This window comes from Lissotriton vulgaris, chromosome 4_1 (assembly GCF_964263255.1).
Source record: "Lissotriton vulgaris chromosome 4_1, aLisVul1.2, whole genome shotgun sequence".
Lineage (NCBI taxonomy): Eukaryota > Metazoa > Chordata > Amphibia > Caudata > Salamandridae > Lissotriton > Lissotriton vulgaris.
The window spans coordinates 1,037,193,090-1,037,337,268 of record NC_141691.1 but is presented as its reverse complement, the minus strand read 5'-3'; the positions used below and the strand labels follow the sequence as shown (position 1 = coordinate 1,037,337,268).

The window sequence follows — 144,179 nt, the reverse complement described above, 5'->3', positions numbered from 1 at the left end:
GGACTCAGCGCACCCCACTCCCTCTACTCAGAGACAGGACATGGGACCCCTCACCCATCCCACTACACTGGAACCTGTCTGAATTACAAACCTCCCCTACCTCACCTGGTTGGGGAAAATCTGAGCCACTTCCCTCAGGATCACTTCCAAAAGCCTCTTCAGACCCCCTGGAATCTACTAAAAGTTCTGCCTCCAGTGCAAGTTCCCTAGGTCAGAGAACTCACACCCCACCGGGTGTTGGCATAACACTGGAATACAGTGACTGAACATATGCTCTCCAGCATCCAAATGACACTGCACCTCACATGTGTTAACCAAACTACCCTTCACCCAATCAACCAGTGCCTCAGAAAAGTACTCCACATCACCCTCATAAGACTGGTGAGACAGTTGCTGTCACTAAACCCATTCTCTTCTAGGTGGTCTTCATACTCACATGATGGGGCTTCTACCATTTTGCCCTTCTTTCATAATGTTTAACGCAATGTCACATATGAAGATAATATTTGGTTGTATATGACAAAAATTCCAATAAAGTTTGTTAAAAAAAAACAGGGCATGTACCATAGGGGAATCCCTCTCCCTGCACCTCTCATCTAGAGTCAGTAGAGTGTCCCACCCACCACTAGTAATATGATCCCCTGTGCCAGTACCCCGATTCACCTCAGGGACCCTGCGCACCACTGGAGTTAACTCACACTCCTGAGCCCACTAGGGTATGTCAACCTCCTTGAAGAAGGGCACCAAGTCTCTGTGTGTGCAGCCCTAGTTAATGAGTGACCTGGTTTTTAAGTTGAGTATGACTGTCTACTGCGTGATTCTGTAATGGTGGTACGTTATCTAACACTGCCATGTAGGGAGTAGTCTCAGGGTGTAAATTAAATATACCCCTCATGTCCCCTAGGATGGCTCAGGTGGAGTTAGGATACTAACTCTGCCCCTTCGCGTGACAGCCTGGCTGGATTTTGAATAGTAAATCTGCCCCACTCAGTTTCCTGCACCTTCCCTGAGATGGCTTAGTTTTCATTAGAGAAAATAAATAAATTCCTTTTGATTTTAGATAGTTTAGAGATCACTTCATTATAATATTTTCGGTTCCATAAAATCTGTCTCCCATGATTGTGGTAAATGCCAAATCATTTATTACTTATAAATAAAGAATATATACTTGATATTTAATTTATTCATTTTGGTATTGTGTTTGATTGATAGTAAGAAAATATCCGCTATGAGATATTTTTATTTCTAAAGAAATTATGTCTCAGGGAGTAAAGAAATGTAACACATTTTCCATGAATTTATAACGCAATAAGTATTAAAACATTTATCAGACACTATATTTCTGTAATACTTACACAGCAAAGTGGATGGCAGGGTTTCAAAAACACGCTGCTTCTGTCTCTTCTCCTGTCAGCAGATCAGTAACCACTGAGCACGAAAATGGCAGATGGCAATTCTTGCAGTATTTTAAAGAGTAACTATAATTTAACTCTACACAATGGGGCAGTGACGTCCAGCCACCAGTTTAGGTTCTCTGGCCCTTATAACAATGTAAATTGGTTAATCCTCCATTGGCATATATAACCTTCTAATAAGGCTGTTGCACAGATTCTACTGTTATGCAGAACTATGTGTTAGGACGACCAGACATCAGAGTGCTGGGACTGAGTCTGTCGACATCATCAATACCTGTTGGCCCAATTCTGGCTATCTCACAGGGCCTCACTCAAACTCCTAACCTTTCCAGAGTAACATGAACCTCTAGCCGCCAAAGGAACTTTGGAAACAGATCCTACCCTTTCGTTACTCATTCACAAACATAAGTAATACATGAAGAAGTTTCCAACACGTTTATTGAAACTATTGTAGTCTATTGTGAAGCAAATTTGCTGCGATCATTTGGAATATGCAACTAAGCAAAGTAATTAGCATTACTAACAAACTGTATAGGACAAACTACCCAGCCATGACACATTATATGTCTGTCTAGGTCTACTCTTCCCATAAGAGTACTGGGATATATTTGCAAACTCTGGGATGGACTAGGACCCCATACTTGGTATATGCAGTTAGGTGGTCCGCATCATGAATGTAAACTTAATTTACGCAGGGCCACATGTCGGGCACTGCTGTCGTTCCAGAACAGTTGTCTCTGTCAGAATTGTCCTCCCAGACCCCCAAGGGATGGGGAAAAGTTTATATGATAAAACTAGTGCGCTGGGAATGGAGCTGTGGAACTATGCCCAGATGCATCAACGATATTCGCATTCGCAAACGGTGCGAATCGCTATATACGGCCGTTTGCGAATGCAAAGCATGTCATCGGAATGCATCATCATTTGGCAGTGTTTCGCATTTTTTGGAATCGCATTTTCAATTGCGATTCTCTAAAAAGTTCGCTAAAATTGCGATTTCTTGTCAATTTGCGAAAATATGCAATGCATCAAAATTAGCAATTTGCGATTGTGTCAAAATTCGCTATTAGGAAATGCAAAAATAAGAAGAACTTGAACGCGGTGCTAATTTCAGCAAGTGGCAGAACTGGATCTGTCAATCACCTGTACTGCATATAAGGACCTCTCAGACCATGACCCAGCCTTTCAAGATGGCTGCACTTTACTTTTTGGCACGAAGACAGAGGCTGAGAGCAGCTGCAGGTTGGAGGAGAAGGCTCATCGAGGAGAGGATCTTCAGAGTGCGCATAACGTTATTGGGGCAGACAGAGGCTGAGATATTCAAGAAATATAGGCTGAATGCCACTTTAATATTAGATTTAATCCAGGAATTGGACCCAATCCTGCAGAGGCAAACACGCAGGACACAAGCCATACCTACCCATGTGCAGGTATTGTGTTCGTTGCACCTCCTTGCATCTGGGTCATTTCAGGGGGTAGTGGCCATTGCTGGTGGCGTGTCCCAGAGTTCCCTTTCCCGATTTTTCAATTCCTTTTTAAATGCCATGTTACAACGAATAAGGTTACATATCCAATTCCCAACCACACCCCAGGATTTAATGAAGACCAAACTGGATTTCTACAACATGGCACAATTTCCTCATGTAATTGGTTGTGTAGATGGTACACATGTTCCCATCTGTCCTCCCTCTGAAAATGAATATATTTATCGCAATAGGAAATGCTTCCATTCCCTTAATATTCAAGCTATCTGCAATGCAAAAACCATAGTCACAGACCTAGTTGCTAGTTACCCTGGAAGTGCCCATGACTCATTCATTTTTAGACATAGTGCCATTCATGCGAGATTGCTTTCCGGGGAATTTGGAGATGGATACCTACTAGGTAAATGTTTCATTCAACTCTACAAACTTATATTTGAACTGTACACATGTATGCGTATATTACATTTCCATTGCTTTCCATTGCAGGAGATAGTGCTTATGGAGTGAGGTCTTACATATTAACTCCATACCTAAACCCAACTACAAGGAAAGAGCAGCACTACAACCAGGCACACATATCAACAAGGAATGTCATAGAGCGTACCTTTGGAGTCATGAAATCACGCTTCAGGATTCTACATAAAACTGGAGGAGCATTGCAGTACCAACCAGACATTTGTTGCAAAATTGTCGCTGCATGTGCAATGCTACATAATCTAGCAACGGAAAGGGGAATCGAACTTGATGAGGACGATGTTTTACCTCCGAACATAATTCAGCCTCCACAACCTCAACCAAGAGCACATGGACCAGAGGCAGCAGAGGGCAGGAGGAGAAGGGCAGAGATCACACAGCATTATTTTTGAAAGAGGTAAGAAAGACTAGGAAAAGTTCATGTTGAGATAAATGTTTGCATTTTAATGGTAAAATAAAATGTATGGCTACATTACTTGTAATCAACATGAAATGTAAATGAAATTGTGGCCAAAAAACCAGGCAGGTTCAAATGAACAACTGTACTTGATCAGAAATGGCACACATGCATACCCTGCAAGATGTTTTGAAATGTCATTTTTTGTGGCCACGCACTCCTAATGCCTTCCCAGGACTTTTCACAGTGAGCATTTTGGCATGAGTGGCATCACTCTGCTTCCTTATACTTCTCCGTGTGCCACACAAGGTATGCTGAGATGTGCCACTCTCAGCACTGGTATTACCCCGCTCCACATTTTCAATGACATTTCCAGTGGATGCCTTGGACTGTGTTTCGGCAGATGTCTCTAGGGATGCCCCCACACCTTTTTGTATGTGTTTGAAAGTTTTCATCAAAAGTACCTGTGTGGATAGTGTTTGCTTGCAGAGGGCACGGGTACAATTAGTAAGGGAAGTTATTTCCTTGTAATGTGTCTGCATGCTGTTCAAGAGTTTCTCCTGTTTTTTTGCAGAAATCTTTTGTTGTTTTTGAAACAAATTGCACATCATTTCCAAAGAATTAGCAATCCGGTCAAGCTTTAATGCTGTTGATTCATGGCCAGTTTTCATCACATTGATCATAGCATTCATACTGCTTGCTAAAGTGCCCATTTGTTCGCTTATGTGACCCATTTTGCCTTTGATTATCCGAATGTCTTTCCCTTGCAGACGCTGCACCTTTAAAATTTTGTCCTCCACAAGATTGCCTGTGAAGGTTCCATCAGCATCCTGACCACTTTCACGCGCTGCACTTCGACTCAGTCTGAACTGTTGCAGTCTCCTACGCCTGCTCATCGTTGTATTTGACACTGCAGGAGTGGTTTGTGGCTGGCTTGGTGTCACATTTACATTCTGCTCTGTTTCTGAATCAGTCTGGAGCAGTTGACGCACCCGCTCTCTCTCACTTGGCAGTGAAGTAGCATTAGAGGTACTGGGAGCATTTTCATTTTCATTATCAAGCACTTCTGGGTGGTGCAAATCCCTTAAGTCATGCTCAATGAGATCTTGTAATTGCTCTATGGATCAACGAAATGGAAAAACATTTGTTACTTTTTGTTTGCAATAACATTACTATATATATATTGAAGTGCAAGAAGAAATTGACTATAAATGATGTCGTGTCTTATTTCCGATTTGCATGTGGCTATGTTTATATGTGATGCAAATGTTATTCATTGTGTACTCCGACAAAAGACCTACAACTACCACAATGCACTGTTCCGAAGTCTTTCGAAACATGACTGGGAGAGACTTTGGGACTCAGGCACATCAGTTTTAAATCAAAATGCAGCACACACATCATTACTTGGTAATTCATGGACTGAAGTCACACTTTTTAACCCACATAGCATTCACTTACCTTCAGTAGGAGTTGGAATCTCCGATGTGTCGATGTTTGTAACTCCGACTACAGTCTCCGGCAAAAGTGTGGCTTCCACCATTTCTTCTAGGGGAGTGTTTGCAGTGTCCCTGGGTGTTCCGCCTCCGGTGAGATTTGAAGATTTCATTCTTTTGGCAAGCTTCTCTTTTGCACGGCTGCGCAGGTCATACCAACTTTTCTGTAGATTATTGATATCACGATGTGCCACTCCGACTGCATTTACTTTTGATTGTATTGCAATCCATAGGTTCCTTTTCACAGGCTCAGGAACCTTAAGAGACAGCTTTCCAAACAGCTGCTCATGTCTTGCAGTCACCTCCTCGATGAGTATTTCCAGTTCTTGGTCAGAGAACTTGATTTTGCGTTTTCGAGCAGGCCCCTCGGCAACGGGATTCTCGTTTTCCATTTTCAAAGGCAAGTCCCGGACTCCAACAGCAACCGCCACGAACAGCTCACACTGTGAACGCCCTTACCACACCTTCAAACTGAGGGGCAGCTGCGCCTAATTGCTGTACTGGCTTTTAGGCAGTTGAGCAGTAAATGAGATGCATCATGTGTGTGAAATCGCATTTTGCGATACCGCAAAAAGCGATTTCGCAGTTAAGGAATCGCATAAATAATGCGATTTTGTGAAAAATGCGAATTTTACCGAAACGCAAAAATTTTGCGAAAAAAATGATGCATAGCCATTTGCGATTCTTTATATGCGATTCCTTATTTTTCGCAAATAAGAAATCGCACATTCAAACGTTGATGCATCTACCGGTATATTATCTCTAAATGTTAGGAACTGTTGCTGAACGAGCAAAACATAGTACACAATGTTGTTATGTATTCCCAGCAACCTGGTACAAAATGTGTAGACAAAATCCCAAGAAGAGTCCCTGAATAACAAACAACATGTACAGCATATTCTCAAAATAATGTTGCAAAAACAAATGTGTTATATGTGGCTATGTAGAGCGAGCATAGGCACCCTAAAATGTGGAAAATGCAATACTAAGGGAGAACCAAAGTGGGCAAAGAAGGGAAATCACTAGAAGGCCATGGTGTAAGGTGCATGAAAATACACCAATGACTAAGAAAGTTGAATGTCACCAATGGACTGCAGCACATGCTGTGCCATTCAATGGGCTGACGACAAAAATGTGACTTCAGGCCTACATGTGTACCCTTACCCTTTCAGCTTTAAAACCTTCAGGGTAGCATTTTAAAATACCCTTTTTTTACACGAGGGAGCACTATTTTTAAATGTTTACTAAGTCAGTCCTTAGTAGGAATTGAAGCCCACAAGGTGGGGTGCCTTTTGTTTAAAAGTAGTACATGCAAGAATTTAAAGTTGGCATGTAGCTGTTCCCATGAGGAAAGCTCAAGTGCTAACTCTGATTCAGAATAAGCCATAGCAATGATTCAACCACTGTTTTTAATATTTAATATTTCATAAAAATCCAATTCAAATGTGAAGTTTGATTTTTCACAAATATTCATGAACAATAACTTTTTAAAAGTTAGACTTTACCTGCCTGAAGTTGCACTTGCTAATTAGCATCAGCCTACAAGCAGCTGTCCCTAGCAGTTCTTTCTTGAACAGTGATGTGAAGTCAAAGGCCATTCCATGCTTTAGGAGTGATGTAAGAGAAGGCACACACTTCGATCTGGCCTTAAATGGGTGTGATGTGTGGAAAAACACAAGCTGTCCTGCAGAGTGGAGGGGTCTAAGTCATTAGTGTAAGGAGATATGATTTTTCAGGTTGCTGGGAGTCTTGATTGCTTAGGGCCTGGAATGTATGAGGAGTTCGAACCAGCTGTGTTTGTGAATTGGGACTCAGTGAAGGTCCCTGAGGTGTGATGTGAGTTCTACATGGAAGGTTAAGTGAGAGCTGGCTGCCTTGTTCTTGATGGTCTCTAGTCTTATGGTGAGTTGCTAGGAGAACCTGCCATAGATGGTATTCCTTTAGTTCAACTTGCTGGTGACTATTGCATAAGTGACAGTTTTTTCTGTGTTTCTTGGAACCATTTGAAGATTGTTCTCAGCATCTTCAGGGAATAGAAGGATGAAGTTCCAGCATTGACTTGTGCCGACATGTTCAGTTTACTGTCAATGGTAATTCCAAGGTTCCTGGCAAGAGGGCTGGGCATGCGTGTGGGTCTGGGTTCAGATGGTAAATGTTGGAGTACCATAGCAAAGTGTTTTGCTGAAGATCACTACTTTTGTTTTTTCTGTGTTGAGTTTTGACAGTTCGCTTTATCCAGTTTGCAACTTTGGTCATGCAGCCATCAGCTTGTTCCTTGTGTTGTGTCTGAGGAGGAGGGTATGAGTTGTGTGTCATCATCATAAGAAAGGATTTTTCTGTAATTTGTGTGGATGACGTTGACCAGAGGGATCAATTAAGCATCAAAGAGGTTAAGGCTGAGGGATGACCCTCAGGGTACTCCACATACAAGTGTGCAGACTTTTGAGAAGTAATGTGCTAAGCTGTCCATTACCAAAAACAGATTGAGTGAAGAGTGGGGGCTGTTGGATGGCAATCTAGTGCAGGTGTCTGATGAGGGTCGACTGAGAGACTTTGTCAAAAGCTGCATAGATGTCCTGGAGAATGAGGGGTGCCAATTCTCCTTTGTTAAGGATCATACCGCTGTAGTTTGTGGTGGTGATAAGTGCTGTTTCTTTACTACAGTTGGGCCTGGCGCTGGACTATGTGGTGTTGAGGAGCTGGCGGTTGTTGAGGTGGTCTACGATGGATCAGTGGATCAGTTTCTCTAATACTTTGGCTGGAAATGGTTGGAGGGAGATCGGTCTATAGTTGGCAAGTGTGATTGGGCCCGCAGATGTTTTGATGAACAGGGAAATGATAGTGACATGTTTCCAGGTGTCCAGCAATGTGACTGAGTCTATGAAGGCATTGAGATTGGATGGTAGTGCTTTGCTGATCAGGAGTCGTTTGTGAAGGTGTGGTAGGGGGAGGGACCAGATTGGGCCGTCGAGTGGATGCACTTCATGATAGAGGCAATTTCATCTCTGGTGATGTCAAACCACAATTTCAGGGTTCTTTTCTTGGTTGTGATGGAAACTTTATGTGAGGGTGGTGGTGTCCAGTTGAGGGCCAATTTTGCCATATATGGAGTTGGTTTGTTACAAAAGAATTATATGAGCTTGTTGTAGAGGTCTTGTGAGGCAGTGATGTTGCTGGAGGTGGCTGAAGGCCTGGTGAACTCGTTGGCAATGTTGAAGATGTCCTTGTTGCTATTAATGCAGCATCAATGTGGTCAGTGAAAGCTAAACCCTTGGTGTTACAATTGCTCCGGAGGGAGTGTCTTTGTCTGTAGTGTCTTTGCTTGTTCTCCACTTGTGCCCCAGTTGCTAGCTATGATGTTTTTACATCCTGAGTCCCTGCTGGCATGTGGTTGTGCTATTACTGTTGCGTTGTGCTTTGGGGAAGCAGGGTGTCAGTACATGCCGTTATCCAGCAGTTGAAAATGTTGATGGCTTGTGGCAGGCTGTCGATATGCTCAGGTTGGTGTGAGACTAGGATAGAGATGCAATCCTTTTCAGTGATGTTTTTACAGCTGTGGCAGGTTGGTCCATTTTTCTTTTTTTTAAATAACAATATTTTTATTGAAAACAGCAGAACATGTGCATACAAGGACATCACTATAGGACTTACAGAATTCGGAATTTGGACAAGTAGCTGACATCATTTATTCATTACATAACTTCAGCACCTCCTGTACTTTGACGCATTTCCAATTCCACTGTTGGGGACACAACAATATCTCCTCGGTACTTATTCCAGTGCGACCATTTTCGGTCCCATTTCGTGGGACACCCTCTTGCTATAAACACTTCTGATTCAGCCAGCATGCATCTATCCAATTCTTTTGCCCATACATGTGCGCTCGGCTTGGTTGCTCCACCCCATCCTTTCGCTATCTCCCTTTTAACCAGTGTATATCCCAATGTCACAAATTGCTTCTCTACTTCCGTCAGGTCGGTTGCCTCCCAGATATTTAACAAACCCAGTTGTGGCATTAGGTTCAACTCCTTATGTAGGGCTTTATGCATGTGTTCGGTAGCTCCCTCACAAAGGACCCATAGCCCCGGGCAGCTCCACAGCATATGGCAAATTTGGAGGTACATATATATCTCCCCCTGAGCTAGTTGGTATTGTTTCTGGAGTACCTCAAACGTAAGTAGTTTCCCCTTTTTAACCAAATCTTTTACCACTGAGATACCTATGAGGTCCTACTTGTCAAACCCAGGCTGATAACATTGCATACCCAGCTTTTGTGAACTCCAAAGTGGAGCAACCTTAGTCAGGACGCCCACCCATCCCAGCCGCAGGTTCACTGTCCGCCAAATCTGCAACATGTGCAAGTTGTGCCTGAAAAGTCGTCCCTTGTTCTTCCTGTCACTAACATATAGGGCCCCCATATATCCGGAGCGATCAGTTTGGTATTGGTCAAGCGTATATGCTGGATCCCCTGGGGGGTGGTATATCCATCTATTGAAAATCACTAGCTGTGCTGCCCAATAATAGAGCTTCAGGTCGGGGATTGCAATACCCCCATCATATCAACTCTTCGTCAGCTTTTTTAATGCCACCCTTGGGGCTCTCCCATCCCACAGAAGTGTACGGACCTCCCCCTCTACCATTTTGAAGTAGGAATCCGGGACTTTGTGCGGGCAATTTTGAAGGATATATAAAAATTGAGGTAGGGCTAGCATCTTAAAAAGCGCTGCCCAAGGCCACTCCCCAATACTACTCAGCTATACACACCACCAACAGACAAGGCGTCGGACCTATCCGATACGTCCCGGCTACCTTAGGATCCCTAAGATTAGTAAGGACCTAAAGAAGGTGACTAAACACTATTTTCAGGAGAACGAGGGGTCGGTGACTTCCTATGTCACTTTATGGGAGGCATATAAAACAGTCCTCAGGGGACAGGCAATATCCTCTATAGTAACTAATAAGAGGGGGAAACAACTAGAATTGCAAACTCTGGAGACAGATTTACCAGTGGCGGAGGCCCGACAGGCTAGTGACCCGACCCCGGACGTGACCCACAATTTGCACCTCGCACAGAGACGTAACAGGGAACACTTGACGGAACTGACCAGACAACAACTGGCGTACACAAGCGACATAAGATATATGACATTGGTGACAAGGCGGGGAAGCTGCTGGCATGGTTGGACAAAAGAGAGAAAAGGGACAGATGGGTAGGATAGCTCAGCACAGTTGACGGCCATAGCATAACGACCCCCACGCCATAGTGAGCCTGATGGTGCAACACTTCCAGACAATCTACTCCACCGACTCAGTGGTCTCAGAGGAAGAGGCGATGACTCATGTGCGAGATCTAGATATGCCCAAGCTGTCCCCGGAGGAGGCACACGACTTGGAGAGGGGCCTCTCGGAGGAGGAAGTGCAAACAGCCATCAGGGCTTTACAATCGGGCAAGGCGGTAGGGCAAAATGGCACACCGATCGACTTGTATAAAAGCATGGCGGGCTCGCTAACGCCGTGCATTTTGCACAGTTTCAGAGAAAGTTGGCGGGCGAACTCCCACCAGACCAACGCACGGCCACCATTGTAGCCATCTTTATACCTGGGAAGCCGGCGGACCAATTTACCTCCTACCGACCCATATCCCTAAAAAATGCAGAGGCCAAAATCCTCGCCAAGTTATTGGCGGCGAGGCTCATGCCATATCTATCGAAGCTCATCCATCAGGACCAGTCAGGCTTTATGCCTGGTCAAAACACGGCACTTAATTTACGAAGATTGCACGGGGCACTTTCTCATGCCGACTATGTGCATGAACCAGCAATGATACTTTCACTAGATGCGCATATGGCATTTGATATGGTTCACTGGCCCTTCCTTTTTGCAGTACTGCAACATTTATTATTCGGCCCCAAGTTTTGTGCCTGGATTCGACTACTTTACACGAAACCCATGGCACATGTCACTGTCAATGGTCACATCTCTGAGGACTTCCCCCTGGCGTGAGGCACGCGTCAAGGCTGCCCATTATCGCCTCTGTTATTCGCCCTAGTGCTGGAACCCTTGACGGCCTGGATAAGATGGGAGCCAACGATACATGGCTTTAGCTGGACTGCGACCTGGGAGGATAAAATCTCCCTTTACGCTGACGACATTCTCCTATACCTCACTTCCCCTAGACGGTCGATAATTACTCTTTTAGATGTTTGCACGGCTTATGGGCGGGCCTCCGGGTACACCATCAACTGGTCTAACTCCACCATGTATTTGCTCCATGGCCCTACTCCATGTCTTCCAGACAATTGTCCGTTAACGTCGGCTGCGACTATGTTTAAGTACTTAGAGGTCCATGTTACAGCTGATGCAGACAATGTTTATTAGCTGAATCTTCAGCCACCACTGGAACGTCTTAGAAGTGATGTCCGGCACTGCGCAACTCTACCGCTAACCCTGCTAGGGAAGGCGGCACTTTTTAAAATGGTGGCACTGCCTCGTTTTTTGTATATTTTGGAAAATACACCCTACCCAGTTAAACCTGCATATTTTAAAGTGATAGCGGCACAGGTATCTAATCTGCTATGGAGCAACAAACTGCCATGCATAGCACAAGCAAAACTGGTGCGCAGCTGGTATGACGGAGGGATAGCGCTCCCAGATGTGCAACTGTATTATTGGGCAGCACAATTAAAAGTCATTAATCAATGGGTACATTTCCCGCAAACAGACCCGGCACTGAAAGCGAATAGACACCAGCTGGGTGTGACAGACCTACTAGCTCCACTTTACGATAAAAAATGTCACTGAAAAAACTGGGACCGCTACGGCATACACTTGGGATCTGTCACACCTCTCAGGCAAAGCTAGGATGGCAAGGGGTGCTCACGCAGCTCACTCCTCTGTGGGACACAAAGCGACTGGGAAAACTCAGACACAGCAGAGGCTTTGATCACTGGGATCTTATTGGGATCTCCACGGTCGGAGACTTATGGCAAAAAGGAGGAGTGATTCCCTTTAATATGCTGCGACAACAACACGACTTGACCCCCTCTGAACTGTTTCGCTACAACCTAATTCGACATGCACTGATGGCGGCGCTCCCACCTGACTCAGAGGTTCCAGAGGCGTCTCCTCTGGAGGACAGATTGTTAACAGACTGCATGACAAAGAAGGCGACCTCCCTAGCCTATCGTAAACTGGTGAATAATCTGCCCGATCCCAATGGCGCATTAAGAGAACAATGGTCTACTGATATTGGTGAGTGTGATGACTCTGAGTGGCAGGAGGCACTGTCATTCCGGAAGGAGAAGGTATTCCCTCGCGTCTTTGACTTGTACAATTGCACATTCTGCACTGCTCCTACCATACGAGACACACCCTACACAAAATAGGATGTATAGCTCACCCCTACTGTTTGAGAGGTTGCGGGGAGGAAGGAACCTTTTACCACTCCATATGAGACTGCCCCAGGATAGCTGAATACTGGGCCCAAGTTCTGCGGATGATGTCCCTATCTGAGGGGGTCACTATGCTACCCGAGCCCAGACGCTGCCTGCTAAATATCTGGGAATCGAATGATCTTACATGTGCAGGGCAAAGTTGGGCTACAATGGGCATGATGGTAGCCAAGAGGAATATAGCACAGAGGTGGGGTGGAGCAGAAAGACCTTCTCTAGCAGCATGGTGTAGGGACATGGACGCTGCCATGATAGCAGAAGGAGCGGTGTTCAGTGGCAGGGGGTGCTCACGAAAATGGACCAGACTATGGGGGTCGTGGAATAAATATAGGGGGAATATCTGTGAGCCGCCACCAGATAGCAGTGAGGATTCAGAGGACGACTAAGGGCTTCAAAATGATTGTACAAAATCTACTCTTGAATGCTCCACAAGTATACACCTGTGCTTTGAACAGACTGGAATGTGTATCTGATGTAGCGATGTCATGTTTGACTATGTGTATTTGTTTGAAGCTTCTGTACTGTGCTAACATACAAAATCTAATAAAAAGTTTTTCACAAAAAAAAGCACTGCCCAGCCAAGCAGTGAAAGAGGGAGAGACCACCAGAGTTTCACATCCGCTCGCAGTCTGGCCAGGAGGGGCGAGATTGGAACTATAGAACAAATTGGGATCCAATGTGATATACACCCCCCAAGAACCGAAACCCGTCTTTCGCCACAACTATGGGGCATCCCGCCGGAAGCCTAGGGACCTGTCCCCACAACATGTACAACACGGAATTATGCCAATTGATCGCGTACCCTGAGAATTTACAGAAATTTGTGAAAATGTCTAGCACTACGGATATAGATTTGTACGGGGAATCCAAGTTCAACAGTGGATTATCCACATTCTAAAGATATGCGGTCTTCCACTTCACTCGCCCATCTCATCCCACGTACCATAACATCCCAGCATATCCATGCCACAAGCGGCTCCAAAAGAAGAGCGAATATCAATGGAGTCAGCGGGCATCCCTGCCTGGTACCCCACCTCAACTGAAATGTCCTAGATGTGTAGCCATTCACTCTCACCTGTCCTAAAACATCTGTATACAGCAACCAAACCCATGCTATAAATTCCTGTCCCAGACCCACCCTCTCAAGCACCTCGAACATGTATGGCCATTCTATGGGATCGAAGGCCATAGATGCATCAAGAGACAACAGTGCGGCATCCTCCTGAATATATGGCCTTCGGGCCATTACATTCCGTAAACGCCATCAATTTAGGACTGTGTTTTTACCAGGCATAAACCTTGATTGATCTCGATGAACCAACTTGGTAATGACCTCCGTCAGCCTGTTGGCAAGCACTTTTGCTAGAACTTTAGCCTCGATATTGATCAGAGAGATAGGTCTATATGAGCCACACATTTCTGCTGACTTGCCTGGTTTGTGAATCATGACTAATGTGGCCAGCCTCTGATCCACAGGGAGCCGCCCCACCTCCAAGTTTTCCTCATACATAGCCTACAAATGCGGTATAGTCCGAGAGACAGTGGCCTTTAGGAATTCATCTGGGATACTGTTGGGTCCCATCGCCTTCCCTTATTTAATCCGCCCTATAGCTTTACCAATTTCTTCAGCAGAGCGATCCTTATCCAGGGCGTCCCTATCCTCCTCCGACAAAGTCGGGACATCACTATCCCTCAGGAGCTGACGCGAGTCCTCAGCTGTGTACCGAGTAGAGGGGGAATATACCTGCTCTAAGTGGGCCGCAAACTCCTCCGCAATGTCCAGTGGATGCGACACAAGGCCCCCATCAGACGTCGTCAACTTATGCACCCACCCCGATCCCTGTTCACGCCTCTCTAACCAAGCCAGTGTCCTGCCCGCCCTATCACCCATTTCATATATTCTATTCTGGGTATGGCGATATTTACCTTTCATGTGTTCCCTAGTCTTAATCCGAAACTCATCTTTCTTCAACTGGAGCATATGCGCAGTCTCAGGTGACGGGTTCTGTGCCTGTTCTCGTAAGAGAACAGGAAGGTCTGTTTCTGCCTGTATTAAAAGTTCATGTTTCTTAGCAAAGTATCCCATCTTCAAGGATATGCTTCCCATATTGTCTGGGCGGACGCGACTGAGCTCACATTCTCGGCAAAGTAATTCTCAGTTTGCCTATGAAGTTCCTCTCTGAGATCCGATATGTGTAAAAGCCAAGGGTTAAGGGCTATTGTGGTGCGTGTCTATCTTTCCCAGTGGGTGTACTCCACCCAGACTGGGGAGGGATTGGATATACCTCTCAGTAATACCTGGGCATTAACAAAACTCCCCACCGTAGCTAGGTGTGTGAGGAAGTAGTCTATATGTGATAAACTCCGGTGCATGTTAGAGAAACAATTGAACTGCCTATCCGTTGTTTGGAGCGCCCACCCCACGTCTACTAGTCCCATCGCCTCTGTGAATTCTGCCTTTAAGTTATTAGATTTCGCTCCCGACCACCTCGTGGGTGGCGATCTATCGTGTCATCCAACGTCAGGTTATAGTCACCCCCCATAATCAGAGTTCCGTCCTGTAGCCCCATCAGCCTTCCACTCAGGTCCACCAAGGCCGACTTTTCCATAGCAGGCGGCAGATAAATAGAAATGATATTAAGCCCTCTACCATCCCATTGGGCCTCCACACCAGCATATCTCCCTGCTGAGTCCGCCCACACTTTATGGACGAGTGGTACGGACCTTTTTACCAGAACTTCCGCTCCCCTAGACCCGGAAGTGTAATCAGCGTGAACCAAGAGCTTATATTCCCATCTATTGAGGGCCATCGTCTTCTGTCCCACCAGATGTGTTTCCTGAAGCAGTACCACATCCGTAGAGTGCCGTTTCAGATATTGCTGCAAAATCCCCCTCTTAATCTTGTCTTCCATCCCATTAACGTTCCACGTCAGTACAGAAAGTATCCTATCCCTTTCCCCCCATCCCAAGTAGCAAAAGGAACAACAATTGAACAGGTCAGTGAGGTCAGCAAGAGAAATTGAACCATCCTATCAAATACTGAACGTCTCAGCATCCTGTCTAGCATTACATGTCCCAGCTGCACAATTAAACAGTCAAACTTCAACCCTCCCCCAATAGCAACAGTGAACCTTCAAACACCCCCTCTCCCCCTAACGCCCACCCCCCTCCCTGCCCCCTTACCCGTGGACTCAAAAATACCTACTCCTCCTGTTGCCACCCCCCTCCCTGACCCCTTGCCCGGGATTTAGAACTACACATTCCCAAACATGGCAGAGTGCCTCTCTCCCCCCCGGAAATGCTGAAAATGCATGGGGTACTTAACTCCCATCCCCGCCCGTTCACATCACAATTCACTTGTATTGTAGAAATCCACTGTTTGTAATGAATAGTCCAGTTCGAATCACATCATTTAAACTCACTAGTCTTAACCCGTACATCAGGCCCCTTATAGTAAGTCAAGCACCTGATGGTATATCAGACCCCCACTCAGTCCTCCCCTACTTGCGCTTTCAGGTGGGCGTCTGCTCTCCATCAGTAAAGCCAAGAGTCCTCACTCCTGCTCCTTCGACCAAGCTTCCTCCTCCACTAGGCCGTTTGTTACTTGGTTCTCTCGGTTACCTCTGCGTGGATTAGTCCTTTCAGAGAGATCTCGTCTGTGGCTTCCCACTGTGCTCCAGCCTTCCATCCAGTCCCAGACTGCCTCAGCCGAGTAAAAAAAAACACGATTTGCTATCCGACTCAACCCTAAGTCTCGTAGGAAAGAGCATTGTATATTTAACCTCCCGGTCTTGGAGTTCCCTTTTCACCGCATGAAAGCTGCGACGCTGGGCGTGAACTTTAGCTGTGAAGTCAGGGAAGAAGGCCAGCTCGTAGTTGTCTATTTTTAGTGGAGGATTAGATCTCACCGTCTGCAAGATAATGTCTCTATCGCGATAGTTGAACACTCAAGCAATTAGAGGTCTCCGGGGCGCACCTGGCTATGGTCTACCTCCTGGTACTCTGTGTGCTCTTTCAATGGAAAAGTAGCTGGACAGAGTCTTAGGCTTCAGGTGCTTTGTGATGAGGTTCTCTACATATAGGTCTGCTGCCGCCCCTCCATTCTCTCGGTAACCCCTAAGATGCGAATGTTGTTGCGGCGGCCCCTGCCTTCGTAATCATCGAGCTGCTGTGCCATCCTTTCCTGCTTCTTCTGCATTTCAAGCATCTGCGTCTGAAGTTCCAATGTGTCTGTCTGTAGGGCGCTAGTGACTATCTTGAGCTCCCTGACTTTCTTGTCCATTTTTCAGAAATCCGCCTGATTAGAGAGACCTGCACTGTGACCGAATCCACCTATGCCCGCACTCCGTTAATATCCGTCATTACATCATGTAGGGTGGGCTCCGGTCCTTGTTTGGGCCAGGGACCGCCACCCCTCCATCTTTCTCCGAGTGCGGCGAGTCACCTTTTCCTCCCACTTTAGACCATGCAAATTTGGCCAGTTGCTTTTGGGCATTCGCCTTAGGTCCCTTCCCACCTGTTGCCATGGCTGTACACCTTTATACTGCCCCTTAGGGGAGAATACAAAATAGCTCCAATGGGTGAGCCGCCGATCTCTGGCGAGAGGAGCCAAACTCGGGGGGGATCCCTCTTACAGTCACTTTCGGGCCACTGCGGTCCAAATGCACAGATTGTCCAGGCTGGGCTCCCGCGCTCATCGCAAATTTTGGCCGTCTGGTGCGTGTGCCTGCGCCAACTGACTTTGGAAATTGTCTCCTCACTCCGATCGTGGCACTCTTATACACTATATCCCTCTGGGCTAGGAGCTTTCAGCACCTCTCTCCCCCAGGCCGCCCAGGTGCAGCACACTCCTAAAGCCCCTGTTTCCCCTTGCGCAGCAGCCGCCTTTGTACGTTTAGTTGGGGAAGTTTCAAGAGTCACTGCGCCCCCCTGCAACTTTGACGCTGACACACAATCGTTACCTGTACTTTGCCCCCATAGGAGTTGGAAGCGACCCACTGCACCAAATCAGTCCAAATCTGGGGAGCCGTCAGGGCTATTCACCTTCCGCCTCAAGCACCCCTTCGCCAGTACATGCCACTCCATGTCTTAGGCCCCCCATGCACCCATACAGGCCTAGCAGTTCTTCGAGTACAGGCACTCTGGGCAGCATATTTGGTCTTTTGCACCTGTAGACTCTGCCAACGAGCACTGCTAGTCAATCTACAGAGTGCTATCTTCCTCTTAGGCGCCCCTCATTCAGTGCTCCCGGCGCCACCATATTTACTCTTCCCCGGCCACCCGCACCTCACGGCTCAGCAGAATTTGCGGTAGGCCGCAAAGCCGGCACCTCAGTTCATGGCCTAGCTCCGCCCAATATCTTCATCAGGCGGCCGCGCCTCCTCATGTCATCTTGCCTCGGAGGTCGGGGACTCCAGCCGAGCGCCCAGTCCACTTCTCAATCTCCCGCAGCACCCAGGAAGACTCTTCAGTGCTGCTCCTCAGCCCCCTCGTCTATCTATCCTGCGCCAACTGCCCTGCGCGCGGTCGTGCCCGTGTCGTTCCCCCAAGGCCTCCGCTGAAGCTATGCCTCCCCGGCACTCATCAGCGCTATGGACCTCGGGCGGCTGCCACAAGAGCAGCGCTGCTCCTTCGCCTCAAGGTAAATCCAGCGCAACCTCCCTATACAGGTCTCCGACGGGCTTCCACTGGGGTCAGTCAGGTACAAGCTTCTCCGCAGAGAGGCCGCTTCTCTCTTGATCGCCGTCAGGGAGCTACCATTACGGCTCCAGTCATGGTCTCTGTAAAAGGGGGGATTAGAATCCTCGTATGCCCTGCTGGACCAGGCAGTCTTCCGGGGGTGAAGGTATAGAAAGAATCAAGAGACCTTCAGGCAATTTTAAACTGGGGATGGCGTTGGATATGTCTGAATAGGGATGTGGGGAATGGGAGCTCCGTTAGGCTGCAGCCATTCTTGTTGGCTGCTAGCCCTGCCACCCCAAGGTGGGCCCACTGTTGGTAGATCTGTGGTGGTGCTGGATTGGGATGCTGCAACTGATTAGGGCCATGGTCTGTCCAGATCCATGGTGATAGCTTGTTGGCATTGATATTTTTGAGCGAGGTGAAATAGGTTCCAGTAGCAGTCCAGCATCATGGGTTGGGCCAGTATTTTTCTAGATGAGGCAGAGGTTTCTGAGGTTTTCTAGCAAGGGCAGTGGACTCTGTGGTCTTTCAGGTAAGAGTTCATGTCTCTATGGAGGATGACGGTATGGAGTCAATGATGAGGGGGCAACAAAGTATGTGATGTTGCTGGCGAAGTTGGTGGTGGGTCCTGGAGGGGCTAGAAGACAAGGGTTCAGTTAGGTGAGAAGTTGACTATGATGAGTAGCTTGAATGTGAGGTGTTCCATGTAGCTGGTGGAGGTATCTGTGAAGGTCGTGCTGCTGATGGTATCTATGAATATGATGGCAACTCCACTTCTGGGCCTGTGCTGATGGTCCTGTCTGGCAATCTTGTAGCTGGCAGGGATGACTTTAGCAATGGCTGGTGAAAAGGGCAGGCTCAGCCGTGTTTCTGGAAAGCAAAGAATTCTGCGGTGTGGTTGTGATGCAGGTCACATATTGTTGTGTATGCTTGGTGAGCAAGCAGGTGTTGAGCATGCAAGTGAGTGTGGCGTGCTGCATGTGCGGTAAGAGTATGGGGTGCTGGGTGCTGTGGGTGCAGAATTGATGGGTTTAGGGTGTTGGAAAATGCATCAGAATTTTCAGTAGATGAAGGTGAAATCTCCCTTCATGTTGTGGGGTGCGGCAGCAGTGTGATAAGCTAAATAGGTACAACCCCCAAAACAAGAGAAAAGATTACAACTGAGAGGCTTAGAATAGACTAAAAGCCCCTCATGCACACCAACAAAGCCCTCTACAACACCGGACCTGCATACCTCAACCACGCCTCTCTTTTTACACACCCACCAGTCATCTTCGCTTCACCCAACAGGCCCTGACCACTATCCCATGGGTCCGCAAGACCTCAGCAGGAGGAAGATCCTTCTCCTACCTCGCTGCGAAGACCTGGAACTTTCTACCTCTACATCTCAGGCAATCACCTTCACTGCCTCAATTCAGGAAGGACCTCAAGACCTGGCTCTTCGACTGAACTGCAGAACCCGCCTCCTAGCGCCTTGAGACCCTAACAGATGATTTGCTGCACTCTATAAGAACCCTGATTGGTTTATTGATTGATAGAGAAAACAATGGCCAAAACACAAGAACAGTCAACAATTAGGGATGTAGAAGAGACCCAAAAAGTAAGGAAACAATGGACAAAAACACAAGACCAGCCACATACCTCCGAGGGGCGGAACAATCCTTACACATTGAATTTAACACAGAATAGTGCATTTTGAGATAGTCTGCAGTAAGTCAAACAAGATGTGCTCCAAAAAAATTCTAATTGTTTTTTAACTGTCCATGTGCAAGTCCACTCACTGGCTAGTGAATCCTACAAAATTTAGACCTCACCCGAGCTCATCATCAAACTTTCTGGATCCGTGGAAAAACAGAAGAGGATTGGGGCAACAGAAGAGAGACCTGAGGGGCTGGACTTGTTCCCACTTATAGCCCGACTAAGAAGTAGACTCCAAGATCCAGCTAGCTCAGAATGTGGTTATCTCTGCTAGATAAACAATGGAAGTCACAAAGAGAGTTAGAGAGCGCCATGTTATTTTAAAAAAATTGTAGGGGTGCATCATAATCGCTTGTAGTCAGCACCCGCATATTTAGAGGACATACTAATGTACATTTTTAGAAATATAATTGTAGGCCAGGGATCAGTGCAATATGTAAAAGTGTATTCATAATGTTTGCAGATTAATGTAGAGCCTTAACAGGAGTGTGATGCTTTATATAACGTAGAAATGCTCTTAAACGTGTGTATTGCTAAATGAGTAAACGTGCCATATTGAGAGTTGCACGTGTAGGAGATAGAATGTGACTCTTTAACATGGAAAAGAACTTGTGTTTAGAGTTGAAATGTAATGTCGTTTTGTAATGGAATAGAGTGTATTGCTTATGACGTAGAATCGTTTAAAAATGCATTTAAACGTGTAAAGGCCTGGGACATAGAGAAGCCAGTAGAGGCCTAACCGTGATTTCTTTACTTAGCGTTGGTTATCCTTGTGAAATAATGTCTTGCTGGGAAAGGTGCTGTTCTCAGAGAATATTGAATCGTAACTTTGAATGTACACAAGATTGCTTCTCATGTATTTTAGTTGCAGGTGCAAGGCTATGGACCTCGTTAGGTAGAAAGATCCATTGTTTAGACGTTAGGCCGGTAGGAGTGAGGACGAGTAACTGTAGGAAGGTGGACATCTGACTATGGTTACCCCCAAACTTTTTGCCTGGTGTTTAGCTGGTTTTTGACATAGATGGACTGGGATCCTGCTATTCAGGGCCCCAGGCTGATTGCTCTCTCCTTAAAATGGACTCCATGTACCTTAGGTGCATACACAATTGGAACTGGTTCACCTTATTGGCCCCTGTAACAGTGTACCCTAGGTACCCAGGGCATAGGTGTTTCCAAGGCCTACCAGGGGCTGCAGCATGTATTGTGCCAGCCCTGGCCTGGCCTCCATATTTTACACAACTGGCTGATCACTCAGCTGGGGTACGTTGGTGTAATCACCTCTTAATTAGATATAGTATCCCTATATCTGACCTTAACTGGACACATGTGTTCCTATCAGCCACTCCTATGGAAGGCCTCATCAATCCTGGAGGCAGAGTGCTTGGAAATATGTGAGATGGTGCTCTAGCATGAGCTGAGCCTGCCTGCAGCTGTCGGGAACCAATCCCTTAGCTGTTCCAGGATACTGCCATACCATATACTCTTAAGTGCATTATAATCCTCGCGGTTATATGCTAACTTTGGTTTGGCTTTATCAAAACATGTCGAGTAAGGTGTCATACGATTTGGAATACTATCTCCTCGACAGTTCTGTCGAGGGGGATAGCATTCCACCCTTCTAGAGGGACACGACATGTGTGTAGCTGTAACCCCGGTTAAAGTTAACCAGAGCTCAGCATCACAAAATGGATGCTGCCACCACAGACACAAGTCTGACCTCCTGCTGCTGGGAGTCCTTCCAGCGAGGGAGGCTTGGACAAAGGGTTTCCTGCCTTGGGAGGTTCAAGCACCACCCCAGACAGGATTTTGTGTATTGGGTAGGACAGGGCTGAATAGATTGAGACATGCCCGAGGCACACAAGGTGTCCCCGTGCATAAGCCAGTCCGAGCCGGCCCTGGGACTTTCCAGACCCAGGCCTGGCGAGGAGCTGGACAAAGGAAAGGGGGTGTAACCGCCCCCTCTTCCTGGTCCCACTCAGAGGAGGGACCTAGCAGGTGATCCACCCCTCAGATTGGGAATAAAAGTGGGAGCAGTGCCAGAGCACCGCAGATCATCCTGAATCAACTTGAAACTAAGAAGATGACTTGACTTCGACATTCTGCTGTACAGAAGACTGAAGAGCATCTCCCTTGTGGCCTAGGAGTGGCCACCCTGTGAACACAGGTACCAACCAGCAACTCGACGTCTGGTTTGCCGCCACCTCCCGCCAGAGCCCGAGCCCAAAGCCTGACAAGACTCAGACTCCCAGACTTCTCAAAGCGTGATCCACAGTCCCTGCAAAGAAGGGAACCGTGGAGGCACCGAGAGACGTGGGACCGGACCTCTTGGAAGACACTCGAAAAGCTGACTGCGCAGCATCAGAGGCACCCTTGATGTTGTCCTTTAAGGAATGAGAACCCCCACCACAGAGCAGCCCTGGCACCGAAGATCAGCCCCCCAGCATCTCCAGGATCTGCACGGGGCCCTTTTGCATTGTGCCACTCTATGCGCCATCCCGGCCATTAGCCACGTGGTCAGAGGCCATCTTGGCAACGAAACCGACAAACTACACTGCGGGTCTGATTGCTCCAGACTTGCCCTAGCTCCTGTAAAAATGAGCACCCGCTCTGACCTTGCTGGTCCAAGTGATAAGCCCTTTTTGACTTTTGCTTGGCTTGCATTAGCCAAGGCCTGTTTGCTCCAATCAAGTTGCCGACACTGTCAACAGCTAGGAACCTGCGTGGAACAGCTTGTGACCAACTCCTGGATGTCCTCGACCTCCGGTGTCCATGTGGCTGCAGAGAGAAGCTACACCTCAACGCCTGTTTGCACCCGACATCGCCTGGTTCCAATCTGGTTCCACGGTAGTCACTAGCTAGTGACTTTGAACATTGTCCCCTCTGCTTTCAGGTCATCACAACTTCATATCCATCCTTGGATCCACCGGAACTCTTCACATTGAGCCGCCTGCAGCATCTTCAGCTCCAAGCAACATCGACCAGCGTGACGAAACCCGCCACTACATCGACCCTATGCACCCGCTTCCTGTGGGTGAGGTAACTCAGCAACGCCGGTGTTCCCACACCACTACATACCTCTAGGGCCTGTGTCTCAAGTTTCAGCTTTCTAGGTCACTCGGAAGGTTCCTAACTAACTAACTTTCTAACTTTTATGCACCATAGACTTTGTATTGGTGAGTGCGTGCACTTTAAACACTGCACCCGAGTCCCGCGGGCCTTTTCCGACTTAGTCACTGCTAGTCCCGAATAGCTCCAGCAATTCCCAAGGCCCTAGGCCTGTTTCCCTATCGATTGGTATCTTTTATACCACTTTCTTAGTATATGGTTTAGGTGGCCCCTAGGGCTCATCCATATTGTGCAACTTTTGTGTATTTTAAACTGTGTTTTGTTTAACGCTTGTGCGTCTGTGCTCATAAAGAGTTCAGGGGATATTTGTAGTTAATAAATATATATATATATATTTTCAATATATATCTGTGTGGTGTCCTTTCATCTGGTATTCAAGGGGGTTGTGTATGGTAATACAGTTGGCTTCACATGCCTTTTAGAGTTTAGCCTAAGACTGCTTTGTCCACGTTACCACTAGGATAACTGGTCTATAAGGTTGACTTACAACTGATCATCATAAGGGTTGCTTGGCATGATACAAGGTGATCACTAGAATTAGCGAGCATCACATATCAGGCCAACTTCTAACATTGGTGAGCAACGGATTGGGATCTGAGCTTGCTGTTGTTTTACCATTACAATCTTTGAGATTATCATTTGAAAGATCATACAGGTACCTGTTAGGTACATATAAAACAAGACTAGTATACTTAAGTTCTACTGAACTTAGTTGTTGTAGAGGATAGGGAGTAGCACACCCTGACTACAACTACTAGATAGGTTTAGTAGGTAAACACCAGTGTAGGTAGATTGCAACATATCCACCCGCACTAGAGCAATGTCTGGAGCAGAGGGGTCCAGTGAACTTACTCCTGCTGAGAGTGACCCTCCAAGGGCACCATCCAAATTTGCTATCTTTTCCTTTAAGGAACTAAGGCAGCTTTGTGCCTTAAGGGATCTGAAGACAGGGCCATCCCCTACTACAGACCACCTTAGAGAGATCTTAGACCAGTCTGAGACTCTAAAGACCTCTAAAGCAGACCCCACAGGGAATGCTGAAGGAGGCTCTCCTTATGAGGATGACAATACTGATGCCCCTGTCCCTGTAGTCCAGGTAGAGGAGGATGTCCAAATCACTGGAGCTCCTCAGATAGATCTGGAGGAGGAAGAAGAAGAAGAGACAGAAGGGGGGAGCAGTGATTCTGATGATGGTAGAATAGCCAGGTGCTAGTCAGCAGGCTTAACCAGGCTAACTGAAGTGTATTTGGGACTGAAGCAAGGCTGACCTTGCCCAGACACCCAAGTGGACTTAACCAGGAGCGTAGGAGGAGGAGGAATCACTCAGGTGACTCCAATACCTCCCAGGCTTCTAGAGGCTCTCATGGTCACTCCAGAAGGGAGATGATTAGCCCTCAGAGAAGGGAACATAAGGCCACAATGAGAGAGGCTGAACTTAGGATCCAGAGACAAGAGTTAGAGGTTGCCCTGGCCCAAGAGAAACTTGCTAGAGCAAGACAGCCTAGAGAGAGTGGGGTAATAGAACCCACTGGTGGCAGCATTATCCACAAGGATAAAGACAGGTCTTTTGATAACAGAAACCCGAGTAAGATTGTGCCCCCCTACAAAGCTGGGGATGATATCCACAAATGGATGACTGCACTTGAGAGAGCCTGTAAGGTACAGCAGATCCCTCAGGAGCAGTGGGCAGCAATCTTGTGGCTCTCCTTTGAAGGTAGATGCCGAGACAGACTCCTCACAGTTAGTGATGGGGATTCTAGAAACTACATGGTCCTGAAGAGTGCTCTGATTGATGGGTTAGGCTTAACCACTGAACAGTACAGGTTAATGTTCAGAGACACCCAGAAGACACAGACTCAGGACTGGTCTGAATTTGTTGAATGTGCCACTAAGGCTCTGGAGGGCTGGTTGCTGGGAAGTAAGGTTACTGACTATACAGGATTGTATAATTTAATTATGAGAGAGCAAATCTTAAGTAATTGTCAAAATCAGCTTCTACATCAGCACCTGGTTGACTCTGATCTGACCTCTCCACACGAATTGGGTAAGAGGGCAGACAAATGGGTCAGAACCAGGATCAGGCCTAAGAACCAGGGTGGTGACCAAAAGAAAGAGACTACCAAGCCTCAAGAGAAGGGTGGGGATAAAAGTAAGGAAAATACTTCCCCAGGGCCCCAAAACTCCAAGAATGGGGGTGGGTCCCAAGACACTTCTTCAACCCAGAAAAAGCCTTATTGTCATGCCTGTAAACAGGTTGGGCATTACAAAACAGACAGCTGTTGTCCCAAGAATGGCAATAAAGAGAATATACCTCCAAGGCCAGCTCCAACACCTCCTGTTACTGTCAGCAGTAATCCCCCAGGAAGTGGGAGCATACCCAGGAATCTGGGTGGATTTACTTTTGGAGCTCAGGTGGATTCTGGCCTAACCAGGTCCCCTACCTCAAATACTCTTGTCTATGAGACTGGCATGGGGTTTGCCAATTTCACTGCTTGCCCAAACACTTTGAGCAAATATAGACAGGAGCCCCTCATCAATGGTTTGAAAGTTGAGGCCTTCAGAGACACAGGGGCTAGCATCACCATGGTGGCTGAATGTCTAGTCTCCTCAAGGCAACTTTTACCTGATGCCAAATATCAGGTGACAAACATTGATGGCATAGAAACCAATCATCCCATGGCAGTAGTCAATCTTAGCTGGGGAGGTGCACTGGCCCAAAGAGAGTGGCAGTGTCAGCAAACTTGCCTGTAGATTGCCTACTGGGTAATGATTTGGAAATCTCAGCCTGGGCAGAGGTTGAACAACAAACCCATTCTAAAATGGTAAATCTCCATGGAAAGGTTAGTGGGGCTGTGATGGTTACAGCCCCAATCCAAGATGTCCTTCCTGAAAAGGTTGGTAGGGCTGAGCAAATCTCAGCCCCATCTTTAGCTAACTTCCCTCCTGAAAAGAGTAGCAGGTCTGTGATGGTAACAGCCCATACCCAAACTGAGTCTCCTCCTGAAAAGGTTGGTGGGGCTGTGATGGCCACAGCCCAAACTCAAACTGATACATGGGTAGTGAAGCCTGAAATGATGGATCACTCCACCCAAACTGAGAGCATTGAGGAGTAAGAGAAATCTCCCTCCCACCTGACCCAGTCCTGAGGCGGAAGCCGGGAGCTGGAGGTACTAAACAAACTCTGTTTGCATCGTCTTTTAACTTTGTGTGGTGTCACTGAATAACCTGCTTCACCTTTTTTACTGTTCCAGACACAAACAGTAAAAAAGCCTCTTTTTAATTAACAGCGCTGTTGACGCTGTCGCGCTATTATCTTGACAAAGCGGCCGCCATTGCACCTGGCGCGCTCGCCGACCACGCCCACTAGAGGCCACGCCCCCTTTTAAGCATATATAAACGCTGACCTTCAGCGCAACGTTTCTACTCCTGACCCACTCCTGAGGCGGAAGCCGGGAGCTGGAGGTACTAAACAAACTCTGTTTGCATCGTCTTTTAACTTTGTGTGGTGTCACTGAATAACCTGCTTCACCTTTTTTACTGTTCCAGACACAAACAGTAAAAAAGCCTCTTTTTAATTCACAGCGCTGTTGACGCTGTCGCGCTATTATCTTGACAAAGCGGCCGCCATTGCACCTGGCGCGCTCGCCGACCACGCCCACTAGAGGCCACGCCCCCTTTTAAGCATATATAAACGCTGACCTTCAGCGCAACGTTTCTACTCCTGACCCAGTCCTGAGGCGGAAGCCGGGAGCTGGAGGTACTAAACAAACTCTGTTTGCATCGTCTTTTAACTTTGTGTGGTGTCACTGAATAACCTGCTTCACCTTTTTTACTGTTCCAGACACAAACAGTAAAAAAGCCTCTTTTTAATTCACAGCGCTGTTGACGCTGTCGCGCTATTATCTTGACAAAGCGGCCGCCATTGCACCTGGCGCGCTCGCCGACCACGCCCACTAGAGGCCACGCCCACTCCCCCTAGAAATGTGCATGCATAGGAAGCGCAGCGGACGAGCGCAGCGGGAGCGCCGTTTACGCGCCTAAGGCAAGCCCGTCTGCGCCCGTCTGCGCCCATCTGCGCTAAGACCGCGCCAGGCGCCGGAACCCCTGCCCAAATTCCTCCAGTCTTCAGGTACGCTTCTAACGACCTCCACCAACTCCGAGGCGAGCTCGACTGCCCCTGCAAATTTGATCTATCCACAGTACTTGTCTCCACCAGCTGCACCAAATGTCACTGGACCCTCAACCTAGAAGCCGAATGGCCAACATCCCCCAAAATCTTGCGACCTCTCTTTACAGGTGCCCTGATAAACGCCAGGTCAATGTGTAAACACAGTCAGGACATCCACGATTTCATCATTGACCACGATCTGGACTGTCTCATGATCACTGAGACCTGGCTCACTGAAGACAGTAACCCAGACATTGCTACTGCCCTCCCCCCGGGCTACTCCTTCCATAGACAGGATAGACAGAAAGGCAGAGGAGGAGGTGTTGCAATTATCCTTAGGAACACCTTTAACTGTCACACCTTCTGCCTTGATCCTCTCACCGACGCAGAAGGCATAGGTTTTTGCATAAAGCTCAGCCAAACGCTCTCCTTCACCGGTGGCCTGATCTATCGTCCACCTGGTAACGCAGCGAAATTTTTAGACTCGCTAGACGACGCTCTTGGAAGCTTCCTTCTCCGCTACCCACACTTTACCCTCCTGGGAGATTTCAACCTACATCTTGAATCCACAGCCGACCCGCACACCAGAAACTTTCTGCAGTCGTTGGACATCTTCAATCTACAACAAAGCGTCAAACTTTCCGCACACTCCCTTGGTCATACCTTGGACGGTATCTGTTCAAACTTCCCGTCCCTCTCCTCCCTATCTCCCATACCTCAAATCTGGACTGATCATTGTCTAATCCCCTTTCATATTTCCAGCTGCCACCCCCTACCTGCAATAAACGTACGCGCCATCTCGCACACCCCATCAACTGGAATACTGTCCAGAAAAACCTCATCCTTCATCCTCTTTCCCCATCTAATGCCCCTTCCCCCTCGGGTGACATCGACAGAGACGCAACGTGTCTCAATAAATGGCTTTCTCATGAAATTTCGAGTCGATGCCCTCCCCACAAACAGGACAGGGCCTCGAAGACAGCTAAAAACAAGGCCCCCTGGTATACGCCGGACCTAACTGCCGCTCACCTCCTTTGTAGAAAAGCGGAACGGAAATGGCGTAGAACCTATGATAACGGCGACCGCAGGAATTACATCCTACAGAGGAAAATCTATCTCTCATCCATTAAATCAGCTAAAAAAACCTACTACGTCAACGCCATTAAGGATGCTAGCCAAAAGCAAAAAACCCTCTTTGCAATAGTAAAATCCTTTACCAAACCAAAAGCTCTTCAACCGGAAATCCCCCCATCTCAAGAACTTTGTGACAAAATCTCCGACTACTTTGCTGACAAAATCACCTCCATCCACAAAAACCTTCCCCCCCCTCCCCCTGTTCTTTCACCCCCGGACCAATCTTACCCGCCTGCCAATAGTCTCAAATGCTTTACTCCAGTCTCCTTGTCTCAGACCAGAGAAGCGATCCTCTCCTGCAAATCTGGCTCCCCCTCTGACCCCTGTCCACCTAAGATCCTGCACCTCATCATTGATGATGTCAACCCCTCCATCAATGCAATAATCAACCAATCCCTATCATCCGGTTCTGTTCCCCGCTCTTGGAAAAAAGGGGTGGTCAAGCCACTCATGAAAAAGTCGAACAAACCCCCTCTGACCTGACTAACCTCCGCCCGATTACCCTGCTACCCGCACTAGGTAAAATAACGGAACATTGGTCCACAAGGAGCTCAAGACCTTCCTGGATTCACATAACTTACTTCATCCCCAGCAATCCGGTTTCCGGTCGAAACACTCCACTGAGACGGCCCTGATCGAACTGACCGATACCATCAAAATCCTTCAAGATCAAAGGAAGAAGGCTATTTTGATCCTTCTTGACCTCACGGCAGCTTTCGACACCATTTCCCACTCCATTTTGATCAATAGACTCTTGGACATCGGTGTCACCAACTCTGCCCTATCCTGGATTAGTTCTTTCCTCAGTGACAGGTACCAAACCGTCACCCTTGGCCCCTATCATTCCAATGAGAAAAAGGTGTCCTGTGGAGTCCCTCAGGGTTCCATTCTGAGTCCCCTCCTCTTCAATATCTATCTTATCCCTCTTCTTACCCTCATTGAATCGTTCGGCATAACCGTCACCTCCTATGCCGACGATACTCAGTTGATCATCCCCCTAGACGACAATTCTAAAGCGGCAGAGCTCAATCTGAAACACTGCCTTACAGCAGTCTTCCAATGGATGGACACCAATCATCTGCGCTGCAACTCGAATAAAACCGAGATTCTTCCCATTGGAAAAAATGCCTCTTTCTGCCCTGCTCTGTGGTGGCCGGACAACTCTGCAGCTCCACCACAAACTGTTTCATCAGCCAGGAACCTCGGGGTCCTCTTCGACTCCGAGCTCTCCTTCGATCTCCATGCTTCGACCACAGCGGGAAAATGCTTCGGCATAATAAAGTCCTTAAGGAAATTCTTTGATTTCCTCCCTCTTGACTCAAGAAAAACAATGGCGGTAGCCCTCATACTCTCCCGTGTGGACTACTGCAATGGACTCATGGCAGGGACCAAAAAGTCCACTCTCGCCAAACTACAAAGTGTCTTGCACACTGCCGCCTGGCTTGTCTTAAAACTTCCACGAAAATCTTCAATCTCCGCAGCCCTTAAAGCCTTACACTGGCTCCCCTTGCACAAGAGAATCCTCTTCAAGATTCTCATTGTAGCCTTCCGAGCCTTCAACAAATCCGGTCCTTCCTACTTGATTAGACGCTTCCCCCATTATACTCCGTGCCGCTCCCTCAGATCTTCACAAGATAACCTCATGACCCCCTCTAAATTCAACCTGAAATCTAAAGGCGGCAAAACTCTAAGCACCTTAGCTATTAAAGCCTGGAATAGTATGCCAAGGCATCTCAGGCTTCAAACAGTCGAAAAGCCATTCCGGAAGCTCCTCAAAACCTGGATCTTCAAGCTTCCCGACGACTGGTCCAAAGCTGCCATCTAGCCTCCCTCACTTCACTCTGTGACTTGGAAACAGGACTCATAGCGCCATGATGCTCCTTCCGGAGCGACCGTCTGCGCTTTAGAAATACCATTCCAAATTCCAAATTCCAGGAAAGGATCAGCCTCCTCAGGGAACTGATCTTACCCCTGATGAAGGAACTGTCCCAGAGGTTGTTAGGCCTGCCCTGACAGAGCCTCTGATGGCAGTGGACCCTTCTCAGGTGGGACCCAGTCTGGAGCAGGTAACCTGCCCCTCTCTACCTTGCCTTACTCAGCCCAGGACTGCAGAGGACAAGAAGGACAGTGAGACCCAAAGGGCCCCCTGTCAAATAAAGCACCCCCATCAACAGATTAGGGGCACCAAAACTAGTAGCCCTAGTGAGGTGAAAACTTTAAAAACTCCTGAGGGAGCCCCCTTAAAAGTAGTTAGGGACCTCCCACAGATGGATTCTGTTGGGCACAGCCAAACCTGGGACCTTAAGGACCCAAACCTGAACTGTCCCTCCAGTAAGCCAAACAGAGGGACCCAGCCTCCAGCTTTAGGTAGCCAGAGGTTGAGCCTGAGCGCACAGTGCAACTCAGTCAAAGAAAGAAAGGCACACATGGTGGAGAGTAATTGGAGGAAGCTGAGTCCTACAGAGGAATCTCACTTCAGTACTCCATCTCAACACCAGCCTTTGACTTTGCAAAGACACACCACAGGTAGAGATTCCCTATGGTGGAGACCCTCAGATACCCTTAGGGTGAGGGATTGCTTAGTGGACCATGAGACAGGGGGTTACCAAGCCAGAGCTGGTACTTCCTTATATGGCCACCTAGGCAATATAGGCTTACCTGGTCAAGGATAGCCTTAGCTCCTTTCGTTTGGGGGGGTTATGTAGGAAGGTGCACATCTGACTATGGTTACCCCCAAACTTTTTGCCTGGTGTTTAGCTGGTTTTTGACATAGTTGGACTGGGATCCTGCTATTCAGGGCCCCAGGCTGATTGCTCTCTCCTTAAAATGGACTCCATGTACCTTAGGTGCATACACAATTGGAACTGGTTCACCTTAATGGCCCCTGTAACAGTGTACCCTAGGTACCCAGGGCATAGGTGTTTCCAAGGCCTACCAGGGGCTGCAGCATGTATTGTGCCACCCCTGGCCTGGCCTCCATATTTTACACAACTGGCTGATCACTCAGCTGGGGTACGTTGGTGTAATCACCTCTTAATTAGATATAGTATCCCTATATCTAACCTTAACTGGACACATGTGTTCCTATCAGCCACTCCTATGGAAGGCCTCATCAATCCTGGAGGCAGAGGGCCCGATTCACAGAATGAACTTAAGACTCAATCCTAAACTTACTACTATTTTGGTATTCACAGAATGCACTTACTACTTTTGGCATTTACAGAATGCACTTACTACTTTTGGTATTCACAGAATGAACTTACTACTTTTGGTATTCACAGAAGTTAGGATTTTGTCTTAAGTCTGTCTTAAGTCTGTCTTAAGTTTGTCTTAAATCTGTCTTAAGTCTGTCTTAAGACAAACTTAAGACAAAATCCTAACTTCTGTGAATACCAAAAGTAGTAAATTCATTCTGTGAATGCCAAAAGTAGTAAGTGCATTCTGTGAATGCCAACAGTAGTAAGTGCATTCTGTGAATACCAAAATAGTAGTAAATTTAGGATTGAGTCCTAAGTTCATTCTGTGAATCGGGCCCAAAGTGCTTGGAAATATGTGAGATGGTGCTATAGCATGAGCTGAGCCTGCCTGCAGCTGTCGGGAACCATTCCCTTAGCTGTTCCAGGATACTGCCATACCATATACTCTTAAGTGCATTATAATCCTCGCGGTTATATGCTAACTTTGGTTTGGCTTTATCAAAACATGTCGAGTAAGGTGTCATACGATTTGGAATACTATCCCCTCGACAGTTCTGTCGACGCGGATAGCATTCCACCCTTCTAGAGGGACACGACATGTGTGTAGCCGTAACCCCGGTTAAAGTTAACCAGAGCTCGGCATCACAAAATGGATGCTGCCACCACAGACACAAGTCTGACCTCCTGCTGCTGGGAGTCCTTCCAGCGAGGGAGGCTTGGACAAAGGGTTTCCTGCCTTGGGAGGTTCAAGCACCACCCCAGACAGGATTTTGTGTATTGGGTAGGACAGGGCTGAATAGATTGAGACATGCCCGAGGCACACAAGGTGTCCCCGTGCATAAGCCAGTCAAAGCCGGTCCTGGGACTTTCCAGACCCAGGCCTGGCGAGGAGCTGGACAAAGGAAAGGGGGTGTAACCGCCCCCTCTTCCTGGTCCCACTCAGAGGAGGGACCTAGCAGGTGATCCACCCCTCAGATTGGGAATAAAAGTGGGAGCAGTGCCAGAGCACCGCAGATCATCCTGAATCAACTTGAAACTAAGAAGATGACTTGACTTCGACATTCTGCTGTACAGAAGACTGAAGAGCATCTCTCTTGTGGCCTAGGAGTGGCCACCCTGTTAACACAGGTACCAACCAGCAACTCGACATCTGCTTTGCCGCCACCTCCCGCCAGAGCCCGAGCCCAAAGCCTGACAAGACCCAGACTCCCAGACTTCTCACAGCCCGATCCACAGTCCCTGCAAAGAAGGGACCCGTGGAGGCACCGAGAGACGTGGGACCGGACCTCTTGGAAGACACTCGAAAAGCTGACTGCGCAGCATCAGAGGCACCCTCGATGTTTTCCTTTAAGGACTGAGAACCCCCACCACAGAGCAGCCCTTGCACCGAAGATCAGCCCCCCAGCATCTCCAGGATCTGCACGGGGCCCTTTTGCATTGTGCCACTTGATGCGCCATCCCGGCCACTAGCCACGTGGTCAGCGGCCATCTTGGCAATGAAACCGACAAACTACACTGCGGGTCTGATTGCTCCAGACTTGCCCTAGCTCCTGTAAAAAGGAGCACCCGCTTTGACCTTGCTGGTCCAAGTGATAAGCCCTTTTTGACTTTTGCTTGGCTTGCATTAACCAAGGCCTGTTTGCTCCAATCAAGTTGCCAACACCGCCAACAGCTAGAATCCTGCGTGGGACAGCTTGTGACTAACTCCTAGATGTCCTCGACCCCCGGTGTCCATGTGGCTGCAGAAAGAAGCTACACCTCAACGCCTGTTTGCACCCTACATCTCCTGGTTCCAATCTGGTTCCACGGTAGTCACTGGCTAGTGACTTTGAACATTGTCCCCTCTGCTTTCAGGTCATCACAACTTCATATCCATCCTTGGATCCACCGGAACTCTTCACATCGAGCCGCCTGCAGCATCTTCAGCTCCAAGCACCATCGACCAGCGTGACGAAACCCGACACTACTTCGACCCTATGCACGTGCTTCCTCTGGGTGAGGTAACTCAGCAACGCCGGTGTTCCCACACCACTACATACCTCTAGGGCCTGTGTCTCAAGTTTCAGCTTTCTAGGTCACTCGGAAGGTTCCTAACTAACTAACTTTCTAACTTTTACGCACCATAGACTTTGTATTGGTGAGTGCGTGCACTTTAAACACTGCACCCGAGTCCCGCGGGCCTTTTCCGACTTAGTCACTGCTAGTCCCGAACAGCTCCAGCAATTCCCAAGGCCCTAGGCCTGTTTCCCTATCGATTGGTATCTCTTATACCACTTTCTTAGTATATGGTTTAGGTGGCCCCTAGGGCTCATCCATATTGTGCAACTTTTGTGTATTTTAAACTGTGTTTTGTTTAACGCTTGTGCGTCTGTGCTCATAAAGAGTTCAGGGGATATTTGTAGTTAATAAATATATATATATTTTCAATATATATCTGTGTGGTGTCCTTTCATCTGGTATTCAAGGGGGTTGTGTATGGTAATACAGCTGGCTTCACATGCCTTTCAGAGTTTAGCCTAAGACTGCTTTGTCCACGTTACCACTAGGATAACTGGTCTATAAGGTTGACTTACAACCGATCATCATAAGGGTTGCTTGGCATGATACAAGGTGATCACTAGAATTAGTGAGCATCACATACCTGGCCAACTTCTCACAGTAACTGCTTTAGGAATGTCCATCTGCAACATTTGGCAGGGAAGGTACCTGGGATCCAAGAACACCTCAACAGGCGCTGGATGGAAGAGTGCCATGATGGAAAAATCCTAAACCTGACACTTTACCAGTGCTGAACAGTGCATATGTTCTCCCTATTGTAAATTGATGTATTAATTGGTGATTCCATGATGACTATTTGGTTTACTTGTCAGACCCTAGTACAGTGCACTGAGTGTGCCCAAGGCGTGTAAATCGAAATGTTGCTAGTGGGCTTGCAGCACTGGTTGTGCCACCCACAGAAGCGGCCTGGTAAAATGTATCTAAGATCTGCCATTGCAGAGCCTGCGTGCAGTATGGTACTGTCATTCTAACTGGGCAAGTACACCTACTTGCCAGTCCCTAAACCTTCCCTTGACTTCATATTAGTCACCCCTATGGTATGCCCAAAGGCAGGGTGTATTGTAAGTATAAGGTAGGATAAGTCCTGATGTCTGTGGCATGTTCTAATAGTGAATTACATCCATTTTCTTGTTTCACTTTCACACGGTTACCTGTTCTCCGTAGGCCAGAATGGGCTGCTAGATTATTACATGTTTTTAATCCTAGCAGACCCAGAGAACATGGTAGAAATTCGAGTTTAGTATGTCTGGACTCAGTCTAATAAAATAATCTTTTAGTGAAGTTTATTTTAATATTCTGTGTTTGCAAATACCACTTTTAGAAAGTAGGTATTTTCTTGCCTAACCATTTGAGCCTGACTCTGCGAGGTTGTGTATTCCTTTGTCTGGTTTTGTGAGTGACAGGGCTGGGGGATTCCAAGAGACAGGCTGGGGTAGCCCGGTGGTGACTAGGGAGATCTGCATCTAGATGGAAGCGAGGGAGGAGTTATACCTGGGACCTGAATAGGGCTGGGCCTTCCCTCTACAATGCCGGCTCCACCCCCTGTGGTGCGTCTGATGTCCCTGCCCTGCACACTGAAAGAAGCGAAGGAAGACTGTCAACAAAGTGCTCCAGGAATGTACTTTCCTTCCACAATGTTGTCTCCACCTCCTGTGGGGTGTCTGATGTGCCTGCCCTGCGCTGTAAAAGGAAAGGAGAAGTCTGGTAAACAAAGTGCTTCATAACTGGTTTGGACTAGGCACAGGCCCCTTTCCCCTCTGAGAACCAAGGATTTCGGGGTATAAATATTAAGACCCTGATCCCAAGAAATGAGATCACTTCTGGACTTACAAGACAAAACCTCTTCTGAGGAGAAGGAACCTGAGGAAACGGAGGAGAGACTATTCCCAAGATGAAGTGCTGCTTGGGGGATTGGCCTGCAGTGGTTGCCTGACTGCCAAAGAGAGGAGAAAGAACTATGTGGACTTTACTTTCAACCTGTACAAAAGATCTCCAAGGGCTTGGAAGAGAGCTTGCCCCCTGACCGAAGTCCCAGGACCAGTGGACTTTACCAGCCTTTGTGAATTGCTGCTGGAAACGCTGTTTCAGTGGCAACAGAGGCAGGGAGCTGTGACCGACTCTCACAACCAGCCCAGTGCCCTGTAGGCACCGCATCAAGCAACGTACACCTCGAACAACACAAGCTCTGAGCTCACTGACTCCGTCCTGACGCCGCCACCGAGCCGTAGCCTGTATCGGATTGGTGGACACTGCGACGTGCAACGCCTCCCTACTCCGACTCGTACTGGTCTGACTGAAGCGGTCCCTGCTGCTGACTCAGAGTCCTGTGACCACACCGGAGTTGGGCTCCGCCTTGCATGCTTCGCGACATACCGCCCGACTCGCACTGCTGTCCGGACTGATCGACGCAAGCTCACGAACTCCAGCTCTGTCACTGCACCACAAGCTGCAAGCACCGTATCGAAGCACCGTCTCACCCTGCAATCCATGCCTTGGATCCACCGACTCTGTCAACGGGCCGCTGCCTGCACCGCATTGAGGGACAACTAGTCCTGCAACACTTCCTTTCTGCACTGCCACGAACATCAGAAGCAGCTTGCACATCCGTGCCGGCCGCCTCAATTAAAAGGTACTGTGACTGAGTCTGTCGACATTTGAGTGGGCCCGTACCGACGCGGTCCGCTGGATTTGCTAGGCTCTGTGTTATCTCCACAACGCTGTAGCCGTACCAGGCTACCAAATCGTACAGAACCTTGATTTAAGCCTTTTAACAAGAACTCTTGAAACCTAATAGTACTGTGGATTCTTTTTGTCGTTTTTGGTCTTGTGGTAACTCTATATAAAATATACTTATTTTTTTATATAAAACCTTGTGTCTTGTCCATTTGTAGTGTTGTCACTGAGTTACTGTATGTGGTCACAAATGCTTGACTTACAACGCCTCTGTGATAAGGCCTTGCTGCTCGTGCCAAGCTACCAAGGGGTGAGGCTCTGTAAATTACGAATTCGTTTGTGCTCAGCCTCCATTTTGTGATCGCCGCCATTTTAGGTTGCCCTCACTCAGGCAGCTCGGCGAACGCGATGTTTTTGTCGTTTCTGCTTTGTGTGTCAGGTGGCTTCCTCGCCTATGTTTACTAACGAGTGTCAGGGTCTGGCCGAGTGTACTAATTCCTGTCTGAGCTGATTAATCCCCGTCCGGACTACATGTCATTTCACACCATTGTTTCCTTTAAGTTATCTTATCTGCTGTCCTTCGCTTCATGTCTCATGTATTCTCCTGTTTCTCGACTGTCCTTCTACAACACGCAGCTGTGTTTTCTATGCTTGTAAATCGAATTGTGTGGATTCGCTTGTGATTTACTTAAGGGGTCGAATGACAAACAGAACCGGGAACCTGAGTTGCTTTTGGTTTTAAAACATTGTTTATAACGTTTACCTATAGCTCATGCTCTTGTGTGATTGCATTTTGCATTGTGTTGTATCGTCTATAAACCTGTGCGCCATGGAGTTAAGTGGCAATCTCTTTTGAACCTCGTTGTACTTACGACTTCTAAGACCACTGTACTAGCTGCAGCTAATAAATAACATCTTCTACGCCAGACAAAGAGTCTGTGTCTCTGTTTTGACAAGGCAGGTGAATCCCGGGGATTTAGGCGTACCCTGCACCGCCGGGCCTTAAGGCTGCGGTTCTCCAGGGGGTGAGCAGGGGTTATTTTAGGAGTGTGATCCCCTTATTCTGACTAGAGGAGAGGGTCCCTATTTGTCACAAGTACCTACCTGTGCCAACAAGAGACCCCCAATTCTAACATTGGTAGTCCGCGGAAGGATTCAGATTTTGCATTTGTGACTCATGTACAGTGATTAGTGAACACTACTTAGTAAGTGCCGACCATACCGCAGCCATGTACTTCTGATACTTGTTTTTGCCAGAGATCTCCGTTTTTTTTAATTAAAGTAATTCCTGATTCAACCAGAAAGAAAAAGGAAGCTTTCATGGCATCTATTTACTGTTATTGGGAGGAAGAGAAACTAGAAAGCTACACCAACAAACAGCTCTGGAACTTCTGCAAAAATTTCTACATTTCAGTAGCCGGACTCTTCAAAAGGTAGCAGTTCCAAAAGGCGCTGAAGGCCAGGGTCGAGGCAAGGAATGCCCCTGGAAATTAGATTAAATTTGAGGATGCAGAGCAGCAGCTGGAGGGACCACTGGGTCCAAAAGGGAGGGGTGTAACCTCCCCGTTGGGTAGCAGTTTTTCTGCCCGAGGTCTGTCCCCAGAAGAGTTGGCAGACAGGAAAGAAAACAGGATGCATAAAATGGAGATGGCCAAGCTCAAATTGAGTGGGCGACTGAAGCTAGAAAGCAAGAAGATAGCTCTAGAGTTGGAGCTAGAAACTAGGAAATTAGCCCTGGAAGAAAAGAAGATGCAGTTTGAGCTTGACTTGATAATGAGGAAGCTTGATTTGGAGCTCGAGAGGCTTGAGGCCATGAGTTTCTCAGGCCAGCAACAAGAAATGTGTGTAGTTCAGAGATTGAGCTTTGCTGAGTTGGAGGTGGAATCCAGCTCAGATGGTGGCAGCAATAGTCAGTTATCTAGTGCTGAGGGAGTAATACACACACCCAGAGATGTGGCACCTGACTTGGAGGAGGTTAACATACACCAGGAGGTTCAAGGACATAAGGTAGCTCCCGTAGTGCGCAGTGTCCCTGAGAGGAATAGGGTAACTGGTGCAGGGTTTCAGGATCCTAGTGGTGGAAGGGACACTCTACTGACTCTAGATGAGAGGTGCAGGGAGAGGGGTTCCCCTAAAGTTGAAGTCCAGGTATTTGAGTGTGGATACCGCCCAGAAGAGTGTGGGTTGTGTGATGGAGACAGTTAGATACTGTCTTGCCAATCTCAGGAGAATAGTGTGGAGTATGTGTGTGAGGCACTGGATGGTAAGGCGAAGGATAGTTTGGTTAACCCCTGTAGGGGCCTGTGTGATGCAATTGTGGGAAAACATATTGTAAGTCCCTGTTTTACAGAGCTATGCCAACACCTGTTGTAGAGTAAGTTCTCTGACCCCAGGGAGCTTACATTGGAGGTTGACCCATTGGTGGATTCCAGAGGGTCTAAAGAAGCATTGGGTAGTGATTCCAACAAGAAAGGCTCAGGTATCTTCCAGTCCTGTGTGACGGAAGAGGTTCAGTATAGCCCAGTTAGGTCCCAGTGTAGTGGGAGGGGTGCAGGGGCCCATGTCCTGCCTCAGAGGAGGAGGAGTGAGTGTGGGTTCTGTCCCAAGGTTCCTGAAACCCAGTCTCAGGGCCTGGATGGTTTCGTGAGGGAACATCAGGTCGCGGGCCTAGGCTGTACTTGTAGGCCATTTGAGGAGGATCTCTCAGTGTCTAGAGAACGTGGAGCCCCTGTAAGCAGAGCTCCAGTAGTTCTGGTGTCTGGCAGTGCCGCTCCAGTTGGGAAGATACAGTGGTCCAGACTGAGGGGTGAGATGGGTAAAGAGTCCCCAGTGGAAGAATCAGTGGGTCAGGGGCCAGCCAGAAGGTCTGCGTCACCAGTGAATGGCCATGGTGACACCACTTCTGTCCTGGGGGATCTTCGCGCACTGTCAGATGGACAGGGGACGGGAGATCTGCGCCAGAGAGACTATCACACAACACAGGAGTTATGTGTTATCCTCAGAGAGGGCATGCATGCACCCAAGGAAGTCCTGGTGCGCCAGGCAAGTGTTCAACTACAGGGTTTGGTCCCTGAGTTGGAAAGCCAGGTACAGGGGTATCTGACCTGAAGGGAGGGACATCTGTAATCAGCGTCCCTACCAGTCTGTATTTTTGATGTACCACTCCAGGTGGGAGGGTACAGCCATCTGGAAGGGGGTCCAAAGGGAGGGAGACCCTGCCTCTGATTTAGGTGCAGCCTGAGGGTTTAGACACTAGGTTGGAGAGCCAGGTTCAGGTGATTTCTGACCTGGAGGGAGGGACAACAGTAAACAGTGTTCTGACCAGTTGGTCTTATAGCTGTACCACTCCAGTTGGGAGGTTGTCGTGCTCTGGAAGGGGGTGCAGAGGGAGGGAGTCCTGGCCTCTGACCCCGTTGCAGCCCGAGGGTCTAGACCCTGGGTTAGAAGGCCATGTTCAGGGTTTCCCCCCTGACCTGTTAACCCAGTTGCAGGTTAGAACCCCTGAACTGGTGGGAGAATTGTGCCGGACCCCTGCCACAGGTGCCCTGATAATTCTGGAAGGAGGTACCACTCCAGGTGGGAGGATACAAAGCCCCAAGGAGAAGGACCGGGTGTGGGAGAGCCCACCCCAGTCTCTGATCCAGCTGCCGGGTGCTGGCCTGGGGCTGGTTGGTCAGTGCCTCATACCTGACCTGACAGGAGGGAGAGTGGACAAAGGGTGCCAAGCACCTGGGGCTACTGTCCCCCGCTCTCTGATGCCACAGATGTTTGAGATCCCCGAGAGGCATAAGGCCTGGGTCTCATCCCTGACTACTGTCAGTGGCCACTGTGACTTACTGTCTGTCTGTTGGGACACACCTGTGAGCAAGTTACTGTTAGATGCTGCACAGGTGGTGTCCACAGATGAAGAAAAGGGTTCCCCATGGAATAGCTTGGTGGCCCTTGAGAGTATGGACAGAGGAGTTGAAATGGGTTCAGATTGGCATAGAACTGGAATATGCCCCTGCTGTTGTGGGCCAGGTCCATGTTCTAGCGCCCTAAGCAGGAAATCCCATCAAGGGATTGGTCTACCCTGCATTTTGGCTGGAAGGGGGTTGTGTTGGACTTGACGCTTTTTGCAGGGTCATCCCTGAACTTTTTGCCTTCCTCCTATATTTATTCTGACCAGTTGTTGGCTATTTTATGACGCTGGGCACTTTAAAACTGTTGATCAGTGCTAAAGTGCATATGCTCTCTCTATTGTAAATGAATGTATATATTGATTAGTGGTTCCATGATTGGATGTTTGGTTTACTTGTCAGACCCTAGTGCAGTGAACTGAGTGTGCACTGGGCATGTAAATCCAACTGCTGCTGGTGGGCTTGCAGCACTGGTTGTGACACCCACAGAAGTGGCCTGGTAAAATGTGTCTAAGGTTTGCCATTGCAGACCCTGCGTGCAGTCTGGTACTGTCATGCTGACTGGGCAAGTGCACCCACTTGCCAGTCCCTAAACCTTCCCTTGACTTCATATTAGTCACCCCTATGGTAGGCCCAAGGGCAGGGTGCATTGTAAGTATAAGGTAGGACAAGCCCTGATGTGTGTGGCCTGTCCTAATAGTGAATACAGCCATTTTCGTTTTTCATTATTGCAAGGCTACCTGTTCTCTATAGGCAAGAATGGGCTGCTAGATTATTACATGTTTATAATCCTAGCAGACCCAGAGAACACAGTAGAAATTCGAGTTTAGTATGCCTGAACTCAGAATAATAAAATACATCTTTTAGTGAAGTTTATTTTAATATTCTGTGTTTGAAAATACCACTTTTAGAAAGTAGGTATTTCCTTGCCTAACCATTTGTGCCTGCCTCTGCAAGGTTGTGTATTCCTTTGTCTGGTTTTGTGAGTGACAGGGCTGGGGGATTCCAAGAGACAGGCTGGGGCAGCCCGGTGGTGAATAGGGAGATCTGCATTTAGATGGGAGGTAGGGAGGAGTTGCACCTGGGACCTGAATAGGGCTGGGCCTTCCCTCTACAATGCCGGCTCCACCCCCTGTGGTACGTCTGATGTCTCTGCCCTGCACACTGAAAGAAGCAAACGAAGATTGTCATCAAAGTGCTCCAGGACTGTACTTGCCTTCCAAAATGCTGGCTCCACCTCCTATGATACTTGTATTTCAAAAAACGGCAAAGTGCACACCTGGTATCATGACTTTTTCATTTCTTACAGTTCAGTTCTTCCATCATAAAGATTGCGTGCTACCCGGAAACGTGGTCAGCCCAAGGCCACGCCATTAAGATTTATGCACAAAGACCTGAAGTGGAGCTACACCCCACCGGATGCACAGCTAATTTTCCTTTGCATATAATAATGCCACGAAGTTCATATTTCACCAATGTTTATTATTGTTTTCTTCAAAGTAATCCAAACTTTATCGATTCTTCATTTCTTTCCTCATGTCACAGGGGAGACGCTTAGAATATCACTGTATGCTTAATGGTACAGAAATGCCAATCCAGGCCTTATTCTGCACCATGCCGGTGTACATAAGCTTTATCCACAAGCGTTGATCTTATTTACCCAATGCATTTCGGGCCTTACTCTTGGCCCTTCGTCAGGGGAATTCTGAAAATTTAAAATACATCAAGTAAACTATGGATTAACTCCGCAGTAAATAATGAATGATTCTGCATAAAATCATACTTTTCATGTTTCTCCAACAAATCAACGTTTTCCCGCTAAAATAATGTAGCCAAAGACTATCCCTTGCTGAATACCCGTACTTTCTGTTCCTTCATTAACCAGCACCTCTCCCCTTATCCTACCCCATTAGTTTAACCTCCCTAACTTTTCACAAACCCCTCCTTCATAAGGCCAGGTGATATTTAAAAACTCAAACTTGTTGTTCTGGGTACATTATCATGAATGCAGATTCATACCTGTTGAAATGTAAAATGAGCGTCCTCCCAGCATATTCACCACCAAACCAACTTTTACGAACTGTTCACTCTCTGCTTTTAACATCACATGTCTCCACCCCTTCGTTCCACCTGTTCTCAATTAAGAACCCTCCATTACTTCGGCCTGCTCAATTTACTCTCTGCCTTCAAATCCCACAGTGCACTACGTTTTTCCACCCATGCTAACTTTGGGCCCGATTCACAGAATGAACTTAAGACTCAATCCTAAACTTACTACTATTTTGGTATTCACAGAATGCACTTACTACTTTTGGCATTCACAGAATGCACTTACTACTTTTGGTATTCACAGAATGAACTTACTACTTTTGGTATTCACAGAAGTTAGGATTTTGTCTTAAGTCTGTCTTAAGTCTGTCTTAAGTTTGTCTTAAGTCTGTCTTAAGTCTGTCTTAAGACAAACTTAAGACAAAATCCTAACTTCTGTGAATACCAAAAGTAGTAAGTTCATTCTGTGAATGCCAAAAGTAGTAAGTGCATTCTGTGAATGCCAAAAGTAATAAGTGCATTCTGTGAATACCAAAATAGTAGAAAATTTAGGATTGAGTCTTAAGTTCATTCTGTGAATCGGGCCCTGAATCCTTTCGAGGGACAACGCATCCTGTAACACTTCCCTTCTGCACCGCGACAAACACGGGTACCACCTCGCACATCCATGCCGGCCGCCTCAAGTAAAAGGTACTGTGACTGAGTCTGTCGACATTTGAGTGGGCCCGTACCGACGTGGTCCGCTGGATTTGCTAGACTCTGTGTTATCTCAACAATGCTGTAGCCGGACCAGGCTACCGACTCGCACAGAGCCTTGATTTAAGCCTTTTAACCAGAACTCTTGAAATGTAATAGTACTGTGGATTCTTTTTGTCGTCTATTGCTCTCTATAAAATATACTTATTTTTGATATAAAACCTTGTCTAGTGTCCATTTGTAGTGTTGTCACTGAGTTACTGTATGTGGTCACAAATGCTTAACTTATAACGCCTCTGAGATAAGGCCTTGCTGTTCGTGCCAAGCTACCCAGGGAGTGAGATTGGGTTATTTTAGGAGTGTATTCCCCTTATCCTGACTAGAGGAGAGGATCCCTATTTGTCACAAGCACCTACCTGTACCAACTAGAGACCCCCAATTCTAACAATGCCCAATTATTTTTGGCTTTGTAATAAATCCTTTAACTTCAGTTCGTGGTCAGTGGTCCTTAAATTTGGATTTGATTGCTGATTACAAAGCGGTTTAATTATGAATTTGGAAACCTCCCCTCTACACTTCTTAGCAGACAAAAAGGTCCAGTCGACCTGTTCCGGGATTCTGGAGGATTGATAAGGTAAAAATCTAGATAAGAATCCCAGCTCCTTCAGTTGGTAGCAGAATAGGATGGTTGTCTCTAGAGTGAGGGGAGATCGAGATTAGGATAAGAGTTTTCCAAGGCCCAAAGAAATTAGGTGATGATTGCCCCTTGGATTGTTGGCAGAAGACGGCGTTTCATGGAAAGCGATGGAGAGTGACAGTGCGGCAAGAACAGTAGTTCGTGGGAGAGAGAGTATGAATAGAGATTTGCGTTGTTAGATTGCAGTGTTTGTGTTGTGTTTTGTTATGATGTCTTGCGGAGTTGGAATGCCTAAGGCATGAAACTGGATCAGGCTGTGAGCGTGCGCAGCCCGGGAAAATCTAAGGCTCAAGGAGTAGCTTAAGTGGGTTACACCCAGAGTAATTGTCGACCATTGTTAAGGGGATCGTGAGGTACTATCAATCGCCTGCTGGACCGAGATAGGGGGAACGAGTGTGTGAGTGTGTGAGTAACTGACGCTGGTCGTGGGTTGCTTTGTGTTTGGAACCTATCAGTTGAGGTGATTGTCCGGTCGTTTTATGGACAGACAGTTGCCAGTTTGGTGACAATTATGAGACTGTGGATGTACAGTCAGACTGTGGACGTACAGTCAGCGAAGTGATTGCTTGGTCATAAGTGATCATTTCACGGTGTGAATGGGATGTATGCGTCAGTGAGAGCTGAGTTGTAAAGGAGGGGAACTGCTGCAAAGCAGAGGCGAGTGATGTCAGACGGTGCCGCGCTGTGATAGGGGGGTTGCTGTGAAGCTGCACTGGGATTGGTGGATTGTCATCAGGAAGTAGAGGAACGCTGCAAATAGAGAAAAGGTTGGTTTCATCATGAAATGTTTTAAAGTGTTGCGAGAAATGTTCAAAAGAGAAAAGAAATTAGAAACCCGGGGGGGGGGGGGGGGGAGAGGCTCCACCCGAGGATACTCCAGCTCATTATATGGCAACGAATGTGGGTTTTCATACCATATTGTGGCTTGAAAATTGGGCTAAGATGACTGACAGAAAGGAAGAATTGACTTTTCCCAGATATGGAACTTTCAGATTGGAAATGTTATGCCAGTTGAAATCAACGGCTTCTTTGTGACCGTTGCCTAAACCAACACAGTTTGAGACACTGAATGCGTGGATTAGGGCAGCACACGAGAGGAACAGAGACAGGAGACAGGAAAGAGTAAAACGGTAGGTCAGAGCATTCCAGGATGTGAGGTGGGATGCATTGGTGATCAGATGGAGAGTACAGACTATTGAGGGGATAGGTTGCATCCACTGTTGGTAAAGACAGGGGACAGCCAGAAAAAGGATGCTGAAGAAGACGGCAGTGACACAGATGATAGCTTGATAGAAAGGATGTTAATAGAGAGACCACCTCCATACAATCCAGAGTCAGAAGAGGAGAAATCAGCCCCAATAGAAGGATTCGGAGAACAACAAGTTCCCCATAGTATAGAAATAGTAGGAAAGCTCTCAATAGGGGAGATGCAGAATGTAGGAACCCTTAGTCCTCAGAGGTTGCCGAATGCCCTTAAGGTACTGGTTAACATTAGACCCATAGTGTCAGTGTACAATCCAGAGCCGGTGAGAAATGTAACTCCATCACAGATGGGAATGGAAGGGGGCATCAGCGATGTAAGGAACAGTGTAGTGAGTGGGTTGAGCCAAATGCCAAGGCCTGTGTAATCGAGTACTCCGTTGCCGTCTTCGGCAGATTCGTCCAGAGGACTGATGGATCTGAGGGGGCCAACACCAAAATCTCTTGGCAAATTGAAGCCAGATTTAAGAACATGGGAGGCCGTCGAAGGGGCTCAAAGCGAGGGGCCAAGAGAGGATTGGGACCATGGAAGTGCGGAGAACAGGACAGGTTTTAGAGAAGCACCAGAAGCGAATGGGTGCTGAGAACAGGGCAGTGCTTGCAGGGAACTGAGTTGATATATCTAGTAGAGGTACCCTGTCAGCAGCAGTGAAAGCAAAAAGGTTGGACGTGATGCAACTAAAAGCAGAAGTGGATGAGATAATAGAGGGAAATTTACCCTTAGAGAGAGTGGAACTCTATGAGCCAGATGAGTTGCTGTTTGTAGCGAAGGATGTGACTCGCAAAGCGAGGTCGACACATGAGAAACTGACTGAATTGGCAAATAAATATGATGTGGACTTGTCCAGGATGAAAATGTTGCAGGGAAACTATAGGTTGCAATACAATGATCAAGACCTAGAGGAGAAGAGGGTCATTGGCTTAAAACCCCACATTAAAGAGCTGATTATAGGAATACGAGCCTGGAGCAGGCTTGACAAATGGGAAGAACGGTGGTCAAAGAAAAAGAGTGTCAGAAGGAGTGTGGTAGAGACACCCAGTCCAGGAGGGGGAATGGCAGGAGTTGGGGCATACCCTTTACGGGAAGTGGCCAATGGAGGATACGTGCATGTGCCTTGGAGTCGAGGAGATTTGGCAGCATTCACAAATGATTTCCCAAAGTTGAGAGAGAACCCAGTTGAGTGGTACAAGAAGGTTGAGAGGTTTAAGATCTCTAACGTATTGTGGATCGGTTTGAACACCCTGTTCGACATTATAGTTCCAGGAGATTTGAGGGTTGAATGTAAGGTTGCGATTGAATGGCCCATTGCTGAACCAGACCGAGACGTTGTCACCAAAGGGCCATCGCCTTTGGTCATGAAAAAATATGAACAGGTGATCACATGCTAAAATCGAAGGTATCCCCACAGGATGTTGACTGGGTGAAGATAGATCGGATGGTTCAGGAACCGAAGGAGACAGTGCATGAATATTTCGAGAGACTGTTGCATTTCTTTAAGCAGTACAGTAGGTTGGATGTAATGGATCCTAAGGACATGGAACAGTTTGTTTCGAAGTTTGTTTTAGGATTGAGGCCTGAAATCTGCCTTATGATCCAGCAGCATCTGATTTGTTGGCAGAACAAGCCGTTGGATGAAATCTTGAGGTATGCTAGGTACTGTAGTGATGAGATAGACTCGAAAAACAAAAAGCTGATGGACAAGTTATTGCTGGTCCAGATGCAGACGGCTGACAAAGGTCAGGTATAGTCGGGAGGAGGTACGCTGGGAAGGAAGCAGAATGGTCAGAACAAAACAAAGGGAAATGTAGAGGAATCCAGACCGAGAGTAGACCTAGCCACATTGAAAAGGACTACTGCCTGCCATCAGTGTCATCAGATTGGACACTGGAGACGCGAGTGTCCTTTGAATCCTGCAAATCAGGTCCAGCAAGAGGAAGAGGTAGAGCAGATGCAGGTGCCTAAGCTGACAACAACTGTGTCAAAGCCAAAAACTATCAAAGGGGGGACTTCGGCTCAGCGAGCACAGGCTCCCGAGCCACTGAGGATCCCGTCAGGATCTCGGACATACCAGCAGATGCCTCTTTTTGATGAGAGTGATGATTGTTACTTAGACCTGTTGTCATGATGGTGCCTGAGAGGGGAGGAAGACTGCACTCTTGGGGCAGTCTTGGAGGTAGACCAGAGGGGACCATTTGTGGAAGAGGATGTTGATGGTCACCCCACCACCTTTCTGGTTGATACTGGTGCTACCCGTTCTACTGTGAGATCTAAAGTTGTCCCCAACCTACCCCTCCCGAGACAGACAATCCAAGTTGTAGGTGTTGCAAATAGGAAGATGACAAATCCCTTGACAGAACCGATTCCTGTGAAAATAGGATTGTTTAGTGACAGATATCAGTTTGTGGTGTGCGACTCGAGTCCTGTCTGTTTACTAGGGGGGGGATCTCCTGTGTAAGCTTAATTGTACCATCTATTGTACCCCCAAAAGAGTGGAACTGCAAACGAATGATGACGATGCTACCTTTAAGGTCGCAAATTAGCATGTGTGTATAGAGATATATCCTGTTTTGACAGTGGAAGTGTTTCCACTTGACTTGAGAGATTCAGTCTCGCAGGTAGTGTGGGACTTTACTGGAGAGGACATAGCATTGATCAAGGGAGTTGAACCAGTTAAGATTCATATTAAGCAGAATGCTGAATTCCCAAGAACGCCTCAATACAATTTGACTCCAGAAGCAATTGCAGGGATAAAGCCTGTGATTGAGTCCATGATTAAGCAAGGAATCTTGAAAGAAGTAATGGGCATTCCATGTAAGGTGCCTATTATGGGATTGCAGAAACCGAGTGGGAAGTTCAGGATTGTACAGGACCTGCACCGGATTAACAATATAGTTATTCCCTGTTGTCCAGTGGTTCCGAATCCATCTGTGATACTATTTCAGATTCAGTGTCAAGCTGAGTGGTTTACCGTGATTGATCTGTGTCAGGCTTTCTTCTCGATCCCTCTGCATGAGGAGAGCCAATTTCTTTTTGCTTTTAAGCTGCAAAACCGTGTCTTAACAGGGTGTTGTATCCCTCAGGGGTACACAGAGAGTCCATCGATCTTTAATCAGATCTTGAAGAAGAATCTTGAAAGTCTTATACTGCCGCAGAACCCTGTTTTTGTACAGTATATCGACGCAGAGGTGGTGGTTGACATTTAAGAGTGGTGGGGCGCAAAGTGATTTGCATACAGCACCGTAGCAAGCGAGCGCAGCGCGCGAGCCCAAACCCCAAAAAGGGGGGTTTGGGGGGATAACCCCCCCTAGAAAATTTTGAAAAAAAAGAATAAAAATCGTGCATTTTCAAGCAAATTAGAGAAAGCAGGAAGGTTAATAAAGCAATTGTGAAAGTGCAGTTATTACATTAATAGATGGCATAACATAGGTAGCTGCTTATTCAGTATAACCACATAGCTTCATACATTCCGTCCTATTATGCTCGGACTGAATCCTGTCACCAGGCCAACTGTCTCACTTTCAAGAACAGGACCGTATTCAAACCACTTACATGGACATACAAATCAGCAAATGACATGGCATTCAACCTACTCTCTGACACCCTACCATGCTACACACCAACTCGGAACTTTAGATTCACCAATCACAACTTTCAAATCAGCAAATGACACAGCTCCCAACACCCTCTCTGACACTCTACCATACTACACACCAGATCAGAACCTTAGATCCACCAATCACAACCTTCAAACATTACCAAAGCCACCATGTTTGCCTCCTAGTTCTGGGACTTTTACATCTCTGTCCTTCTACACTGAAACTCCACATCACCCAATATGTGGCCCATCCAATCTCTGCAGGAATTTCAGATGGCATTGAAAAGACATATGCTTCAAGGAAAAAGCACAGCGGCATGGCGGATGTCGACAATGGCATTTAAAGAACGTGCAATACAAAATAACGTTATATGGGCAAACATTTTTGTTGTTTTCCCCAGACATTTTTTATTAAGTAAATAGAACACTATGAGCGATCCGTACAGGAGAGCTGCATAATTGTGACCAATTGACTACAATCAACAATCAAGAGGAGAGGATGTAGCCTTACGGCTAGAGCGGTCGGCTTTGAAGCTGGGTAACCTGGTTAGAGTCTCAGCAACAACACTCTACATCCTGGAATTCAGGGCAAATCACTTAATCTCCCCTTGCCTACCAATAAAAAAATGAAGGTGTTCATCTATAACGAAATTGGTGCTCATGTAAAGCGCTCTGATACCCGACGTCTCAGGTCTAGTTCGCGCTATATAAAACTCAAAAAAGAAAAAAATCTGAACTTCAAGGTCTGCTTAGCCATACAATATGACTATTCAATGATCAAATTTACAGGTCCTACACACGGTCACTGCGAGGAACCTATGTAGCAATGACTGATGACTCATATGCCTTCCCCATAGGCCTATACACCCAGGAAGCAGCACGTGACTCTTGCTGTAGCTACTCTGCGAGTCACTCTTGTGGAATGCTCAAGAGGAACTGACCCTTTTGTAAGCGGAACAGCTTTGAAAAACCGGAAAGAGAATAAGCTTTACTCTGTAATGCTAGGAGTGTTGTCTTTATATCTTTGGCACCTCACCTGTTCTAGGGCCCTCCGGTATGCATGATTGAGCCTGGAACTTCCCATTATCAGAATAAGTGAGTGGATGTGGTTGTCTGCTTGTTGGTCTCTGGTGTTTGTGGCTGTGTGCATGTGTGAGTATGGTTGAGTTTACATGTGCTGGTGTTTGTGGCTGTTTGCATGTGTGAGCAGGTTTGCGTTTACATGTGCTGGTATTTTTGGCTGTTTGCATATGTGAGTATGTTTGAGTTTACATGTGTTTGGGAAAAGAATTACAATCAATGCAATGAACTCCCCACTGTATTTATGTCCTGAGTAATTTGCCACAGCCTCCTGTGCACGGAGATATCTACACAACAATATTAACCTCCTCCCTGCAGCTAGGCAACATGCAGAAATGCAATTTCATAAAAACTCATACTTACAGGCCTTGGGGATAGCATTTATACCAGATAAAAGCCAGCCACTCTGTTTCTATTAATGTCAGATTTCTGCATCCGTTATCTCTCTAGAGGAACCATGACCAAGGCTGAGAGGTAAAGTGGGCGTCAAATTAGACTTTAAATTTGCTTTTGAAGTGAGATGAAATCCAAATATTGGCAAAGCAAATGTGTTTGACTTTTATAGTAAATACAGATACACACCATCCAAGCACATGTTGACTCAACATAGATGATACAGGCATGTAAACATCCATGCACTCTCAGACTAACACACCTACAGTACCACATGCATACATACCATCGGGCAGACCCCCCTGTGGACAGAACAACAGACCCCAGGCAAACAGAACAAGAGACCCCCCCACACACAGAACAGACCCCCAGGCACACAGAACAACAGACCCCCCCAGGCACACAGAACAACAGACCCTCCCCAAGCACACAGAACAACAGACGCCCCCCAGGCACACAGAACAACAGACCCCCAGGCACACAGAACAACAGACCCCCAGGCACACAGAACAACAGACCACCCCAGGGACACAGAAAAACCGCCCCCCTGGCACACAGAACAACCGGCCCCCTGGCACACAGAACAACTGGCCCCCTGGCGCACAGAACAACCGGCCCCCAGGCACACAGAACAACAGACCCCCATGCATACAGAACAACAGACTCCCATGCACACAGAACAACAGACCACCCCAGGGACACAGAACAACCGGCCCCCTGGCACACAGAACAACCGGCCCCCTGGCACACAGAATAACCGGCCCCCTGGCACACAGAACAACAGACCACCCCTGGCACACAGAACAACAGACCACCCCAGGCACACAGAACAACAGACCACCCCAGGCACACAGAACAACAGACCGCCCCAGGCACACAGAACAAGAGACCCCCAGGAACACAGAACAAGAGACCCCCAGGAACACAGAACAAGAGACCCCCAGGAACACAGAACAAGAGACCCCCAGGAACACAGAACAGACCCCCCACACACAGAACAACAGACCCCCCCACACACACAGAACAACACACCCCCATACACACAGACCAGACCCCAGGCACACAGAACAACATACCCCCATGCACACAGAACAACAGACCCCCGTGCACACAGAACAGACCACCCCATGGACACAGAACAACCGGCCCCCTGGCACACAGAACAACAGACCACCCCAGGCACACAGAACAACCGGCCCCCAGGCACACAGAACAACAGACCCCCCAGGCACACAGAACAACAGACCCCCAGGCACACAGAACAACAGACCCCCAGGCACACAGAACAACAGACCCCCATGCACACAGAACAACAGACCACCCCTGGCACACAGACCAACCGGCCCCCTGGCACACAGAACAACAGACCACCCCAGGCACACAGAACAACCGGCCCCCTGGCACACAGAACAACCGGCCCCCAGGCACACAGAACAACCGCCCCCAGGCACACAGAACAACAGAACCCCAGGCACACAGAACAACAGACCCCCATGCACACAGAACAACACACCCCCATGCACACAGAAGAACAGACCACCCCAGGGACACAGAACAACCGGCCCCCTGGCACACAGAACAACCGGCCCCCTGGCACACAGAACAACAGACCACCCCTGGCACACAGAACAACAGACCACCCCTGGCACACAGAACAACAGGCCACCCCTGGCACACAGAACAACAGACCGCCCCAGGTACTCAGAACAACAGACCGCCCCAGGCACACAGAACAACAGACCCCAGGCCGACAGAACAACAGACCCCCAGGCACACAGAACAACAGACCCTCATGCACACAGAACAACAGACCCCCAGGCACACAGAAAAACAGACCCCCAGGCGCACAGACCAACAGACCCCCAGGCACACAGACCAACAGACCCCCAGGCACCAAGTTCAGAGAGGGACATTTTGGGTCACCCTTACAACGAAGCACCATGAATGAGCAGCTGCATCCAGGTAAAGAACTAAAGAAGGCGTAGACACACAAATAAAAGGTGAAAAGATGTAAAGTGAACTGTGTGGGTCTGTTAATTAAATTTGTATAGTTATATCTCTATTAATTATACAGTCAGGGGCCCCAGTACTGTCACACTACGAAAACATACTATACAGTGTGTTACGTTTCTACTGATACCTAGGTGGTACCTCTATGTTATGTGGGCATGAGTGTAATGGGAGGCGGGGGGGCCGGAGAAGTTGTAGATACACGTAGCTTCTCCAGGCGACTTACACCCCTGTCAATGGAAAGGTGCTAGTTGAGGGGGAAAGTGAAGCTAAGTGAATTTGACCTGCAGCAGCTCCAAGTCCTATCCAGAAGTGAACGACCAAAAACATTTTTCTCTGGCTTTTGCTCGGCTTATTATCATCAACCATGAGTAATGCAATCCCTACCCAGTTGCTAGGCAACATAAGGGATGTTAACCTTCTTTCCCGCCCTGCAGTGATCAGATTCTATTACACGACCAGAGGCCTAATTACTGTTTTAGCTCCTTACTGAACTACTTTGGCAGCAAAGATAAACTATAACAAATATATTTCTTCAACACGGATATCAGATAACAAGGCAGCATCTGCAGTCCAGGCCTCCATTTATAGCTGCCAAGGTTTCAGATTGCTATGTGTGACATTTTCATAATTTCAGTGTAATTAGGAGTGACATTTCAACCACTATGAGTGACACTATCCAGCGAGCAAAATAAAGCAATAAAGACGAGGAAAACATATAAATATCAGAGATTACACTCATTTGAGGAACAAGAAACTAAGAAAGTCTTAAAACTGCTGCAAATCACCAGAAATGGAAGGGCACTAATCTAGTGCTTTTGTAAACTGTTACTGGTATAGCCTTAATGTAATAATACCTTGTCTCTAATAAAGTCACAACACTACATTGCTGCACCGAGGTGGGGCAAAATAAAAACAAATGCTGCTGCCGATGTCTTTGAGAAGTGTCCCTGTGAGTCCGTCTGTGTCACACTCACTGGCTCATGGCTCAGCCCACTGCATACACTCAGCTGCTGTACAGTAGCAAAGTCAGTTTGTCCCAAGTCACGACCATGGCGAGGAGCCCCCAAGAGCTTTCAATTCTTAACTGTCACTGCTCGGCTAATGTGAGAGGTGTTCCTACCTTAAACACCGCCTGCTCAGCCTCTCCCGGACGTATGGCACTTGGTTGTTTTTTGGATCTCCCGGACTTATGTCACGTGTTCATGCGGAGTTCTAGTGTTGCCAGGCCATAGCAATAATTACTGGTGGCCCGGGGCGCAGGCTGACAGATATACTGTGCATTGTCTTGATGGCCCAGAGTGCCTTTCAATTTCAACAGCATGGTATTGTGTCTGTTTATCTGTCAGCAGTGTGTACAACCAAAGTATGCAATATATTATATATGCATTCAAACGTATATATTTAGTTCTACCACTTATCTCATCGTAATTTTTACAACACACAACACTGTATTTAACTCGAGGAGCAGAATGACTTAGAAGCATGAAGCTTTCTTAAACACATGCCCACGAACAGCAACATCGTAAGTTGGGAAAAAAATATGAAATTGTGAAACATGCTCTCTTACAGGAAAGCGAACACCTACTTCATAACAGCCGAAAAGCGCACAACAGTTAACACACCGACCTTTGCAAGCGTGGCTCCACCTCACCAGTTCAGCTGACTTGATTTACAAACTTCGTTCTTTCTTTTGCCCCCAAGTTGATAACAGCGTGACTCTCCTCCATTGACAACCGGCCCTCTCTCTGCGTGGTCCTGGTCGCAGTGCAGCAGTGCAGTCTCCGTCTCCCAGTGGCCTTCATGGAAGCTTCATGGAAGCTGCGAAGTTACATCAACCAGCTGTATTTACACTCGCACAAGAAGTGGGACACATTCTGCCCTCGTGAGGCACCCTGGAACCTTGAGTTCTCACGATGATCCAGAACCCAACGTGGCTCACCCTCCTCATGCTCAAGAGTCCATGCACACCGCCGCAGAACTTGTGACTTAACTTTGAACTTTTCAGATGTTCCAGAGACAGCTCGCGCACAGCAGCATGTGCCGGAGACTTCAACTCCCGGGTGGGTGAATATGAAGCACCTGGACACACTGTACCATACCCCGGCACTGGACACACCACAGCTCCTCGGTAGCTCGGCGGGGTGGACCGGTGAGGGAGTCTGCTCAGATTTTCTCCCCGGCTCCCCTCTGTATTTCTGCGCGGTGGGCCCCAGCCAATCCTGGCGCTGCATAAGTGCCAGGATGGGCTAGGGGGGCACACAGTCACTTGCCCTGGCGCCTTCTCAGAAGGACGGGGCCCAGCAAAAGACACACGCCCCTCCCTCTCAGTCAACTCGACGAAGTTGACGGCTGAAGAGCATGCGCGAGGAAATTTCCTCCTGAAATCCTCATGCGCAGCCTGAGTCAGTCGCGTCAGACACTAACCCAGCCCCACCCCCTGCCAGACACTAACCCAGCCCCACCCCCTGCGCACTCCCTGTTCCTTCGGGTCTGTCCCGGTCGGAACACCCGATGAAGCGCTACATTTAATTATTTGGTGCTCTCTCTCTGCTGCAGCCGCAGGTGCGTCCACCAGGGTTAGTGGGGCTACGCCCCTACGCCCCAATGGACGCACCGCGGCTGCATCCACGGCCTCCTTGTCGCGTCAGAGACTGAGGATGCATGCAGGATTGATACCATTTCCTTATGGAATCATTTGGCAGACAATGGACAGAAGGTGTCGCCAAAAAAGTTACAGTTCTGTTTGAATGAGGTGCAGTACTTGGGTCACCGAATAGAAAAAGGCAAGAGGAAGGTGTTACCCGAAAGGATAGAGGCAATCATGGGTATGATGATGCCTTCTGCTCAGAGAGAGGTTAGGATGTTCTTAGGGATGGTTGGCTACTGTCACCAGTGGACTGCCAACTTTTCCTTGTAGGCAAAGCCTTTGCAGAGACTGACGCACAAGGATGTGAGGGATCCGGTACCATAGGACAACAAATGTATGAAGGCTTTCCTTGAGTTGCAAGAGGATCTCTGTCATACTCCGCCACTGGGAATGCCCGATTACAATAAGCCTTTTTTACTATTCTGCTGTGAAGAAGAAGGTTGCGCTTCAGCAGTACTAGTACAAGATCATGGAGGTGTCCGTAGACCAGTTGCCTATTTCTCAGCTACTTTACCTCCAGTAGCTTCAGCGTTGCCCGAATGTCTCAAATCCGTTGCTGCAACAGGTGTCTGCATTGAAAGATGTGAAAGCATTTTGATAGGTCATCAGCTTACTGTTTATGTACCACATTCTGTCGAACTTTTAATGACCAGGACCAAGACACAGCACCTGACAAACAATAGGCTCACACGCTACGAGCAGGTCATACTTGCTTTTGAGAATGTGACCCTTAAGAGGCGTTCTGTTTTGAATCCGGTACCTTGGTGCCATTGCCATACACACTTGATGAAAATTGTGCGGACCACGATTGTCTTGATGTGGCAGAACTTTGCACCAAACCGAGACCTGACATTATTGATGAACAATTGGTTGACCCTGATGAAATTTTCTTTGTTGAGTGTTCATGTTTAAGGGACAGTGTTGGTCAATTGAGAGCAGCATTTGCTGTATGTACCCTTACTGGAGTAGTTGAAGCTGCGTGTCTGGAAGGAGTGTACTCCACTCAACTGCCTGAGATTATTGCTTTGACTCATGCCTGCATAACAGCAGATAAGATTCGGATTATGATCTACACTGACAGCCAACATGGGTTTAATGTGGTACATGACTTCGGACAGTTATGGTCCCAGAGAGGTTACATGGCATCATCAGGATCACCCATCCGTAATGGGGAGTTCCTGAGGTTGCATTCTGTCCATCAACTGTTATTTTTGCATTTGTCACCCAGAGTGGGATGGGTATACTCAGACGTGAGTCCCATGCTCTCCACACCACTGGAGTCAAGCTATCCTGGCTGAAGACGGTTGATAGCCAGAAACCGGTCCTAGGATGCTTGATTCCGGTCCAGGAAAGACATGGCTTGGCAGTTCGGGCTGGACTGTTCCCATGAGACACAGGGTCAAGGCTGATTTGCATATGGCCATCTCTGAACTGGGGTGGTGTGGAGTGCAATAAATGATGGATTTAGGCCCAGATCTCTGTACTGGGGTGAATGTATGACATTGTTCTGCATTCTGTCCATCAACTGTTATTTTTGCATTTTTCACCCCGAGTGGGATGGGTATGCTCAGACGTGAGTCCCATGCTCTCCACACCACTGGAGTCAAGCTATCCTGGCTGAAGATGGTTGATAGCCAGTAACCGGTCCTAGGATGCTTAATTCCGGTCCAGGAAAGACATGGCTTGGCAGATCGGGCTGGACTGTTCCCATGAGGCACAGGGTCAAGGCTGATTTGCATATGGCCATCTCTGAACTGGGGTGGTGTGGAGTGCAATAAATGATGGATTTAGGCCCAGATCTCTGTACAGGGGTGAATGTATGACATTGTTCTGCATTCTGTCCATCAACTGTTATTTTTGCATTTTTCACCCCGAGTGGGATGGGTATGCTCAGACGTGAGTCCCATGCTCTCCACACCACTGGAGTCAAGCTATCCTGGCTGAAGATGGTTGATAGCCAGTAACCGGTCCTAGGATGCTTAATTCCGGTCCAGGAAAGACATGGCTTGGCAGATCGGACTGGACTGTTCCCATGAGGCACAGGGTCAAGGCTGATTTGCATATGGCCATCTCTGAACTGGGGAGGTGTGGAGTGCAAAAAAATGATGGATTTAGGCCCAGATCTCTGTACTGAGGTGAATGTATGACATTGTTCTGCATTCTGTCTATCAACTGTTATTTTTGCATTCGTCACCCTGAGTGGGATGGGTATGCTCAGATGTGAATCCCATGCTCTCCACACCACTGGAGTCAAGCTATCCTGGCTGAAGACGACTGATAGCCAGAAACCGGTCCTAGAATGCTTGATTCCGGTCCAGGAAAGACAAGGTTTGGCAGTTCGGGCTGGACTGTTCCCATGAGGAACAGGGTCAAGGCTGATTTGCATATGGCGGTCTCTGAACTGGGGTGGTGTGGAATGCAAAAAAACAATGGATTTAGGCCCAGATCTCTGTACTGGGTTGAATGTATGACATTGTTCTGCATTCTGTCCATCAACTGTTATTTTTGCATTTGTCACCTCGAGTGGGATGGGTATGCTCAGACGTTAGTCCCATGCTCTCCACACCACTGGAGTCAAGCTATCCTGGCTGAAGACGGCTGATAGCCAGAAACCGGTCCTAGGATGCTTGATTCCGGTCCAGGAAAGACATGGAAAAGCAGTTCGGGCTGGACTGTTCCCTTGAGGCACAGAGTCAAGGCTTATTTGCATATGGCCATCTCTGAACTGGGGTGGTGTGGAGTGCAAACAAACAATGGATTTAAGCCCAGATCTCTGAACCTGGGTGAATGTTGAGGTTCTGTAAATTGTAGCCGCCGTCATTTTGTGTTGCCCTCACTCAGGCAGCACGGTGAGCGGGATGTTTTTGTCGTTTCTGCATTTACGTGTCAATTGGCTTCTTCGCTCTTGTTTATTAATGAGTGTCAGGGTCTGGCCGAGTACACTAATTCCTGTCTGAGCTGATTAATTCCCGTCCGGACCATTTGTTGGTTCACACCATTCTTTCCTGTAGGTAATCTTATCTGCTGTCCTTCGCTACACGTCTCATGCATTCTCCTGTTTCACAACTGTGCTTCTAGAGCATATGACTGTGTTTTCTCTACTCGTAAACTGGATTGTGTGGATTTGTTTGTAATTTACTTAAGGGGTTGAGTGACAAACATAACCACGGGAACTTGGGTTACGTAAGACTTAAAGCATTGTCTATAACATTTGCCTATGCCTCATGCTCTTGTGTGTTTGTATTTTGCATTGTATTGTACCGTATATAAGCCTGTGCGCCACGGAGTTAAGTGCCATTCTCTTTTGAACCTCGTTATATCAACGATTTCTAAGACCACTGTACTAGCTGCAGCTAATAAATACAATCTTCTACGCTAGACGAAGAGTCTGTGTCTCTGTATTTGACAAGGCAGGTGAATTCCGGGGATTTCAGGCGTACCCTGCACCGCCGGGCCTTAAGGCTACGGTTCTCAAACTGGTGCCCAACGTCGGGCGACTTCAGCGGTAGCAGTTGAGCCTAAGGGTCGTGAGGAGCCCCGCAAGAAAATTCCGGAGGAAGCACACCACGTGATCGACCCCTGTATGTCGAAATTGGACCAACGTTCTTTTACAGCGCGGCTACTCCTTTCTGATGGCTGCTGACGACTGCTGCCCTGACTGTCGCCCTGCCTTGGTCCCTTTGATGATGTTTGGTAAAGCGAGACGATAAACGGACCTTCGCTGGTGTGGGACGATTCTTAGTTAAGTATTTGGTGGGTCACTCCCACAAACTTTGTTTTGTTCTGTTTTTGGTTTTTATTCAGTTATTGCTAGGCATGGGCGTAAAATCCGTTCCGCTCGCGGATTTTGCGGATTTCCGGTAAATCCGCAATCCGCGAGATTCGCGAATCTCCCGCAAAATCCGCAAATCCGCACGCTGCGGATTTTTTGCTTGTGTTCGCACTGCTCGCGGCCCGCGGCGCGGGCAGCAACAATCTCGCACTCGCGAAATTACAAAAATTACAATTGGGGAGGGGTGAAGGAAGTGGCCCAGTCTCCATCTTCCTGTTCCTGTCCAGCAAGCTCCTCCCATTGGGGTAGGGTGAAGGAAGTGCCCCAGTCTCCAACTTCCTGTTCCTGTCCAGCAAGCTCCTCCCATTGGGCTGGGGTGAAGGAAGTGCCCCAGTCTCCAACTTCCTGTTCCTGTCCAGCAAGCTCCTCCCATTGCTTAGTCCATTTCCTGGCCACTTTGATTTCGATCTTGACTGGGAAGGATTACTTTTTGTGGATGCTGCTGGATATTTGGATTTGAGGCCTTTTGGATTACTTTTGGATTCGAAATTTGATTTCACAAGTAAGTTGATAAGTTGATGTTGTTTGTTTGTGGTGATTTTTGTGTGTGTTTTTCGACTTTTTGGGGTGGTGTTGGGGGCTGGCTATGTTGGTGGGGGGCCATTTTGAGGCATGGTCCTGCAGGTTCTGGCCATGTGGATGGGGGTCAAGCGGCCATTTTGAAGCCAGGTTGTGTGCTTTGTGCCATAGGCCTGCACCCAGTGTGCTCTGATTTCATTTGTTATGCCCAGGGGGCCCAGAATCGGTTTGTTCGCGTATTTTGCGGGTCTTTCGCCACGTTCGCGTCGTGATGCAACAATCTCGCACTCGCGAAATTGCAAAAATTGCAATTCTGCACCAGAAAACCACCAGCAGGCAGCATAAACCTTCCGAAACTTGATGGATGCCATTGGATTGTGGTGATTTGTGTTGTGTTTTTTGACTTTTTGGAGTAGGGGTTGGGGGCTGGCTATGTTGGTGGGGGCCATTTTGAGGCATGGTCCTGGCCATGTGGATGGGGGTCAAGCGGCCATTTTGAAGGCAGGCAGTGAGCTTTGTGACATAGGCCTGCACCCAGTGTGCTCTGATTTCATTCATTATGCCCAGGGGGCCCAGAATCGGTCTGTTTGCGGATTTTGCGGGTCTTTCGCCACGTTCGCGTCGTGAAGCAACAATCTCGCACTCGCAAAATTGCAAAAATTGCAATTCTGCACCAGAAAACCACCAGCAGGCAGCATAAACCTTCTGAAACTTGATGGATGGCATTGGATTGTGGTGATTTGCGTTGTGTTTTTTGACTTTTTGGAGTAGGGGTTGGGGGCTGGCTATGATGGTGGGGGCCATTTTGAGGCATGGTCCTGGCCATGTGGATGGGGGTCAAGCGGCCATTTTGAAGGCAGGCAGTGAGCTTTGTGCCATAGGCCTGCACCCATTTTGCCTTGCTTTCACCCATTGTGCCCAGGGGGAGTCAGTGGTACATGAAACTACAACCCTCTCTGTGGGCTCTCTTGGATCAATGTTAAATTCCTGTTTCCCAAAAATTTAGCAATTCTTATTTTTGATATTTCCATATTGTGGTGTGCACGTGTGTATTCATAAATGCCTACTTACAAACTATTAATTGAAGCGCTACATATGCAACATATATTTAACTGATGTTCCTCTGTCTTCGTTTGCTTTTAGGTGCACAAAGTCAAGAACTCCGCATCATCGTTGAGCATCAGTGCCAGGAAGATGTCCTGCTGCGGCCTGCTGTCCTGACATCTGAAGAAGATGGCTCCGAAAAGAGGTGCCCGTAGCTCCACTTACAAGAAAGATGTCTCTACTAAGGAGAAGAAGAAGCAAGTGGCACCACTTACCAAGGAGACTGGTGCCTCGACCACTAAATGTTTGTGGAAAAAACAAAAGTCCACCATGAGTGCTGCACAGGTAGCCTGTCTAGTGGTTCAATCACCAACGACCAGTGATGTTGGCTCATCGCAAGAAAGAAGCAGCACACAATCAACACAGGTTGTAACTCATCTCACAAGTACTATTCAACAACCAAAGCCGCAACAACAACTGCATGGGCTACTAGTACAAGCACAAGTACATGCGCAAGGAGCTGTCCGAGAAGGAGCTGTCCGAGAAGGAGCTGTCCAAGAAGGAGCTGGCCGAGAAGGAGAAGGCCAAGAAGGAGAAGGCCGAGAAGGAGCTGGCCGAGAAGGAGCTGGCCGAGAAGGAGAAGGCCAAGAAGGAGAAGGCCGAGAAGGAGAAGGCCGAGAAGGAGAATGCCGAGAAGGAGAAGGCCGAGAAGGAGAAGGCCGAGAAGGAGAAGGCCGAGAAGGAGAAGGCCGAGAAGGAGAATGCCGAGAAGGAGAAGGCAGAGAAGGAGAAGGCCGAGAAGGAGAGGGCCGAGAAGGAGAGGTCCATGGAGAGTTGCAAGTAGAGGTCAGTGAAGAGGCCCATGTAGCGGCGCATGGAGCGGTGCAAGTGCCCACAATGGTCGTTCTTCCAGAAGTAGGGGCACAGGAGAAAATTGACTTTGGAGCCGGGGTATCATGTCAGGAAGACGAAGCCACTCCTCCTGATGATTCATTTTCTCCCAGCTCCCCAGCAAGGAAAAGATCAAGGAGGGTGTGTAGAAGTTCCTCTTCAAGCCCCGCTCCATCAGATGATCTGGATCCAGATTGGCAACTATCTCCGACGTCTGAGAGGGAGGCACACCATGAGCTGAGAAAGGTATCAAATGTTAAAAGGAAGGGCCCCGGAAAGCTCATACTTATGGATCCGAACGTCGGACTTGATGAAGTGGTGCATTCTGATGTTGATGAACAGGATGACAGCAATGACCTAGTCATCACACACGTCATTCCAGCCACACCGGCCATGCAGCAGACAGACATTTATACCCTATCCCGACGTCATATTGAGCGTGACCCTGGCGACGTGGCACTGGTAGCACCACCAACGCAGTCAAGTAGTACAACAAGTTCAACAAAACCTACAGCTCCCATATTTTCTCCCCAGAGGGGACCTCCATCCAGCTCGACTCCCTCAAGTAGGGTTGCTGCAATAATTGCATAACCCAGTAGATGTCTGCAAGGCTCATCCACCACTGCTTCATCTGGCATTGGCAGTATCACCTCGTGCGGCAAAACCAGAAGTTTCCAGTCCCCAGTTTGGAACTTTTTTAGTGTCCATGCAAAGCATGATTACTTAGCCATTTGTTCCATTTGTAAGACTAGAGTTAGCCGTGGTAAGACTGGTACCAACTATGGTACCGGAGGCCAGATAGGTCATCTTAAAAGAAGGCACGCTGTCGAATGGTTTGCGCACCTAGCAAACATCGAGGGAAAGCAATCCCAAAGGGCAAGTGGCCAAAATAAACCCGTACTAGATGTTTCATCTGCAGATGACGGGGAGGTAGAAGGGTCAGACAATTGTCCGGTTGCACCCAGTACCCCTGGCAGCACCACACCCTCCGCAACACATAGGAGGCACACTGAGAGTCTGGGAGACACACCAATGCGGAAAATGTCAACACTGAGCAGAACTGGGTCGAAGAAGTCATCAGCATCATCCAGTAAATTTGTCCAACGCACCATTACAGCCATGTTCTCCTCAGATGTGCCATTTCAACGCAACCACCCAATTGTGCGCCTGTATAACACTAAGCTGGCTAAAATGCTAGCGGTGGACCTTCTCCCTTTTTCGTTTGTCGAAGGTGTGGGTTTTCTTGAACTCGTGGCAACACTGGCCCCTAAATGGAAGGTTCCTAGCCGGTTCTATTTTGCCAGGGTTGCTGTTCCAGCACTACATAAAGAGGTGCTTGAGTTGATTGGGGAAGCTTTGCAGAAGAGTGCTGTTCACACTATACACCTGACAACAGACATGTGGACCAGTTGCCAAGCCCTTGATTACATGTGCATCACTGCACACTAGGTCTCTTTTTCAGGGGTTGCAAAACAGATAAATGCAGGTGGTGACTTGGTCGAGATTTTTAAGGGTGCTCGTAAACATGCAACATTAGCCATGTTTGGCTTGGAGAAAAGTCATACTGCAGACAACATTTTGGATAACTTTAACAAAAAGGTCTCGCAATGGCTGCCCCCAAGAAAATGCAAGGTTGGTTATGTTGCCACTGATAATGGCAGCAATGTAGTTAAGGCCATGGAGGACGGTGACTATTTCAGAGTGGCGTGTTTGGCGCACTGTATAAACCTGGTCGTGCAAAAGTTCTTGAAAAAAGAACTTGCAGTCGACAAAATACTGACCATCTGCAGAAGAATATACACACATTTCAACCATTCTTTTAATGCCCGGAAGTAGCTTAGGCGCAAGCAAAAATAATCGTAGAATGCCAGTGAAAGCACTTATCCAGGAAGTGGCAAAATGTTGGAACTCAACCTTCTACATGCTTGAGCGTCTGCATGAGCTGTTTCCAGTAGTCAATGAGTATGTCTACAACCTGGGTGGTGCTACGACAGAAATGATGCTAGCGGTGGAGCAATGGCAGCTAGTTAAAAGCCTGACAGACATGCTTCGTCCTTTTGAGGTCTTCACGCGTGAAGTCAGCAGGGAGGACTGTAATTTGGGAAAAGCTATCCCATTGTTGCTGAAGCTCGAGCACCAAGTCAAGGCGGTGTCTTCAAAATTAAAGAATGCTGGAACGAATCAAGCATATGAGTTGGCGCAGAGATTATTACAACGCCTAGTTAGCAATGAACGGCTTGTAAATATCAAGAAACAACCGCACTACATTTGTGCTACTATTCTGGATCCACGTTACAAAAAGCCATTGTTTGGCAAAGTATTAATTCCTTTTGAAACATCAGATGTTACAGAGTACAAAGGTTGGCTAGCTCAGTCAGCCATTCGTTTTGAAAGAGAGCGGAAGGAAACTGTAGGAGAAGACAGTACTACTAGTGAATCAGCAGGCCATCAGGCGTCCCAAAAAAGCACTTCTGCATCTGTGCCTGTGGCACAAGTGAGTGACTTTTCCTCTGAGCCGTTAACCACACCAGCAACCGTATCATCTGCACCAGGCCCAGGCGATATGTCTGAAGAGGATTGGCTAAGTCAGCTAGGGTTTCCTTGTCCCAGAAAGGACACAGAAGTGCAAAGTACAGGAATCCGGGAGAACATTGTTTCAATGGTGCAGGCCTATCTGGATGACTCAACAGCGGTCAATATTACTGAGGACCCATTGGCGTATTGGCATGGGAAAAGAAACATATGGCGAGAGCTCACCAACCTGGCTATCAATTACTTGTCTTGCCCACTTGCAAGCGTGTCTTCAGAACGTGTTTTTAGTTCTGCTGGTGGCATTGTGACTCCAAAAGGTCCCGCCTCTTGCCCGCAAATGTGGAGCGACTCACCATGATAAAGATGAACCAGCACTTCATACCACCAGATTACAAAGTACAAGAATGCACGCAGGAAGAAGAGGACACCGACCTACCTGAGTGAAGTGTTCCTCAGTTACCAGAACTACTACCGACTCAATTTGCAGAGTTTGAGGACGAGTTCTGCTTCCCTGACAGCGAGTTCCGAAAATGAGTCAATGAATCACTAACTTTTTTTTTCGTCCTTATTCACTTTTATTCCTGTGTGTCTGTCTTTCTTTGTTTAGCAAGTGCTTGATCACATTCACTACAAAACTGTAATCACCCAATCACAACAAAAAGCCCATCATCAGAACTGTCTTGATTTTGATGCCACAGCATTCCTCAGGTTCCCAAGTTGACAAGAACTCAGTCCTGGTCGTCTATCCTCCTCCTCCAGACTCACCCTATCCATTTTCCGTAATGCTGATGCCTGGATTCCGCACAATGAAGAAACTTACGTTGACAAGTCACCTAAAGAGGGACTGGAAGTAGTGAGTCCTCATTTAAATACATTTTGCTAAGTGTGGCTTTTTTCCCGGATTTGCTTTTTGGCTGTTTGGGGGTGTCAAACTTGTTTGCGCCTGGGTTTACGGGTCTTGGCTGGGCCATTGCTGGCAAGGTCTATTTAGGGATGAAATTGGTTATGAGGAAATGGTAGGTGAAAACGTTTAGGCGTTATTGCTCGCTTGCCTGTCATAGGGTTGCTGTCTGTGGGGCTTCTAGGTTTTTGGGTGTGGGTTTTGGGGTCTGTGAGCACCGCTGCCACATTTCTAATGTTGATTGCTTTTGTTTTGCAGCAAATCCACGCTGGGAAACTCCAGTCGGGGCCCTGCTGCAGAACGCTTTAGGACACTGTGAATTCCAGGTGGATCCAGCCCTCAAACACAAATTACAGGTAAGATAAGCGTTTGGATGGGAGGTAGTATAATGGAGTATTAGGAGTGGTGAGAGAGTGACAGTGGTACTAGTAAAGTCCTAGGACTCTTGAATTAGCTTACTCTGTGACAGGCATTTACTTTGGAAAACATTTGGCCAATTACACGTGAACGTCGTTTAGGCCTTATTGCTCGCTTGCCTGTCATAGGGTTGCTGTCTGTGGGGTTCTAGGTTTTTGGGTGTGGGTTTTGGGGTCTGTGAGCACCGCTGCCACATTTCTCATGTTGATTGCTTTTGTTTTGCAGAAAATCCACGCCGGGAAACTCCAGTCGGGCCCTGCTGCAGAACGCTTTAGGACACTGTGAATTCCAGGTGGAGCCAGCCCTCAAACACAAATTACAGGTAAGATAAGTGTTTGGATGGGAGGTAGTATAATGGAGTATTAGGAGTGGCAAGAGAGTGACAGTGGTACTAGTAAAGTCCTAGGACTCTTGAATTAACTTACTCTGTGACAGGCATTTACTTTGGAAAACATTTGGCCAATTACACGTGAACGTCGTTTAGGCGTTATTGCTCGCTTGCCTGTCATAGGGTTGCTGTCTGTGGGGCTTCTAGGTTTTTGGGTGTGGGTTTTGGGGTCTGTGAGCACCGCTGACACATTTCTAATGTTGATTGCTTTTGTTTTGCAGAAAATCCACGCCGGGAAACTCCAGTCGGGGCCCTGCTGCAGAACGCTTTAGGACACTGTGAATTCCAGGTGGAGCCAGCCCTCAAACACAAATTACAGGTAAGATAAGCGTTTGGATGGGAGGTAGTATAATGGAGTATTAGGAGTGGCGAGAGAGTGACAGTGGTACTAGTAAAGTCCTAGGACTCTTGAATTAACTTACTCTGTGACAGGCATTTACTTTGGAAAACATTTGGCCAATTACACGTGAACGTTGTTTAGGCGTTATTGCTCGCTTGCCTGTCATAGGGTTGCTGTCTGTGGGGCTTCTAGGTTTTTGGGTGTGGGTTTTGGGGTCTGTGAGCACCGCTGCCACATTTCTAATGTTGATTGCTTTTGTTTTGAAGCAAATCCACGCCGGGAAACTCCAGTCGGGGCCCTGCTGCAGAACGCTTTAGGACACTGTGAATTCCAGGTGGAGCCAGCCCTCAAACACAAATTACAGGTAAGATAAGCGTTTGGATGGGAGGTAGTATAATGGAGTATTAGGAGTGGCGAGAGAGTGACAGTGGTACTAGTAAAGTCCTAGGACTCTTGAATTAACTTACTCTGTGACAGGCATTTACTTTGGAAAACATTTGGCCAATTACACGTGAACGTTTAGGCGTTATTGCTCGCTTTCCTGTCATAGGGTTGCTGTCTGTGGGGCTTCTAGGTTTTTGGGTGTGGGTTTTGGGGTCTGTGAGCACCACTGCCACATTTCTAATGTTGATTGCTTTTGTTTTGCAGCAAATCCACGCCGGGAAACTCCAGTCGGGGCCCTGCTGCAGAACGCTTTAGGACACTGTGAATTCCAGGTGGAGCCAGCCCTCAAACACAAAATACAGGTAAGATAAGCGTTTGGATGGGAGGTAGTATAATTGAGTATTAGGAGTGGCGAGAGAGTGACAGTGGTACTAGTAAAGTCCTAGGACTCTTGAATTAACTTACTCTGTGACAGGCATTTACTTTGGAAAACTTTTGGCCAATTACACGTGAACCAACACGATGACAGTGTTCAGTAAAACTAACTTACTGCAAAACCACCACCCACCAGGCTCAAAAGTAGTAAAAAGACAGGTATGCTCAGATAAAGTTTGAAAAAGTATATTTTTATATCCCTAACAAAATAATCTCCCGCAAGACCCTCCTAACCCCAACAAAAAAATAGTCCTTCAAAAGTCCCCAAAAACCCCAACTCCCAATTCCCACCCCCCAAAAGTCTCTAAAAAAGGGGCAAGGGACACTCTAGGGATGCATGCTGTGGACTTTGGCCTCCAGGGCATCATGTCTTAGGGACAGGTCATCGTACTGCTCCCGGAGGATGACGTGGTCTAAGCGGAGGCCCTCCAACAAACTTTGATTTCCCTTCAACTTGCGGACCTCCGCCTCCAGGTCGGACACTCTGTGGGTTGCACGGCGCAAGCGAGCCTTGACAGTACTGTGAGGGGCAGCCTTTGCTGCTCGGCGGTGGCGTCTGCCAGCCTGGCTCCGTACCGCCGGAGCACTGTGCTGACCGGCAGAACGTGGGGGCGCGGAGGAGGATGCAGATGTCCCAGAAGATGTACTGGACTGCGTGTCCTCCCACTCCAGTTCCACCAGCCGCCGATATTCGGCAACAGTGGCATCCAGCCTCCGTTGCCGGGCCAGTAGAGCCTGCATACTCCGGGATGGTTTGGATGTTTTTGTACGACCAACTATATGAAGAAAGAAAGACATAATCTGTAACCAATGCTCTTTGAGAATATGATTAACACAAAATGATTCAGCAGAAAGTTGTGTCACAGTACAACTACCAACTAGCCAGCGCAGTACAAAACTATTGAGGCCAGTATCATGGGCGTCCGCAGGGAGGGGCAAGGGGGGGCGCTTGCCCCCCCTGGATCGCAGGTCCATCCAGTGCTGGCCCAGTGACAATATGGTAATTACAACAGGCTGGGACCGACAGACAGATAGAGGCAGAGACAGGGACAGAGAGATAGAGAGGGAGATGGAGAGGGAGAGGGAGACAGAGGGAGAGAGAGAGAGGGATTGAGACTGAGGGTGACAGAGGGAGGGAGACAGAGAGGGAGACAGAGAGACAGAGACAGAGGGAGACAGAGAGACGGAGACGGAGGGAGACAGAGAGAGAGGGAGACGGACAGAGTGAGTGAGACAGAGGGAGAGAGAGAGAGAGGGGAAGAGAGAGCAAGAGAGGGAGACAGGCAGAGAGGGAGGGAGACAGAGAGAGAGAGGGAGGGAGGGAGACAGAGACAGACAGAGAGACACAGACAGAGACAGATGGAGGCAGAGACAGGGAAAGAGGCAGACAGGCAGAAACAGACAGAGAGACAGAGAGGGAGACAGAGGGAGGGAAACAGGGACAGATAGCGACAGGGACAGACTGACAGATAGGGGCAGAGACAGGGACAGACAGAGAGGAAGACGGAGAGGGAGACAGAAGGAGAGAGAGAGAGGGAGGGAGCCAGAGGGTGACAGAGGGAGGGAGAGGGAGGGAGACAGAGAGAGAGAGAGACAGCGAGGTAGAGGGAGACACAGGGAGACAGAGAGAGAGAGAGAGGGAAACAGAGAGAGGGAGGGAGACAGAGAGAGAGGGAGGGAGACAGAGAGAGAGGGAGGGAGACAGAGAGGGAGGAGGACAGAGAGAGGGAGGGAGAGAGACAGAGAGAGAGAGAAAGAAAGATGCGTGTATGCCAGGTCTGGTGGCTCAGTGGTCATAGTTTTTTTTTGTTGCTCTAGATCCACCCCCCTCCCCCACTGACTGACCCTGCCCCCATCGGTGCGGCCCTTGGCCACAAACCACACTGTCAATTTGGCCCCGAGAGAAAGTTTGTGGGGACCCATGCTCTATAACCACATCCTCCTGATTTAGAATTGTTTTTTTCTGGCATTTTTAGCTTACCTCTACCCGCCACCACCACTGTCTGCTTCCTCACAGTATCTGCTTGGGCCACTTGCGCCGCCTCCTCCCCAGAGTTGTCCTCGGAGTCGACCACCACCACCACATCCGAGCTGGCCCCGCCACCAGATGTTCCACCTACAAAGTAGATTTAAGAATGTTAGATTACACCACTCACTAGTATTTGGTCTAGGAATGAGGAAATGTGAAAACAACAGAAAAAGTAATTGACTGTCTAGTCTAAATTAAAAATGTCCCTCCTTCCAGGGAAGGCTGTTGTCTTGCTGCACTTTTTTGTCACAATTGATGAATGCTTGCTTAATTTTAACACACACCATTTTTCTCTGAACAGACAGAAGCTGGACTTCTAGTTCTAAGGACAAGAGCGACATCAACTTCAAACCAGGTGAAAGCTCGGCTCGACCACAAGAAATGTGTTCCATTACTCATCAACTCAGCACCAAGCACTTTATCTATTTCCAGCTAACTTAATTTTAATATATGTGTTTACTTTTAATAAAGCTTTTAAACTTGAATAGACTCTGTGGTTTTTGGTCCTCCAGACTACAGTGACTGAGCGAAAGGTTTTGCAATTTTTGCAAGGAGGAGTCCGTGCCTCTGACACTACCAGGTTTATACAGTGCGCCAAACACGCCCCTCTGAAATATTATTACTCTGGTGTTTAGTGTCCATAGTTCGGTTTGTGGAGAATTGTCCCTGCAACAGTAGTATTATGGATTGTGCTCCTATCTAAACACTATTTCAAAAAAATTAAAATAGGTCCTCTATATTTAAATGAAAACTTACTAGGGCCAGCAAAGGAGCACTCGCCGCCCTGGCCTGCATCCTCCTCCTTTGAAGCCACAGCATCCTCCTGTTCCGTCCGCTTGCCCCTGGGGAGACCTGACGTACAACTTGAAAGAAAGAACAGAAAACATTGATGATTGCTGCTTGTCGATGTCCTTGTCAACCAAATCAAACATTTAGAAAGAACAAGAACCAACTATTTCAGCCAAAAAGAGGGCTACAAAGGAAGGACTGCACCTGAGCCTCTACTCTAGGGGCAGATTTACAAGCCCCTTGCAGCTCTTTTGCTCCGTTCTTGCGTCACTTTTGTGACGCAGCGCCACAAGAAGAGAGGCGCCATGTTGTGGCGTATATTAACAACGTGACGCATATGGGAGATGCATCCCATTCTAAAGCCCTGCGCCATAAGGGAGCGTTCCAGCGCAAGGGAGGGCGTTCCTGCGCAGGAACGCATGCTAAAAGTGGCTATGGGGAATATATAAAATTTCAATCAGTCATTTAGGACAATGATGCGTCACTCAAACCCTGCACCTGCATGAAGCAGACGTACGGCTTGACGCAGCATTGCTGGAGCTGCGCCATCGTTGCGACGCAACTCCATCAATGAGCCGCCTTTACGGCACCGATGCGTAACGCTTCGGTGACGTTTTGGGACCATGGTGTGCCGAATTGTAAGTACGGCGCACCATGGGTGGTGCTGGCGTGCCGCACACTTTGCAGGGATGCGCAGGTAATTGCAAATCTGACACTTAGGGGCATACTTACGAGTTCTGGGCTGCACACCTCCAGAGGTGCGCCAGAACAAATGCGTAACACAAAACTAACCTTGCGTCACGGCAGATGCGCCGCAATTACAATGCGGCACACCCTGGCGCAAGGGTAGGCAGATGCGTGACGCATCTCGTGACGAAAGAGGGGCGCATCTCTAGAGTCGCGTCGCAGGCTCGATGCAACTCTAGCAATGCTCAGGGCTGCCCAATACTCAACATACCGCATCAGTCCTTACGCCTGCTTCAAGCAAGCAGGCATAAAGAATTGACGTAGCAGCGTCGCGGAAGTGCCTGCGTTAAATCTTGTAGATTTCACACAGGCACTTTTGCGAGGCGCACAGCTGCCTGACCCCCCCCCCCGCCCCCCCCCCCCCCTGCGTGGGAACGCACCCATTGTGGCGCAGGCCCAGGCCTTAACGTGGCGCATCTCCCTAGATGCATCACATTGTACATGACTCGCAGGGATGCGCCACGTTTACGTCGCTGTTGCGTCAGGTAAGGCAGCGTAAACGTGGCGCTAGGGGCTTGTAAATCTGCCCCTTTGTGTCTAGCATTACGCAGTTCTGTAAAGTACACTCATACATTACTCAGCCCAATTAAATGAACACAAAATAGAAAACAAATAAGCAGTGGCACCGCCACAGAGAAGGAGAGCAGTGCACCTGAAATGCACAGAAGATTTTGAAATATTAATTTACCTCTACTATCAATGTAATCGGCAGCATTATTGCTCTTTGTAAAAAGGTTAAAACAAACATTTGCAATATAACACACAGAGCAGGAGAAAAAACAGAGTAGTCAGTGATGAAAAAATTGCTACTACTACTCACCAAGCCCGGGGACCTCCACTCCCAGCAGGTCGAGCAGGTCGCGCTCCCTGTCCAGGATATCCGTCCAGCGGTGGGTCACCTGGTTGTAGCGCTCTGGACCCCCGAGATGTCAAACAGGGCCTGGCACACCTGCTCCCACCGCTTCCGTCGCTCCTGGCGGTTGTTGTAGCCAGCAGCGATCCTGCCGCCTGCCGCGATGGTCCTGGGGAGGCGGCGCTGTACATAGTAGACCAGTGCGCCCACCTCCTCAGGGCTGAAGGTGTCCCTGGGCACCACCATTTCCGCCCTCAAATGGCCACACGGGAGCCGGGCACGGGCTGCGGGGCCCGTCTTGGGCAGCTTGACTGCTGGCTTCACCATGGTCTGGGCAGGTGGTAGCAACAAGGAGAAAAAATGAAAAAGAATAAGACTAGGGAAGAAGAAAATAAAAGTTTAAAAAAGTAGTTGAAAAGTGAACAAAAGTAGCCTAAAACACAAAAATATATAGCTAGAAAACTAGAGGGATAGTTAATAATTTAAATAGATTCAAAAAATATTAAAACAAGCAAAGGATGGCAGAGATATAGAGAGGATAGAAACACCATGCCCAGACACATAGGAATGAATGAAAAACAAGATGGCGGCCCGATCACGTGCGCGTAAGTAAGTTCGCACGCGATTTCTCTCGCAAACTCGTGCAAACTTGTATTCGCAAGGCGCTCATTCCGCGAGATTACACATAGCGGGCGGAAACGGAAATACGTCACGCAAACAAAATGGCGGCGCCCATACTCGACCTTGGGGTAGTTCGCACGAGTTTGCTGCTTCCACGGTCGATTTCGCACGACGCCGCGCCTCGCGAATAGCGTGAAATTACTGAAAAACGATTTTTGCTAAAGCAAAAGCAATGAGCAGGTGCAAAAGTTCAACCTCATCATTTGTAACCATTCCCTGTAGTGCTTCCTGAAGGGGCCCTCCAGAATTCGGTTGCCTACTTGCAACTATTGTGTGACCCTGCTCTGACAGTCACAGAATAGTTACAAGTATGCCATTGCCAACAAAGATCCTGTTAAAAATTTTTTACATTGCAACACAAAGTAAAGGGAGCAGACAAACAGGTGCCAGCCTTCATTAATGTCAGTTGGGGCAGGGCAGGTGTTGTTGTAATTTAATTTTGCAAAACTTAAGTCACAGAATAGTTACAAGTATGCCATTGCCAACAAAGATCCTGTTAAAAAAAATTTACATTGCAACACAAAGTAAAGGGAGCAGACAAGCAGGTGCCAGCCTTCATTAATGTCAGTTGGGGCAGGGCAGGTGTTGTTGTAATTTAATTTTGCAAAACTTAAAGCACTTAGCAGGTGTGCTTTGCTTTGCCACAATAATGTACACTCACTGGTCAACCAGAGGGTGCTGTGATGACACCGAGGGTTGCATGGGTGTGCCAGCCAGAGGGTGGCATGGGTGAACCAGAGTGCCAGTGTTGACAGAGGATGCTGTGATGACACAGAGGGTGACATGGGTGAGCCAGAGGGTGGCATGGGTGAACAAAGAGAGTGCCAGTGGTGACAGAGGGTGGCGGTGATGAAGAAAGGCTTGCAAACAGGCTGGGCACGTAGAAACAACAAGTTCGCAAAACTGGCGACCCGACAAGTAAGTTCGCAATTTGCGAAATTGTACGAAACCCTCGCGAACTTGCAGAAACCCATGCAAACACAAAAAAAAATCCGCAAAATCCGCGAGAATTCGCGGATTTTGTGGATTTTCGCAATCCGCAAATTCGCAAATCCACAAATTCGCGGATTGCGAATCCGCAAAATCCGCTCATGCCTAGTTATTGCATTAACTGAAGCCAAGGGGTGAGTACGTTTGTGCTGTTTTATTAATTCATAGCTCTTGTTGTTTGTGAGTAGTCTAGAGAAGTAACGATGCCTGGACTAAGTAAGTTTAAAAGAATTTGTTGTCTAGGTTGTACCAGGGATTCCCAGTTAGAGGATTCATGTCTGATTCCTCCAGTTGGAACTCCCACTTATGAGCTCTATTCGAAACATGGTATTGGTCCCATTACCTTTAATGAGACATTGGTCCGATACACGGAAAATAGTGGAGTTTTAAGATGGCCCCAAAATGGTAGTTTTGACTCCGCCATATTAGATCATTTGGAAGCGATTCTGTTTAGAAGGAAAGCCCGGCCGGCAATGTTTGACTCTTTTCGCCTTTGGCGTAAGGAAGCCAAAAAGAAAGAAATTAAGCAAGCGAAAAAAGATAAAAAAGCACAACACGTGTCAATTATACAGGCTGCACAGCAGTTTAAAAATAATGAAGTAGATGGCGTGAATGAGATATTGGAAAGACAACATCGCATGGCGATAGATAGATGCTATCCGATGTTGCCTACTTCTCCTTCAGATAAAAGTAAGGAATTGGAAGAAGATTCTTTAATGTCTTGTTTATTGAATTCACCTCCGCCCTATGCCCAAACTCCTAATGCACCTCCAGTACCCCCTCCTGTTGCTCAACAAGTGGTTGTTGCATTTCCGGTTGTTCAGCAACTGGCTCAACCTACTAATGCTCCTTTGCCTGCCTCTGCTCCGCCTTCACATTCTGTAATTCAGCCCCCACCTTCTCTACAATCCCCTGCTCCTGTTCTTCAGTCAGCTACTTTTCAGTATCCGTTGCCTTCTACATCTGTAATGCCTCCTATTCTCTTAAGGGATTCTCCTACCTCACAGAGAAGAATAGCAGATGCTGTCTCAAACTTCTTTTCTCCTCTTCTTGGGTCTTTGAATCTGTCTCCAGCTTTCTCTAGACGACAATCCCGTTGTCAACTTCCTCTTACCGACGAGAAAGTAGTTTTGGGATCTCTTGCTCGTAAATAGATTGAGAAAGGACTAGAATATAGTACAGAGGACAATATGAGTTCTTTTCATCAGTGGGTGGAGCCCACTCAGAGATATGTTTTTAACGTTATGTGTCAAACTCTTATTAAAGGATGGGAAGATACGTAGCTAGATTCAGTTCCTTCGGAGCTACTGAAGTTACAAGCTGATTTTGATAAAGGTTTTATTGTAGGACCGCAAGTTGTAGACGCAGTGAATAAACTTGTTGCGTTTCGGGCCATGTTTCAGTCCCTGACTCTCTATGAGACTGATTCTGTTAATAGACAGGGTATTAAGAATTATCCGATGCGTGAAGTTCCTCCCGTATGGAGAGAAGAGGTAGTTGGTCCACCACAGATACCTGCCCATTTCTAGCATATTTGGGTCCACGAACCTTGGAAAAAGTCTGAAGTATTGGCGCTTAAACAGACTCTCCCGGACCCCCGTAAAAATCCTGCTGGGTATTATAAAGAATTGTCTCAAACAGTTGAGGCTTGTATTATGAATTTGGCTGATATTGATATGTTTTTTGGGAATTTTGTTCCGCAAGCATTAAGGGCACAAATTCGTAGAAGCTTGTTTCCGGTCCAGGTAAGGCATGGCTAGGCAGTTCGGGCTGGACTGTTCTCATGAGGCACATGGTCAGAATGATTTGCATATGGCCATGTCTGAACTGGGGTGGCAGAGTGGGCTAAAGAACGGTGATGGATTAAACCCAGATCTGTTGACTGGGTGTGAGTGTTTGATTGGTTCAGATGCTCTGTCCATCACCACCCCCTTTAGTACCACGAATTCGTAGAGAAAATCATGATGCTGAATTAGGCGGTGTTTGGGCTGCTATTTGAGCCACTGATGCAGGTCAAGTGGGTGGTACGAAGCCCGATGATTTGATTACTGCCTTACCTGGCAGAATAATTGAATTGATGAAGACAATGATGCCTGCGGTGCGAGTAAATTGGGATATGCTGGCCGCTTGCAAGCAGAAGAAAGACGAAAGCGTTTCGGATTTCTTCACTCGTTTTGAAGAGACGTTTATTGACCATAGTGGTCAGGATCTGAGTGTAGAGGGTGGTCAGCGATTGTTTGTGGATAAGTTTGTATACAACTTACTCCCTGAATTATCGAATAAATTAAAGAGTTCTGAAAGTGCATGGGCTGTTTCTTCCCCTGCCAAAATATTGGCTACTGCACAGTATTATGAGAATAGAGATAAGGAGGAGAAAGATAAACAAGAGAAGAAAAATAAAGATCTGAAAACGAAGGTTCATTTGCAGCAGGCTTATCCTCCACGTCCTGCACAGTCTCAGTTTTCTCAACCTCCACAGTTTCAGAAGGTGTTCCAGAAGCCTGAGTCTTTTGTACCGCGATCTTTGGTAGGTCCTAATCAATGTACGTATTGTAAGGAAGAAGGACATTTTAGGAATAGTTGTCCGGTTTTATTGCAGCATAATAATGGGATATCTGCTCCACGAGGTTGTGGTAATTTTCAGTCAAGGATCTAGAGGTAGAGGATGAGGTGTGTCCTCTCAGTCAATCAACCAATCAGTGACACTTATATAGCGCGCTAACTACCCGTAGGGTCTCAAGGCGCTGGGGGGGCGGGGGGGGGGTGCCGCTACTGCTCGAACAGCCAGGTCTTCAGCTTCTTCCTGAAGGAGAGGTGGTCTTGGGTCAGGCGCAGGTCGGGAGGGAGGGAGTTCCAGGTCTTGGCGGCCAGGTAGGAGAAGGACCTTCCTCCCGTAGTCGCTCTTCGGATGCGGGGGACGGCGGCGAGGGCGTGGTTGGCTGATCGGAGGTGGCGATTGGGAGCGTAGAAGTTGATTCGGCTGTTGAGGTAGCTCGGGCCCTGGTCGTGTAGGGCTTTGTGTGCGTGGGTGAGGAGGCGGAAGGTGATTCTTTTGTTGACGGGGAGCCAGTGGAGGTCTCTCAGATGTCCGGTGATGTGGCTGGTTCGTGGGATGTCGAGGATGAGTCTGGCTGAGGCGTTCTGGATCCGCTGGAGTCTCTTCTGGAGCTTGGCGGTGGTACCGGCGTAGAGGGCGTTGCCGTAGTCCAGTCGGCTGGTGACGAGGGCCTGGGTGACGGTCTTCCTGGTCTCGGAGGGGATCCACCAGAAGATCTTTCGTAGCATGCGTAGGATGTTGAAGCACGCCGAGGAGACGTTGTTGACTTGCCTGGTCATGGAGAGGGAGGAGTCCAGGATGAAGCCCAGGTTGCGTGCATGGTCTGTCGGTTTGGGTGCGGTGCCCAGGGCGGGAGGCCACCAGGAGTCGTTCCAGGCGGAGGGTGAAGAGCCCAGGATGAGGACCTCCATCTTGTCAGAGTTCAGTTTCAGGCGGCTGGTCGTCATCCACTCGGCTACCTCTTTCATCCCTTCGTGCAGGTTGGCTCTGGCGGAGGCGGGGTCGTTGGTCAGGGAGAGGATCAGCTGGGTGTCGTCGGCGTAGGAGATTATGCTGAGGTTGTGTTTGCGTACGATGGCCGCGAGGGGGCTCATGTAGACGTTGAAGAGGGTGGGGCTCAGAGATGACCCTTGAGGGACGCCGCAGATGACTTCGGAGGCCTCTGACTTGTACGGTGGTAGGCGGACTCTCTGTGTTCTTCCGTCGAGGAAGGAGATGATCCATTCCAGCGCCTTGTCCTGGATTCCGACGTTGCTGAGGCGCTGTACTAGGGTGCGGTGGCAGAGAGTGTCGAATGCCGCGGAGAGGTCTAGGAGGATGAGGGCCGCTGTTTCTCCATTGTCCATCAGGGCTCGGATGTCATCGGTGGCGGCGATGAGGGCGGTCTCGGTGCTGTGATTGGCTCGGAAGCCTGACTGTGAGGGGTCGAGGGATCCGTTCGTCTCGAGGAAGGCGGCCATCTGCTTGTTGACGGTCTTCTCGATGACTTTGGCTGGAAACGGGAGGAGCGAGATGGGGCGGTAGTTCTTGAGTTCGGTGGGGTCCGCTGTTGGTTTCTTGAGGAGAGCGCTGAGTTTGGCGTGTTTCCAGCTCTCAGGGAAGGTGGCGGTGTCGGAGGAGGTGTTGATGATGTCCCGCAGGTGGGGTGCGATGACAGCGTCGGCCTTGTTGAAGACGTGGTGAGGGCAGGGGTCGGTCGGTGATCCGGAGTGGATGGAGTTCATTGTGCGTATGGTGTCTTCGGTGCTGATCGGGGTCCAGGCGTGGAGGGTGGTCGTGGGGGGTGGTTGTTCGGTCATGGTGTGCGTTGGTTGGTTGTTGAAGCTCAGGAGCAGCGTCTTTCCCTCCATCTGCTACGAATGTCTTTGACCAGCAGAGAGTCCAGTCTGCCCAGTATTACAATGATGATTATCGTGTTGAAGATAGGATTGAAGATTTCCATACTGAATAGGACAGCCAAGGACGAAGTAAGGGAGTTGTGTTGATTCCAGTAGATCAAAAAGTACTGTATGTTACTGTCAATGCTATGGGTGTTTCAGAGCCGTTTCTTTTGGATACTGGTGCGATGAAAAGTTCTATTATTCATTCTAAGAAACTGGATTACGAACTGGGGCACCTTTTTCTGGTTTAATAAATACTTCCGTAGGATTTTCTGGCGCCCCAGTTCGTAATCCAGTTTCTTGCCCCTTACCCGTTTCGATTGTTCCCTATGAATTGGATGCTTCCCTTATTCTGACAACCGGTTGTGGTGAGAATTTGTTGGGTCAGGATTTGTTGAAAAGGTTACATGCAATATTGTATTGTTTTCCTTCTGGTGTGCATCTTACGTTAGGGAAGAAATCGACATCTTCTATGTATTTATCCAGAGATCAGTTTCCACCTGAGTTGCTCTCTCTTCCTGAAAGTCTTTGGGCTACGGGTCCGAATGATGTGGGTCGTCTTGCGATCCCACCGTATGTTGTCACAGTTAAAGAAAACATTAGAATGCCACGCATTCCCCAGTACTGTATTTCTAGCAATGGTGAGAAAGCGCTTCTGGCTATTGTTGATGACTTTATTCAGAAGGGCGTGGTCGAAGAAACGAGAGGCAATGTCTGTAATAGTCCTGTTCTCCCAATTCTTAAGAGAACTGATCCTTCACAGCCCCCTTTCTCCCAATTCTTAAGAGAACTGATCCTTCACAGCCCCCTGTTTATCGATTTGTTATTGACCTCAGAGAAGTCAATAAAATTGTTGTACCACAGTTTCCTGTTGTTCCAGACATTACAGCCTTATTGACGATGATTCCTGCTTCGGCAGCTTGGTTTTCAGTGATAGACCTCAAGAATGCTTTCTTTAGTATTCCTATTGCTGAAGAAAGTAGGGATATTTTTGGTTTCTCACTAGGTGGCCGAAGTTTTCGATTAAGGTGCTATGCTCATTCAGTATGTGGATGATTTGTTGGTGGCTGCTGATACGGAAGACGTGTGTAAGAGTGTGACTGTTGCATTGTTGCATCATTTGTCTGCTTTAAATCATAAGGTGTCGCCCTCTAAGTTGCAATATGCCTGCCAAGAGGTTACCTATTTAGGTCATCTCTTGTCGAAGGAGGGACGGCGATTGACCCCAGAACGTATTCAGACTATTTCTCAGATGTCTGTACCTACTACGCAGAGAGAAGTGCGTGCCTTTTTGGGTATCACTTCCTACTGTAGACAATGGATTCCTAACTTTTCACTTTTGGCCAAACCATTGTTGGCTCTTACGTTGAAAGATACGCCCCATCCGCTCCCTTGGACGGATGAATGTCAGAAAAGTTTTGTTGACCTATGTACTGCTCTATGTTCTGCTCCGGTGTTGGGTACCCCAGATTATAGTAAGTCCTTTACACTGTACGTTCACGAGAGAGAGGGTTGTGCATTGTCAGTCTTGATACAGCAATTTGGAGATAAGCAGAGGCCATGCATCTATTTCTCTGCTACATTAGACCCAGTAGCTAAAGCTTTGCCCAGTTGTCTCAGAGCTACAGCAGCTGCGGTGATTTCTATTAGACAGTCTGCTGGATTAGTGTTAGATAACACACTCATTGTTATGGTTCCACATGCAGTGGATACCCTGTTGAATAGAACAAAAACACGGCATCTCACGAGTGCTCGTTTGTCTGTATACGAGCTGACACTTTTAGCGAGTCATGTGCATATCAAAAGATGTAATACATTAAATCCAGCTACACTGTTGCCACTCCCAGATGAGAAAGACGTTCAGGAAAAACATGATTGTTTTCTTCGTACGGAAGAAGAAAGGAAGGGCAGGATTGATTTGAAGGATACTCCGCTCAAGGACCCGGATGGAATCCTATGAGTGGACGGTTCTTGTTTAAAGCTTCCAAATGGGGAAACTACTTCTACTTATGCTGTCACTACATTATTCACAATTGTTGAAACGGCACGTGTCGGACAAAATTCAGACCAAGCAGCTGAATTAATAGCCTTGACTAGAGCGTGTGTGTTGTCAAAGGGAAAGAGAGTGAATGTGTACACAGATAGCCAATATGCTTTTGGTGTTGCACATAGTTTCGGTAGATTATGGAGAGAGAGAGGATTCTTTACCTCTCACGGGACAAAGATTCAGCATGGTCAATTAGTGACTGATCTTCTTGAGTCACTTACTTTACCTACACAGATAGCGATCATAAAGTGCAGTGCACATAAGAAAGTTATAGATGATGTTGGTCGTGGAAATGCGTTTGCAGATGAGGTAGCAAAAACTACAGCTGTAGACGCTACTAGCCGAATGTATGTGGCAGGTCCTGCGAATTGGGTTAGGGAAATTGGAATGTGTGAAGACACGATTGAGAGTGTGAAAACGATTGAGGGAGAGGCTACTGAGAAGGAATTGAGTACGTGGAAAGAAAGTACGGGAATGCTAGATTCGATGGGTTGTTGGACGGAGTTGTCGGAACATCAGCGATGGCTATTACCGGACGCTTACGTGTTGCCGGTTGTGACTATGGCTCATGGTCCAGCTCACATTAGTGCGAAAGGCACATGTAAGCTTTTGGCTCCTGTGTGGCAGAATGAAGGAATTCCGAAATGTGCTGAGAATGTGGTTAAGCATTGCATTGTTTGTTTAATGCATAACCCAGGAAAGGGTACCCCAACTCCGGCAGGTCATTTTGCTCCCCCGTCATATCCTTTTGAGGTGTTGCAGATTGATTACATTCACATGGATCGATGCAACAACCTCAAGTATGTTCTGGCGGTGGTTTGTGCCTTTTCCCGTTGGATAGAGGCCTACCCTTTGAAATATAACACTGCTTTGTCTACTGCTAAGGTGCTACTTAAAGAGTTCTTACCTAGATTTGGTTTGCCGCAAATTGTCTGGAGTGACAATGGAAGTGAATTTGTGGGTCAAATTATGCAGAAAGTGTGTTCTGTTCTTGGTATCAGACAAAAGTTCCATGCGGCAAACCATCCACAGTCAGCGGGTTTAGTTGAGTGCTAAAATGGTACACTCAAGCTTAAACTAGCTAAGATTCAAGCTATCACAGGTCTTGCCTGGCCTGATGCCTTGCCCCTAGCTCTTTTGTCGACCAGAACTACTGTACACTCTCGTATGGGACTTAGCCCATATGAAGTGGTATTCGGACGCCCAGCTAATGTTTGGGGTGTCCCTCGTCTCAGGAAGTACTCTGACATACCATATCCTTTGTTAATTGACTACTTGCATGACTTGACTGCTAAACTGAGTGTTATTCGCCAACAGGTACAAAGTGCTTTGCCAGAGGCTTACACAGACCCAGGTCACACCATCTTGCCCGGCGACTGGGTCTGCATCAAGAATTTTCAGCGGACTAAGAACTTGGAGCCTCGCTGGTCAGCGCTTAGACAAGTTCTGCTTATCACTCGCACAGCTGTGAAAGTGGTCAGCAAGAAAAATTGGGTTCATGGCATGCACTGTAAGAAAGTGTCTCTGCCATTACCCTTTGATCAGTGGATCCGAGGTGGCATAAGAGAATCTGAATCTGCAGCGATTCCTTGTTTTGTTCCTTTCAGTGACGCTCAAATCTATGAAACCCAGTCTGAGAAAGTTGACGACGACATTCTTCAAGCCGCTGTGCCTGTGCATCTTTGAATAGACACTACAAATCCAGCGACCTTGTTTAAGGACCGGACTATGCCGAGCAAAACACCTAAAATATGAGGTCAAAAGTTGGCCAGAAGAATTGAACACTTTTTGACATTTTCTTTTTTCCCTTTTTCCAAAGACATTTCTTTTTGCTTATGTGATATTTAGTATTAGATGTGCCATCCGTCTCCGTCGCAGGGTCGCAGTAGGAGACTCAGACTGTAACCTGGTTTTTGTTCTTTTAGTAAGTGGCTAGTGCCTCAGGATATACAGAAGTGAGTAGCTGAGTGATTGAGGAAGATTGCCATGAGCGAATTTTTTTTTTAGATAAAGATGGATGGTACAATAATTGTAGGTAGGGAAAATAGGAAGCATGAAATGAGATCGAAGTATTGTAAATTATTGCGTAGTCGTTTTGGCGTAACTTTGTGTGTTTTTATGTTTTTGTGTATTTTATTAGCGTGCGCAGGTTGAATCGTACGTGTTCTTCAGCAGAAAAATGTTGTTAATTCTACGACTTCTTTGCCTACTCATCTTTCTATCCTTTCACATAAAATGCATACTCTACCTCCGCATGAGCAGATAAGGAGAGCCGAATATATGAACAATACGTTTGTCCAGCTGTTGCACCATCATCAGTTGGCTATTAATATGACTGATTGTTGGATGTGCGGACTCATGCTACACAATACACACCATACCTGGTTCTTCCTTTTTCATATGAGGGTTCAGCTTGGGCCTATCTGGCTATGTTTTCGGCCGCATACCACAACAGACTTAGAAGTTCCGTTAAAACTTTTAGGAATTGATTGGATTTTAGCCACAGCGTTTGATTAAGGGTATAGTGGTGATGGCTAAGATCGTAGAGAAGAACAAGATTCCATTAGATGAGAAGAGAGCTTATGAGGGATGAAATGTTATTACCCATTATGTTTCTAGACTTGGTGACAAACCTTGACAGGGTGGGTCTTCTCCAGTATGGACCATACCCCATCAAGGTAATTTCTGTCTCCAAGTTAATGGCAAAAAGACTGACAGCAAACAGAGTTGTCTCTATACTTACATTTTCTCGTCTCCTGACTTTCCTCCGTTGGTTCCGTCTCAAGGAACATACTTCGTCTGTAATGATAGAGCCTATACGTGGCTCTCTTCTAACTTTTCTGGAACTTGTTATATAGCTTTTCTCCTTCCCCCTACATATACGGCTCGGTCAGACCATCATAGAATTAGATACAGCCGAGGTATATTTGATGCCAAAGACACGGCAGAACAAGAGGGAGGAGACTTTCCTAAAGGATTCCTTCCCTTTTGGGGTCCAATGGCCAACAGCAGACACATCAGGCAATTGGTTTGCGTGGTTGAGACCACCATCATTGTTACTGCAGGTGAGCTAAGTAATATTACGGCAGAGCTTCAGGCTGACCGTCTTATGACGTTGCAGAATCGAATTGCACTAGACGTAATCTTAGCAGACCGAGGAGGTGTGTGTAGATTGATCGGATCTAGTTGCTGCATTTAGATTCCAGATGATGATCCGACAATATACCAGGCCATTTCCAGATTGCATACCGTCTCCAAGTCGATTCATCAGGACGAAGGAGATTGGTCTCTTATGGGATGGTTTTGGGGAATATTGTCAACTTGGGGATGGAAGATCCTAACGTTCCTTGGAGCAATTTTGGCCATCATATTCTCTTGTTGTTTGTGTATTCAATGTGGTCCTGCAGTTTGTGGCCTACTGGCTACTCTATGTGTTCCACAGTCCGTAACTCCAAAGACAGAGAATATTAGGATGATGGTGCAGCAACAGCTTGAGGATTTTATCAACATTGACGTTGATTCCGACTCAGATTAGCATGAGTTGGTTTGTCTTTGCCTGAGTAATGGCAAAAGGAGGGGCTGAGGTTCTGTAAATTGCGAATTTGTTCGTGCTCAGCCACCATTTTGTAGCCGCCGCCATTTTGTGCTGCCCTCACTCAGGCAGCACGGCGAGCACGATGTTTTTGTCGTTTATGCATTTACGTGTCAGGTGGCTTCTTCGCTCTTGTTTATTAATGAGTGTCAGGGTCTGGCCGAGTACACTAATTCCTGTCTGAGCTGATTAATCCCCGTCCGGACCATTTGTTGGTTCACACCATTCTTTCCTGTAGGTTATCTTATCTGCTGTCCTTCGCTACACGTCTCATGCATTCTCCTGTTTCACGACTGTCCTTCTAGAGCATAAGACTGTGTTTCTCTACTCGTAAACTGGATTGTGTGGATTCGTTTGTAATTTACTTAAGGGGTTGAGTGACAAACATAACTACGGGAACTTAGGTTACCTAAGACTTAAAGCATTGTCTATAACATTTGCCTATGCCTCATGCTCTTGTGTGTTTGTATTTTGCATTGTATTGTACCGTATCTAAGCCTGTACGCCACGGAGTTAAGTGGCAGTCTCTTTTGAACCTCGTTATATCAACGGCTTCTAAGACCACTGTACTAGCTGCAGCTAATAAATACGATCTTCTACGCCAGACGAAGAGTCTGTGTCTCTGTATTTGACAAGGCAGGTGAATTCCGGGGATTTGAGGCGTACCCTGCGCCGTCGGGCCTTAAGGCTACGGTTCTCCAACATATGACATTGTTCTGCATTCTGTCCATCAACTGTTATTTTTGCATTTGTCACCCCAAGTGGTATGGGTATGCTAAGACGTGAGTCCCATGCTCTCCAAACCACTGGAGTCAAGCTATCCTGGCTGAAAACGGCTGATAGCCAGAAACCGGTCCTAGGATGCTTGATTCCGGTCCAGGAAAGACATGACTTGGCAGTTTGGGCTGGATTGTTCCCATGAGGCACAGGGTCAAGGCTGATTTGCATATGGCCATCTCTGAACTGGGGTGGTGTGGAGTGCAAACAAACAAAGGATTTAGGCCCAGATCTCTGTACTGTAGTGAATGGATGACATTGTTCTGCATTCTGTCCATCAACTGTTATTTTTGCATTTGTCACCCCGAGTGGGATGGGTATGCTCAGATGTGATTCCCATGCTCTCCACACCACTGGAGTCAAGCTATCCTGGCTGAAGACGGCTGATAGCCAGAAACTGGTCCTAGGATGCTTGATTCCGGTCCAGGAGAGACATGGCTTGGAAGTTAGGGCTGGACTGTTCCCATGAGGCACAGGGTCAAGGCTGATTTGCATATGGCCCTCTCTGAACTGGGGTGCAAAAAACCGATGGATTTAGACCCAGATCTCTGTACTGGGGTGAATGTATGACATTGTTCTGCATTCTGTCCATCCACTGTTATTTTTGCTTCTAGAGGCCTTACAACGTCCCAAAGAAATCGTTGTTGTAAAGTGACCGGCTCATGGAAAAGGGACAGATTTCGTGTCACTTGGAAACCGCTATGCGGATGAAGTTGCATGATTCTGTGCCGAACAAGGTTATATCTTCACTGAGAACCATGTTGAAGAGGGCGAAGAGAGAACCGATTTGAACATGATGCTGGTCATGGGAGGCACTTGGGATTAGCTCAATTGTTTGCAAGAACAGGTGTCAGACCACGAGAAGAATGTGTGGATCAAATCAGGCTGTGTGAAAGGGGATGTGGATATTTGGGTCTCTGGTGATGGAAGAGTGGTATTGCCGGATGAGTTGCTGAGTCCGAATGCAAGACAGATTCATGGTGCAGTGCATTTAGGAAGAGATGAGATGGTGCGAGTTTTCCGACAGACATGGTACAATCCACGGTTTCGTGCAGTGGCAGAAGCTGTGTGTCAGAGATGTGTTACGTGTCAACAAATGAATATTGGAAAGAGGACTGAAGTTACCATGAGTCACATTGGGAGGTCAGGTGGGCCCTTCAACAGAAGGCAAATTGGACTTCATTGAGGTACCTAGGTGAAAGCACTTGAGGTATATCTTGGTAGTGGTGTGTGTGTGTTTTCAAGGTGGGTGGAAGCATACCCAACCCGCAGGTGCAACATACTCAAGGTAGCTAAGCTATTGTTGAGGGAGCTTGTCATTCGTTTCGGGATTCCAACCTCTTTGGAATCGGACAGAGGAACGCATTTTCATAGTGAAATCATGAAGATGCTTTGCAATGCACTGAATGTTGATCAGAGATTCCATTGTAGTTATCGTCCAGAGGCTTCTGGATTAGTGGAGCAGATCAATTGGACTCTGAAAGCTCGAATGGGGAAAGTGTGTTCATCTACGTCTCTGAAGTGGCTAGGTGCTTTGCCCTTGGTGTTGATGAGTATGCGCAGTACCCCAGACAGGAGAACAGGTCTTTCCCCTCATGAAGTGCTTCTGGGAAGGGTTATGAGGGTTCCACTGGTGCCAGTAGCAGCTCATATTAATATCACAGATGATCTGATCCTCTATTATTGCAAGGGACTTGCTGATGTTGTCCATTCTGTGTCTCAACAGGCGCAGGCTGCTGTGGTCCCGGCATCCAGTGATCTCTGTCACGACCTGAGTCCGGGGTACTTGGTGTTGGTTCGGAAGAACGTGCGAAAGAGCTGCTTGGATGTTCAGTGGAGAGGCCCTTACCAGGTTATCCTATTCACGAACACTATTGTGAAGTGTGGGGGGCTGCCGAACTGGTTACATGCTTCCCATATCCGTCGAGTTTCAGCACCCTTGGAAGAAACAGCTCCTCTCCCGAATGAAAATCCAGCTTATGTGGCAGGGCCACAGGAGGGGACAAACCAAGCTGTGAGGGTGTCTGATGCAGCTGGTTGCTCACTAGACCAAGCTGAGGAGGGTCACAACAGCAGCGACTCCGAGGCTGACTCCGAAAGGGGAAGTTGCTGTGAAAGTGGTCCAGAGTCAAACTAAGCTGAAAAAAGTTGTGAGCAGGGTGAGCAAGCAGAAGCTGAGAGAACCAGCAGAGCAGAGGAACAGTGGCCGGCGAGACAAAGGCGACTGAACTTGAGACTGGTTTCGGAAAGAGACCTTGCTCCTGTGTCTGAGGAATCTGAATTGGACGAAGCCGAAGAAGGCCAAGCTTGTGGAGGACTAAGGAGATCAAGACGAACGAAGGTGCCTTGCCGGAGGTACGCGACTCCTGAGTGGACTTACCTTGTGACTGATGACAGGAGTACTGAGATCAGGGAGGGTGAGGGCAGTGATAGTGATCAGTACCAGTCTTAACGTCAAGTTGGATGTGCTGTTGTTGGTGCCAGGACTTGAAATTGAAGGTGTACTGACCATTACAGTCCCGAATCCACCTATATTGAGCAGAATTCGCCATCTGATCTTGAGTAGACTGCTCTTTCCTACGTTTGGTCCTGAAATACCATCTCATGAATCTATTGTTATTAGTCTTGAACTTTTGGAATATGTGCTAGAGGCGGTTGGAAAAAATCTTATTGTGGATGAATAAGACTTTTTGTAAATAAATTGAGTTGCTAACCTAGGTCCAAGTGGAAGAACAAGAAACTTAGGGGCTTCCCATAGAAGAAGGAGAAGGGTTAGGGTTGTCTTTGAAAAACTGTAAATAAGGAACTGAAATTCGAAGGGGACTTCCAGCTTTCTAAGGTGTGGTTCGAATTGGTTTGAGCACCAGAAGGTGGAGAGAAGAGACTGTGAAATTTGTTGCTGAACAAGAAAGCTGTAAATTGTCCTGAGACCATGGAATCTGGAAACCCGAATTGTAGAGCTAGGTGCATTGTAGGCCAACTTGTAGGAGGAGTGATAAACTTCATTATTCTAGTAGTTGTAGTTTCGTATTTAATACCACATGAGCAGGCAGTGGAGGTAGAGGGAACACCTACACCTACTACTCCTAGCGAAAAAGAGGTCAAAATAGGAGACAAAAGAGCTTTGCTACTAGAGGAGAGTCGTAGGTTACATGCAGATCTGCAGAGAGGCAATTTCAAGCTTAATGTGTATGCGAAGTTGTTGTATGAGTACATTGAGGCTATGGATGAGTAAGATTGCTATGTGTGTATGCAATTGCCTGCTTCTGTAGATGAGGGTATTAGATACCATCATCTTCCATTGACCTATGGAATTTCATGTAGTTTGCTGCTTAGCATTTTCTATGGACGTAATCATTTTGAATATATTTTTTTGAATCGTGATGCTGTACTTCCTGAAGTACCTGCCTACAAGCATTTGAACAAGTATGATTATTATAAATCAGAAGACAGGCTTGGGACGTATTTCATTCCGACTCAAGAGTTGGATACATCTTATGCTCATCGCCATAATCTGACATGTTTGTTGTCAGATACAGAGAAGAAATTCATAGAGCAAGTAGTAGATAGGTACTGGATACAAAAGCAGTTGAGAAATTCAGGGCAGGGTAAAGTGGATTGGATTGAGTAAACAACAAAGAGGGACCTAAAAAGGACAATATTTATCGGGGTCCAGTGTACCTGTCCTAACAATCTATAACCATGTAATGTACAAAGTTCCCCAAGAGATAATGTTGGTATGGCAGAGTAGTCTCTCTAAAAGAATGTATAATCAATCGTCAGGGAAACGAAGGGATCCCTTATCGGAACTTAGGATGCCTCACACAACTGATTAGCTGGACGAATATTTTCATCCTGCAAGATGGTTGTCTTGCTTATCATCGGCTTCCTGCTCCAACTTCAAGCCGGCGCTGCAATGCCTGACAGGTAGTACTAAGTGCTACACTTTTGTGGAGTTCTTTTGTTCCTGGCCGTTGTTGAGTGCGTGTGAGGGGCCTAAGAAGGTGAAGTAGTGAGCGTGTACAAGTGTGTTAAAAAAGGTTAGCTTAGTCCACTACGGCAACTTTATTCATGTGGCTAAATACCTTATTAAAATAGTGAAGGGAGAGGTACCGGGACTCAAAAACAATGTAATTTGGCCTCGTTCAACCCTCGCCTGTGGCCAACATGTTTCATGCCCTATCGGCAATTCTTCAGGACCTAATCGTGCTCATAAACTCATAAGATGCCCAGAGTGGGCTATAAAGTATGTAGTATACAACCTGAGGGGTCAGTAACCAAAGCAGGCCGGTGTCCTGTGTGGAAATCAGCCACTCAAGCCCTTGGAAAGGTCCCCACAGACTGTTCTCGTGGGACCTGTGCTTCTAGGTGAGTACCTGGTCAGCACATGGCCGTTGCCACTAGGCACCTACCCCCACACTTCGGCGCGACTATGTGCTGACCAGGGAAAGGTGCTGTTCTCAGAGAATATTGAATCGTAACCTTGAATGTGCACAAGATTGCTTCTCACGTATTTCAGTTGTAGGTGCAAGGCCACGGACCTTGTTAGGTAGAAAGATCCATTGTTTAGAAGTTAGGCCGGTAGGAGTGAGGACGAGTAACTGCCAGAGGAATGTCCATCTGCAACATTTGGCGGAGAAGGTGCCTGGGATCCAAGGACACCTCAACGGACGCTGGATGGAAGAGTGCCATGCTGGAAAAATCCTAAACCCGACAACTGCCTGGAGGGGTTTGCCTTGGGGCGCACCTACAATTTTGGGAGTTTTGTATTAGGGACAGTACCCAAGCGTGGAGAGCAGATTTTGTTAGAAGGTTGCCAGAGCAGGATGTAGGCAATTTTAGACAGCATTGAGGGGAATTTGGGAAGAGTGGGGTGTAGGAAGGAGCATCCTAGAACGAGCTCAGTAGTTTAGGCTACTTATCTAAGAAACGTGAATGTACTTCGTAGGGAGTCTTCACAGCTGACACCTTTACTCTTGCCTGAAGGGAGTTGTTAAGTAGGGATGTCACCTTAGAGTTAGTCTAGGGACAGATTAACTTTTCCTTTCCTTTTTGTAAATGCAGTCCAGACTCCAAGTAGGGATGGTAATTGGATGCCTGATGTTTCTTGAACTAACGTTACTTTTTATTCAGAGTCGTCTGAGACTATTTCGTAGGATTATGTTTGTATTAGTGCAAGTTTACCTTTTGAACCTCTTGCTGAGGTGTCTGTATGTCCAATTATTTTTGGCTTTGTAATAAATCCTTTAACTTCAGGTTGTGGTCAGTGGTTCTTTAATTTGGATTTGATTGATGATTACAAAGCTGTTTAATTATGAATTTGAAAACCTCCCCTCTACACTTCTTAGCAGACAAAGAGGTCCAGTCAACCTGTTCCAGGATTCTGGAGGATTGATAAGGTAAAAATCTAGATGAGAATCCCAGCTCCTTAAAGAGAAAATGAACGTGATATACCGAATTGTGCATTGTCTTCCATTTGGCATGGGGCATAGGCAATGAAAAAAAAAACTTAGATAAATGCATTGTCACATATCTCTGTACATGTCTCAGCCCCTATGAAAAACATCAGCTTTGATTGATCTATCCAGTCACAATGGTATGCTGTATTTTATCCTATCTGCGTCCCTAAAGGGGACTAATTTCAACAGACCTCAATATGGTACGAATCGATGAACAGGAAAGATAGGAGACATTGGACTGCAAACACTTTAAAATACACTGACATTCTGCAGTCACACTTCCAGCGATAACCAATCCCGCAAGAGAAAAAATCGCTTGGTCTCTCTTTCTTTCCTACACATCCCAATCCTGCCTCTCCCCAAAAAAGAGAAAAAATAATCTGGCTAATCCTGCGCTCAAATGTTCCACTTACGCCCTTCTTTTTCCTTCTTCACTTGATGATAGTTAAATACAATATACCTTCAGGAACTCTCTATCACTTCTTCTCACAAAATCTGACAACCTAAATGTTGAGTTTCTCTTCCTCGCTTTCAAGGACGCGAGGCAAGGAGTAGCGAGTCATGCTTGGCCGTGGCTCTGTTGGCGCCCCAAGAGAAAGCGTTTTGAAGGGTGTGTGCCGCTTTACTAGGGTGATTGCCTTGGAGACATTTATGGGAGGTACATGATGTTCCTGACAATGCGGCCAATGAGAGGGTCAAATTAATAATCTGTTCAAATTGGGCCTCCCTGCGAGATGTATTTCCTTGTTGTACCTGTGACCTTTGCGTGGAAGCCCTCTGCTTTCCCAAATTTCAAAGAGCTCTCCTCTCCTGAGGTTTCTTTGAGTAATGGAAGTAAATATGAATATGGATAAGGAGATCTCTTCAAACACCCACTCCACAACCACCCCCCCCCCCCCAACGTCCCCCTCCCATCCCATTTAACTTGCGTACTTACCCTGCTTGCAGCTATTAACTTTAAAATTACATAAAATTGCATGTGCTGTTGTAAATTAAGAGAGTCGAAGACAAGGCAGCATCACACTATTGTTGCATGTCACCAGTTTAATGTAATATCATATTGCAGAGTTGGCGCTAGCACCTCACTATAAGTAAGAATCTGAGGGAAATGCCTCAGACATGGGTTTCAGAACATGCGCGCGGAACGAATAAATCATGCTTCAGCTGTAAATAAACAGGGATATAGAATATCCTATAATCATGAAACACGTGTAAGTGCGTGCTTGTCAGCTGGTGTCACTCCATCGATAGCGCCCTCAGCGTTCCTCCACCTCGCGCCACTGCTGACCTGCCCTGCGTGATTACGGAACGCGTCGAACGTTCTTTTCTCCATCCCTGTGTGCTGCAGTCTGCGGAGCGCATCGGTTCTTTTCCGTGCCAAACAGTAATTATAGTGAGCCTTTTCAGCAGGTTTATCAAATCCATGGGGTTTGGGAAGATCGAAAGACTGTCACCGATGAGATCACTGTAATTCATCACGTTGTCCAGGTCTCCTTTCTCACCTTGTTCTCATTAGCTCTCTCCTTCATACTCGGGCTACTAACAGCCCATGTCCTGGTAACTTTAGTAAAACTGTCAGTTCGATTAAAATGTAAGGAACCCTATTTACTTCAGAATTAAATAGAGTGAATAGCGAAATATGAAAACTGATAAAATTTAGATTTGGATTTGGAAACGTAAAACTAGGCATACAGAGGATTGTAGTTCTACTTGAATGTATTTTTTGGCAGGGAAATGACGAGTTAAAATCATCCTACTAATACATTGTTACTTTGTTATGAGATGGAAACTTTTTCTATTTTAAACCCTCGAGTTTGCAAGCGCCTAAGCGTTACAGAAATACAGCCACATAATAAATAGAAAACACAAAACAGTGTTCGTGAAATATATGTGTTCGAATGTTGTGTTTAATGAACCCAAGGAAGCAAGCCTGCATTCTGTGCTCATGGTTAGTAGTGTAATCCCTCAAAACGGGAATATCGTAAAATCCTGATGACCCAAAGAGTGCAGGTCTGATGTTGCATGATGATAGGGCGCAGACCACAAACTATCCCGCAGAAATAGGTCCCATCCAACAGCCACATATGGCTTCTCAGAGGCCTTGCTGGTAACTCTAAACCTGCAAGCCACACAAGTGCTGAGTCATCTCAACACGTATAGGGTCAAATGAAGAACAGAGAATAACAAAAAGTGGAACAGTGAGGGAGTGTGCTCATGTCAGTATTTTTTTTTGTTTTATATCAAAGGGTTGATTGACGGACTAGGGGCGACCCAGGGAGAGCCGTGCACGAGCCGGTTTCTCCCTGGGCAGGTTCGCGCAGACGAGGTGGCCACAGGTGGTGAATGATTAGTGAGGGACAGAGGCTACATATAGGGCTAGCGCAGGGATTCGGAAGGGCGTTTACCGGCGGGAGGCGGGCGGCGGCGTTTGTTTTGCCCCACCCACCCTTTCCTCTTTTTCACTTTAGGCCTTTTTTCCTTATCAGTGCTTTAGGTACTGATTTTGTTTTTGTAGGTTTGCCACGCTAAGACAGGTTGTAATTTTTTCCTTTTTGTAGGCAGGTTTTTAGTGGGGGGTGGGCAGCCTGGAGCGGGTTGGTCCATCCTCAAAGGGCAGGTAAAGGACAGGAGGGGGTAGTACAGGAGTTAGTTGCCTTTGGTTTGTGAGGTTTTACTTGGTGGGGGTTTACTTCTTATTAAGTTTGCTCAGTGAGCTGAAAGATTTGGGTTTAATAAATAAATAAATAAAAAAATGAAATATGTTGAAAGATGTTTTGGTTTCACACCTGTCTTAATACAGTGGCATTTCTTTCTTACTAAGAAGTTGTGGACAGTGAATTCTTGCGTGAGGGCTGCGTGTTGTGATTTTTTAATATGAGAGCCCTAAACACAAATCACACTAAAACGAAGAGAAACCCACATAGAATAATGAGCGCAAGAAAATCCACACTGGATAATCCACAAGGAGCATGGTTCATTATCAGTGCTTTAGGTACTGATTTTGTTTCTGTAGGTTTGCCACGCAATGAAAAAATGAAATATGTTGAAAGATGTTTTGGTTTCACACCTGTCTTAACCCCTTCGCTGCTAGGCCTTTTCCCCTCCTGTGCTAAGCCTTTTTTTGGCGATTTGGGGTAGTGCGCGCTTAGGCCCTTGTAACTTTTTGACCACATAGGATATCCACGCCAAATTTGCGTCCTTTTCTTCCAACATCATGTGGATTCTAAAGACGCCCAGGGTTTGTGGATTCCCTTGGAAGGGTCCCAGAAATTAACCAAAATATAGTGGCTTTTTTGTTTTTTTCAGAAAAATGGGAAAAACGGGCTGCAAATGAAAGCCTCTGGGTTTCTCCCTGAAAAAGTTATCAAAAAAGGGTTTGTGGGGCTGAAATCTCCATTTTCTCAGATTTTAGGGAATGACAGTCTTTTGTCAGAGAACCGACATTTTTCACACAGTTTTGGCATTTTTCTGGGACATAGCCTATTTTTGCTATTTTTAGAGCTTTCCACCTCCTTCCAGTTAATGGTAGAAATGAGTTTGAAAGAAATAATGGATCCTGGAAAGCTGTACATTTCCGAAAGGTAGATAAAATTCTTAATTCAGAAAGGGGTCATTTGTCTAAATCCATGAAGGTTTCTTTATAGAAACTAACAGTTAAATATTGGAATATTTGAAAATTTGTTGAAAAAAACAGCCTTTTGTCTCAACGTTTTCACCTATAACTTTTTCTAATTTTGACAGCTCTTGGAAAGCAATAAACAGTTACATTGGATAGACCTTCCTGGTTGTGGGGATATATAGGACTTGTAGTTTCACCAAGACCCCGACAAACCCAGATCCAAAAACTGAGCAGCAACTTGCAATGGTATTTTTTCATTTACTGGGTATAGAGCACTTTGTCTTGGAAAATGCATACATGGAAAAATCTGTATGAAAGACACCTATGTATTTCTGAATTGGGTATAAATTATAGAGTTCAGAAACAGTATATAATTGCTAATTTTCAAAATTGGGAATACTCATACTAGCATGAAAATTATTGGTCATTTTTCAAAAATATTTTTTTTTTACACAATGTCTTTCATTGAAAGGAAGAAACGCATGACAGCTCATTTGGTAATAACAGTTGATTTACAAATCTAAATTACCCCAAGTCTCCCTATAAAAACGGTACCTCACTTGTGTGGGTCGGCCTTGTGCCTGCGACAGGAAACGGCGCAAAATGCAACGTGGTCACACCTAAATTTTGCAGTTACAAATTGACCCTTTTTTGGCAAAGTGCCTACCTGTAGTTTTTGCACCCTAGCTCTGCCGGCATCAAGGGAAACCTAGCAAACCTATACATTTTTGAAAAGTAGACACCCAGGGAAATTCAGGATGGGGTGACTCGACTGCCTACCACCATGTTTTGTTACCCAGAATCCCTTGCAAAGCTAAGAATTTGACAGAAAAAACACATTTTCCTCACATTTCTGTGGAGGAAAGTTCTGGAATCTGCGTGGATCAACAAATTTCCACCCACCCAGTGTTTCCCCAGGTCTCCCAAAAAAAATGGTACCTCACTTGCGTGGGTAGGCATAGTGGCTGCGACACGAAACAGCGCAAAACGCAACGTGGTCGCACCTCAATTTCCCAGTGAAATCTTGCGCTCTTTGGACAAAGAGACTACCTTTGGTTTTTGAGCCCTAGCTCTGCCAGCACCTAGGGAAACCTAGCAAACCTATACATTTCTGAAAAGTAGACACCCAGGGGCATTCAGGATGGGGTGACTCGACTGCCTACCACCAGTTTTTGTTACCCAGAATCCCTTGCAAAGCTGAGAATTTGACAAAAAAAACACATTTTCCTCACATTTCTGTGGAGGAATGTTCTGGAATCTGCGTGGATCAACAAATTTCCACCCACCCAGTGTTCCCCCAGGTCTCCCCAAAACAATGGTACCTCACTGGCGTGGGTAGGCATAGTGGCTGCGACACGAAACAGCACAAAACGCAACGTGGTCGCACCTCAATTTCCTAGTGAAATCTTGCGCTCTTTGGGCAAAGAGACTACCTTTTGTTTTTGAGCCCTAGCTATGCCAGCACCTGGGTAAACCTAGCAAACCTATATATTCTTGAAAAGTAGACATCCAGGGGAATTTAGGATAGGGTGACTCGACTGCCTACCACCAGGTTTTGTTACCCAGAAACCCTTGCAAAGCTAAGAATTTGACAAAAAAACAAACACATTTTCCTCACTCCTCACATTTCTGTGGAGGAAAGTTCTGGAATCTGCGTGGATCAACGAATTTCCACCCACCCAGTGTTCCCCCAGGTCTCCCGACAACAAAAATGGTACCTCACTTGCGTGGGTAGGCATAGTGGCTGCGACATGAAACAGAGCAAAAGTCAACGTGGACGCACCTCAATTTCCAAGTGAAATCTTGTGCTTTTTGGACAAAGAGACTACCTTTTGTTTTTGAGCCCTAGCTCTGCCAGCACCTAGGGAAACCTAGCAAACCTATACATTTTTGAAAACTAGACACCCAGGGAAATTTAGGATGGGGTGACTCGACTGCCTACCCCCAGGTTTTGTTATCCAGAATACCTTGCAAAGCTAAGATTATGACAAAAAAACACATTTTCCTGACATTTCTGTGGTGGAAAGTTCTGGAATCTGTGTGGATCAACAATTTTCCACCCACCCAGCATTCCCCCAGGTCTCCCCCAAAAAATGGTACCTCACTTGCGTTGTTAGGCATAGTGGCTGCGACATGAAACAGTGCAAAACGCAACGTGGTCACACCCCAATTTCCCAGTGAAATGTTGCGCATTTTGGACAAAGGGACTACCTTTTGTTTTTGCGCCCTAGCTCTGCCAGCACCTAAGGAAACCTAGCAAACCTATACATTTTTAAAAACTAGACACCCAGGGGAATTCAGGATGGGGTGACTCGTCTGCCTACCCCCAGGTTTTGTTACCCAGAATACCTTGCAAATCTAAGATTTTGACAAAAAAACACATTTTCCTCACATTTCTGTGGTGGAAAGTTCTGGAATCTGCATGGATCAAGAAATTTCCACCTACCCAGCATTCCCCCAGGTCTCCCAAAAAAAATGGTACCTCACTTGCGTGGGTAGGCATAGTGGCTGTGACATGAAACAGCGCAAAACTCAACGTGGACGCACCTCAATTTCCAAGTGAAATCTTGTGCTTTTTGGACAAAGAGACTACCTTTTGTTTTTGAGCCCTAGCTCTGCCAGCACCTGGGGAAACCTAGCAAACCTATACAATTTTGAAAACTAGACACCCAGGGAAATTTAGGATGGGGTGACTCGACTGCCTACCCCCAGGTTTTGTTACCCAGAATACCTTGCAAAGCTAAGATTTTGACCAAAAAAACACATTTTCCTGACATTTCTGTGGTGGAAAGTTCTGGAATCTGCGTGGATCAACAAATTTCCACCAATCCAGCGTTCCCCCAGGTCTCCCAAAAAAAATGGTACCTCACTTGCGTTGGTAGGCATAGTGGCTGCGAGATGAAACAGCGCAAAACGCAACTAGCGCACCTCAATTTCCCAGTGAAATCTTGCACTTTTTGGACAAAAAGACTACCTTTTGTTTTTGCGCCCTTGCTCTGCCGGCACCAATGGAAACCTAGCAAACCTATACATTTTTAAAAACTAGACGCCCAGGGAAATTCAGGATGGGGTGAGTCGTCTGCCTACCCCCAGGTTTTGTTACCCAGAATCCCTTGCAAAGCTAAGATTTTGACAAAAAAAACACATTTTCCTCACATTTCTGTGGTGGAAAGTTCTGGAATCTGCGTGGATCAACAAATTTCCACCCATCCAGCGTTCCCCCAGGTCTCCCTAAAAAAATGGTACCTCACTTGCAAGGGTAGGCATAATGGCTGCGACATGAAACAGCACAAAACGCAACGTGGTCGCACCTCAATTTCCCTGTGAAATGTTGCGCTTTTTGGACAAAGGGACTACCTTTTGTTTTTGCGCCCTAGCTCTGCCAGCACCTAGGGAAACCTAGCAAACCTATACATTTTTGAAAACTAGACACCCAGAGGAATTCAGGATGGGGTGACTCGTCTGCCTACCCCCAGGTTTTGTTACCCAGAATACCTTGCAAATCTAAGATTTTGACAAAAAAAACACATTTTCCTCACATTTCTGTGGTGGAAAGTTCTGGAATCTGCATGGATCAACAAATTTCTACCTACCCAGCATTCCCCCAGGTCTCCCCAAAAAAATGGTACCTCACTTGCGTGGGTAGGCATAGTGGCTGCGACATGAAACAGCGCAAAACGCAACATGGTCGCACCTCAATTTCCCAGTGAAATCTTGCACTTTTTGGACAAAATGACTACCTTTTGTTTTTGCGCCCTAGCTCTGCCAGCACCTAGGGAAACCTAGCAAACCTATACATTTCTGAAAACTAGACACCCAGGGAAACTCAGGATGGGGTGACTTGTCTGCCTACCCCCAGGTTTTGTTACCCAGAATACCTTGCAAAGCTAAGATTTTGACCAAAAAAACACATTTTCCTGACATTTCTGTGGTGGAAAGTTCTGGAATCTGCGTGGATCAACAAATTTCCACCAATCCAGCGATCCCCCAGGTCTCCCAAAAAAAATGGTACCTCACTTGCGTTGGTAGGTATAGTGGCTGCGACATGAAACAGCGCAAAACGCAACTAGCGCACCTCAATTTCCCAGTGAAATCTTGCACTTTTTGGACAAAAAGACTACCTTTTGTTTTTGCGCCCTAGCTCTGCCAGCACCTACGGAAACCTAGCAAACCTATAAATTTGTGAAAACTAGACACCCAGGGAAATTCAGGATGGGGTGACTCGTCTGCCTGCTCCCAGGTTTTGTTACCCAGAATCCCTTGCAAAGCTAAGATTTTGACAAAAAAAACACATTTTCCTCACATTTCTGTGGTGGAAAGTTCTGGAATCTGCGTGGATCAACAAATTTCCACCCATCCAGCGTTCCCCCAGGTCTCCCTAAAAAAATGGTACCTCACTTGCATGGGTAGGCATAGTGGCTGCGACATGAAACAGCGAAAAACGCAACATGGTCACACCTCAATTTCCCATTGAAATCTTGCACTTTTTGGACAAAAAGACTACCTTTTGTTTTTGCGCCCTAGCTCTGCCAGCACCTAGGGAAACCTAGCAAACCTATACATTTTTAAAAACTAGACACCCAGGGAAATTCAGGATGGGGTGACTCGTCTGCCTACCCTCAGGTTTTGTTACCCAGAATCCCTTGCAAAGCTAAGATTTTGACCCAAAAAAACACATTTTCCTGACATTTCTGTGGTGGAAAGTTCTGGAATCTGCGTGGATCAACAAATTTCCACCCACTCAGCGTTTCCCCAGGTCTCCCGAAAAAAATGGTACCTCACTTGCGTGGGTAGGCATAGTGGCTGCAACAGGAAACGGTTCAAATCGTACGGTGGTGAATTTACAAAACCCAATTGCAAAACAACCTTGATTTTGGGGGGGGGGCACCTGAGTTTTTGGCCCGGGGCTCGGTGGTATTCTTTGGAAAGTACCAAACCCAAACAGTTCTGAAAAGTAGACACCTGGGGGAGTCCAGGGAGGTATGGCCTGCGTAGGTCCCCCAATGTTTTTCTACCCAGAACTCCTTGCAAACCTTAACATTAGGTAAAAATATCACTTTTCCAAACTTTTTTGCGTGGGATCTCGGTGCCGGCAAAAATGTCCTACCACCCAGCGTTCACCTTGTTCTCCCGAGTAAAAGGATACCTCACTTTTGTGGGTGCCCCAAAGCATAACAGTCCGAAAATGAATTTTGAAAAAGTAGTATTTAAGTTTTACAAGTTAAGCCCCCCTGCCTTAGTCACAGGCCTTGGGCCCACAACACAAGTGAGGTATCATTTTACTCGGGAGAAGAAGGGGAACACTGGGTGGTAAGACATTTGTGCCGACACGGAGATCCCACGCAAAAATGTATGGAAAACTGTTTTTTTAACCTAAATTTATGGTTTGCAGGGATTTCTGGGTAGGAAAACATTGGGGGACCCATGCATGCCATACCTCCCTGGACTCCCCCGGGAGTCTACTTTTCAGAACTGTTTGGGTTTGGTATTTTCCAAAGATGCCCACCGAGCCCCAGTCCAAAAACTCAGTCCCACCCCCCAAAAAAAAGGTAATGTTGCTATTGGTTATTGTAATTTCTCCACCGTACGATTTGGACCTTTTCCTGTTGCAGCTACTATGCCTACCCACGCAAGTGAGGTACAATTTTGTATCGGGAGACCTGGGGGAACGCTGGGTGGGAGGAAATTTGTGTGAGCCCAGTGACGCCACGCTTTCCCACACAAAAAAAAGTGTGAAAAAACTGATTTTTTCAGCAAAAATTGATGTTTGCAAGGGATTCTGGGTAAAGGAACGTTGAAGGATCCACGCAAGCCATACCTCCTTGGAAGCCCCCGGGTGTCTACTTTTCAGAAATGTGTGGGTTTGGTAGGTTTCCCTAGATGGCGGTCTAGCACGGGGCAAAAAACCCAGGTAACCCCTCTTGCAAAAGCTGGTGGTATTGACCTTCAATACCACCAGCTTTTGCAAGAGGGGTTACCTGGGTTTTGGGCCCCGTGTTAGACGGCCATCTAGGGAAACCTACCAAACCCACACATTTCTAAAAAGTAGACACCTGGTGGGCTTCCCAGGAGATATGGCTTGCGTGGCTCCTCCAACGTTCCTTTACCCAGAATCCCTTGCAAACCTCAATTTTTGCTGAAAAAATCAGTTTTTTCACAATTTTTTTGCGTGGGAAAGCGTGGCGTCACTGGGCTCACACAAATTTCCTCCGACCCAGCGTTCCCCCAGGTCTCCCAATAAAAATGGTACCTCACTTGCGTGGGTAGGCATAGTGGCTGCAACAGGAAACGGTCCAAATCGTACGGTGGAGAATTAAGTTTTCCATTTGAGAGCGTGTGATTGAAGGAAATTGTGACAGACAATTTCAAGTTTGCAGGAGATTGTGGATAAAAATCAACAATAGAATTCACCAGAAAGACATGACCATATACTTCCATGGTTTAACAATAATATCTAAATTTAGTAAGTTATTTATAGCTATAATGTACACTCTAACAGAGTTACTCAAAAGTTAAACATTCAAGCACGGCTAACTATTCCTCAAAGACACACACATACAGGTTGGATTTGGCACGAGGGCGAGTGATGGTTCAGTACATTACATTTTATTAACAAAATATTTCAAAAAATGAAATGCTCTGTCAATAAATAAATGCATAAAAACCGAACCAGTGACTGGCAACTCGTGAGCTGTAAAGCCACGACAAGGCACCAACCGTTTTACAGGCCATTCACGCACCTTTCATACCTGATACAAACCAGACCATTGACACCATCTGGAAGGAACAGCAACACATTACAACAATCACAATAAGGGACAAGGTACACCCTACTTCAGAAAGAGATAAAAGACAAACATTACTGCACAGCCATCTAATCCGCAAGCACACACACATTCTGGTTGGATTTGGCACGAGGGTGAGTGATGATTCAGTACCTACAATTGTATTCGCAAGTAATTTCACAAAAATGAAATACACTGCGTATAATTGAAAGTATGATAAACTGAACCACTGACTCACAGCTCGTGAGCTGTAAAGCCACGTCAAGGCACCAACCTCTTTACAGGCCATTCATACACCTTTCGTACGTGTGACACATACAAAACATTCACACCGCCAGCCATGGACCCATCACATTTCAACACTCACACCAACAGACAGCGCCATTCAAGGGCCCATCACTTTCACACGCCCACATTTCTGACATTGCAACAACACAAAATGATGGACTGTGTGGAGTGTCACTCAACTAGCAGTGTGTGTAGTGACCAACAGAAAGTAACTACTCACACACCGCCAGCCGAGCGCCAGTCCACCGACACCACCATCCAAGTACCACTCCACACACACCACCAGCCAAGCACCACTCCACGCACACCGCAAGCCAAGCACCACTCCACACACACCACCAGCCAAGCACCACTCCATGCACAGACAGCAAAGTACCACTCCACGCACACCACCAACCAAGCGCCACTCCTCACACACCACCAGCCAAGTGCCACTCCACGCACACCATCCAGCCAAGTGCCAATCCACACACACCGCCAGCCAAGCACCACTCCGTACATGGACAGCCAAGAACCACTCCAGGCACACCATCCAGAAAAGCGCCACTCCACGCACACCGCAAGCCAAGCACCACTCCACATACACCGCCAGCCAAGCACCACTCCATGCACAGACAGCCAAGTACCACTCCATGCACACCACCAGCCAAACGCCACTCCACACACACCACCAGCCAAGCGCCATTCCACACACACCACCAGCCAAGCGCCACTCCGTGCACAGACAGCCAAGTACCTCTCCACGCACACCATCCAGCTAAGCGCCACTCCACACACACCGCCAGCCAAGCTCCAGCCCAGGCACACCACCAGCCAAGCACCAATCCCAACACACCACCAGGCAAGCACAAGACCACGCACACCTCCAACCAAACAACAGACCACGCACACCGCCAGCCAAGCACCAAGTCTACAGACATCGCCAGCCAAGCACCAGTGCACAGACATCGCCAGCCAAGCGCCAAACCATGCACATCGTCCGACAATGGACACTACACGCAAACCAACATCATACTTTAGTTTTTTTAAAACACAAATAAAAAACAGAAACAAATTGCAAATTGATACAAATCTACTAACAAAACAACTAAATCTAAATAATCTACACAAATGCCAACTTTGAAACAGAACAATCAGTTTTAAAGACTAGAGACCAGCCTGTTCACTTTACCACTCATGGATGCTCCCAAAACTTCTTTTGTGTGTGATACATTCTAAAACAAGCAGGCACACACAGTCCAGGGTTAGAAGGACAGTCGGGGCAGTACATACGAACCTCCTTCCGCAAACCTCTTCCCCAACAGACTCTACATCTCCAACTGGGAAAGTCTTTTGAGGTTGTAGGAGGAATTTGATCAGGAAAGTGGCGATCATTCAATCTGGCAACATCCTCCACCACTCCAACTCTAGGAACACTTGCCTGTTCCATTAAAACAAGGCTGCCTACTACAGACTCCCGAAACTTCACAAAAGTCATCTTTGACTGAGGACAAGATTGCTGGAACACAACAAAAGCATTAAAGGTTGCCAAGTGGAAAAGATGGATAGCCAACTTCTTGTACCAAATGTAAGGCTTACGAAGAGCAGCATACGGTTCCAACCTCTGATCTACTCTGTCAACACCACCCATTTGCCTATTATAGTCCATAATGCACACAGGTTTGTGCACTTCTGCAACCTGACCCCAAATAGTCAACGGTTCAGTGCTTTCATCATGTATGGAAGTCAACATGTAGACATCTCTCCTGTCTGAAAACTTCACAGCTAAAAGCTCCTCACAACGCAATGCACTGCACTGTCCCCGAGCAAGCTTTTTACAAACAAGTTCTTTTGGAAAACCTTTACGGTTACAGCGGATTGTGCCACAAGCAACAGTGTCCACTTTGGCCAATTCCCTGAACAACCGCACACCAGTGTAGAAGTTATCTACATATCAATGATGGCCTTTGTTAAAAAATCCTCTACCAAGTTCCCACACAATTTTCTCAGTCACTCCAAAAGTGGACGGACAACCAGGGGGGTTAATCCTGGATTCCTTATCGGTGTACACCCTGAAATTAGAGACATATCCAGTCTCACTGTCACACAGCATATAAAGCTTAATTCCATAGCGTGCCCTCTTACTAGGAATGTATTGCCTAAATACCAAGCGTCCCTTGAACAACACCAAAGACTCATCCACTGCAATTTCTCTCCCAGGATAAAAGATCTCAGAAAATCGATCAACAAAATGATCAAGGACAGGCCGAATCTTGAAAAGACGGTCACAATCAGGGTGATCGCGTGGCAAAGCATCACCATTGTCAACAAAATGCATCATCCGAAGCAGAAGCAAATACCTATCACGACTCATGACTGCGGGAAATATAGCTGTTGCCATCAAGGGACTAGTAGACCAATATGAAGCCAATGATGGTTTCCTAAGCAAGCCCATCAAAAAAGTTAAACCTAAAAACTTTTTCATCTCCTCCAAATTTGTGGGAGTCCACCGGTTAGCTCGAGCATGGGGCTTAAGGATGGCACTGTTCTCCCTCAAAAACTGTTCTGCATACAAATTAGTCTGCTCTACGATCTCTGCCAAAAACACATCATCCATGAACAACTTGAAAAAATCAATTGGCAAAAAGTTTTCAGTGTTCACCTACACCCTGGAACACCAGTAAATTCAGACAATGCCGGCTGCACCATGCCTGGGGCAACCCAGAGGTCAGAACTGTCATCGACAAGTCTCCCCGCCTCAGGCTGCCGCCCAGCTGCCTCTTGTCGTCCCACTACACCAACTGGAAGTCTAGGAGCCCCAGGCTGCCGCCCAGCTGCCTCCCGCCGCACTACACCAACGTGAAGTCTAGCAGCCCCACGCTGCACCACAGATGCCTCTTGCCGCACTATCGGCACATCAAGGTCCTCCTCTACCACAGGCACTTCATCCACACCAAAAATAGCTTCATCAGCACTCAGGGTATCTTCATCATCAGACGATGCCATGCGCAGAGAAAACTCACTACCAGAATCTTCACCTCCCATCTCTGCCTCAGAATCAGAGTCACTCTCAGCACCATGGTCAGAGGAAGAATCAAAAAGCATTCCAACAACTTGCTGAGCGGTAATCCGGTGGCTAGCCATTAACCTTACAAATAAAGGAGTCTGCACAAACAACTCAACAACCCCAACACTGTGCAAAGTAAGTTAAAAAATGGAATCCTTTATTACAAATATCTATATTTAGAAAAAATATACAATTCACTTACAAGAGACAACTACACTCACCAGCACCTACTCTGCAAAGACACAGCAAAGAGGCAACGATATCCCACTAGAAAGAAGAAAAAAAAACTTACATCTACAGAAGGACACATCAAAAACAAATGCAAAACATGTTTTACAATCACAACAAACAGAAACCAAACATACTCGTATTACTACACACTTTGCAAAAAAAAAACAATTACATTACAATTGAACAAAAAAGAGGTCTCTTACCAAACACATGCAACTACAGAAACAGCAGAACAATAGAACCACCAGTAACGGAACCGCACACTGCAACACTCTAAAGAGAAAAAAAACAATACATATTAGAAGAAACAAAAACAACACACATTACAACAGGCTATGTCACAAATGGCATGTCTGTCCCCAAGGGGGGAAGATTATAAATCATTATAAACGTGGGCCCACTGGAAGCAACCCTACGGAGGGCAGAGAGGCCAAATAAAGACACGGCAGAACATACTTTTGAAATGGGCACAAGGAAGCAACCCTTGGCCAAGGGGTCGCGCCCTATAAAAAAAAAACCCTGGAGTCTAGTGGGCTTTTCTATCCCCCCTGGGTCCAGAAAATGTAAAAAAAACAAGGGGTCACTTCCTTTATAAATATAATCCAATCACTGGTGTCTAGTGGGCTTTTCTGCCCCACCTGGGTCCAGATGCGGCCCAAAAAACGGCCGATTTGCCCCCAGGGGGGCAGAAAAGTATTAAAAAAAATTAGGGCCACTAGGAAGCGAGCCTTCCCCAAGGGGTCGCTTCCTTTTCAAATGCAAACAAATCCCTGGTGACTAGTGGGCTTTTCTGCCCCCCCCCTGGGTGCAGATCGGCCAAAAAACAGCCAATCTGCCCCGGGGGGGGGGGCAGAAAAGTCTGAAAAAATATTTTATCCCCCTAAGGAAGCGACCCTTGCCCAAGGGGTTGTTTCCTTTATAAATATAACCCAATCCCTGGTGTCTAGTGGGCTTTTCTGCCCCCCCCCTGGGTCCAGATGCGGCCCAAAAAACGGCCGATTTGCCCCCAGGGGGGCAGAAAAGTAAAAAAAAATATTAGGGCCACTAGGAAGCGACCCTTCCCCAAGGGGTCGCTTCCTTTTCACACATAAACAAATCCCTGGTGACTAGTGGGCTTTTCTGCCCCCCCTGGGTGCAGATCGGCCAAAAAAACGGCCGATCTGCCCCGGGGGGGGGGGGGGCAGAAAAGTCTGAAAAAAATCATGGCCCCAAAAGGAAGCGACCCTTGCCCAAGGGGTCGCTTCCTCGACAAATAAATATGCCCCAAAACAATCCCTGGTATCTAGTGGGGCATTCCTGGTGCACGATCGCGACGCTGTGCGCGATCGTGCACCAGGAATGCCCTGCATTGGGACATCAGGGGAGAGGAAACACAGTTTCCTCCCCCCGATGCCTCAATGCACCGAAAACCGCCCCCACCGGAGCACAAAACACTAACCTGTAGCTGGACGCGCTGGAAAGAAATGGCTTCCAGCGCGTCCAGCGCTTCCTGATGATGTTGGCGCGCGCTGTGCGCGCTGACGTCACCAGGAAGCGTGGGGGGGCCAGGGGGTGGCAGCGGAAAGTCTTCCGTTGCCACTCCTGCAAAAAAAAAAGATCACTGCACAGGGGGGGGGGGGGGGCGGAGCACCAGCGCTCCCCCCCAGGGCTGTACTGATGACGGAGCGGTTCCGTCATCAGCACAGCCCAACCGATGCTGATGACGGAACAGCTCCGTCATCAGCATCGAAGGGGTTAATAAAGTGGCATTTCTTGCTTACTAAGAAGTTGTGGGCAGTGAATTCTTGCGTGAGGGCTGCGTGTTGTGATTTTTTAAGATGAGAGCCCTAAACACAAATCACACTAAAACGAAGAGAAACCCACATAGAATAATGAGCGCAAGAAAATCCACACTGGATAATCCACAAGGAACATGGTTCATTATCAGTGCTTTAGGTACTGATTTTGTTTTTGTAGGTTTGCCAATCTAAGACAGGTTGTAATTTTTTCCTTTTTGTAGGCAGGTTTTTAGTGGGGGGTGGGCAGCCTGGAGTGGGTTGGTCCATCCTCAAAGGGCAGGTAAAGGACAGGAGGGGGTAGTACAGGAGTTAGTTGCCTTTGGTTTGTGAGGTTTTACTTGGTGGGAGTTTACTTCAGTGAGCTGAAAGATTTGGGTTTAATAAATAAATAAATAAAAAAATGAAATATGTTGAAAGATGTTTTGGTTTCACACCTGTCTTAATAAAGTGGCATTTCTTGCATACTAAGAAGTTGTGGACAGTGAATTCTTGCGTGAGGGCTGCGTTTTGTGATTTTTTAAGATGAGAGCCCTAAACACAAATCACACTAAAACGAAGAGAAACCCACATAGAATAATGAGCGCAAGAAAATCCACACTGGATAATCCACAAGGAACATGGTTCATGATAGAAATCATGAAAGTTTATTTAACATGTAAACATGATTACAAAAGGAAAAAGGACAATGGTTAGTCAAACAATTAAAAATACTCAAGACTTAAATAAAAGACATTCATCAGTGGTAGTGAAACCTGAGACCTTGTCTAGTCACTAGCCAGACCCTCTTATGGTCTAGCCTAAGCCAAATAATGAGTCAATAAGCAATTGCAATAAGGACTGCTCAGCATAGGCTAGAGTGAGAAAATCTAAAAAAAATTCTATGTACAAATTGATGAAATGACTAATGGGAAATCTGCTCTCCAAGGGGATTCAGAAGGAATTACTATAAACATTTTAAGTGCTAGATAATAAGACGTTTGGCATGAAGTCTGCCTCTAAGGAAAGCAAGTGAAAATCCTTTGATGGATTAACATAAAGAGTTAGGGGCCTCATTTATGAGGCCCTTTGCACTGTCGGAACTTCACTTTTTGTGACGTTCCGTGGCGCAGGAGCCTGCTCCATATTTCCGTGGCAGCACTAAGCCACTTTTGTTGGCTTAATGCTGCCTCGTAAATATTGTCCCCTTTAATACATTATTTTGTGTTGAAGGGGCGTGCAATGGGTGTTGCTGGGGGCATTCCCAGCAACATACATGGCATTTTGACATTGCCCTAGATTTACGAGAAATCGTAAATCTAGGGCACCTCCAAAAACTTACGGCTCCGTGGCACAACGAAGAGAAATATAATTATTTCTCCCTGTTTTTCCTTTTTCTATGCAGCACACATAGAAAAAGCCTCTTGAGATTTTTTTTGTACAGGAAGGTTTACCTTCCTGCACAAAACCAATCATCCCCTCAATGCAGGCTCCTTTGCACTGTATCTCATAGATATAGCAAATTCCTGCCCTTTACTTTTACCATAGGGCAGCACAGCTGGAAGGTCTGCAGTGTTGCCCTACAGTAAAACCTCATACATGAGGACTCTGCAATGAAATAACATAAATGTGTTGTATTTAGGACATTAAATATTAAACGTATAAAGTTAATGTGTCAACCAAATGTAACTAGCAGAGAACACTAACATGAGGAATTTGTGTTGTGCAACTGAAAAGCATTCATTATTAAATGTGTTTATTTAATTGTGTCATTTTTTATGTAGGTAGGAATATTAGCCTAATTTTCTATGCAGTTTTGTAAAGCTCATGCTCCATTTCTCTTATGTTAGCTGAATCTTGTAGGCCTGAAATGCATGACCTTAGAAACTCTCGCTTTTAGAATTAACACTTTGAATTTCATGTGCACTGTGGATTTTGCTCTTTCTCACGTTTGTGTTGCAGATGGAATACGCACTGCCTTTTAGCTAGAACAATGTCTTTCTTTTAGGAGTTAGGCAAGGAGAGAAGAGGGTACATTAGGAGATAAGGTCTGTAAGGAAGCCTGTTGTATTTTCACCCCGGAAAAGGCCTGAGAATCAATGTCATTATGTTGCTGTTCAGGAACATTGCAGTCCTGTGGAAAACTATCTATGAGAACGTGGACCAAGTGAATGGCATGACCCGAAAGGAATTCTGGGAAGATACCTGTGATATTGGAACGTTGCAAGTAGGGAAAGAACCCCTCTTCTTCATTTCCTTTGGTTAGAGAGCATCTCAGAACGAGATCTGTCTTGTTTATGCCACTTGACCCATAGTTGTGGAGAGACTTCTAAGGAAGAGTCTACATGCTAAAACCTTTTTCTATCGTGCCCTGAAGAATGCTTTAGTAGGGATACCACATTAGCATAAGTGTAGGGATATATTGATGCTTTATTTTCATCAACCCTTATTGTAGGGGAATATGGACCAATGCTTTTTGATTTTCTGCATTCTATTTCTTAAATTGATCATCTTGTGCATGTTGCACTGATTCAACTTCATCTGCAGATTTGGCATTATATTGATTCTCATGTATTTCTACACCCTTGTCTTGAGGTGTCTTTATGACCAGTTATTTTTGGCTTCATAATAAACTAACTAACCGTACTTAGTGGACAGTGGTTATTATGTGTCCTCTCCCTAGAGCTGAGTGGTCGCTCCCCAGTGTCCCTCCGAGATCGTGGTATCGTTCTTGGCGCTTTGCTCTGTTTAATTGCAACTGTGTTTTGTGCCTGTGCCTGCTGATCGCCACTGAGCTAACTTGCACTTTAATTGTGTGTTTACTTGGCTGACTCGAGCCTGTCTGCGCGCTGTGCCGCTCTGCTCCCACGGCTGCATAGTTGTTTGTGCCTGCTGCCTGCCTGGTCGCCGCTGAGCTTGCCTGCATTTTGCTTGAATATTTTAAGTGTATTTCCACTCGGTTTGCGCGTTTGCAGTGCTCCCCCTCCGCCTCCATTTTGTTTATTGTTGTGCTCGTCTTTGGCCCGCCCCGCCTCCCAGCTGAGACGCCCTCCCACTTAGTTGAACAGCGCTTCTCCACCTGAAGACGCCGTGACTCGCTCCTCTCCCTAGAGCTGAGTGGTCGCTCCCCAGTGTCCCTCCGAGATCGCTGGTATCGTTCTTGGCGCTTTGCTCTGTTTAATTGCAACTGTGTTTTGTGCCTGTGCCTGCTGATCGCCACTGAGCTAACTTGCACTTTAATTGTGTGGTTACTTGGCTGACTCGAGCCTGTCTGCGCGCTGTGCTGCTCTGCTCCCACGGCTGCATAGTTGTTTGTGCCTGCTGCCTGCCTGGTCACCGCTGAGCTTGCCTGCATTTTGCTTGAATATTTTAAGTGTATTTCCACTCGGTTTGCACGTTTGCAGTGCTCCCCCTCCGCCTCCATTTTGTTTATTGTTGTGCTCGTCTTTGGCCCGCCCCGCCTCCCAGCTGAGACGCCCTCGCCCCTCCCCCTCCACTATCCATATATGACAGCAGTTCCCGCGCGCAGCGTTCACGCGCAGCGACCGCGCCCAATTCGCGCCGAAGGTGCGCCAAAGGTAAGCCCGTCTACGCCCGTCCGCGCCTGGACCGCGCCCAGCGCCAGACCCCCTGCCCCTCGCGCTGCCCAGCCCTCCCGCATTACCTATGATGCCACCACCCTCCTAGCCCTTAACCCCGGTCGCGCCCCCACCTGCGTCCAAGCCGCTCCAGGACACACCCATGGACCATTCTCTTGCTACTCCTGCAAATTCAGCGGCACCGACAACATCTCCGCTACGACCACACCACAGACTCCCGACCCCAGCCACCTACAATGCATCCTTCTCAACACCCGCTCGGTGCACAGGCACGCCATTGACCTATGGAACCTACTAGACACCTTCTCTCCAGACGTCGCCTTCCTAACGGAAACATGGATGAACGCTTCCTCCGCCCCAGACATCACCATCGCCATCCCGGAAGACTATAAGATCACACACAAAGACCGTACCAGCCACACAGGAGGAGGCATCGCTATCGTCCATAAGAAATCAATCCGCATCTCAACCAGCTCTGACACCAACCTCGCCAACTCCGAACACCTCCACTTCCAAATACACATCGACCCCAAGACCACACTCAGAGGCACCCTCCTCTACAGACCACCAGGACCCCGCGCTAAATTCAGTGAAGACATCACGGACTTCATCACTCCACACGCGCTCCCCTCCAAAGAATACATCCTTCTGAGAGACCTCAACTTTCACCTCGAAAAGATCAACGACCGCAACACCACCACCCTCTTGGACAACCTCGCCAACCTCGGACTTAAACAACTAGTCACTTCCCCCACCCACATCGCAGGTCACACTCTCGACCCCATCTTCACCTCCAGCAATCATGTCTCCTTCAGCCACACTACGGATCTCCTCTGGACTGACCACAGCTGCGTTCACTTCACCTACAACAAGCCAAAACCCACTATCCACCTCCAACCAACTCTGCAAAGAAACTGGAACAAGATCACCACCGACCAGATTTCCTCATCGCTCCTTCGAAACACCCCAGCCCACTCTTCTAACCCAGACCAAGCCGCCGCCAACTTCACCCTATGGTTATCCAACACCGCCGACACCTTAGCACCACTGAAAAAACGTCAAAGCAAACCTGGCAACAAGAAGGCCTCATGGTTCAACGATGATCTTAAGAAGTCCAAGAAACTCTGCCGCTCCCTTGAAAAGTGTTTCAAAATTTCGAGAGAGACCCCTCAGACACTAAGGGGATGGGGTACTTAATCAGTATGAGAGAAATTTTTTTACCCTAGTGCACCTTTACAGAACAACAGTTTAACATTTTAACATTTGAATGATTAGCAAACCTCATATAGAACCACTCTATACTTCCACTAACTAATCACTATAACAACAGAGGTGTAATACATTATTTATTTTTTGTATAAAAAAACATTAGTACATGTACAGTTCATTGGTTAAAAAAGCTCTCATTTGAGTGCTCGGTCATAAAAATTGTTCCACAAAATACATTCACTATTAAAATTAGAAAACAATCTATAATGCATACATTTAAAAAACACAGTATTCAATTTTGCATTTCTAACGTTCGAGGATGGAAATGAAAGGAGGATGAAAACAGAAAAAGGGAGAGACATATACAAGACACAGAAATTTGTCAATGAGTAATGCACGTGTATGAGGCTAGGAAACAGAACAGAAATATAACGAAAGTGTTAAAGTGGAGTAATTACTCGACCATCCAAGCTGAACATTAATTAGACCCGAGAAGATGTGAGAGGAACTTTGAGTGATACCACGGGCAACCAACCAGTGCCGAATAAAGTGGGAGAGACTACATTAAAACAGTCTTGATAAAGATGGTAACAAATAACTAAAACCATCGAAACGCGTCGACGCCATTCAGCACGATCAAGAGAGGCAAACACGTGTTCTATTGAACAATAATTATATGTTGTCAGGAATAGGTGTATCCCTAGCCTCATACACGTGCATTACTCATTGACAAATTTCTGTGTCTTGTATATGTCTCTCCCTTTTTCTGTTTTCATCCTCCTTTCATTTCCATCCTCGAACGTTAGAAATGCAAAATTGAATACTGTGTTTTTTAAATGTTTTCTAATTTTAATAGTGAATGTATTTTGTGGAACAATTTTTATGACCGAGCACTCAAATGAGAGCTTTTTTAACCAATGAACTGTACATGTACTAATGTTTTTTTATACAAAAAATAAATAATGTATTACACCTCTGTTGTTATAGTGATTAGTTAGTGGAAGTATAGAGTGGTTCTATATGAGGTTTGCTAATCATTCAAATGTTAAAATGTTAAACTGTTGTTCTGTAAAGGTGCACTAGGGTAAAAAAATTTCTCTCACGCTCCCTTGAAAAGGCCTGGAAAAAAGACCCAACCACTAGCACCAAGGACGCCTTCAAAAACGCCACCCGCACTCACCACCAACTAATCCGAAAGGCCAAGAAAACAGCATTCAAGGATCAACTTGACAACAACGCCCACAACAGCAAGGAACTCTTCAACATCGTCAAGGAATTCTCCAACCCCTCAGCCAACTCCAACGACATCACCCCCTCTCAAGCCCTCTGCGACTCCCTAGCCTCATTCTTCCACAACAAAATTGCAGACATCCACAACAGCTTCGACAACCAACCCGGAGACCGACCCACCCATCCATTTGCTGAACACTCTCCCCCCATGAACACCCTCAACGACTGGAACCCAATCTCTACTGAAGACACAATCCGCCTGATGAATTCCATCCACTCAGACTCCCCCACGGACCCATGTCCTCATCACATCTTCAACAAAGCAGACTCCGTCATAGCACCGCACCTCCGAGACGTCATCAACTGCTCCTTCAACTCCGCCACCTTCCCGGAAAGCTGGAAACACGCTGAACTCACCGCCCTTCTGAAAAAACCCACAGCGGACCCCACCGAACTAAAAAATTACCGCCCCATTTCGCTCCTTCCATTCCCGGCCAAAGTCATCGAGAAAGCCGTCAACAACCAGCTCGCCGCTTTCCTCGAAGCCAACAAATCCCTCGACTCCTCACAATCTGGCTTCCGAGCAAAACACAGCACTGAGACCGCCCTCATCGCAGCAACAGACGACATTCGAACTCTACTGGACAATGGAGACACAGTCGCCCTCATCCTCCTCGACCTCTCGGCAGCATTCGACACAGTTTGTCACAGCACCCTGTTACAACGCCTCAATAACATCGGAATACAAGGAAAAACACTCGAATGGATCACCTCGTTCCTCACCGGAAGAACCCAGAGAGTCCGCCTCCCACCATTCAAGTCCGAGGCCACTGAAGTCATCTGTGGCGTACCTCAAGGATCCTCACTCAGCCCCACCCTCTTCAACGTCTACATGAGCCCCCTCGCGGCCATCGCCCGCCAACACAACCTCAACATCATCTCTTACGCGGATGACACTCAACTAATCCTTTCTCTCACCAATGACCCCAGCACCGCCAAAACTAACCTACACGAAGGAATGAAAGATGTTGCCGAATGGATGAAACAAAGCCGTCTGAAACTGAACTCAGACAAAACAGAAGTCCTCATCTTAGGTACATCCCCCTCTGCATGGGACGACTCTTGGTGGCCGGAAGCCCTTGGAAAAGCACCCATCCCGACAGACCACGCACGGAACCTAGGCGTCATCCTGGATTCTTCACTCTCAATGAACAGACAAGTCAGCGCCGTTACCTCATCCTGCTTCAACATTCTTCGCATGCTCAGAAAAACATTTCGCTGGATCCCCACCGAAACAAGGAAAACAGTCACCCATGCTCTAGTCACGAGCCGTCTGGACTACGGAAACACCCTCTACGCAGGTACTACCGCTAAACTCCAGAAGAAACTCCAACGAATCCAAAACGCCTCAGCCAGGATCATATTAGACATCCCGCGCAACGAACACATCTCTGGTCACCTGAAAGACCTCCATTGGCTACCCGTCAATAAGAGAATCACCTTCCGACTGCTAACCCACGCACACAAATCACTCTACGACATCGGACCAGAATGCCTCAACTCACGACTATCCTTCTACACCCCCTCCCGCCAACTTCGCTCTTCCAGCCAAGCCCTCGCCACTGTACCTCGCATCAACAAGACCACCATGGGAGGCAGATCATTTTCTTACCTGGCTGCTAAAACATGGAACTCACTCCCCGCTTACCTTCGCCTCACCCAGAACCACCTAGCATTCACAAAGCAACTTAAAACGTGGATATTTGACAAGTAATCCTCCTCCCATTTCTAAGCGCCTTGAGACCCTCTGGGTAGGTAGTGCGCTATATAAATTCTCTGACTTGACTTGACTTGACTTGTGTCTAGAGAAACTGCATTCAAATTGATTGACATTGTTAACGATTTCTCTCCCCTCCACACTTTGATGCTGAGCAAAAGAACCATCGACTTGTGACTCAAGAACAGATCTAGAACTATGGACCCGGCCCTTTCACTTGATGACTTGCTCTCTATGTCCTTTGAATAAGGCGTATTATGCCTTACACCAGAAAAAACAAGTTCTGATTTTTAGACAGTTAAACATTAGAAGAGATGCAGAGGAGGAGTGTGGAAAAGGGGGTCACGGCCAATTGGTCGGTAGATTTACAAAATACATAAAGACATTAGTATCCATGATGAATGCAGCGGCCATAAGCTCTAGCAGGAAGTTAAACCTTGCTAGTCAATAAGATCAGTCATTAGTTGCCGAATCAGCCTGTTTAGTCATGCATGGTTCAAATTAGCATGCTCAATTAAACGGTCGATTTTTAAACATCAAATGAATGTAGGTTCTGTTAGCCTTTCTGTGTGTCCCTTTCACCATTTACTCATTTAGGTGTATAATGATCTTAACTTTAGGCCTTCATGATATGTATTTTATGGAATACTGGGCGTAAACAAGACCAAAGTGTCTAACTTTGTTATCAGTGACATGTCATTTATGATACGCTCCCTACGTAGATATCTTTTTGTTTTTATACTCCTAGGTTACTGTTTGTATTGTTTATCATGAGATGATTTGCAATGATTTTAACTAATTGAGCAAAAATCCACTTTTCTAACTTTGAAAAGCAGATTAAAAACACCTCTTTTCAGTCAAAGGAAATGGCCTTTATTTGAGTAGATATTCCTTGCTTCCTTCTGGAACATTTAAAGCACACACAAGCAGCATTTTAAATGGATACTGTGCAAGCGGGACTTTCAAGCTAACTGAAATTAGTACAATTCATATAATGCTGAAAGTCATATTTGAAGCTTTTCCGTGGACAGGCAAGGAGGTAGAAAACACGTTAGTGCCTAACATCGCACCTCACACACATTTTAAAAGTTCAGATTGAATACATCACTATGCCAGCTCATGCCAACTACAGGACTGTCGTTTTAAAAACCGTATTAATATTACATTTGCACCTCTCTAGTAATACTTAAAGCACACATTATTTACTGTGGATCTGCGTCCACATTTATTAGGCAGTTACGACTCGGCCCCCCTGCAACTGTAGCAGGTTACTTGGTGAGGCCTCCTCCGGTGTGTGGTGAGGCATACAGAGGGAGTCAAGGTTCTGTGTCCCAAACACTGTGCTCCTTAAGCTGAGTGGGTTCTCGGTACAGGAATCAAGCCGAGGTTCAACAGGAGCCTACAGACTTGTCTTTACCCAGCAGGAAATGATAGCACTCAGCAACATGTTCTGCAAGGTAAAACAGCCACAGGGTCCAAGCGCATCCAGCTACAGGGCCTAAGGTATTCAAAAATTAGAGGGAAGCTCCGGCTTGAGTGTGCATGATTGGACAGTTGGGCAATTATCATGAGAAAAGGAGAGGCACCTGTTCTATAGGTATATTATCACAATCCTTTATATTCGATTTAGTATGCTTCAGTATAAGAACTCCTTTTGATCCGCATGTTTCAACAGGAAGAAGCAATGGGGATTTGGTGATATCACATCTAGAAGTACGGATATAGCAACATAGGCATTGTTTCATTTTAAATGAATTAATTCTCTAATGGCACCAAGCCAGAGCCAATCAGATTCAGTAAATCCAACAGATTCAAAGGGTCCACTCATCGCACTCCTACACAGTTTCCCTCCCTCAAGGGGTAGTCTCGGAAGGTCCTCTCTTCAGAACATATATTACTGTGGTAAATGTCCAAGGGCAGACCACCAGCTACATATTCAAGGAGGCTGCTCTGATGAAAAACCTTGCACAATCCCTCTTGATAGTATGCAGAACAACAATCATCAGATTAAGAAGGGTCCTTTGTGGACAGCAGCCATCTCCCTCCTGAAACCTTATTTTATTTTACAAAAATAAAATATTCACAAAGGTCTATAGATACCCCTAAGTTATGTTTTATTTGTGAATCATTCTCAATGTGCACGAGTTTTGATGATCAATTTTGCATAACGTTTTTTTCACAATGTCTGGGAACATTCCGAATGTATACAAAATAAGAAACATGAAGGAGACCCTATCTGTACCAAGACTCTTGATTCAGTTTACAGGTGGGCTTGTAAGCTGCTCCCATGATGGTAAAATGGCAGTGACGTTGAAAGGGAGATCCCTCACCCAGGAGTCCAAAAGCGTATCAATCAATCAATCAAATTAAGCTTTATTCGACTATTTGTAAAATAATCATAAAAGCACATTAAAACACAATTAAAAATGGCATGTTAAAAAGTAATACATTAACCGGGAAGACTAAGTAAGCAGCAGCGTAAAAGGACTAACAGTTATATTATACAATTTAAGTCAGATGATCACATAGAGATGGCCTTTCTACAGGAAAAAACAGACTTTACAAATGTAGAAACAGTTCCTTGTAATAAAGGCCATAACGCTCTAAACAGCTCTTCTCTAAAAAGAACGTACAGCTATTCTTGCGCCCTGAACCGCATTTTAAAATAAACGTTTTGGAGGTTTCATTTCATTTAAACTTTATTCGGCTTCAAAAATAAGAACCATAAAAATTACATTTATACAAGTGAACAAGCACATTTAAAAATGGATATCACGGATCAAGTTACATGAGTTCAATAGGGTCGGTACACATTAAGTAAGAGTATAAAGGCAATATATAAACTTAAAAGCAATTCATAGTAATACATTTTATCCTAGTCAGTTGAAATCCAGGCTTTTTCCGTATCTTAAAGAGCATTTTAAAAACCCTACAATCAGCGGTATACAGTAGGAGAATTTTGATGTCCCTTGGGGGTCCCCCAGCAGTTGTTTTAGGAAGGTATTTTCGGCCACCTGAATCCCTTCAGCTCTGGTGTACCCCCACAACTCACTCCCGTATGTGGCTATGGCTACGCTCCTGGCTTGATAAATTTTCAACATTGCGGCCACTGGGCGATTGCCCATCTTGCTCCCAAAGTTAAGAATTGCAGGGTTACTCCTGGTCACCTTCCCCCGCTTCTTCTTAATCAAGGGGGCCCAGTTTTGTCTCTCGTCTAGGAGAACGCCCAGATACGAGAAGGTAGAGGTTGTTGGCACTCTCGTTCCATTTACCATTAATGGGTATTGGCGCTTAGATCCAGGCCCTACCTGCATTATAAAAGATTTTGCATTGTTTATGGCCAGATCTCTTTCTGCCATAAACCCCCGAAATGTGTTCAGCAGAACTTGTAGGCTTTTAGGGGTTCGTGCTAGGAGAACCGCGTCGTGTGCGTATAGCAAGACGGGCAGCCCCCTGTCACCCACATACAGATCATCCACCCCAGTTGCCTGCAAGATTCGGTCCAAATCATTTATATAAAGGTTAAAAAGAAAGGGGGCTAGGATACAACCCGGACGTACCCCCCTTTCTGTGATAAAATCCCTTGAGACCCTTAGATCCTGCGAGTACCTGACATTTGCCTTGGTCTCTTTGTGGAGATCTCTCAAGAAATCCACCAGGTTAGCGTCAACCCCCATGGAATCCATGGACCCCCACAGCCCCTCCTGATTAACACAGTCGAAGGCTGAGGATAGGTCCATGAGTGCCATGTAGATTGTTCCCCCTCGAGCTACAGTGTATTTTCCCAGTATGAGATGTAAATTGACACATTGGGCCACAGTAGATCTTCCCGGGCGAAACCCATACTGCACTTCTGATATAATGTTATTTTCTTCGGCCCAAGCACTCAATCTGTTCAACACTATTCCCCCTACAACTTTCACGACTGAATCGATCAGGGAGATGGGCCTATAATTAATTGTATAATTTCTGTCCCCCTTTTTAAACACAGGGACTATTGTAGACAATCCCCAAGATTCAGGGCATCCAGCCTTTACTGCTGCATTCAATACTGCCACCAAGTTTTGGAGGTGTTAACTGGAAGGCCCAAGTTGGACTTAAAATTGGCAAAGGTGGATATTAGTTTCTGCAGGCTGTTCGGAGTGCGGGCCATAAGGACCACGCCATCTGCATACAGATGATTCAGAAAAGGGGGTGGTGATGAACAGAGTGTCTGAATTAAGCAGACCACTCTTACCCAGTCCAAAGATCAGGGCTTGATCCATCACCGTTATTTATCTCACTGCCCCATCCCAGCTCAGAACCTGGCTATATGCAAATCAGTCTGTCCCTGGCCCAGTGCATCATGGGAACAGGGCAGACTAAACTACCAAGCCAATTCTTCACCAGAAAGGAGACAAGCTACCGGGGACCGGTTTCTGGCATTTCAGCCGTCTTCGGTCCGGCTTGCTTGAATCCTGATGGAGCAGTGAGAAAGGGACTCATGTCTGAGTATACCCTGCCACACCTATAGTGGCCAAAAACGATTCAGAAAAGGGGGTGGTGATGAACAGAGTGTCTGAATTAAGCAGACCACTCTTACCCAGTCCAAAGATCAGGGCTTGATCCATCACCGTTATTTATCTCACTGCCCCATCCCAGCTCTGAACCTGGCTATATGCAAATCAGTCTGTCCCTGGCCCAGTGCCCTTGTTGTAAATATCTGCATACAGAAGCGCAGGGAGTGAGTGCTTCCCCACCGATGATAGGTCCTGGCACACGTCTGTCAAAACCTTTCCTAAGTTGTTGATATAACGAGTAAATAGGAATGGTGCCAGGACACAACCTTGCAACGGTGAAGGAATCAGTGCACTCACCCCCTGTACCCTAGTAAACCTTGGCCCTGGATCTAATATAAAATTGTCTAATGAAGGAAATAAGAGAGATATCCCATCCCATTCTCTCCAAAATCCGAAAGAGTTTATTGTGGATAACGCAGTCGAATGCCGCAGTTAAGTCCACGAAAGCCAAATAAAGGTTACCCCTTTTGGCCTTGGTGTATTTGCCAATTATTAGGTTCAAATTTAAACATTGGTCTAATGTTCCAAGCCCCTTGCGAAAACCGTATTGTATATCGCTAATAATTTAATGGTCATCTGCCAAGTCCTATAGTCTGATTAAAAGAACCCTCCAAATTATTTTGACAGGTGAGTCCAATAACACAATTGGCCTATAACATGCAGGGTTGTGCCTATCCCCTTTTTTAAAAATAGGGACCAAGATAGATTCACTCCAGGTTGGGAGGAAACCAAGCGAGCTGCAATTATTAATTACCTGTGTTGAAATGGGTCCCCAGAACACAATATTATGTTTAAGAATTTCCACAGATATGCCATCTGGCCCAGGGGCCTTACCCCCCTTGCTCAAAGTAATCATCTTCAATATTTCAATTAGTTCAAATTGGAGATGCAAATGATGATTTATAGACTGGGGTTCTTCCCTGTCCCCTACCAGTTCGCTACGAATCAGTTCTGGGCCAGGTTTATTATTAAGCTTAGAAAAATGCTAGACCCGTTCACCCCTTGTTATTGCTATCTCTATAGTTGCCCTCTCAATGCCTACTAAAAAGGGGGCATTAACCGCGTTCCAGCATGCTGAGGAATCTCTCTGCTCTGAAGCTTCGAGCAAGGAATTCCATGCTTTATCTTTTAAGAGTTTTTTCTTTAATTTTAGTGCGCGGCTATACTCGCTTCTAGCTTCTTTAATTTCTTACTGGTTTTTGACAGCTCTGTGGAAGGTAAGTTTAAGAATGGCATGAGCTTTAGAGCAACTGGTGTCAAACCATCCCCTCTTTCTTACTTGATTTTATATGGAGGGCATTGCTGACGAACTCTACAATTTCGGAGAAACCCTCCACAATCTCTTTCTGGGGGTTGCCATCTCCTGGACACTTCTTAATAGTCTCGATACAGTTTGTAATAACCTTGCTCATAAATAAATCTGGGTCAAGTTTTTTCCAGCGCAAGGCATAGCCATTTCGTCTGACCAGGGTGATACCCGTGGCGGGAAGGGGGGTAGGAACCATCCTGCTGACCGACTTACGGTCAACCTTGACACAAATGCTCTGGGCAAAATGGTCACTAAGAGAAATATCATGGGTGTGAAAATTCACTATTCTGGAGGCGTGTCTAGCTGAAATTAAAATAAAATCAATTATGGAAAACTTCCCTTACCCATTGAAAGTCGAACTGAAAGGGATCGGCAAACTGCATAAGTTATTTTCAAATTCCATGTCCTCTGTAAACATTATTTCGTTTATCAAATCTCACTGGATGGAGTGATTAAAATGGGGAAAGCTTGGGTCTTTATCCTACTCAAATCCGCAGGCTCCGTTATCCACCTGTTAACATAAGGTGATGTTAAAATCATCCCCCCAAATGATGAGTGAATCCTTTGAGGTAGCTGACTGTAGCTTGTTAATGTGGGAAGTTATTTCCCTCAATAGATCAGCTAGGTCTCCATGTGGCGCATTATTGTAAAAATGTACTAATACAAAGCCAGTTATTTTGTCCACATCAGTCACCAGAATTTGGACATTTTATTTTTTTATTTATTTATTTATTTTAGTGTTTTATAGAGCGCGAACTTGACCCGTGAGGGTATCAGAGCTCTTAGCATGGTATACAAGGTCTACAACCAACATAAAATGCAGAGAAATACTAACACATCTTACCCTTACTCCTACATGTAAATGATTACAATCATACTTAGAAACAGTAAAAATAGCGGCCTTCATATTCTTTGCGGGATAATTAGTGATCAGGGGAGGAGGCAATAGTCTTAGCTTCTTCCGGGAGTGATAGGCTTAGATTTGTCAGGCAAAATGTGGTGGGTTAGGGCAGGGATTAGACGGGGAATTTACCCATGAGGAAGGTTTTGGCCTTCTTCGTGAAGCGTGCGAGAGATGGGATTTTTCTGATGTCGGGTAGGAAAGAGTTCCACATTTTTGGTGCGGCCTATTGTAGGTTCTTTTTTTCTGAAAAAAGGCAGGTTGGAGTAAGAGGTTTCTGGCGGACCGGGATTTCTGCTTCATTCAGATACCATTAATTTCTGTGCCAGATAGGCAGGGGAGTTTGTGTATAGGGCCTTGTGTGTTATGCATGCCAGTTTCAACTGGATTCTGGTTTCTAGCGGGAGCCAATTCAACGCTTTCATGTGTGGAGAGATGTGGTTGAATTTTCTGGTGCCAATGAGTCGTCTGGCAGCCACGTTGAGGCAGGCTTTTAGAGGTGCTAAAGAGATCTTGGGTAGACCAGTAAGGGTGATCACCCATATTCAAGTCTAGAGATGACTAGAGCTTGAACGGCCATTTTTAGGTCAGGAGCATCGATGAAAGGTTTCAGCTTCCATAGGTAAGTCAGGGGGAATCTGGCTGCTTTGGCCATCGAGTTGATGTGGTCTCGCATATTTAGGTTACAGTCAAGGATTATGCCCAGGGACAGTCTGTTTCAGGGTCTCATTCAGAGAGAGGATCTCTTCGAGCGAAGAGATATTGATGTATATTTGGGTATCACCTGCGTACATATGGTAAGAGATGTTGGCGGTGCGAAGAACTTCGGTAAGTGGCTCTAAGTAAAGATTAAAGAGGGTGGGGGACAGGGTTGAGCCTTGGGGGACTCCAACCTTGACCGGGGCGGGAGCCAATAGGTTGCTGTTGATGAGGAATCTCTGAGAACGGTTATGGAGGAAGGACCGGAACCATTCTAGGACCACACCATCCAGGCCTATTCTGAGTTTAAGGCGTTCAAGTAGTTTGTCATGGTTGACCGTATGGAAGGCGAAGGATAGATCTAAGAGTATTAGAAGGCAGGTTTTGCCTTAGTCTAGGGCTTGGAGGGCATCGTCAACAATGTGGAGCATAGTGGTTTCAGTTCTGTGTCCCGGTCTGAATCCAGATTGGAAGTCATCGAGTAGGTGGAAGTTGTTGATGTGGTGGCTTAGTTGCTGTTGTACACATTTCTCCAATACTTTGGCTAATAGTGGGATATTGTCGATAGGTCTGAAAATGTCAGGAGAGGCTGGATCCAGTGAAGGATTTTTAAGATAGGGAGGACCTGGCGGCTTTCAAGGGGTCCAGAATCGAACGCTGCTAGAGGGAAGCATTGATCATTCCAGTCCAGTAAGGAACGATGGATTGGGAGGCCGCAGCAAGGCAGTTGGAAGGTAGCGGGTCATTTGAAATGGTTGTTTGGGTTTAAGGAGGAGAGGATTTTGGAGATGGAGTCTTCATCATAGTATTCAAAGTCAGTCCAGCGGGCTTGGTTTTTAGGAGAGGCCATAGGGAGTGGTGCAGAAGAGGGGGGCAGGTCCAGGAAGGGTTGAGAGTAAGTGGCAGCATTTAGTTCAATTCCTAATGTCGAGAAAGAGGAGAATTCTTCTGACAATATTTGGGATTTGGGGGATTCTTTTGGGTGTTTTGAACAGTTTATTAGATTGGTGTTTGACCAGGTCAAATAGCTTACGAGGGCTATTCTTGGCGTTCTCACAATTCCGATCAGAAATATTATTTTTTGAGTTGAGGATGTGTTTGTTGTTGGAGTTTCTCGCCTGGCGGAGCAGTTTTAGATGTGTAGCAGAAGGGTGTTGTCTCCAGTTTCTTTCGGATTGCCGTAGGGCTCGACTTTCTGTGTTGAGGTGACCAGTGAACCAGGGGTTTCTGTCTTTGATTTGAGTTCTTTTTAGTTTTAGAGGGGCAAGGTCGTCCAGAATGTTTGCTATAGATGACGAGTAATGACCATTCAGGTCGCTGACAGTGGTCAAATGGGAGGGGGGAGGAGGTCAGTTTTGCAGCAAGCCTCCAGTTTTGTAAGGTCGAGGTTCTTAGTGTCTCTGGTTCAGCGTTTAGGAATCACCATTTGCTGTGTCTTTGATTTGTGTGTCCCAGGTAAGATGAAGGACAGGGAGTGGTGGTCGGACCAGTCACAAGGGTCTATGGAGATAAGCTTGACTGAGGATTCCTTGGAGATGATCCAGTCAAGGATGGCCCCTTTTGAGTGGGTAAGTAGAGAGCAGGCTTGAGTCAGGGCTTGGTCGGTTAAGAGGTCTTTAATTGCATTGACATAGGGATCTTTAGTGTCATTCAAGTGCAGGTTGAAATCACCTAGGAAGATCTCTTTGGCATTGGAGCAGAACTTAGTTGTGATGATTTCAAGGAGGTGATCGGTGAAAGAGTCGTTGGAGCCTGGAGGGTGGTAAAAAATGTGCAAGTTACAGAGATGTGCTGAGTTGCTGCAAATGGAGAGTGGGAGGTATTCACAGGAGTCATTGGTATCCGCCAAGATTTCCGTGCCAAGAAGGGAGTAACGGTAGATGCTGGCAATGCCTCCTCTTTTTCTGTTGGAGTGTCTGTCGAGCCTGGCGATATTGTAGTTGGGAGGGACTAATAAGTCCAGGCAAGGGGAGGAGTATTCATTGGGCCACGATTCTTTAAGTGTCGCTAGGTCTAAATTTTTGTTCAGGATGAGGTCAGCAATATCAGCTGCAGGCTTGACTGCTGAGCGGCAATTGATTAAGAGACCAGATAGAGAGGGGTCTGGGGGATCGTCGGGGGTCTGGACGGTCAGGATTACAGGTGCGAGGTTGCTTTTCATCACACTTCTGTGGTGGAGGGTAGGAGGGCTGTTGGGGTTGATGGTGACCGTGCTGCTGGGGTGTCCGGGTTCCGTGTCTAATGGGCACGGGAGGGCTGGGGCAGGATTGTGGTCTTGGAGGATGTCTAGGATTTCGTTTTCCATGAGGTCTAGAGGGTTAGATGAGGCGGTAGTAGAGTTGTAGGAGAGTGCAAGAGCGCAGGATTCCTCCTCTGAGAGGTGACAGGGTTGTTTGCGAGGGCGAAGATGTCTCAGGGGTAGCAGGAGTGACTGTTTGGGTGGTTCAAAGAGCAGAGGGGGGATGTAAGAGGTGACTTGAGGTTGGCAAGAGAGAGCTCGGCAAGGTGAAGGAGGTTCATAAGGGCCCGAATGGATCTATGAATGCTCTGAGTGAGTTTAGTTACTCTGGAGTGCAGAGTTTCTAGATCACTATAAGCAGGGGGTGCAAGAGTACCAGGAGGCAAAGATTCGGGCAAAGGTTCAGGAGCCGTCCCAGGGGCAAGGAGGGCAGAGGGGAATTGTATGTTAAATTTAGTAGACTCCAGGGTCTTTAGTGGCGTACATGGCATGCGATTTTGGTGGCTGACTGGTGGGGGGAGGACAGAGGACTGGAAGAGGCTCTGTTAGATGTGCCGGTGGGCGAGTTATTGAAGTGAGGGTGAACATTGTTGAGAGCCAAACGAGGAATAGTTTGAGTTAAGTCATCAGTCTCCCTGTTGGTGTGGGGTGCTGGGAGGGAGGGGATCAAGGGTATAGGTGATTGTACGTATTCGGGGTCGGTAGACATGCTGGGGGGATAGGAGGAACTGGAGTGGGAATCCTTGGGAGGGGGTTAACCGGGTGGCTGGGCATAATAGGTTGGCCGGACGGTGGGTCATTGGCGATAGGAGGAGCTGCAGTGGGCGCCCTTCGGGTGGGGATAAGCAGGTGGCTGGGCATAGTAGGCTGGTTGGACGGTGGGTCAGTGGTGCAGGTGTTAGTTATCCTATTAGTGTCTTGAACATGGTTTCTGAGGAGGATGAAAAGATCTACGAATTTACTCAGATTATTGGTTGAGGCCTGAATCAGAACAATGCCATTTTTGTAGAGGGTGATGGTGAGGTCTGCTCGTAGGGTAGAGGAGGAGCGATTAAGAGTTTGGTGCCGTAGGGAATGTTACTGATTGAACGAACGTTAAGGAGGTGCATTAAAGAATTGCGCCAGGCGGCGGTTCTTCTAGAATAGAAAATGAGGTAATTTATGCAGGTGCCACTGTCCGCGTTGAAGCGCAGGTCGGATATCAGTGTTCCAGGGTGTCTTTTTAGGGTGGCATGTTTGAAGGATATAGCAGCGGTTTTGGAGTTTGAGGGGGGGGGGGTAGACCAGAGTGTAGGAGTTTTCCCCACCCATGTCAGGTCAGGATGCAGCATGATCGTTAGGGAAAGGCATTGGTGTGAGTAGTAGGATAAAGTCTGGTCTTTAAGGGAGGTCTACTGATGAGTGTAGATGAGTCCTGAGAAGCCTTAGTGTAGTAGGGATCTGATTAAGTAGTGATCTACACTTTTAGAGGTAGGTGAGACTTCAGGGAAACAAAGAGAAAAAAAAAAGTTTGAGGTAGCGCCATCTTAAGGTCAGTCACCTTAAGGAGAAGTTAGGTTGACTGGAATCATCTCCATCTTAGAGTCAGGCAATGCTCCGGCATGTAGTGTGCAGGTAAAATTGAACAGGAAAATCTCACAGGCCAGCACACATTCGAGGGCAGAAAATCATTTGATTCATATTTTATATGTGGCGCTTGTGTTTCTGCACCATTGAAGGTATGGGTTTCAGGAGCGTTGGGAAGTTTGACGTGCATTTTGGAGCACCATGGGAGTTTGGCCCGGGACCATGAGTGGGTGGAAGTGCCTCTAGACGACCACGACGTACCTTGCACACAACAAGCAGCACCCAAGGCGAGTCCTCTCCTGCAATCAGCGGCAACAAAGGCAGGCGTAGCAACAGGCAAGCGGACGCCAGGTCGGCGTTGTGGCAGGCCGTATTCTTTGGGAGAGGCAATGCTCAGCGCCCCCACCACGGTGGCAAATCAACGCTACAGGCTTCCGCGTTGGGTTGATCGAGGAAGGAGGGAGGCGGCAGAATCATGCAGCAGCAGAAAAACACAGGGGATCGCCAGCACCGGCGCGAACAGCCGCAGGCAGGCGCAGGACCCGGAGCGAGAGCCACTCTTGGTTGCTCACAGGTCGACCCCGGGCAGGCTTTCCTGATTTACAACCAGGGTTGCAGTAATCCCCAAGTTTAAGCGATTTGAAACATAGATACACAACCCCCCATTGCTCTCCCATGGGTTGATACTACCGCAGGCGTATGAAATGTTTTGAAGCCATTAATGTGGATGGGATCTATCGTTCAGTTCTCTTGTAGACAAAATACATCAAAACCCATAACAAACTCTGTGCACAGTGGGTTCACAATCTTCGTCTTTAGGCCTGCAATGTTCCAAAACATGAAATGACAGGAGATATCCTTCTAAATTCCAGTAGTAACCCGGGTACTATTTCCAAGGGGAGAGACAATGGAGACCACAGGAAGGATAACTCAGATATCAGCTGGGATCTGGACAGGGGAGCAACCGGAGTCAGAATGTTGCTCCTAATCTCAACTCCTACAGTCTCTATCAGAAAATAATTGCTGTACCCCTGGTAACCTGTTGGGCTAGAGTCTAATGCTAATGGGGCGCTATCTGAAACGTTAACATGGCCCTTCACCTATACTCCTGGGGCTAGAGTGCCTGCATTTATAAGTGCCCTCCCACTTAACACATCCTCATTAAGGGAGTGATGGGGCGTCAATCCACCTGATCTAGGCAAGAGAAAAGGACAAAACGGTTATGGACTGGGGCGTTTTACATAGGTGGAGGATACAGTGGGTATGCCTCGTTATAAAGATTTAGACGATTCAGGCGAGGCAATTGATAGAAAAATCCTAGGGGGATCACATTAATCTCACAATTTGAGATGGAGTGGGTTCCTTCCATGATCAGGATATTATGTACCAGTTGTGGGGATTTGAAGGTCAGAATCACGCTGTCCCCATGTAATGACTTCTGCTCTTTCCCTAGCCAACTGACACGTCTGACCATTTTAAAATTTGAAAAGAGGCTATCTAAAGAGCCAATTTTTGAGCCCAGCCAAGATAATGATTTGTTCCTAAGTGACTCCCAGGATTCTACTACCCCCACCGTTAGTACTGGAACATTCGCTAAAATGACAGTGTATGGAGTCACGGTCGGGGGTAGGTCCAGTACTATCGTGGACAGGTCAATTACATGATTACAGATGGGGACTTATGTAGAAGGATTAGAGGTTTTAAAGATTCCTGAATGAGTTAAAGATTGATGGCCTGTGAACCAATAATTCTTGGTTCCGGGGGATTTAGGGAGTCCTTAGCTACAATAGTTTGGATGGGCTTAGGGAAACCACCTAAATGATCAGCAGGAGGTAATGATGGATTAGTGGACTGGTTTATGCGATCCTTTCCCAAGTTTCGCCCTGATACTGCCGGTTGGTTACTAGGAGTAGTCGCCCCACTCTGTGTCTGATAATTGGCGCTACCATCAGTATGATCGCTTCTGCAATGCGCTGCATTATTTGCTACAGGATTAATGGGCTGTAGAGAATCGGGGAGTTCCGTTAAGAGCTCTTCTAAGGGTCCTATTCTACTAGATAAATTAGTTAAAGATTCTCTCAGATAGAGATCTAGTGAATCAAACTTGCTGTTTAGTAGCGCCAAATCACTGGGGTGCTTAGATCTGGGACCATCAGTTGTATTTTCCTTGCAGCCTTGTTTCAGGACCGACAGAGGCTTGTCCTTAATTGCGGTTTTTCTCAGCGTTATACATGTGTCACGTTTCGTCAGGGTAGCCATTCCTGTATGCATGATGAAGGGCTACTGCTCCGTATCTGTGGCGAAAACAGGCATTTCCGACTACAGATACGGAGGAGTTAGCAGTGTAGCTGCACTCTGGATGCTGCTGGGGAATCCAAGCACTTCCGGGGGAAAACACTTAAGACCCATGGTTTCCGCCCGATCTGCGCCTCGGAGCCCAGGAGCAGGTATTCTTGCCGTCCTTTCCTTTGTTCCTTGCCTGGTGATACTTCGGTGTATATCGCGCTGTTGTGCGTTCTTGCTCTTACATCAGACCCACGAAGCCTCTACGGCCGCCGGCTCTCCTTGCACGCCGCGGTGACAATCTGGCTCCCTGTCTAATTCCTACCGCAAAGCTCTGGAGCGCATTTGTTTGTTTATGTTTTCCTTTCCGCATTAAGGAGCCTTTGATGATTTTTCCACGCCGTGCTACATGCGCATTTGATGATTTTGCCACGCAGCGCTACATGCGCATTTGATGATTTTGCCACGCTGCGCTACATGCGCATTTGATGATTTTTCCACTCCACGCTAGGAGCGCCTTGTTTATTTCTTGCCACATCGCGCTGGGAGCGCATTTGTTTTGCTTGAGTTGCCTTTACCACGCTGAAGGCGCAATTACTAATTGGCTACACCGTGCTGATTTTTCCCTACCTTATGCAGGAGCGCTGATATCCTGTTTATACCTGATGACTTCCTTTACAGGTACAAGAACATTCATTGCATGTGCATAGAAGTAGAGACAAGGGAGGGGGTTAGGCTGTGTGTCTGTGTTTATGCTAATAGGGGTTAATATTTCTCCTATACAGTTGCTGGTACACACGGCGGGTCCCCAAACAGAGGGAGATTCCTTACCACGCTATCAAGGACATTTCAGCATTCTCTGGCTTCCTTCCCTGTGCCCATCACCATCCTAACCTGTGTATAGCCTGTTTGGGGTAAGGTGGGTCCGGTGGTGGTGGCTCATGTCGTCCCTGCAAGATCACTTCACAGGTCACAAGTAAGATCTGTGGGGTCCGTGACAACATGGAGTCGGTCTGTTCTCAGTTACCTCGGCCTCTGGATACCTGGGGAGGGTATTAGTTGTGTTTCTTAAACATTTAGTTGGGGGCTGAGAATCACTATCTAAGTCGCTGACGGATATATGGTCTGAGAGATTCAAGGCACTACCGTTAATAATTACGCCACTAATCGAGGATTTAATACTGGCCGATGTAAGGGCTCCCTGTCTAATTCCTACCGCAAAGCTCTGGAGCGCATTTGTTTGTTTATGTTTTCCTTTCCGTATTAAGGAGCCTTTGATGATTTTTCCACGCCGTGCTACATGCGCATTTGATGATTTTGCCACGCAGCGCTACATGCGCATTTGATGATTTTGCCACGCTGCGCTACATGCGCATTTGATGATTTTTCCACTCCGCGCTAGGAGCGCCTTGTTTATTTCTTGCCACATCGCGCTGGGAGCGCATTTGTTTTGTTTGAGTTGCCTTTACCACGCTGAAGGCGCAATTACTAATTGGCTACACCGTGCTGATTTTTCCCTACCTGATGCAGGAGCGCTGATATCCTGTTTATACCTGATGACTTCCTTTACAGGTACAAGAACATTCATTGCATGTGCATAGAAGTAGAGACAAGGGAGGGGGTTAGGCTGTGTGTCTGTGTTTATGCTAATAGGGGTTAATATTTCTCCTATACAGTTGCTGGTACACACGGCGGGTCCCCAAACAGAGGGAGGTTCCTTACCACGCTATCAAGGACATTTCAGCATTCTCTGGCTTCCTTCCCTGTGCCCATCACCATCCTAACCTGTGTATAGCCTGTTTGGGGTAAGGTGGGTCCGGTGGTGGTGGCTCATGTCGTCCCTGCAAGATCACTTCACAGGTCACAAGTAAGATCTGTGGGGTCCGTGACAACATGGAGTCGGTCTGTTCTCAGTTACCTCGGCCTCTGGATACCTGGGGAGGGTATTAGTTGTGTTTCTTAAACATTTAGTTGGGGGCTGAGAATCACTATCTAAGTCGCTGACGGATATATGGTCTGAGAGATTCAAGGCACTACCGTTAATAATTACGCCACTAATCGAGGATTTAATACTGGCCGATGTAAGGGCGAGAGTTCCAAGGTCCTCGTTACCTGTGAAAGGACCAAAGACCGAGCCAGATCTTTCAGTGTTAATGGCCTCCTCCATCGAAGTGATCTGTTGCTCTATCGCTCCCATTGTCCCAGTATGGTAATTTAAAAGGGACTGACGGCCCCCTCCTCACCTCATGGGACTTTTTAGGACCACTCAAGATTTTCCTTTTCCCCATCTCTGTGCTACAACCCAGGATAGGCTCAACCTTTAATAAAAGAAAGAGACAAAAAGACTGTACAAGTTTACGGGCTCACCTAGATCGTAGAATAGCGTTCTAGGTAATTTAATCAGGAAGGTCCACTTGAAGAGATTCCTCAGGCCTACCACAGTGAGGCAAAGGGCCATGGACCAGTCCAGCGTCCACCGGCCTATGACAGGCTAAGATAGGCCCGTCTTGGCCAGGGCTGAGCCAGGGCATGCCACGCACCTGTCCCGTGCTGCCGGAACTGCTCTGATGATTTATGGGTGCTGCTCACCTCCAGGGACTCCCGTCAAAGTGCTGTGTGCTTCGCTGCTCAATCCAGCAGGGCTCCAGACAATGTTGCATTCTCCTCACATTGCAGAGAGGTCTCCCGTGCTGCGGGACCTACTCTGATGATTTATAGCTGCTGCCCACCTCCAGGGACTCCCGACAAAGTGCTGTGTGCTTTGCTGCTCAACCTGGCAGGGCTCCAGTCAATTTTGAAGTCTCTTCGCGTTGCAGAGAGGTCTCCCCTTTTTCTACTCAATGCAGTGAAGTTCTGGGCTCATGAGGGGGTCCTCAGAGAGGCTCACGGAGGGAGGGTGGGCCATGTGCCCCCTACCCTTTAATTTAATGTCAGCACTGGGTGATGGTATCTCTGAGGCCACCTAGAGGCATGCCCTTTCCCATATATATAAAAATGCCCCACCCACCATACCCTGGCCCACCCCAATGCACATAAAAAATATATATGTTTTTGCCCCAAGGCCTTTTTGGGTCCCCCACCATGCCTAGTGGGCTTAGTATCTTCTCCCCCATATATATGTTTATGTGTTTTTTTAGTACTCTGTGTCCAGAGTCCTAAGATAGCTACAGCCACATAGTTGTTGACGTGATGGCAGCCAATAAGATCTCATCTTGAGATCTGTTGGCTCTGCAGATCCACTGCAGTGTGAAATCTACAACGTTTTTAAGGCTTAATTTCTCAAAAACTACTGAACGGATTTATACTGAATTGCAGAAGGCACACTTTTTGGAACAAGATCTGGGTTCCTGCCACATTTGGTTTAAATTCTTTTAACTGCTTGGGCTGTAGGTGTGCCTACTCTTCGTATGGAAAAATGAGTAGAGAAAATATGTCATTTTTTGGGGCTCCCACTTTACAGATCACTCTGAAACATTCAAGAAAGGAGCTGAGGTGGAAGAACTTCTTTTGAAGGTTTCCTGTCTTATGGTAACTATAACTCGTGCCCCCACCATTCACAGTTTTCTTATCAATAATTGAATTGCATATGTTGCAGTGATATCATCAATGATTGCTTAGAAGATGACTTGAGTGATATAATTTGTGGGATAATTAGCAGTGCATGCCAATGGGGTACATTATAATTGCCGTAAGGCACACGTTATAGTTACTTGAGTTAACCATAACTATAACTGGTGAATTTCTGTGGTTTTTAGAGTTTCAAATGTTACATTGTTCCTGAACAGTTCACCTTACTATATGGTTACTTTAGCCTTTGGTTTTGTCAGTTAATTTCTAGTTCTTTTTTAATGTAAATTAATATTTGATTACCATATGTAAATCCAACACCCTGCGGCATATGGCCAAAGTCTATGCATTGAAGGAAAGTAGGTTCCAAGGAATGGCCTGTGGCAGGTCCATGCAAACCAACACCCCTGCATGCTACCAACCCCATGTTGTGCACAGCCTTCTGCTGTACATGGTGAGGGTTGTCAACAAGGCCTGCCCTGCAGCCTACCCTCTAGCCAACCTTCCAAAGGCAGCCAATCCCATGCTGCGTAGGGCCTTCAGTCTTGCACAGTGTGGGCTACAGCCAGGTCTTGGGGTCAACCCCTCACATGCAGCCAACCCCACCCTGAGCACAGCCTTTGGGCCTTGTGCCTGTAGCCAATCCCCCACATGCAGCCAACCTTTGACAGCTTGGGGCATGTGGCCCATCCAGAGCCCAACAGACCAAGCCAGCTCCCTGCATGTTGCAGGAGCCAGCATTTATGCTGCTCTTCCTGGGCACGAGCAATCTGTATGATCTGTTTCCCAACCCACATCAGTGCAGGCAGGAAAACAGATCACAAGTCTTCTACGAGCCAACAGTAGCATTTGTAAAACTCCCGCCCAATGGGAGCAGATTTTGTGTTTGCAACCGTTGGTGGGAGTTTTAAAAATGATCCTGTGAGACAGGAGCATGCACATTTCCCTGCTCACACCGGTGCAGGCCGCAAAACTGCTGTGTCTAGGGAGTGGACTCCCAGGGGCACAGAAAGTGAGCTGGGGATGGTGTGTCTGGGGCAATTACAAGTTGTGGCATTAGGGAAGAAATGGGAACCCACATACCTTTTAAGGGCTTGGGAAGGGGTCTGTATGTCTTCCCCTCCCCAAATGTTTTTAATCAGACCCCAGGGGATGGGGACTTCGGGGCCAAATGTGGCTCGAGAGGGGTAATCCCCTCCCCAAATTATTTAAATCAGGCCCTGGGATATGGGTCCAAGAGTCTCGAAATGAATCGGGGAGTGGGACCACTCATTCACCTCACCTTAAAAATAATCTCAGACCCCAGGAGAAGGGGGCCCAGGGACAAAAATTGCCTAGGGAAGGTGTTTCTCCCTAAAAATAAAACATGCATTACCCCTCTGGACCCTGACCCACCACAGGGGTTTGAAAAAGTTGTGCGAGAGCCTGTGCTTTTTTCATTTTTATTATTTTGCTGCGGATTTGCAGCAAAATTGAAAAAAGAAAGTGTTTTGCCAGAGGACTAGGGGGTCTTTGTATCCCCCACCCTGCTCCCGTATGTCTCTATTTTATAAGTTTTAGTCTCGGAACTGAGTCCTGAGTCCTAAGATGCCTCCAACCACTTCCTGGTGGAGGTGTCGGCAGCCAATCAGATCTCATTTTGAGATCTATTGGCACAGCAGTTCCCCATGGCGGGATATATATAATTTTTTAACCTTAATTTCCCCCATACTACTGGATGGATTTACACAAAAAGGAAACCTTATGGACCACGGTCTAGCTTTCTGCCAAGTTTAATATAAATCTGTTCAGCAGTTTGGGCTGTAGCAGTGTCTGCAGTTCTTATAATAAAAAATGAATGGTGAAAACAAGTTTGAACCTTCCCTGCTTGATGGATCACCCCAAAACTAATAAAAAAGTAGCACTTCAAAGATCTATGGAGAATCATCAAATAGGGCCAAACATATTAGCAACACAAAAAATTCAATTTAAATGGAAACAAGGTCCTTCTATACTAAGAAAAGATATTCAGTAGCTACAGTTATCTAAAGTAAGTATAACTTGTGCCCTAAGGTAACTATAACTTGTGCTCCCGCATCAAAATTTTCACTGCAAAATTTCCCCTTGGCAGACTGCAAAAAAATCTCGACATAGTCTTAGCATACTGCAATTACCAAAATTTGTAGACTGTGGAGGGCGTATAAAGTCACTTCAAGCCGCAAATCCAAAGATGGCTTACCTGTGAACAAGGTTGTTAATTATCTGAAAGCAATAGATTGAAGATTTAAAGAAAGCTGACACTTGACTGTTTACTGATTAAAGCGCCTGGCATTTTTTAAATCTGGTGTGCGGCGCTCTTCTCTTCCAAGGATTAAGAAGGTTGTTTTGGCATTTATATGGGGTGTTCCGCTCCCATGCGCCGAGGTCGCCCTGTTGAGGTCGGAGCTTCCTGTGGCTAAAGTGTGATGGATGTAACATTGAAGATAGCCTGATCCGCCTGCATTTCCCCAAATTGAATATGGTATGGAAATGCCCAACCTGTTATCTGGACATGATTGCGTGGCAAGGAATATAAAAGGGACACTAGTTCTTTTTTACAAAGTATTTCAAGATATCCAGGCACTCCCGCAAATGGACATGTCAGTTCAAGCATGGCTATATCATGAGCTGCCACTCTTTCACAAGGATGATGTCATCAGTGATGTCATCAGTGATGTCATTTGAGATGTCATCAGTGATGTCATGAGTGATGTCATTGACCAGGCCATGAGTGATGTAATATGTGACATCATCAGCAGTGCATTGGGGGCGCGTGAGTTATAGTTAGCTGAACTAACTCAATTCAATTCAAAAATCTTTATTTCGATCATGAAAGATCATAAAAGATATACAAATTATTTGGTCATTAAAAAAGTTAAAAAAAACATTATACGAATATGCTATTTTTAGAATACACTTCTTAAAGGAATGGTTATACAGATACTATATGTAATACAGTTTTTGAAAGAACGCAACTGGGCCGAATGCAAGGGGGGTAAGAAAGATCTTTCACACGGTTATAGTGTCCTCAATTATTCGTGCACGCACCCGCCACATTGCAGTCAGGAATTTTGCCATTGCAAACACTGTTGACACAGATAGATCTGTCTTTAGGGCTCTATAAGCCGGGGCGTATGTTCTGAAGCCCAGGTTTTTTAAATGAGGGACCAGCCAGTGACTCCTAATTCTAGTATAGGCTCTGCAAAACCAAACCACATGCAAGTCGCTCTCCAGTTTATATACGCAGGCCGGACACGCCCCTGTCTCCAATCGACCAGACCAAGACTTTGTGAAGGACCTTAGCGGGGAGAGACCCGTACCTCCATTGCAGGAAGATCTTCCGTGTGAACGCCGGTGTCATACCATCTAATACACATTCATTGCTGTATGAGTCTTTTATTTTAATAAAGAGGTCGGTTAGAGACCCTTCCCGGGTGGTGTCCAGTGGTTTTTGAAGCATAAAGTTATAGAATAGATTGGAAAGTGCTTTTCTGGAGATCCTTACGAACGCACTTTCCGGGTCTGTCCATAGCTCTGACACTCCGAGAGTCGTGCACATACTCCTGATGTACTTTAGCCAAGGGATTTTAGTGGCGTTAGGTAACTTAAGAAATTCCTGCAGCTCATTTCTGTAATTGGCAAGGTCCTGGCTACTCCACAGGCGACGCCAGTAGGTCAGGGGTTTGAGGCCCAGTTCTTCAGTGATGGGTCGCAGTGCCAGGTCCAGTCTTAGTGGGAGGAGTGGGGTGCTTGGGGGGAGGGCAACCAGTTGTCTGATGAATTTGTTTTGTATAACCTGGATGGTGTGTGGCAAGGTATGTCCCCAGAGCTCACTCCCATAGATAATTCCCCCCGAGCTTGAGCTTTGTAAATATGGATAGCAGGTGCCAACGGGCGAAGTGGGGATTTCCTAGCAATTCTTGTGATGCCTCCCGCCCTCTGAGCTAGTTTTGTGCTCGCTTTTGTTATGTGGGCCGACCATGTTAGGTTCTGGTTTAGGGTTATTCCAAGATATTCTATTGTGTAGACCTTTCCAGAGATGTTGTGCCGAGGCGGGGATTTGGGCAATTTTTGGGCTTGGGGTTAAGTATCATAAATTTTGTTTTTGAAGGGTTGATTTCAAGCCCCCTTTCGTTGCAGAAGCCCAAGAAGCCATCCAAGACCCTCTGTAACCCCATTGGCGATTTGGACAGCAGCAGGGTGTCGTCCGCAAACATAATTGTGGGCACCCTGCTGCCGTTCAATTTTGGTGCATCAATATTGGGAATCCTACTCAGATGCTCTATCACCCCGTTCACAAAGAGGCAAAACAGGGTCGGGGCTAGTACGCAACCCTGCCGTACCCCTCTGCGAACGGGAAACCTGTTGGTCAACCTGCCACCTTTCCCACATCTAACTCGGGCATAATTATCTTTGTGCAGTCTAATTAGGATTTGAAGGATGTCTCCCGGGATGTCCAACTCGGCCAGTACCTCCCACAGTTTGGCCCTTGGGACCAGATCGAAGGCGGCACAAAGGTCCACAAAGACCGCATAAAGAGTACCGCCCTCGATCAATGCTGTCTTCCAGTAAATGATGTTTAATCGGAGTATTTGGTCGACTGTGGAGACTCCTTTTCTGAATCCCGCCTGCAATGGACTAAGGGTATCAGTCTCCTCCAACCAGGTTTGTAGCCTGTTGAGTATTAGCCTGCCAAATAGCTTCTGCGAGACGTCAATGAGGCTTATTGGGCGATAGTTGGCTGGAAGCAGGGGAGATCCCTTTTTGAAACCGGGACCACCTCCGCCCCAAGCCAAGTATCAGGTAATTCCATCCCCTCAAGGACTGCATTGAACATCAGCAGAAGATAAGGTGCCCAAATTCCTGGTTCCTGTTTGAATAAATCCCCCAGCACCCCATCCAGGCCAGGTGCCTTTCCACAGGATAACCCTGCTATCGCCATCCTCACCTCTTTTTCGGTAATAGGGTCCGGTGCCTGATTGTTTTGCGTGATGTAAAGTGGAGATTCCAGCCCTCCAGCCTCCGGGGAGTATAAAGACTGGTAGTGATTTTGCCAGACACTCGGGGCAATGTTTGGTTCAATTGCCGAGGGAAGGTCTTCAGAACCATGATTGACTACGCGCCAAAATTTGCGGGAATCCCTCGTTGCTAATAGCTCCGAAAGGTTCTCCCAATGTTGGAGATCCCACTCTATCTTGGCATTTGCCACAAGTGTCTTGTACACCCGCCTTCTAGTTTGGATCTCCTCCCTCGATCCTCCAGCTTTAATGGTAAGTAGAAGGTCACGTTTGGCGTTTCGACATGAGGTATTGAACCAGATATCTTTATGTGGTCCCCGGGTCCTGGAAGGTCCGCTACTGAAGAGGTCCATCTCCAGAGTTTTAATTAATTGTTCATGTAAGCGCAGGAGATGCTCCCTATTTTCCTGCGTGCTCACTGGGACCCACGAGGCGAATGCCTCTGCTAAAATTGGTGTAATCCTAGCGTAGAGGATGGCTAACTTATCTTCTCTAGTGGACAACTTTTCCCATCTTATCCTCCTTCTGTTGTTTTCTAGAAGGTATCCTTCCCTGAGCTTTTGTTCGTTCGGTGCCCTATCCTCAATACAGGGGATGGTGTATTCCAGTTCCAAGGCATTGTGGTCACTGTCTTCTCTGGGTGTTACTCTGAAATCTATCACTCTTTTCCAAGTGGATAATTGTACCAGGAGGTAGTCTAATCTTGATTCTCTCCCAATTTTATTGTATGTACATTTACACGGGATATCAGATTTGGCACGGCCGTTGCAAGCCCTGAGGCCATGAGTAAAGGTGAGCATATTTATCTGCACGGTTAATGGTGTCCATGCTCTCGGAGGGGGGGCCTCTGTCGGGGGAAGCTGCCAACTTGAATCCTCCTCTAGGGAGGGTCCATCAAGTAGGCCCGGTAATGGCTCAAAATGCGAGTTGAAATCCCCCCCACTAGATATGATGTGCCCTCCGGAATGGCCTCCAGGAGAGAGGACAGTTCTTCAATGGTTTTTGAGGTGCTGGATATGGGGAGCGGTCTGGAATAGACATTTATTATAAGTAGTTTAAATGATCTAGGCCATTCAAGGAGGACAGCCAGTATGTCTTCTGAATCCACACTTTGGCGTGTAGCTAGGCAACCCAGATGCGATGCCACCCAGATTGCCAGACTTCCCGATGGGCAGCCTCTCCCTCCCCATTTTGCCGGTATTGAAAATATCTCGAAACCCCGGGAGGTATACTCCTCCCTTGCCCAAGTCTCTTGGAAGAGGCAGACACTTTTAGAGTCGATTAAGTCGACCCATGATTGGGAATCTATTTTATTGGCCATTCCAGCGACGTTCCATGACAGCAGCTTTAGTGTATGAGGAACATGCTGGCTGTTTCCCCTTGTGCCTGAGTTTGCCATTAACTTGGTATGGTATATTATATATATATTTATATTTAGTTTCTTATATCGCGCCAGAATCGACCCCACCGGGGTATCTCAGCGGTTTGCACGCCAGGTTGGTAAAGAATGTACCTCTGTAGATGAGCTAGGGTCTCAGTAGATGAACTAAGGCCAATTATTCTTCCAGGAACAGGTTTGTTTTAAGCATTTTCCTGAAGGATAGATGGTTGGTGTTTTGTCTGAGACTAAAGGGCAAGTTATTCCACAGGGTCGGCCCCACAAGGGAGAGGGCGCGGCCACCTTGTCTGGTCTTCTTAATGAGTGAGGATTTTTATTTTATAAATGACTTTAGGGCCAAAGAGCAGGTGTCAAATGTTATTATCAAGGCTACATCCAATACTCCGAATAGTGTTGAAATAATGGACTGTACTACAACCAAAACTAGTCCAGCCAATACAAAAATGACACACACCATTGACCAACCACCATCGGCTTTGTTAGCCTTAGATACTGTGCCAAGTGGGGGTGTTACCCCTCAGATCACCACACAAGGAAATTCCCTAACAAGCCATAACAGCTTGCACAACCGCACTACAACCAACACCGCCAGACTGCACCTTCCCCCTCAAGCAGCCCCGTATGTAGCAGTTATATGCGGAGTCCCACCACTGCTTGACAAGGAGAGAGAGTCTATTACAGATCTCTTAGATAAATCTAAAGGTTGGTGCAAGCAATATTCAAGCGGCGATTTAGATATTACTCCTTACATTATCATGGCCAGAAGGGTGGGGTGGGTTGGACATGGTAACAAGTGTATTAAAGGAGATTGTATTGTTCTCAACTTTTCGGACAAAGGAGTGGCTGATAAACTATTCTGGGATGGTTCACCCACAATTGACGATGACATCAGACCATTACCTCTGGGCTATTTTTATCCACCGAGGGGGGCCAAGAAAACCATCTTGTCCAAACATAAGTCATCTGGGGGTAGACATAGCCCAACCCTAGGACCCTGCGACTTTGCAATGCAACCTAAGGCTAAACCTTTAGCATCTATTAACCAGCTGGCCACCCGATTCACCGTAAAGAATTTACAACTGACTAACGCACATAGAGAAAGTGTCCCCTTGTCTAACCGTTTCTCGCCTTTGTTAACAACGGAAGACTCGGTTTGACTAGAGAAGCCAAATGTCACCAATCAGACATATGGTGAGTTTAATGGGAAGACTTGTAAGATCCTCAGCTGGAACATTGCAGGATTAAGATCGAAGGCTGATGATGAAAACTGGCTAAGTTTTATCTCATCTTTTGATATCATCTCCTTACAAGAAACATGGGACATTGATAACAAATTTGAGATTGATGGATTTATGCATTTTAATATCTTAGCTACACCGAGCACCTCAGGTAGAGCAAAAGGTGGCCTATCCACTTTCATTTCACTTAATTTGAAAGGGAATGCCAAACAGTTATTGTCTTGCTCCCCGCATTTCTTGGTTGTAGAGTTAACAATGTCAAACTCACTTATTATTCTGTTGATTAACTTTTATAATTCTCCTGAATTTGTTCATAACAACCAAATTTTGATGCTACTCGATGAATTTCTGGAAAACTATAAATTAAGCAAACACTGTTATGAGATTATATTGTCAGGAGATTTTAATATTCATCCCTGTAGTATGAATTGTAAGCTTATTGATGAGGATGGCCCACCCAATGCTCTCCCAGTACACTTTGAACATACAAAAGGAGGGGAGGGCCTGGAGAATCTTTTGGCCACTCATAACTTATATGAGTCTAGTTGCTGCCCGCTAGGGCCAAGACCTTCGACATACAAAGGGAATGACACAGGTTCAATTATAAATTTATTTTCATTTCATCCTTTATTCTGAATTATATCTTAAGTTATAGAGTCGTGGACTCTATTTTTAGCGATCACAACCCTGTGGCATTAGAGGTATCGCAAGTAGGATTTATTGATTTTAAAGATTCTAACGAACCAGGGGTACAATCGATGAAAAATTTAACATCAACATGTAAAGAGGGGAAAGTTGAAATGGTCTAAAGTGACACCAATTGCTTTCTTACAGGGAGTTTTAACAAAAACCGAAAGGGAAGTCGGTGTTTGCTTAGACCCCCTATCATCCAATAGCAACATCGTACAGGCTTTTGAAACAATATGCCAAAAAATTAACAAGGATTTAACCCTTAAACCAAAAAGGGGGAGACAGATTGTTAAACGTTGGTTTGACTCTAACTGTTCAAGGGCCCACACTAACTTATTATATGCCCTCAAAGAGACACCAAGAAACAAGGCCAAAGTCATCCAACTAAGGAAAGAGTACAAACAGGCCATTTGGAAAAGAAAGAAGGACATCAAAGAGCAGGCCTGGTTGGACCTTCAATCCCCGGAGGTCCTCCGGGATAGTTCAAAATTTTGGGAAGTTATTAATCATTCATACTTCTCGGAAGGAGATAGCCACTCAGTAGAGTGTGTTATCCCTGACGATCAGTGGCTATCCCATTTTGGTAATATTTATAAACAAACTGAATCCAGTCCATCACAGGATAGCCCTGACCACTCTAACACTGACCCAATTGAAGCTTTCACAATAGAAGAGATAGAGGATGCAATAAACAAGACATCTATTAACAAGGCCCCAGGACCTGATGGGGTCCCGGCCGATCTGTACAAAGCAGCACCCACATTCTGGTCAAAGGTTTTGAAAAATGTGTTTAATGCAGTCAGAACAGGTGTGATACCACAGTCTTGGGCTACCTCTATCATAATACCCATTTTTAAAAAAGGCCTCAAGAATGACCCTGCCTGTTACAGGCCTATCTCCCTAATTGACTCTGCTGTTAAAATCTTGGGCAGAGTCATTTTGGGGAGATTAACATCCTGGCTGGAGGGCAGGGGAATTCTTTCGAACGCCCAATATGGCTTCAGGGCCAAAAGAAGCACATTGGATCAATGCTTAAACTTGTATCTGATAACCTCCAAATACACCTTAGTCAAAAAAGGAGTGTTATATATGGCTTTCATGGACCTCTCCTCAGCCTTTGACCTGGTCAACAGGTCGAGGCTGTGGGGGGTCCTTTTGGAGATAGGCATTGATAAATCCTTAGTGGGCTTTTTGGCTGACTTACACCAGGGGCTGGAGGCCACAGTTAGAGTGACCAGGGACGGTAGGTGCACAATTCCCTTCAGCTCCGAGAGAGGAGTGAGGCAGGGATGTATTCTTGCCCCGCTCCTCTTCACCTTGTACATAAACACCCTCGAGCCGGTTCTCTCTGCCTTGGGCGCCGACGTCCCGCGTGCAGGAGACACTAACATTCCAGTTCTCCTGTACGCGGATGACGCGGTCCTCTTGGCGAGAACCGGTGTTGCCCTGAATAAACTCCTGGCCTCCTTTGGGGAATTCATGACCTCACTAGACCTAAAAGTGAGCACACAAAAATCTCACGTCATGATCATGGGAATAAAAGGGATAAAGAGGAGACCAATAACCATGGTCTGTTTAGGAAAGGAGGTTCAGAGGGTTCCCTCTTTTACCTACCTGGGCGTCCTATTTGATGATAAAGGTACGTGGGGTCCCCAACTTAAGGCCAAATCCAACGCACTAAGCAGATCGACAGGAGCCATCCTGAATTTTGCCAGAAAACTGGGTTCAAGACCGACGAGCGCGATCCTCAAAGTATATAATGCCAAGAGCATCGCAATCGCTAATTACGGGGCTTCAATCTGGGGATACATAGAGCCTGTCCCTATTCAAAGGGCAGAAAACAGGTTTTTAAGATCATTGCTTTCTGTTCCCCAGTCTACTCCTACTTTTTCCACTCACTCAGAACTGGGAGTTGGGTATGTTTCTGATGTGATAAAATCTGCCCCGGTTACTACTTGGCTCAAAACCTGGTTAAATGAAGAGATCTCTTTAAATCATAAAATTCTAGAAGATTGTTTAAATTTGGATGGAGTTCTCAAGATCCCCTGGATGTTGTATGTAAAAAATATGTTAGCAAAGGTGGGACGCATCGACCTTTTTTACTCACCTATGAGCATAACCAAAGTGGACGTTAAAACAGTTAAGGATTCACTGATGAACCTTTTTATTTTAGAGCGAGAGGAAACCGAACTTATGAAATTTACAGTGAGAAGGAATTTCAGATTGAAAACCGTCCCAGGCCCAGAACCCTACCTGATACTTGTAAACAACTCTTTCCACCGCTTTCTTTTAATTAGATTTCGGTTGAATTTAATTCATTTTTTATTGGGCTCATACTATAGATGGGAGACCCCGGAAAACAACAAACCTTGCGATTGTGATAACTTCTCACCCCAGGACACCCTACATTTTATTATGTTCTGCGATCACTATGATAAAAACAGAAGGAAATATCTTGTCCCCATCCTTAGAGAGGCCCGCTTCTTACACGTGAAGCCAGCGCTCTTATTCCTGCAACTTTTGCACAATGCACACGTCACCTTTCATGTTGCAAGTTTTTTAGTAGCTGGAGTACGCATCAATAAAAAGCGCAGAAAATGTAATAACGGATTGATTATAAACGAAATTTTTTAAAGGCAACTGTTTTTAAGAATTTAACTCTCACAAGAAAATAGACTTAGCAATGTTTTATATATTTTAAATGTACCTTTTTAACCTTTTTATCCATTTCTTCTGTATATAGGAATTGCTTGCGCTCATGTCACTTTACATTCAGCTGCTATGAACTATGAATCATTATGTATATATTATGTAAGTATTCTCCCTGTGTTATTTAACTTTTCTGTACGTGTAACCTCTGAAATGTATCCTGTGTCTTTTTATGATTTTTTAAAAATCGAATAAAAGTGATTGACTGACTGACTGACTGACTGACTGAGTGAGGATTTTAATAACAGTTGATTGTTTGATCGAAGAGAACGGTCTGGTTTATAGAGTTGGAACTTTTGGGCCAGGTATTTGGGGCCATTTCCAAAAAGACATTTATGAACGGTACAACAGATTTTAAACTTGATACGTTGCCGTATCGGTAGCCAGTGAAGTTCTCTCAATAGGGGCCTGCAGGGGGTTCTTGTGGGAGCATTCAGGATCAATCTTGCCGCTGTATTCTGGACCAGCTGTAGCCGGTTGACGGCATCCTCATTGGCTAATATCAGGAGCCCGTTACAGTAGTCTAACCGACTTATCACCAGGGCCTGTACAAGAGTCTTTCTATACGTATCAGGCAGGAGAGGGAAAACTCGCCTTAACAGGCCAATGGTGCAGAAACATGCTCCAGCGATTACATTTGCGTGCTCCTTTAAAGTTAAGTTTTGGTCTAACTTCACACCCAGGTTTTTAACAGTCAATTTTGGGGAGGGCACTGGTCCTAGGTCCAGAGGCCACCAATCGGGAGACCAGAGTATAGTAGCTTTCCCAAAGAGCATTACCTCCATCTTCCCGACATTACATTGGAGGCAGTTGGAAGCCATCCAATTAGATACTGCCCTCATGCCCTCAGCAGAATTTTCCCTAACATTAAAGTTGAGAGAGTGGAAAGGGTAGAGAAGTTGGGTGTCGTCGGCGTAGGACACCGGAGTGAATCCATACTTCCTCACAATTTCAGCAAGGGGGGCCACGTACACATTAAACAATGTGGGGCTTAGGCATGAGCCCTGTGGCACCCCCTTCGTGAGCACCCTTGAGGTGGAACGATAGGGGCCCAAGCTGACAGATTGTGATCGCCCAGAAAGGAAACTCTCCAACCAGGACAAAGCCTGTCCTCCAATGCCCACTCCCTGCAAATGGCCCAGAAGTATTTTGTGAGACACAGTATCAAAAGCGGCCGACAGGTCTAACAGCACCAGAATCATTGAACCTCCTCTATCCTGTGGCATCTTGATGTTATCGGTCACGGAGAGGAGTGCTGATTCGGTGCTGTAGTTGGGCCTGAACCCAGATTGTGAGTGGTCCAGGCCCCCTGTCGCCTCTATAAAACTGGAAACATGGGTGTTGACATGTTTCTCAGCCAGTTTGCTCAGGAGGGGCAGAAGAGAGATGGGACGGAGGTTTGAGAGTTCCGTCCAAGGTGAAGCTGAGTTTTTCCGTATAGGATTCACTACTGCCTCTTTCCATTGCTGAGGGAGTTGCCCTTCTTTAAAAGAGAGGTTCAAGATTTTATAAATGATTGGGCATAGTGTCCTGCTCAAAGTGGTCACCAGTCTGGCGGGGAGCAGATCAAGGGGGAAGCCAGTTTTCATGTTATTTAATAGTGATATAATGTCACTCTCAGTGGCTTCAGGAATGTCAAGAAAGGTATCTCTTTGAGTCTCCATGCAAGCGGTACTAGAGTCCTCAGTGTCCATGGGGTATTTGGCCAAGGTGATTTTATTGTAAATAGTTTCAATTTTATCCTCAAAGAATTGAGAGATATTGTTACACAACTCTTGGGAGAATGTGTCGGGGCTTTCACATACCGAAGGGTTAGTGAAGGTCTGCAGGATTTTATATAATTCCCTCGTCAAATTGCCAGCTTCAGCTAGCTGTGATGTTAAGCAGGTTTTTCTAGCTTTTTTAATATTTTTATAATAGATGGACATTGCCTGTAGATAGTGTTCCTTACTAGCGGTGGTGTGGGTTTTTCTCCAGAGTTAAGGAAATAATTGTCAATTTTACCTTGGGCCGTTGCAACCGTGGAAGGTCCAGCCGCAGCCAAATTGGTTTTACTCCTAGTCTCCATTTTGCTCATTGTAGCAGAACTACTTATGGAGGATGGCAGAATCCTAGTGGTAATATACAGGGGAAGATATACAGGCCTCGATAGAGGAGGGGCCCGGTCCGGTCTCTTCCGTCCTCGAACGGCCTCAAACGGCCCGCTTTTTGCCCGGTCTTAGCCCCGGGCTGAGTCTTACGCGCGTCCCGCGTGCGAGGGTGTTACTATGGTGATATACGTGTGTGCTGTGGGCGTGCCTTGCAGGGAGAGCGGGCCAGGTGGTGTTATCTCATATTGGGGTCTTCAAACCTACCCTTTAACCAGGGGGTCGAAACGTAGACCAGATCACAACCAATCTCCAATCATAGGATTAATCAACAGAGTAACACGAATCCTATGTATATGTGTGTATTGGAACTATAGATCAAACTACAGACTGTAAAGGGCTTGTTTTATCCCACTGTGATTGTTCCTAGTCACAACCGCCTTTACCCAGTCCTCACGTGTTCCCCATCACACCTATCCCACCTAACTGTTTCCCTATTTCTATCACTTTGAGCGCGATGTTCATGTAAATAATTGGCATAAAATGTTTGTCTTGTTCCTCTACATGAAGCTCTTAAGTGGTATATTCATATGAGACTAATGTCCACTGGCGTATATATGATTCAATGACGTAATTGAATAACATATTTCCTATGTCTGCATGTAATGATACTTCAAGTATCTAGGTACCCATTGAATTGAACCAGGTACCTGATTAATATTGTGCTGAAGTAATGAATAAATAGCATAAGCACACTTTGGATATAACACTGTTTTGTTCCATACCTGATCAATTGCTTGTTTAACATTTATTGTTCCTTTGAATCGATAGACTCTGACCATTGCTATTGTAACTACCTTTACTGACCCGGGTCAGAGAGTTCTTAGGGTGTACCCCATTAAAACTCACCATTTTAAAGAGAGAGCAGATAGCCTGGGGCCCTGATTAGCAGGGAACCAGGCCAACTAAGTCGAAAACCAGCTAAACACAAGGCACAAAATCTGGGGTAACCATGGTCAGGTATCCACCCTCCTACATAACCCCCCCCCCCCAAACGAAAGGAGATAAGGCTATCCTTGACCAGGTAAGCCTGTTTTACCTGAGTGGCCATATAAGGAGGAACCTGCACTGGCATGGTTACCCCCTGTGTCATGGTCCACCAAGTAATCCCTCACCCTAGGGGTATCAGAGGTTCTCCACCATAGGGAATCACTACCTTGGGTGTGTTTTTGCAAAGCAAAAGGCTGGTGATGATATGGAGTACTGAAGTGAGCCTCCACTAATGTAGGGCTCAGCTTCCTCCAATTATCTTCCACCATGTGTGCCTTTCTTTCATCAACTGAGTTGCACTGTGCTCTCAGGGTCAACCTCTGGCTACCTAAAGCTGGAGGCTGGGTCCCTTTTGTTGGCTTACTGGAGGGACAGTTCAGGTTTGGGCCTTTTGGGTCCCAGGTGTGGCTGTGCCCAACAGAATCCATCTGTGGGAGGTCCC

At 46.7% G+C, this 144,179-nt stretch overlaps 1 protein-coding gene across 1 annotated transcript; it reads right to left on the bottom strand.

Annotated features, from left to right (window-relative positions):
• Nucleotides 1–66,793: 66,793 nt before the first annotated feature.
• Nucleotides 66,794–128,158, bottom strand: LOC147722833 (uncharacterized). Its single transcript, XM_086967396.1, has 4 exons — nucleotides 128,074–128,158; nucleotides 118,244–118,576; nucleotides 68,448–68,582; nucleotides 66,794–67,242 (listed from the first exon to the last, which is right to left on the bottom strand). Exons 1-4 carry the CDS (start codon nucleotides 128,156–128,158, stop codon nucleotides 66,794–66,796), a joined length of 1,002 nt encoding a protein of 333 aa, XP_086823522.1.
• Between the last annotated feature and the right edge of the window lie 16,021 nt (nucleotides 128,159–144,179).

Coding starts and splice junctions, on each gene's coding strand:
- LOC147722833 (XM_086967396.1), bottom strand. CDS start 128,158: ATGGGAGCGATAGAGCAACAGATCACTTCGATGGAGGAGGCCATTAAC. Junction 118,577..128,073: donor GGTCTTTGGTCCTTTCACAG/GTAACGAGGACC, acceptor TTTTAATTTCAG/CTAGACACGCCTCCAGAATA. Junction 68,583..118,243: donor TGCCCTCCATATAAAATCAA/GTAAGAAAGAGG, acceptor TCTACTTTGTAG/GTGGAACATCTGGTGGCGGG.